Source organism: Phascolarctos cinereus, unplaced genomic scaffold (genome assembly GCF_003287225.1).
Source record: "Phascolarctos cinereus isolate Bilbo 61053 unplaced genomic scaffold, phaCin_HiC Scaffold_2;HRSCAF=192, whole genome shotgun sequence".
Classification (NCBI taxonomy): Eukaryota; Metazoa; Chordata; class Mammalia; order Diprotodontia; family Phascolarctidae; genus Phascolarctos; species Phascolarctos cinereus.
In genome coordinates this window covers 318,571,468-318,715,646 of record NW_027555625.1, presented here as the reverse complement: position 1 = coordinate 318,715,646, position 144,179 = coordinate 318,571,468, and the positions used below count along the sequence as shown (strand labels likewise).

At 39.6% G+C, this 144,179-nt stretch overlaps 1 protein-coding gene across 2 annotated transcripts; it reads right to left on the bottom strand.

Moving 5' to 3' along the window:
• Positions 1-78,580: 78,580 nt before the first annotated feature.
• On the bottom strand, positions 78,581-140,294 carry DHX35 (DEAH-box helicase 35). Of its 2 annotated transcripts, XM_020990811.2 has the most exons (22): positions 140,032-140,291; positions 134,234-134,367; positions 127,073-127,165; positions 126,119-126,196; positions 119,057-119,161; positions 117,725-117,786; positions 116,819-116,888; positions 115,248-115,307; positions 109,722-109,834; positions 108,025-108,121; positions 106,845-107,003; positions 105,232-105,442; positions 101,528-101,652; positions 100,093-100,147; positions 93,365-93,460; positions 91,641-91,735; positions 90,277-90,354; positions 87,907-88,036; positions 85,225-85,306; positions 84,798-84,869; positions 83,018-83,129; positions 78,581-80,001 (listed from the first exon to the last, which is right to left on the bottom strand). In XM_020990811.2, exons 1-22 carry the CDS (start codon positions 140,069-140,071, stop codon positions 79,957-79,959), a joined length of 2,112 nt encoding a protein of 703 aa, XP_020846470.1. In that variant the 5' UTR covers positions 140,072-140,291; the 3' UTR covers positions 78,581-79,956. The 2 variants fall into 2 exon arrangements, with proteins under 2 accessions (XP_020846470.1, XP_078006354.1); XM_078150228.1 differs by lacking the exons at positions 78,581-80,001; positions 83,018-83,129 and having other exon boundaries at positions 84,863-84,949; positions 140,032-140,294.
• Between the last annotated feature and the right edge of the window lie 3,885 nt (positions 140,295-144,179).

The window sequence follows — 144,179 nt, the reverse complement described above, 5'->3', positions numbered from 1 at the left end:
AATATTATTGCATTTGATTGTCACAACAACCCTGAGAGGTAGCTACTATCATGATGCCCCATTTACAGCTGAGAAAACTGAGGCAGACCAGGCAGCACTACCCAGCTTTCTCTAATCAGGTAGAAGATCTGAAGATAAAAAGGAAATGAAAAAACAAGCCAACAGTTGAACCCCCTCGTCATCTCCTAATACTCTTTTTATACTTGTTTCATATTCTAATTTCTGTTTTGTTTGTCATCTGTGTTCACGTTTCATCTCTGCCTGCTAGATGCTCCTTGTACAGTGGTTTCAGTGGTGTCTGACTCCTCATAACCCCATTTGGGGTTTTCTTGGCAGAGATACTAGAGTGGTTCACCATTTCCTTCTCCAGCTCATTTTACAGATGAGGAAATTGAGGCAAGCAGGGTGACTTGCCCAGGGTCACACAGCTAATAAGTGTCTGAGGCTGGATTTGAAGTCATCTTCCTCACTCCAGGCAAGTGCTCTATTCGTTGTGCCACCTAGCTGTCCCACATGCTCCTTAAGACTGTCTTATTTATACTTAACCCTGACTGCTTCACCAAAAAGCAAAAAAAAAAAAAAAAAAAGAAAGACTGTCTTATTTAATCTTTGTAGGTCCCCAGAGCCTAGTTCAGCGCTCCCTACAGAGTGGGCATTTAATAAATGTCTGTTGAATGACTGAATGTAGAGAATGGGAAATACTTTTCAAATATTAAAGCACTATATCAGCGTAAGTTAATCATTAAGTTTTCATCAACTTTAAAACTGGGTTTCAAAGCCTTCAGTGTAAAAAGCTCAGGATTGTGTGTAGGCAAGCGACTTAACGTCTATGAGCTTCAATTTCTTCATCTGAAAAATGAGGATAATAATATCTGTGATACTTCACAGGATTGTTTTGAGACTCGAGTGAGAAAGTTAGGCAAAATGTTTTGCAAATTTTGAAGGACTATCTAAATATATATTGTTATTATTAATATGATGTCTTTCAGAAGCCCTCAGCTACCACTGCCATGTGATACTTTATTGATCTTTCTTGACCTTTAAAGCAAAGTCATCCCACATGAGCCTCCTCAAGGCTCCCTGTGCTCCATCTCCAAATGTCTCTGTATTTTTACTTCATCTCCTCTTCCTTTCCTCCTGTATTAGAAGAGTAAGTATCTCATTCTCTCCAGATTCCTTCAAGGCTTTGTCCAGGTTTCAAAAAAGAAAAGAAAAATCTTCCTTTCACCCTGATGGCCCTTCAAGCTGTTGTCCCACCTCCTCTTGCTTCCCTTCTACTGCCATTTTTTTTAAATCTTATTTTTATCAATGCCTTTTGTTTTTCCAACACATTCATTTCTGAATGTAGCTTTCCTGTACCTAGTGAGCCATCCCTTAGACAGAGAAAGAGAAAGAGAGAAAAAGAGAGAGAGAATGAGAGAGAGCAATTCGGCAAAACTAACCTACAATTTCTATTGGGTCTGACAGCGTATGCATCATTCCACATCCTCTGAATGTCCCCTACTTTTGCAATGAAGGGATAGAGGCAACTGCCAAATTTCTTGGGAGTGGTCTACATTTGCTGCTTTCTATCTCCCCACCACCATCTTTGCAATCTGGACTCCAACACCCTACTCCCTGCCTCCCTTCACCACACTCCCAAAATGACTGTCTTGAAGAGCATCAGTTATATTTCAGAAGTAAATCTGCCAAATCTGGTAGCCTCTTCTCAGTCCTTGCATCCTAAATTCCTGTGCATTCAAGGCTGTTCTCCATTTCTGCTTCTCTCCTGCACCTCTGTCCTCTGTGCGTTTCCTGTTAGAATCTTCAGTTGGGGGCCACACTACCTAGACAGCACTCTGCTCCCAAATTCATCAAACTCCTCTCCTTCTGTGTATGCCTCTGAGGGCAGAGGGTTGCAGTTCAACCCTGGATACAGTGTAGAAAGTGTCTGGTGCTGAAGCCTTGAGGCTCTTCTCCAGGGGGGTGGGGGGAGAGGGGAATAGGATAAGATAACAAACTTTGGAGCTGAGTCTAAGAGCCAGGGTGGTGACACTGTTGGGGGGAAGTGCCTTCATTCCTTAGCAGGAACCCTCCCTGATTTGGAAGGGATACCACTGACTTCCATAATTGCAGGGAAAGGGGAGTAGATTTTTCATACTGGAACCCAGCTCTTCCTAGCCCCAAGCCCAGCCCTGGATCTTATACCACACTGCCTCTTACCAATAATACCTTCCTGGGATCCTTTTAATATTTTCCAACACTTTCACAGGCATTATCTCCTTTCATCACACAGGGTTTGGGATTTGTTGTTTTTTTAAACAAAGGATATTCCATGTATAAGCACATATTTATAATTCTTTCCCTACAATCCATACATTTCCACGAGAATTAAGTTGATTTCCTATCAGTGTCTCAAACACACCAGGTTCACATTTTTTTAACAGCTCTCCTTTCCCCCAATGCAGAGGGAAAAGCTCCAGATTTAGAGTCAAAGGACATTGGTTCCAAGTCCCAGACTCTCATTTGCTACCAATGTGACTTTGGAGAAGTTATCTCATTTCTTTGGGCCTCCATCCCCTCACCTATAAAACAAGGGGACTGAGATAGTTCATCTCTAGTTCTAAGCTATAAATAGTGACTCTAACCCTTCCTGGGCCTCAGCTTCCTCATCTGTGAAATGAAGGAGATAGCCTTCCAGTTCTCAATCTATGAGTATCTGGGCCTAAGACAACCTTCAAATTCTAAATCTAAATCTAAATCTACTTAGCAAACCTTAAAGCACTAGATTGTTAGGAGAGGCAGCTGGGGCAGCCTTGCAGTCAGGATACAAATCCTTAGTCAGAAACTCATCATCTGGGTGACCATTAGCAACTCGCTAACCTTTCTGGCCCTCAGTCCCTTCATCTCTAAAATGAGAATAAATAATCTCTGTGCTGCCTCTTCATAGGACTGTGAGGAAAATGCCATATAAATTGAGCTGCTACTCTGATAATTATAATGTGCTTTCCCCTTCTGGCCAGTTCTCCTGCCTCCTTTACACATTTACAAGCCTCAGCATTTCTGCTACAGCAAAGTCTTTATCCTAAATTGTTTTTTTCTTCCTCCCACCCCTTTCTTTAAATAGGAACCTCATAAACCCCTTCAGTGGGTGACTGGTTTGCCCACTCTTTCTTTCCTCATAATTCTGGACACCTGGCCGCAAAAGTTTCTCCCTGTGGCACACTGAGAGGCCAGGTGCCACTGTGTCTTTATCCCCCCTCACACCCTTCTCCCTGGCAGGTGCAGTTTCTCCTGATCTGGAACCTTATCTTGGCTCTAACCAGAATTCAGTTATGTAAGACACCCCATATGACATCTCTGCTTTGTCCCAGTTCTTCTGTTTCCTGCAGCTTCTTAAAGGTCTTCTTAATGTCCTCATCCTCCAATCTCCCACTTTCTGTGGGGCAGCTACAGACCTCCTTAGAAATATCTTCGCAGAAATCTTTTTATGATTTCCTTTCTCAGGTCTCTGTCCTTTCCTCCCTTTTTTGTAGGCTATCCATTTAAGAATGAGATGAGAGATCACAGATTTAAAGCTGGAAATTACTTTAGTGTCCAACCCCTTTCATTTTACAAATGAGTAAACTGAGGGGTGTTAAGTGATTTGGCAGAGGTCACAAAGGGTCATAAAGCAACAGAGCGGGATACGAACCCAGGTCCTCTGACTTTGAAGTCAGTATTTTTTCCATTACACTATAATGCCTCTCCCAAACAGTTTATCTCTAATGTCAGGCACTCCCTTCCTAGTTTTTTAAAGTCTATTTAAAACTTTTTATTAGTAGTACTTTTAAAAATCCATTGAGCCAAAAACAACCCTAGAAGGTTAGGTGCTCTAAGTATAGTTAACCCTCTTTTCCAGATGAGGAAACTGAATTAAATAACTGACATAAGGTGAAATGGCTGGGCAAAGAGATACAAGATTTGAACCCAGGTGTTGTGAGGCCTCTGAGTGCCACCACATTCTATTCCCTGTGCCAAGGTGCCTCTCCCTTTCTAGCATTTCACAGTGGCCTGGTAGGATGTAAAGCTTGACCCTCAATTTTAGTTACCTTCTGCCTTCATTCCACTGAAACACAAAAACACTAAGGAATTCTGCTCTAGCAAGACCTTGCTCTCCTACTGCCAATAGCAAATGACCACAGCCACACTCCTATCAGGTAAATAGAAGAGGAATTATTATTCCTGTTTTATAGATGGAGAAGCTGAGACCCAAGAAGGGTCACACAATTAGGTGCCCCAGGTCACCCCAAGAAGGAGCAGAAGGGAGCCTCTGTTATCGCCACTGTACCACCCTGCCTCTGATGCAGCCAGCCCCTCCCTTGTCTCTGTGATAACCTGCAGGGGAGTCTGTCCTCCAAGTAGCCCAAGTAAGCTTCTTCCTAGCCCAGCAGAGATTGCAGCGCAAGACCCATGTGCCCAGATACTGCCCCATCTGTGCAGTTGATCTGGTATTGGTGAGCTGAACTTGTGTCTTGTACATACGTCACACATTCACCCCAGAAATCATGCCTGGGATGATTACACGGAGGAGCCATATGTCCTGACAGGTATGTAATTATGTACTGAGTAGCTTATCGGGCAGAATCCGTTTATTTTCTCTAGGCGAGCTATGCATCAAATCTAAGTAGAAGAAAAAAGGAGAAAGAGGGAGGGTAGGAAAGAAAAAGAAAATGAGAGATCAAAAAAGAGTCCAAAATGAGAGATTAAGAAAAGAGGGAGGGAAAAGAAGGGTAGAAAAAGAAATTGAAAGTGAGAGCAAATGAAAGAAAAATTAAGAAAGAAGGAAAGAAAAAGGAAAGATGGAGAGGATAAGAGAGGGGAATAGAATGGAGGAGAGGAGAGGAGAGGAGAGGAGAGGAGAGGAGAGGAGAGGAGAGGAGAGGAGAGGAGAGGAGAGGAGAGGAGAGGAGAGGAGAGGAGAGGAGAGGAGAGGAGAGGAGAGGAGAGGAAAGGAGATACAGCAGAGAGAGAAAAATAGAAGAGAGACAGAGAGAAGGAAGAGAAGGGAAGGGAACAGGAAGGAAGAAAAACAGAGAGAAAGAAGGAAGGATAGAAGGAAGGAAGGAGGGGAGGAAGGAAGGAAGGAAGGAAGGAAGGAAGGAAGGAAGGAAGGAAGGAAGGAAGGAAGGAAGGAAGGAAGGAAGGAAAGACACATAGTGAACAAGGTTGTATTGGACAGCACTACCTCTCCTTTCCTGAGATTTTTCTTGCTGCCACAATGGTACTTGTCAGTGTTCCTCAGTGGATCTGAGGTATGACAGATTCAAGTAAAAGGATGAAAATCACCAATGGACACTGGGTTCTCTCTCCTGACATTGTCACTGGCCATCCCCATGCTTGGAATGTTCTCCCTCCTTGTCTTCACCCTCTGGTTTCCCTGGTTTCCTTCAAGACTTAGCTAAAATCCCACCTTCTATAGTTCATTTCTTACACACACACACACACACACTCCATTCCCTCTGTTACCTTCCATTTACACTGTAAATATCTTCTAAGTGCATATCTGTTTGCATATTGTCTCTCCCATTAGAATGTGAGCTCCTTGACACCAGGTACATTTTTTGCCTTTTTTTTTTCTTTTGTCTTTAGCACAATGCCTGACACATAGTAAACTCTTAATAAATTCTTGTTGACTTTACTTGAAAGACAGACAGATAAATGCTCTTAGACCTGGAAAGCAAAAAATACTTGATAGGAGAATTTTGCAGACAATCAGGATACTATTTCATATATTTGCATATAGTAAGCACTTAATAAATACTATTTTCTTTCATTCATTCATATAGCTACTTTCCCCCAGCTGTAGTTCAAATTAACCTCTTTTCATCAGGTTAAGTTCCACAGTCTCTGAAGGTTAACCCTTTATAGAGACAGCAATAGGCATATCCTTTTCTTGCTCCAAAGAGAGCTCAATGATCAGCCTGGGAGAGTTCATCAGTCTCTCAATAGTCAGTCCCTGAGCTGGGGATGCCTTTCCAAGGGTGAGGGTGAAGCCGTGCCATCAGGTGACTGTGCTGGGAAAGATCCACAGAACCCTAGAATCTCAGAGTTGGAAATTTTCTCAGAAGAGCAGAGGTCCAAGAGGTAAAATGATTTCCACAAGCTCAAGTGTAGTAATCAGAAGAGCAAAGATTCAAACCTAGGTCCTCTGACTCCCAATCCATTGCTCTTGCCTTTGCAACATGTTGCCTCAATACCCTAACAAATACTCTATTAGTCTCAGTTAAAAGACCTCCAAGGATTTGGGATCTACTACATCTAATTATTAGGAAAGTTTTCCTTACTTAGAGCCAAAATCCTCCTCTCTGCAACTTCAGTTCTGCCCTCTGAAACCAAGCCAAACAACTCTCAAGCACCTCCCACTGGGCAATCCTTCAAATACCTGCCAATGGCTATTATGCCCCTTCCCTTTCCCTCAGTCTTCCTTTCTCCAGTATAAACATCCTCGGTTCCTTTAATATATCCTAGCCTGACATGATCTCCAGTCCTCTCCCCATCCTAATCACTCTCCTTTAGATGTTTGTCAATGTCAGCATCATTTGTCAAAGGAAACATCATTTTTCACTGTCCTTCCTAAAATGTGGCATCCAGAACTAGGCACAATACTTCAGCTGTAGACTGTCATCTCCTCAGTTCTGTTTCCCAACCAGAATCGTTGGGTAAGAAGCAGGAGGTCATGCTGGTGCGTTGGCACAGGTGGGGCTAGCTAGGAAAGAGGGTCCTGGATCACTAGTCCTCCTGGGAAGATGGACCTTCTATAAGGTAGCCTAGATCAGTCAGAAAAAAGTCAGGGAGTAGGAATTTAAGTTCAGGGGAATCTGGGATGGGAGGAAGGGTCTCATAATGAGATCAAGCAAAATCCAGGGTCCAATAAGTCAGTGGTCAGCAAGAACATCACTAACACTGGAGATTAAGGTGAGGTGTGATCCAAGGCCACTTACCATGTACTTTTTTTCTATACCCTACACCATCTGGTTATGTTGAACTGGAGCTAAAAAGCCAACCTACCTCCACAGAGATAGGTACAGCAGAGAACATGGACTTCTTTCAGGTTCTCACATGGGAACAGTGTGCCTAAACTCCTTTCTCTGCATCCTACCATCTGGTGGATGTAATTCCAGTCCCCCTCCCATGTTCCATTTAGTCCTATGGTCTTACAGGAAAATCATCTCACCTATCCACTCTTGTGAGCACATACCTTTCTCCCCTAAAGACATTCTAGTTTCCCTCCTGCATATTGTACCCATCTCAAACAGCAAAACTTTCACTGGCCTGGTCCTGCTAGCCTTCTGCCTTCCCCTCTGCATTGTTTTTTCCATAAAATGCCAAACACCTCTCCCTCCTTAGGTGTTCTTTAATGCCACTTCCAACCTTTGTGCTTTCTATAAAAACAAATTCAAAAAATATTTTAAGTACGTACAGCATGTAGAACACTATATACCAGGTGCTGGGGGAGACATGAATTTTATCTGAGCAATTGTCTTTGTCCTCATAGAACTTACATTTTAGTAGAGTTATAACAGCCAACAAAGATAGCAATATAATCCATGGATCAAAGTCACTGACCACACAAACCAAGTTCATTCCTGGAGGCTTCTTATACAAATCTCTCTGTCTTGTGCCCCCACCTAGAGGACCTTCAGAATTTAGTTCATGTCTAGATAGACAAGGGGCAGCTAGATGGTGCAGTGGATAGAGTACCAGGACTGAGAGTCAGGACAACTCATCTTCCTGACTGCAAATCTGGCTTCAGGCACTTACTACCTAGGTGACCCTGGGCAAGTCATTTAACCCTCTTTGCCTCAGTTTCCTCATCTGTAAAATGGATGGGAGAAGGAAATAGCAAACCACTTCAATATCTTTGCCAAGATAACTCCAAACAGGATCATGCAGAGTCAGACACAACCAAAATGACTGAACAACAACAACTAGATAGCCATAAAAAAAAAAACAGGAAAGCCCTTACCGCAGTGCCTGGTATAGAGTAGGAGCTTAATAAGTGCTAGTTGACTAACTAAAAGGGCCCTCAGCTCCAGCACTCAGGCTAACAAGACTCAATATAGAACAAGCTTATTTATCAATGCAGAAAGGATCCATACCCAATCCCATAAAAGGTCAAGAGAAGTTTTCTCTACTCTCTGTTGGGCCCTCACTTTCTCCAAAGACCAATGACCTCCCTTCCCCTCCATCTGCCCCAACTCCAATCTATTCTGCCTCTTGGGGAATCTGTGTCTGCTCTTAAAGAGGAAGCCCAAGGGCCAATTCAAGTGTGAGAACTCCATCAGCCCTAAGGTGTCTACCCCTTGAGACTCATTACTTCTGCCAGCTCCTTAGCAATGAACTTGAGAATCAGGGTCATTTGAACCAGTTGTTTCTTCAACTTCAAAGCTGGGACCTTGAGTTAAGGCCAGAACAAAGGTCATTTAGGATAATGGCTAAGTCGAGCAACAAGGATCAGAAGAAGGCAGTTGACATCAAAAGGACATAAAGAGGAGGAAGGGCTTACCCATCTCCACACAGGACAGTTATACAGCCCCTTCTCCCTATGACCCTGAAAAAATTATCTGTTCTAGAATCATGGAATCAGTTTTCTCCCTGAAAAAAAATCTCTCTTCTTAAATCCTTGTCCTTCTCTGCCTTCACAAAGGAACAGTCCCTTCACCCCAAGTACTGGTGGCTTGGGAGCCACTTTATGGTGTTGAAAAACACCCTTGCATGCATCTTAGTGGGAGAGGCAAAGGAAGGATGAGAAGTCAGCTCCTAAAGATATCAGGCCTAGAAATCTGGTTTTGAGTTTGGGACAATTCTGAGAAGGGCCAGACTCTGTGGGCTGTTAATTTGAGGTTCCAAAAAGAAAAAATAATAACAACAATAACCGTAATAGCTGCAGCCACAGCATTTCCTGCACATTATGGCATCTGAGAAAGTGCTGACGGGGACGGCTGACAAGCTCCCTGCATTGTAATTCACCCCATAACATCATCTCCCAGCCTTATGGATTTCTCATTGAAAAATTATGTGATGCCTTTTTGGAAACCCAATACTGAGTTATTGATATAGAGAAGGCAGCACGCTTTCAACTCCCAGCATATTAGCTTTATCCTGCCAGAAGGACTTTTCTGTCTAATTTCCAAACTTGGTTTTCTCCTCTCAGTTTAAGTCGCATAGTTGGATGTCTGTGTGTACTTTTGTGTATGTGTTTGTGTGTGGCTTTAGGCAAATCAACTGTATGTGTACCTGAGTATGTGTGTATAGATATAAGTCTCTGTGGATCAGTATATAAATAGAGACAGACAGATAAAATTAGATAGATACATATATAAATAGAATAGATACATAGACACATACATAGAAACATGGATAGATACACAGATACATAGAGGTATTTGTGTTCATGTATATCCATGTGTCTGTGCCTGTAGCTGTTCACTTGTGTATGTATATGTGTCTGTTTGGATCTGTGTGAATGGCAGCCTGACATAATGAAAAGAGAGCTGGGATCTGGACTCAGACCTGGGTTCAAGTCCCAGCTCTGACACCAGCTAGACGTATAAGCTCAGGCATGACACACTTCCCTCTCCGAGCCTCAGTTTCCTCATTTGTAAAAATGAGGACAAAAACACTTGCACTATCTCCCTTCCAGGGCTATCATGAAGAAAGTATTTTGGAAACATGAAAAGGTTCTAGAAATGTGAAGTATTATTATTCCAGGAGCAGCTCCACTCTTAGAAATATAATTTTCCACCAACCACTTCGTTGGCTTGCACTCGACTAAATCCATTCTTGCCACCCCCTTTGGTCTGCTTTAAATGGGCTTCTTGCCTAGTACCCTCAGACTTCTGTGCTAAGCCTTTGCTAAGGTTTCCGTGGCTCGTGATTTTGAAACGTTTTCTTATCCAACCTGCTTTACCTCTTTACTTTGCTTACTTGAAAGTGTGGCCATTTTCCTGGCCCAGTGTTCAGAGCCCCCTGTACATAGCTCCCCCCTTCGTATTTCCTACAGGCCAAGACTGGGGTTCCATGGCTTTGGTTTCTGGGTCCCTGAGAATACCAGAAAAGAGACAGTGTGATGTCATGAAGAGAACACACACCATCAGTCTTGAAATTGGGAGTTCACATTCAACTCTTAGCACTCGCTATCTGTGTGCCCTGGTCAGATCACATACCCTCTCTGTGCCTCGGCTTCCTCCATTATAAAATGGACACTCTACCAAGACTGACTTTTTTCACAGAGCTACAGTGAAGAGAGGACCGTATTTTGTAACCCTTGAAGGATTCTAACAAGGGCTCTTCACCTGAGGTGAGTGAATTTGTTTCTTTAATATTTTGATAACTATATGTCAATGTAATTCATTTCATTTATAATTCTATGCATTTTATTTTATGCACTTAAAAAACATTGTTTGAGGAGAGGTCCCTGGGATTCACCAGATTGCTAAAGAGGTCCCAGGCAAGGATTAAGAATTCCTGTGTCATAAAAATGTTAGCTAATATTTACTCACGGTAATCCTAATGTAGGGATTGCTAGAAAGCAGTCCTTCTGGTTAGGAATACCTAGGTTCAAGTCCGGCTCTGACACACCCTGTGTAACCCAGGGCAAGACACTGTTCTAAGATATGAGTTTCTGTGCAAGTCTGCATTGGTAGATCTAGCCACAAGATAAAAAATAAGAAGAAGAAGACAAGCATTTGAGTGCCTACTATGTGCAAGGCACAGTGCTAGGTGCTAGGGATGAAAAGACAGAAGAACATAGCCCTAGGTTTCTCAGAGCTGCCTTCCAACTGTCTAATCCCTATCTATCAGAAGAAGCATTCTACAGACAGCAATGGAAAGGCTTTTGTGATTTCATCATGGGGAAATTCCCAGCATGACCAGCTCCATTCTATTAGAATCCCTTTAAGCACCAGAGTTCAATGACTTGCCCAGGGTCACACAGCTCCAGTATGACAGAGGTGGGACTGGAAGCCAGGTCCTCCTGGCTGCCCAAGTTCCCCTACCCTGTTAGCTTCAGACACCAGCTGCCATGTTGCACTTCAAACCCCATGCTGTATTTATAATATCATCCTATGCAGAGCAAATGCCAATATTTAGAAAGAAAAATGTCCTTTTTATTGGACTCCTGCTGATACCCCAGCTGTTAGCCAGCATCACACACACACACACACACACACACACACACACACACACACACAGAGCTTCTCTTTTTGTTTGGGAAAGAAGAGGAAGGGCCCCAAGCACTATAGAAAGAGCCCTTCCATCAGAAAGGTGCTTCTCTGCCCCAGCAGGTCTGCTTGGCTGAATGGAAATGTGTTTTTTATGAGATGAATTGCATCATTAAATTACATTATCAAAACTAAAAATGCACCATTAATTTTCAAAAACAATAGTAAATACATCTCATTTCTAATACATGATTCTGCATTTAATTTTTGCCTGGGGCCATGCTTTTCTCCCCCCAGCTTCACTGTCTCCCTTTATGCAGACTCTATAAATGGAGCTAAATTGCCAAAGATATTTTTGCCAAATGTCTGTAATGTGAAAATAAATGAATTTCTAATTGGCTGTTGCAAAAGGAAAAATTACTTTTTGATCTCAGCTCAGCCAAGCAAAAACCTACCTAGCCTGAGTAATAAGATGCCAGGCCATGGTAAGGAGAGAGACAAAAGATGTGGCAGAGGAACCCAGGGAGAGCAGGAAATGAGGTGAGTGCACCCAGGCACTCACAACTGCTGTTCTTTCCTTCCTGTTCAGGGGCTCTTGCTCCATTAGCCCCTAAGTGCTTCGGGGGCTTTTCCTTCTGCAGAGTGTCTCTCTGTTCTCCAGATGCAGAGATCCACTCTGTGAGAGGCAAGGCCAGAATACTGGATCTATAAGCCCTTGGCAAGGGTTGAAGATTACACTGCCTCCCTTCCTACCCCCCTGCCTTTGAAAGTGGCACTCTGTGTGCGTGACTGTCAATAGGAAGCTTTGATCCTTCCCTATAACCCAGGCCACATCACAATATCAATTAAATCATAGGATTTCAAGTGAGAATAAAATCTTAGAGATAATTATTATCCCAAATGCCTTACTTGAGAGAGAAAGTGACTTTACAAGGTCACACAACTTATTAAGTAACAAAGTCAAAACTGAAATCCAGGTTCTCTGACTCCAAATCTTGTGTTCTTCACACTATAACAAGCTGCCTGGATTTCTACACACCTTGAAAAAGATGATTTTTCTGGCAATTAAAACATGTAGATTTATAAAGTCACATTAAAAAGCATTCTTTGAAGATACATCCCCTACTTCTTTGAAGAAGTGGAAAACTATGGATGTGGGCACTGCATACATCAGATTTGTTCTACATATTGATTAGTTTTGATTAATATTTTTTAAACATTTCCTCTTTTTTATTCTGAACTCCTAGGGATAGCTCTCTGGGAGAAGGAGGCTACATCAGGAAATATAAGCAATGTAAAGACAAAGTATATCAATAAAATTTATTTTAAAAATAAAGAGGATTCCATATTGTGCCCCCACTTCATAGACAGACAGACACACACACACACACACTCTCACACCGTAAGAGGCTATCTTTCTGGCATACCACTCACTAATCCCGGATCAGAAGAGAGAAGAACCCAGAACAAATCCACCATTGAGGCTAGGCAGCTGTAACCACCTGAAGGGAGAAGTGCATGCTATAAACACTGTGGCCAGTGGGCTTGTGGTTCAGTCATTTCAGTCATGTCCAACTCTTTGTGACCCCATTTGGGGTTTTCTTGGCAAGGATACTAGAGTAGTTTACCATTTCCTTCTCCACTTCATTTTATAGATGAGGAAACTGAGGCAAACAGGGTTAAGTGATTTATGGGATCACACAGCTAGTATGTGTCTGTAACTGTATTTGAACTCAAGAAAATAAGTCATATAGTCACACAGAAGAAGACAAGAAAAATCAGGAAAATATCCAACAAATGAACAGTGGGAAGGAAATGCAGTAAAAAAGAGTCCTGCTATGTCATAGTGGATGTGGAGGCAGAGCTGGACCTGAGTGGGAAGGCCCACATCCAAATCTGGGTTCTGTTGCCTAGTGTCTAGTGTCTAGCCACAGGGGTGTCCTAGAGGCAGCTAACTGTTAAGTTTTTAGTGTGATCATTTACCACGCAAAAATCAGGGGAAAAAAATACGAATCAGGCCTTGATTTATTTGTTTCGTTGATTATCTAGATTTAAGAAAGTGATGGAGGAAATGTTTATAATGCAGATTAAACTCAAAAGTGTGTCAAGTATATTTTTTGGGGGGAGCCAGTTATTAAACATTTACCAGCATACTTCTGTACCTAGGGACTTTGGACAAGTTGTTTAATTACTCTAGGCTTCAATTTACTCATCGTTACAATTTTGAGGTTGTATTAAATGATCTCTAAAGTTCCTTCCAGCCCTAAGTTCTAAAACTCAATTAAAATGGTAATCTTACAACTTGTTATAGCACCTTTATATAACAACTATATATGTATGTATATATATATACATAATCATACATATTATATTTATATTACATATATATTTCTATATATAGTAACTTCAAATAACACTTAGTGTATGACCCTGGGCAAGTCACTTAACCCTGTTTGCCTCAGTTTCTTCATCTTTAAAATGAGCTAGAGAAGGAAATGGCAGTATTTTTGCCAAGAAATTCCCAAATGGAGTCACAGAGTGTCGAACATGACTGAAATGACTGACCAACAAAATTTATAATTTGTTAAAAGGCTTCCGTTTTGTTTTTCTCTGTCCCAATGGAGGAGATTGAGAGAGAGAGAGAGAGAAGGGTTTGTGATATTATTGCAAAAAAAAAAAAAGAAAGAAAAGAAAAAAAAGTGGCCCTCTAGGTCGTCAAATACTGTCCTAAAGGGCCTCAAGGCCAGAGGTTCCCAACCCCACCCTTAGGACCTAAGGCATTCAAAATAGGTGGCCTTCGGAAGGAGTGAAGGATAGCTATGAAAGGAGAGGACAAGGTACAAAGTGACCCCAGTCATCCTGTATGCAGGATATAGCACACTGATGACTACCTAAGGAAAAGGGGATTGCAGTTTTCAGACAGAGAGAGAACACAAAAGCTCGAAAGACAGAGAACAAAGTGTAAAAACAAAAGGCAAAGGGAAAATGACCTCTGGAGACAGAAGAGAGAGAAGCTGGCTGGTGTAAGTTCTTGGCCCACGCTCTGAAGGGCAGGAAGAGTCAGAAAGGAAATGGCGACCAAAATTAGAGGAAGCAAAAAAGAAACTGGATATGAAATCATAGGAACATTGATTCAGGTCCCAAAGGGACCTTAGAATCCATTTGTCCAAACCCCTTGTTTTACAGAAGAAACCAAGATCCAAAGAAGTTTTGATTTGCCCATGATCACACAGGGAATAGATGGAACTTCCAAACCTCATCATCCTCCCAGTTCCACCTAAGAGTCATCCTGGATTCCTCATAACCTCTCACCTCCATATCCAAAGTATGTCAATTTCAACTTTGCAACATCTCTCAAACAGACCCCCTTCTCTCCTCTGACACTGTCACCACCCTAGTGCACCTTATCACATCCCTCCTGGATTACTGCAATAGCTGCTGGTGGGTCTGCCTGCCTCAAGTCTCTCCCCACTCCAAATCATCCTCTATTCAGCCACTAAAGTGATTTTCCTAAAGCACAAGTCTGATCATACACACACACACACACACACACACACACACACACACACAAACACATCTTGCTTTGTATATTTTTGTTCATGTTTCCTCTATTAGGTTGTAAGCTCCTTGAGGGCAGGGACTGTCTCTTGCCTCTTTTTGTATCCTCAGTGATTAGCACAGTGCCTGGCACATAGTAGGTGCTTAATAAATGTTGATTGATTGAAAAAGTATTGAACCACAAAGTAAAACAGAGCAGGTAGTTTCCAGTACCAGTATTCCTATGTGATCATCAGTCATGTGTATGTGGTCCTGCTGTTGGCTTTCTATGGGCACATGGAACAAGAGGGCAAACTTGATTAGGAGGCAGCTTTTAAATTTGCCACTAAAGGAAGTAAGTGAGAAAGTGCTGTGCAGAATTATACTTCTACAGTCAGGTATCTGTGGTTTAAAGGAAAGGAGGCAGAACACTACAGCAATCAGGAGACAAGCTTCAAGTCCTGTCCACAGTGAAAGAATGAAGATGTGGTAATAAATCGTGGAGATAAACTGTTCCCAAATGGAAGGAAGACTACAAAAGAGAGATGATGAGAAAAATAGCAGAAGGAAAATCAAGACCTAAGGAGGGAAAGCAGGAAGCCTTGTCCAGAGAAGAGGTCTACATCCACAAAATCACAAGTGGTAGAATTAAGAATGAGGGCATTCACCTTTGAGAGGCTCTGGAAATATAAAAGTAGTACAAAGCAGTGATGTCATGTGGGCCATCTTATCTAATAGAGTGCTGGTTAAAGCCAAGATGATGTGAAGGTACTTGCCCAGCAGAAGGATGTTGGGAGCAGGAAACACAGTAGCACCTGGTGTCTGAACATCCCAGCAGGACAGAGCTCTTGCAGACAGATGTCCAGGATTATGAGAAGCAAAGTAGCCGAGCTATAGTTAAAAGAAAGAATTGATGAGATCTTAATAAAAAAGAAGGGAAGATCTAGACAAAAAAAGTATGGTTAGACTTACATGAAGTGATGGAGAGTGAAGCGAGCAGAGGCAAAAGAAAATCTGTCTATCTATCTATACACACACACACAATTACTGGAACAACATAAAGATGGCAATAAAACTCAGGTCAAATAAAACTGAAGAGAGGTATCAAGCTAATCAAGTCAAAGCAGCATATCTTTCTAACTTCATTATGTCAACAATTGTTAAACTACAAAAGTGAGAAGTGATACATACTATGAGTTGCAATCACTACTAGGTAGCTTGGCTTAGCTATTTTTAGTGAATATAATGGGTGGATGTGAATGTTTTTTGGGAAGTTTGGGAAGTTTGGGAAGGAAGGAAGGAAGGAAGGAAGGAAGGAAGGAAGGAAGGAAGGAAGGAAGGAAGGAAGGAAGGAAGGAAGGAAGGAAGGAAGGAAGAAAAGGAAGGAAAGGAAGGAAGGAGGAAGAAGAGAAAGAAAGGAAGGAAGAAGGGAAAAAGGAAGGAGGGAGGGAGGAAAAGAAGGAGGAAGAGAGGAAGGGAAGGAGAGAAGGAAGGGAGGGAGGGAAGAAAGGGAGGGAGGGAAGGAAGGGAGGGAAGAAGGAAGGAAGAAAAGGAAAAGATGGAAGGAAGGAGAGAAGATACAGAATAAACAGTCTAATCCTGTGGAAAGTTAAGGCGAGAGGAGAAAAGACAGAAAAGCAATGTAGATGTGACATTAGCAGTGTGATAAAAGGTCTTGATGCAAAGAGAAATCTTGAATCTCATAAGGAGAAGCCCTCTGGACCCAGGAGCTAAAGGATATGGTTATTTAAATAATGAGATGGTCATTTAAATGAGTTTAGGTATATGGGGGGGGAGCAAAGGAGTGGGGGGGAGAGATCAGAAAATTCAATGCACAAATTCCTGTGCTAAGTGCTAAGGATACAAATAGGAAACCAAAACAATCCCTGCTCTCACAGAACTCACTTTCTAATTTGAGGAGGCAACAAATAAAGAACTCTTCTTGTTCATGGTCATGGCGGACAGAAAAGCTAGGTAGTACTTAGGCAGAGAAAGCAGCAAGGTAGATGGTAAGTCCCCAAGGACATGAAAAGTAATGGCAGAGCTGATGCTCCCCTACCAAGAGCAGTGAGTTCAAGGTTTACAATGTGTCAGCCAATAAATGGGGGTGGGGGTTGTTTTTTTTTAAGTCAGCAGAAGAACTAGCTAGAAGTAGAAAGAACATTATGGAAAAGAGGAAAAGAAAAACAGTACAAAGAAAACCAATAAAAATATGAGTGTTTGAAACATGAGAAAATGACATTCCATTCAATTAAGCAATTCAGGGCCTACTAGATGACTGCCCGGGACAGCACTTTACAAATATTATCTCATTTAATCCTCACAACAGTTCTAGGAAGTAGGTGCTATTATTATCACCATGTTAAAGTTGAGGAAACTGAAGCAAACAAGGTTAAGTGACCTACCCAGGTTCACACAGCTAACAAGTATCTAAAGCTGAATTTGAACTCTGGTCTTGCTGATTACAGGCTATCCACTGTGTTGTATGAGGTTGCTGTATTTTTTCTATTCTTTTATCTATTTCTCTAATTTTTAGCCAGCAACAGATAGTTTTAATGATAACTGTCTTAAAAAAAATTTAGCGGATAAAGACTGCCTTTATCAGTTTTTTTATTGTTTGTCCTGATATTATATTTTGTTTTTCCTAGAAGCCTAAAAGTGAAGCTTGCCTCTAGGGAGGCGATATAGGTGTGAATGGGGTTTAAAGCTGCATAGAATAATAGTTTCAGAGGTGGAGTAGATATTAGTGATTATCTAATCTATCCCCTCCATTTTAGAGATGAGGAGCTAAGACCCAGAGAAGTGAACAATGATCCCCACCCCCCCCAAGCTGAAGCAGGAAGTGGCAAAGCCGGGATTAAACATAGGCCTCTTGATTACAAGTTCAATACTCCATTGCACCACAAGGACCTGGCCAGATCATTTTGATTTCTTTTGCTTGATTATATTGCTTTGTTACTAAAGGAGGAATCCATTGGAGTGAGGGAAGTCATCAGTATGTGACAAGAATATTAAAAAAAAAATAAGGACATCAATAAAACATTCCAAAAGAATTCTTTTCCTTTAAACAATCTACTTGCCTCATGCCCTCCTGGCAACCTACAAAGTTAAGGTGGTCCCAGGCCCATACATACACTGTCCTCCCCTTGTGATTAGGAACTGATACCCCTATCTGGCCAGCTGCCAGCAAGTCTAGGCCTGTGCTCCCTCATTTCCCCCAAGTCTTGACCATCACTATCTTTTGACCCTGTACCAGGTTTTGGAGGGAGATAGAGTAGGGTTGAGAGAATGAGGCAAGGGAGCCTGGGACCAAAGCGGCCTCCACACTTAAGGCTGTGCAATGATTAGGCACCTCAAGATGCCTCCCGGGTGTGAAATACCCTCTGGGCTCCCCGTTCCCTCCCCATCCCAGGATGTCCACAAAGCCGCAGGACTTAGGTTAAGAATATTCCCCCCACCGCCTACCCACTATTGACCCCTTGTCCCCGGAGATTCAAATTCATCTCCAGAGCCAAGGCAGCCTTGGGTTTGCCAAAAGGAGCGGCCAGAAGCATCATTTGTTAGGTTTTAAAAGGAAAGCCTCCTCTATTTTCCACGTGCATAGTAATTACCCTGAAACAGGTGCAGCCCCGGGCTCGTTTATTATTATTTCTTTGGGTCCTTAATGGCGGTTGCTGCAAATAAATCCCATTAATGCAATAAGAGGATTTATGGCCCCCAAATTTACACCGGCCGTTTAATCATCACACCTTCTCCTCCGACAGACTTTTTCGAGAACAATTTGCCCTACAATTTGTCAGAGGGAAAATGGCCTCATATAAACGCTGGGCGGAAATAAATGCTAATCCGCCGCTCAGTCTTTCATTCTTCTAATTGCCCTGGGAGTTTAAAGGAGACAGACTTATTTACTCAGAGCAGGAAGTAGCGCCGTAATAAACCATCCCCAGCGGGGTCTAAATAAGTCCCTGACAGGGACGGGGGGGGGGGGGGGGGGGGGGATGGGAGCTCCGGAATTTACGCGCCAGTAAATGGGTGGGTGAAGGAAGGTCTGGATCCTGGTGGAAGGGAGAATAGCCTCAACCCAGCCCAACCCAATCTCTGGCCAGCCTCAGCCTCAACTCCGGGCCGGCCCAGCCCCCGGCCCAGCTCCTCACGGCACTGGTAATTATTAATATTCACTGTCCACCGGGAGCCCTCTACAGGGGCTCCCTGCACTTCAAAGAGACTGTCTCTCCGGGCTGAGACAATGCAAAGTAGATAAATGGCCTCAGCTGTGATTTCTGCATGTCCTCCCTCTTTTCCTTTGACCTGACCCCTCTTCTTTCACTCTCCCCACACCTGATGCCGCTCTAGGGCCAAGCGTCTCAGCAAACACGCCCACTGTGGCCAAAGTCCGCCTACTTTCCCTGGGTCAAGTTTAAATCGGAGGCTTTTGTGTGGTTGCCTTTGTTTATTTTTATTGAAGGATTGGGGAGGGGGGCCTAACCTGTGATTTCACTGTTATAGGGATCCCCCCGTAACGAAATTCCCACTTTGAGTGCTGATCAGCATCTGATGCTCAGTCTTTGGCACTCTAGCACTCATGCCTTGGCACACTTGGAGGTTAAATGACTTGCCCAGGATCACACAGGTAATTTGTGTCAGGAGCAGGACTTGAACCCATGTCTCCCTGACTCACATTTAGGATCTCTACCATTGTGTGAGGCTGCCTGTCACTGAACAAGGATTTTATTATTGTTTTGGAGGAAGACTCATCATTTCATTTATCTAGGGCACTTTAAGTGACGAAGCTCCCTCTGTGAATGCAAGTCAGAATCTCCTCCACAACTTACAGTTTGAGAGAGTTCCTGGGATCAATACAAAAAGAAAAACAAAACCAGTCAAAACTTGGATTAATAACAAGTCAAAAGCTCTTCCGTAGTCTGGGTACAAATCTCACCTCTTCTACTTTCTACCTTTGAAGTCTTGGACGAAATATTTCCTCTCCAGGCCTCAGTTTCCTAGTCTATAAAATGAAAAGGTTGGACTAACAATTCAAATCAATATTCTACTTCAGGGTTCACCAAACCTTTTACTCACAATAACCCCATGGCCTAAGGTTATCCCTAATGTCCTGTACTAAGACAGTAAGTGTCTCACATGTCAATACCTACATTTCAGGTCTTTAAACAGGGCTCTGGGCTTGGCTCTGTGTAATAGTAATGTCCTAAGCTAAATCACAGGTCTTCTTTTGAGAAAAGACATCTGAACCGCGAGGAGAGGAGGTGGACACTGGCGTCCCAACTGCTTAAGAGCCCGGGAATCCCTGCCCTCCACACTCCCCACTCCCCATCAACTTCCAAGCTGAAGAACCTAATAGACTGAAAGCTTTGATAGATAATGGAGATTTTTGACCCTTGGCTTTTGTGAGGTGGGAATCTTCTCTGAATGAGTTAAACAACATGATTTCTAAGGGTGGAGATCTAACACAAAGAGGGCGAGGCCAAAGGATGGACTCTGGTAACCCACTTCGCCTCTCTTCCCAGCCTCTCCTCTCCAACTCCACCTCCTCCTCCTTCCTCAGACTTCCTCTTACTTTCTCTCCACTCAGCTTCCTCTGCCTTCCCCTCTGAGACATGGTAACTTGCACCTCCCACAGGCCAGTTTGAGACACTTTAGCCCAGGCTCCTGTGTCTGGTCAGCAAAAAAGCTCCACTTCCCTTCTCCCAGGCTTACCTCCTTTTGCCTCTTCTTTTCCACTCTCTTCCCCACTCGCCTTTCCCCAGAAGTCACTCATTTCTTGGAAATAAATAGCCCACTGCATCCTTCCCCATTCATCACAGTTCGGGCACTGGGGCCTTATCAGCCTCGCTCTGCATCTCTCATCTATTAGCCAGGCTGTTTGCACCTTCATCCGGCTGTCCTTGCGCAGGGGGAGCACATCGATCACGGGCCCATCTGCCCGCTGTCACAGACCTGTCGAGCCCCTGACAGGCAACATGACAAAACTGTTGTTACACAGAGCAGGCCCTGGGTGCCAAGGTAGAGATTAAACTGTACGAAACCCCAAGAGATCTTTGGAGCAGAGACCAGGGGAGGAGAGCAGGCAGAGCCATGAATATGAGCACATAAGTGAATAGAAAAAGAAACACACCTCTCACTGAAGTTTTGAAGGAGGCTAAGAACAGTGAGACTGGATTCAAAGTAGGCCTCAGAAAGGGGGGGAAGGGTGATTCTAGTGTCTGTAGTCTGGTGGACAAGGCAGGCAAGTCTGTCCTTTCATGATTGCATAGATTTGCCCCCTATTCCCCCATGAGCCTTATCTTTGTTTTAAGATAGCGACTGCTAAAATTATAATGAAATTTATATAGAAAAACACAAAAATATCAAGATAAAGAGTGAAAAAAAATGACGTAGTCTTTCCCCTTAAATTTGAAGACAGTGATCATCAAAACTGTCTAGTACCAGAAAAAATTAGAGAAATAAATAAAGTTAAATACAGCAACCCTATACAGCACGGTAGATAGAGCACTGAGTCTGAAATCAGGAAGACCTGAGTTCAGATGTGACCTCAGACACTAGCTCCGTGACATTGTCAAGTCACCTAACTTCTGTGTGCCTCAGTTTCCTCAGCTGTAAAACAGGAACAGCAATTGCACCTACCTCCCGAGGCTGTTGTGAGGGTCAAACGAGACAATATTTGTAAAGCACTTAGTACTGTGCCTAGCACATAGCAAGTGAGTAATAATACTTGTTTTCCTGTTTTCTTCCTTCTTGCAAAAGACTAGTGATTGTTAAACCTATATATAGAACCCATTTTAGTTACAACCTGGTTCCATTGTTTGGGTTGTCATTTATTAAGAATACAGCTTGAGCCCTAATCAGCACATTTCTATACCAGATCATACCAAAAGGCATACGAAGTCAAAAGCAAAAGGCATTGAATTAAAATGGTGTAGTAAAATAAATAACAAGGGACTGAATCAGGTAGTTAACATTCTGGGTAGCCATATACAATAACTGCCATTAGGAGCTCCTCCAGGGGAGTGCTACATGAAGGAGGCAGAATAACATAGTGGAAAAATCATTAGATCTGGAATGTGGAAGATCTGAACTCAAAGCCATCTCGGACACTTACTATATATATGATCCTGGAAAAATCATTTAACCTCTCTCAGCCTCAGTTTCCTCAAGTATAAAATGAAAATAATAATAGCACCTATCTCCCAGGATTGTCATGGGGAACAAATGAGACAATGTTTGTAAAGTACTTTGTGAACCTTAAAGTCCAAATAAATATTAGATGTTAAATCTTTTGCATTCCCATCCATAGTAGGAGTGGGATGCAAACAGATCAAATTCCTAACGTTAGAGTTAGATTAGAAAACAGTTTTCCACCAACCCCAGCTAAAACAAGGTAGCAAATGCTTTGGGACCGGGAGAACACTGAAGCCCCTCGTCACAACCCTTGCAGCAATAATCGTGGTCCAGTCAGGGTTCTAGTATTCAGGACACCCTGACGACATTCATGCTGCTTTTCTTTCTGGACTCCCTGGTGAGACTAGAGTAGTACTTTATAAGTTTCTGTGGCACAGTATCTTTACTCAGAGTGTATGCCAAGTGACATTAAGGGAAAGGAACATTTATTAAACACTTACTATGTGCCAGGCACTGTGCTAAGCACTTTATAATACTTTATTTTTTACCTTATTTGATCCTCACAACCTTGTGAAGTAAGGGCTCTTATTTTCCCCATTTTAGAGTTCAGTAAACTGAGGCAAACCCAGTGGCTTGCCCAGGGTCACATGGCTTTTAGAGGTAATATTTGAACTCAGGTCTTCCTGACACTAAGCCCAGTGCTATGTCCTCTTCACCACCCAACTGCCTCCAACATCAACATTTTGAGGGCTCAGGCAGTCTTCTGGTAAATGCAGACCAGATAATTTGCCAGATAATGTGCCTGCTGGAACCCTCTATACTATCACTACCCACTTCACACTCTTTTCCATCTTCTCATGTAACCGATATTCCAAAATCCATCAGTATGGAACTTTGTCCTCATTGGTGGAGCTGAACTCCCTGCCCTTTGTCAGGGGTGGGACAGACTTGGCTAGAGGCAAGAGCTTCAGTTCTCTGCCACTCCCTTCCAGGTTTCTCCAAGGGAGAATCCCTTTGAGTCCCCCTTCAGGACTGGTCAGGGCCCCTTTGGGACTGGTCACACTTCACGTCTTCTTCAAGAGTCAAGTCACTTCAGGAGCTCCTGGATTCCACTTGGATCCATGAACCCTGCCTCCCTCCAGAAGGCACTGAATCCCTGGCCAGCCTTTCCAGTAATAAATGTTCCTTTTGTGCACCCAGACATCCTTCATCCCCCCTAAAATTATTTTTCATCCTCCCTGGAACTTCCAATCCCTGTATCATTCCCTGGTCTCCCAGCCCAAGATCACAAGCCTATTAAGCTGGGGGGGAGGGGCGCAGAGGGAGGAGCAGCTAGGTGGCACAGTGGATAGGGCACCAACTGTGCAGTCAGGAGGGCCTGAGTTCAAATCCAGCCTCAGACATATAATACTTAACTAGCTGTGTGACTCTGGGCAAATCACTTAACCCCAATTGCCTCACCAAAAAAAAAAAAAAACCAACGTGAAAACAAGCCTATTAAGTGTCAGAGAAGGAAATATGAACCTAGACCTTCCTGACTCCAAGTCCAACAGTGTCTACTACTCCACGCCACCTTAATTTCTACTTCAGCACCATCATCCTTCCAATCACCATGGTTCACAACCTTAGAGCCATCCTTGATTCCTCCCTCTTCCTCACACCCTCTATCTAATCAGTTTCCAAGTCTTGTAGATTCCACCTAGGCATCTGTTTCATATGACCCCTTCTGTCTCCTAAATTCAATCCCTAATCACCTCTTGCCTAGCAGTTACTGTAATAGCCTCCTAATTGACCTTCCTGTTTCTAGTCTCCCCTCACTAATCCATCCTCCACATAGCTGCCAAATTAATATTTATAAAGAAAAAGAACAGATTGGGAAAATATTTATGACAATAGAACTGATAAAAATTTGACATCTAAAATACATAAGGAGCTGTTAAAAATTCACGAAGGTAACTCCTGGGCCACAATGGATAAATGGTCATGAACAAACTCTTTTTCAAAAGAACAAATAGAAATTTCTAACCACTTAGAAAAAATCCATACTTACTAGTAATCAAAATTTAAACAGTATTTATCAATTACACTCCTCCAATTAACAAAATAATATAATAATAAAAATAATAATAATAATTTTTCAAATCTCTATGCCGGCAGGATTATGGTTAAAATGGTATTTATTGCCGTACACCATTTTACAATTGCAAACCTGTAGAACCCTTTAGGAGAGCAGATTAGCAAAAAGCAATGGAAGTTATTTTTTAAAATAATGTTCTTTGACCCAATAATTCAATTGTTGAGAATTTGCCACAGATGATTTATTTAAGAGTTATCTGTTCAAAATTTTTCATTATAGCATTATTTGTAATTATAATAAAATGGAAATAACCTAAATGTCTAACAATCGGGGAATGGTTAAATAAACTGTAGTACATTAAAGTACTGGAATACGATAATTCAATGAGAATATGATGCCGTAGTTTAAGTAAAAGGTATATTACAGTACACGATGAGGAAGGTAAATAAACCTGAAAAGGCTTTTATGAAATAATGTAATTTTTAAAAAAACACAGGACCAGAAAAACAGGATAAGCACTATCAACACAATAGGAAAAGTAAATGAGAATAAATGGATAGACAAAGAATCCTGGTGGACACCGACAAGCAGTGACAGAAAAGTTGCTGTATCTCATGTACTCAAATTCATTCATTTAAATGTAAATAGGTTTTAAGATATTTGTTTAGTTCCATATTTAGCTTAAAATAAGGCATTTAATAAAAAATAAAGAAAATAAAAGAATATAATCTAGAAATGGGCAGGAAATATAGGAAAGGGGATTCTGATTTTGAAAAACATGAATTCCTGCCAGTGGTTTTTTAACAGATATCTTAAGCTATATTTTTAAAAGAGAGAGGGAGAATAATCATAGTTTCCAAACCCCAAATCAAGACCTGTGGTATCAAGACTGAAAGTGAGGAGGTACCTTAAAATTCATCTAGTCCAGGGGTGGGGAACCTGCAGCCTCAAGGCCACATGCGGCCCTCTAGGTCCTCAAGTGTGGCCCTCTGGCCTGAAGGTTCTCCAACCCTGATCTAGTCCAATCCCCTCCATTTACAGAGATGAAACTGGGGGCCGTAGAAGTGAAGCAATTGGCCCAAGGTCATACATTTAGCAAATAGTAAAGATGGAATGATTCAAGAATTGTACTTTGCTGCTTCAATAATGACAACAACGTTATCTCATATTCCTGTGGGACTGGGTTCACAAAGTGCTCTCCTCACAAAATAGTAAAAATATCATTAACTCCGTTTTACAAACGAGGAAACTGAGGTGAAGATAGGTTAAGTGATTTGCTCATGGTCAATCAGTGAACAAGCCAGTATTTATTAAGCACCACTAATAACAGGCTCTGTGTTAAGTGATGTAGATACAACGAAAGATAAAAATGGAAAAATAGTCCTTGCTCTCAAGTAGCTTATATACTATCAGGAGAGATAATATAAATAAACAGGTACATGCAAGATACAGAGTAGAGGACACTGATTGTAAAAAGGAAGAATTGGTGGGGAGGAGAGGACTGGAAAGGCCTCTTCTAGAAGGTGGCTTTGGGGTTGAGTATTGAAGGAAGCCAATGATACCAAGATAGAGGAGAGAAGGTACACATTCTAGACATGGCAGACAGCCAGTACAAAGGCACAGAGCACAGAGAAGGAACCTGAAGTGTTTAGTGGAAGGAACAGGGAGTCACTGTAGAGTGGCTGGTTAGGAGTAAAGTGTGAGAAGACTGCAAAGTCAGAAGGGAAATAGGTCTGGGGAGCCTTAAATACCAACTGGAAGACTATATTTGATTCTGGAGGTAATAGGGAGCCAGTGAGTTTTGCGGGGGAGAGGGAAGGAGGAGCCATAGTAAGACCTCCACAAAGTTAATGTCAAAGCCAGAATTCAAACCCAGGTTTCCTGATACTGCTCCTAGTGTTTTTTGTAGTACACTACATTACTTCCTAGACCCATAATTTTATATTAATCCATAAAGAACAGTGTTCATGGACTTTGATTAGAATCAAAGATGTCAATTTATGCAGCTAGTTGTCATCATCAACCTGAAGCTTCCACTGAACCATTCACACTCTATTCACCATACTTATGCTATGCACAAGGCTACAGGGAGTTAGAATGCTTACATTTTAATGAGTAATAGGAATAGTTTTTCATTCTATGATTCTACATCTTGTGTGGCTCTCAGTAAGGAAGACCTGAATTTGTATCCTACCTTAGACACTAAATTAGCTGTGTGACCTGAGCAAGTCACTTAATTTTTCTTGGACTCACCTACCTCATCTGTAAAATGGGAGTAATAATATCTACTTCACAGGATCAAATGAGACACGGAAAGCGGTTTGCAAACTTTTAAAGACTGTATAAATGCTAACTATTGTGCTTGTTATATATATGTATTATAGTAATAAGAGTGTGTGGGACAGCCACCCCAACCCAAATTAAACTCAGAGACTTCTCAAAGTGGAAAGCAAAGGTTACCTTTATTACAATCTGGCGAGATGGCTGTCTGCTCCTCCGATACACGTGGAGAGAGGGAGAGGGAGAGAGGGAGAGGGAGGGAGGGAGAGAGAGAGAGAGGGAGAGGGGAGGAGGGAGAGGGAGAGAGAAAGAGACCACCTAACAGGGGCCGCCTTATAAAAGCAAATCTCCGCCCACCATGAAAACAAGTCTCCACCCACCACTATCCCTTACCTCCTTAACTGGGGGTGGGCTTACATTCTAAGCTTGAAAGTTTCTTCCTATCCCCTTAACCGGGAGGTGGGGCTTACATTCCAGGCGAGAAATTCAAAGCCAAGGACAAACGGCTCAGGTTGGGGGTGGGGGCTTAAAAACAGGGTCTGAGTGGGGAAGGATTTTGAAAGTAGTAATCAAGAATTACTTGACCCTTTGAGGAACCTTCACTTCTGAGAGTTCATTTCTCTGAACTCATTACCTTAATTACACTGAGAAGTCTTCACTGGGACATCCCATTCAAGAGCTAGCATTTATATAGGTAGCTAGGTAGCATAGCAGATAGAGTGCCAGCTCTAGAGTCAGCAAGACTCATCTTCTCAAGTTCAAATCTGGCCTCAGACACTTACTAGCTACGTGACCCTGGGCAAGTCACTTACCCCTGTTTCCCCCCACCCCTTTCCTCATCTGTGAAGTGAGCCGGAGAAGGAAATAGCAAACAGCTCTTTGCCAAGAAAACCCCAAATGGGGCCACAAAGAGTCAGATACAACTGAAATACTGAACAACAAAGCATTTGTATAGCCCTTTAAGGTTTACAAAGCTCTTTACAAATAATATCTCATTTGATCCTCGGAGGGTAGAAATGATGGGATATGGCCCAAGCTGAGACATTTGCCCCTTACCTCAAAAAGAATTTGGGTCATCTACTCAAAGGCCTTTCCTTATCTCTTATGCTCATCCTGATGGACCTGCTCTCCCTTATCATCTAGGCCCTATCTCCCTTTGAGATCCCAGTGAAGCCTAGTCTTTGATACTCTAAGGAAGCCTAGTATATTCCCCATCTTTGATCTTATCCAGACTCCATTCAACCTTTTCCTTCCCTACCTTCCAGTTCTTTGTTACCCAGAAGGAGCCTAGCCCTCCATTGTCTGTTCCTGGATGACCCTATTTAACCTCCCAGACACTCCCAATGGGATTCTCTCTGAACTCCAGTCACCCCAAATTAATTGGCTGTATATAAGATCCGTCCTGATCCCCATTTAAATGCTGAGATTTCCTCATGCCCACTCGTCTTTATGGGGGTCAATAATGTTCAGATTCCTTAAGGGTCTGGCCTATATGGTTCATCTCTAATAAAACCTTGTCTTTGGCTGAAAGAAGACTTAGGGTGAATTTATTCAAGCAGGACCCACGTCATGATTTTGGAGTCCCAGCACCCCTAACATCTACACTTCAACAGAAATATTCACTCCTGGGGCTTGCCGTAGAGTTTAAGGCACTCTGCTCTCCAACAGCTCTGCCCCTACACATTGACTGCTGAAGGCTGATCCTAGAGAGAGGAATCAAATACAGAAAAAACCTTTCCAGCACTCTACTCCTACGAAAAATAACCTAGGGCAAGTCAAAAGCCTCCTTCCCCTAGCTCCTTTTCCAGCGCTGTACAGAGCATACAATTATCATATCCATTGTTCAGATTCAACCCAACAGTTATAAAATGATTTTTAATGAATTTTTTAAAAAAATGAACCAGTAGGTAATTCCAGGTAAACAAATTGAATCTAGAGATACACACCCTGAATCAGTAACAAGGAGCTGGGGGCAATAAGGGGGAGGGAAGGGCTCGAGGAGGAGGTGAAGAATCTTTTAAAAATCATGTATTGCCCAATTTGTAGGCAAGCTTTCTTTGATTAAACTAATCAGGTGTTTAATAAAAGATGTCTGCTCTTTCTTCATGCTGTAATTAGAAAGAGTGATTCAAATGATTTAAAAGAGGGAGTTATGGAATGCAACAGAAGCTAAGTGTTTCTGCAGCCTTGGATGAGGAAAGAAACCACCCAAAAGAAGCAATAGGACCCATTGATATCTGGGGAAGATGTATGCAACCCTAAAGGGAATGGGAAACAGGTCCTAGAATCTTAGAAGGAGAGGTCTCTTAGAATTATGGATCTCTCTCAAGAAGTGGTAGAGATAGTATGTATCTGTATGTATATTTGTATGAATAGAAATTAAGCTTTTTTCATATTTTACTGAATCTAATGGGGGGTGGACCCAAGCCGAGACCTTTGCCCTGTGCTCCAAAAAGAATTTTGCTCCCTTTTGTTTATGAGCACCAGAAAGCCCTTAAACTTTTCTCTGGTCTCAGACCCTTCCTTATTGACTCCCCTTATCTCCCTTTGAAAGCCCTAGCCCCACCTTTTGATCTTATGCAGATGCCTTTCAAACTTCTCCCTTCCAGTTTCCTTCATTACCTATTCCCATTGTCTATTCAATCTCTCAGACCTTCCAACAGGAATTCTTACCTAGACCCTTTTCCCAGCCCCCTCCTCTGGCCACCCAAAGTTACTTTAGCTTATATAAGATCCACCCTGGCCTGCATTCAAAGCTGAGAATCTCTCATGCCCAAAAGGCTGAGCTTTTCTCACGCCTTTTCACCTAGCCTATATGATTTATCTCTAATAAACCTTTTCTCTGACTAGAAAAAGATTGGAGTTGAATTCATTCAGGTAGGGCCTCATCATGACCTTGGGGTTGCAGCACCCCAAACCTCTAGACCTCTTCAGATCCATGATCTCACTGGTGTAAGTACTGCCTCAGCAATTCAAATCCTAGCCCGTCTATGCCTTTTCATTGTATGTGACTAATTTATTCTTTCTGTAAATTCTCCATTGAGGTTCTATTTGATGTCCTAGAAGACTTCCTCAGTTTCTTTTAACATTTAGTGGAGTTCATTGCAACGCTTGGGCTGTCGATTTGTTACCCCACACCATTGCCCACCTCTAGTTATTGATGAGCCTGTTGCTATCTTTTAGTATATTTCTTGTACCCAAGTTGTTGTAGTTAGTAAAGACCTCTTTTTTTTTCTAGTGCAGCCTTTCTCAAGCTGGCTGACTATTCCCTAATCATGCATCCTCCTTCTACTAAGTGCCCCACTTATGCCATGCTCCTTCTCTGCAGAACCCCCATATCTGGAAGTTTCTATACTTGAAACATTCCTGGTTAGAAACTTCAGTTTTCAAAGGGGAAGGGGATGAGAGGGCCCTGTGTTAGAAGGGAGGGCAGATTAGGGGAAGGGATATTCAGAATGCAAGCCATTTTGGGATGGGGGGGAGAGATGGGAAGAAAATTTGGAACTCAAAATCTTGTGGAAGTGAATGTTGAAAACTACAAATAAATAAATTAATTGATTAGAAGAAAAAAACCTCAATTTTCCCTGATATTTGAAGGGTCCCTGTTCATGAACTCAGGGGTGAGAGACCAACTACAGCACCCCCTATAAAAACACCCAAGCAACTTTCTTCCAGGAGCTGACCTTTTAAGCTTGTGCCCCCCTCACTTAGACTTCGGCAAAGTTAAAGGTCACAAAAGGTAAAGACAGAGACAGTGATACAGTAAGGTAAGGCTCTTTCAGGTGTGAACGAAGCATTCTCCGTCTTGGAAGGGATTTTAAGCCTTTGAGGAACCTAATAGAACGTGAAAAGGCCGACGGAGACAATTGATCTACTCGGGAGAACATACTGTCTCACTGTCTGTTCCAGCCACTCATTTGCATAAAGCCAAACAGGAATCTGGGAACTATATATCTGGATAGTCACCATAAGTTAGGATGGAATCCCTGACTGAGGAAACCCAGCTCTAATCCAAAAAGGATCGTTGAATAAAAGCTATACCTTTTACATCCCTTTACTTTGTAGCTGAGAAATTTCATAAACTAAGCCTTGAGGAAGTGTAACTGAATTGACTTCTTCCTACACTAGTCTAGGAATCTCTGCTCTTCCTGAGAGAATACAGCATCACTTCCCAGGAGAAGAACATTATAACAGCTCAGCTGGAAAAGTACAATTGCACCCAGCCAAGCCAGGGGCTAAAGGTAATGGAGACTATGGCTGCACACTGAAAAGTGAGATAAGGAAATCCAGAAGAGTGACTCATCCAGCAAAGACCATACCCCTGTGAGAAGTAAGGAACAGTTATATTTCCGTAGAAGGAAATTGAGAGGAAAGTAGCTCCGCGTGAGGAGCTTCAAGAACCAGATAAAATGGGGTGAAACTGGTAGTGTGGTTGGGGAGGCTGTAAGTAGGACAAAGGTTAAACTTTACTTAGAGTGTGAATGCTTAATATGCTCATGAATACTAGCTTCTCCACCTTAGGGCAGGATGCCATTTTCTGAACATACAATGTATGAAGGGGGTAACATACCAAAGGGCTTGTGGTGAGTGTTTCAGGAAGTCTATGACCTGTGCTGACTTCTACCCATGAAAGTCAGCTAGGAGGGACTTGCAGCCAGCAATAAGGTTATAAGGTTTGCTCTTGCTTCTGTAGTATGCGTGTGCTTGTCTGGAGTTCCACACCCGCTTCCTGCAGGAAGCATATTAAAGATTTCAACTGCTTCACTCCTCCTGAGTCTATCTAACTTACTGTTAGGGCACCAGAGGTTATTTCTAACACCCTCTAAGGGGACAGTGCAGCAGCCAAGTGACCTGCTTAGTCCTTCCAGGCAGCAGATAAGCCTCCCAATAGACATAATACCCTGACATAAGCATTCATATAAATAAATCACTAAAGAACTCTATTTTTGTAGAAAATTAAATGAGTGAGTTTTGTCAGGTCCCTTTCCCAGGAAATATCAGTCACCTTGTTTATACCCCAAGGAGACAATACTCCAACAAAGGAGGAATTCAGGTCCAAGCTGGTGGCTGCAACCCCCTTCCCCCACCGAGATATGATTTCTTAGGGTTCTTGGAAGGTATTGATCCCACCTTAGAACTTTCATTGTGGTAGTTGAAGGGCAGGGAAAAGAAGTTACAAAGAAAGAGAAGTGGTCTCACCGCTTAAGAAGCTCAGGTTTTATTTAAGGCTCTGTTTCTGTTTCTTTGATTTCTTTTAACACTCTTAAGGAAAGCTCACTTATCCATTCTTATGGCTTCAGCCATTACTATGCTCTTCTAGCAAAGGCTGAATGACAGCTTGGAGAATACCTCATTCTTTGAGAAGTTTGAGTTGGACTAGATGGTGGGTGGCTAAGGTTCCTTCCAACTCTGAAATTCTTGTAATTCTGTGATTCTCTACCTCTCCCCTGAAATTCATTTCCTTACTGACATCTTAACATCACTTTAAAACTTAATGTTTCTGAAACTGAACTAATTATCTTTGTCCATTTCCCCTCTCTTCCCTCCCAACAAATGCAAATAAACAAGGTTTCCCCTCCCAGCTATTCCATTGGAAAGGTGGCATGGTGTAGGAAAAAGAGCCATGGATTTGGGAGTTTAAAGAGCCTAAAAGTTTCCTTCCATTTCTGAAGTCTGTGATCTTCTTAAGAATGTGGTCTTTTCTTCAGAAACAGGTATTTAAAAAAAAAAAAGACACACGGGAAGAAAAGAGGGCAGAATTAGACAATGGCTATTTTTTTAATAATAGCAATGAAACTTTATAAGTACACAGACAGAAAAGGTAGAAGAAGGATCCATAAAAGCTAAATTTAGAGCTCAAAGGACCTCAGAAAACCTGTAATCTCTCTTGGAGCAAAACATCCCCTAGAGCTCTTCTTGCTCTTGTAACTGATGACTCCAGCCACAGGATCTTAGATTTAGAACCAAGAGGGACCTTAGAGGTCATCTAATCCCATCCTTTCACTTTGCAGAAGAGAAAAATAAGGCCCAGAATGATTATGTGGCTTGCCTAAGGTCACATGAGTAGTTAGTGGTATAGCTGGGATTTGAACCCAATTGCCATTCTGCTTTGTCTTGTCCAAAGTCTATCCCAAGACTGCATGACTCCGTCTCCCACATGTTAGTGTATATCCCATTCCCCACCTCCATCCCGTTCCCTTCACTTCATTGCCAGAATTTTTGGCTATTCCAATCAGCCCAAGGCAGATTGAATACTGTACCCATTTCTTTCAGTTACCCACAGCTGAGGAGAAAGCCTAAATACTATAGCTTTTTTTTTTTTGGCTAGGCATTGGGTTAAGTAACTTGCCCAGGGTCACACAGTTAGTAAGTGTTATGTGTCTGAGGTCACATTTGAACTCAGATCTTCCTGAATCCAGGGCCGGTGCTCTATCTACTGCACCACCTAGCTGCCCCTAGCTTTTTTTTTTTAAACCCATAAGTGACCATCACCTGGTACCTGGTAGCCTAGTCCCAGAGCTTTAGCAGAGCATTTAGATGGAATTCATTCATTCTCCACAGGTCTTGTTTTGCCAAATTGGACATTTTAAAAGGTATCTAACAAGCCAAGAATCAAGGAGGTAGGAGCAAACCAAGAAAGTTTAATGCTGCAACAAGAATGGATGGCCAATATTATCCAGAGATGCCAGAGCAGTGGCCATCAGTTCTTGCTGAGGACTCATTAGTGTACAATGGTAACACCGATACCATGAGATCACATAAAAGAGAGTTCAGCTGCAAGGCGGGTGGAACATCTCCAAAGTCCTAAGCATTCAGCAATAGGGTGGAGGGCAAAGCCGGGACATCCCTAGGGCACATCAGTAAAATTAGACCTTGGGGTCTAGAGGACATACAGAGAAAGCATATTGTAAAGTCCAGAGGACCTTAGGATTCAGTGGCAAGGTACATGATAAGATCCGATGGTCCTCAAATAGAGGGGTTAGAGTTGGTGACTTTTATCTCGTCTAAGCAATGTAACCAACCAGTCATGTCTGGTTCCTGCCTGACTGACTGCCCCATGGCAATATGGGCAGACCTGGGTCAAGGGACTGGGCAAAGGAGAAAGCAAGGTGGGGGTTGGGCATACCCTTAATGTAGGTCTTCCCTGTATGTTTTCTTGTTTGGAGTTTTTGTAATTTTGTCCATGGTTTCCCATAAATCCTCAATGAAGGATGAACTTAACGCATTCATTCAGGGGCACTAACATGCCAGTCAAACTACATATCTGTTGCTGCTCTTTCTCATTCTCCCACCACCTTTTTTTTTTCCAGGTATATATGTCCCCTGGACAAGAGTGCACAATCCTGTCAGTAACCTGATAGTCCCAAGGACCCAGGGGTCCAGCATCATGCAGATCAAACTTGTAGATTCTTAACTACAGTCTTTCACTGTCCGCCACCCAGATATCTGGCAGTACCTGTCTCAGAAGTCAAGGAGGAACACAGGACACACAAATCCCCAAAGACTGGTTTTCTCCAGAATTCCTCTAGCTTGGTTTCCCTCCTATTAGAGAAATAGCGTTAGAGCATTCCTACAGACTTTGTAGCCAAGCTTCACTCCCGCCCCCACCCCAACCCAGGCCAGCTCAGCCCAAGTGATGTTTGGCTCACAGGAAATAGGGATTGTTATGGTTAAGAAAGCAGAGAAACACTTGTGTGTTCCTTTTCCCAACTACTTTAGTGCTTTGGCTAAATAAAAGTCCATTTTTATTCTTCCAGGAGCTGAGCAGAGGAATGTTTTACACCCCAGTTTTCACCCACCATGATCTATGTCCCTTTTACAAACTTATCTCTGGGTTTTTGCTCAGTTTATAAGCGAGGGGCAATCTTTCTTTCCTAAAGCCTCCTTCTCCCACAGTCTGGAGGAACCTTGAGATTCCCTGCTGATGATTTAAAGGGCTATAACACTCGCAGCCGAGATTTGTTTTAGTGTCCATAAAACTCAAAAATTTCATAAAACAATTGGTGAAAATAAAATTACCAAAAAATGATATAGTGCCAGCAGACTGTATAATAGTTACGGGGAAAATGGAGACTATGATTCACTGGGGGATAAAAATGACAATGTATTTATTGCAGTACCCTGACAAGAAACTAATTTGTCCCTTTTACTTTACAGACAGGGCTAGAATTCCGATTTTTCTCTTTTTGCTTGGCTGTGACAGGGGATACAGTACTCTCCTGCTTCTATGGGCAGAGAAAGAAAAAAGAAAAGAGAGACAGACAGACAGACACACAAAAAGAGAGAAAAAAGTAGATGTGTGTGCATACATAGGCACATGAACCACTCTGACAAAAATTGTGTTTCACTCAAATTTTTCCTATATAATTTTTGAACACTCTCAAAAAAGTTTATACAACTTGAAAGGGTTAAAAAAAGTCGATGTACATATTGGGCAAAATGCTAAACATTCTAGTAAACCAGTGGTATAAAATAAGTGGTCATTTTCACTGAGAAATCTCATGTTCTAGAGGGAAAGAAGAAAGAGACAGACATCCTACCCACCACCAACAGAATTTACAGTTTTGCCCTAGGGATAAGCCACTAGTGTTAAGGTGGGGGGGAGGGGGGAAGATGAGAGGAGGTGGGATCAGACCTGTAATTTAAATAGTGTAGACTGGTCCTGATGAGGAAATTTTCTTTACTAATGCAGACTGACACCTTCTGTCCTTGTACAAGGAAGGCGAGAGGGTCTGAATGGGAAAGAAGGAAGGAAAGGAGGACAGGGAAATAGAGGTTAGATTAGGGGAGGGAGAAAGAAGGGAAGAAGGAATGGAAGAGACAGTGGAAGGAAGGAAATAGGGGAAGAAAAAGAGGAAAGGAAGGAAAGTGAAGGGCAAAAGAAATGATCAGATTAGGTATTTGAACTAGGTCATTTTTTAGGACTCTTCTCTCTCTAAAAATCTGTGCATCTTCTTTGTTATTCACTACTTGTGTGAAAGCCTTGGACAAGTGTCCTGGTGACCTTTTCCTTAGCCAGTGCCTTATTTTGACTACTCTGATCTATCTCACCATTTGAGATGCTGCTTATGTATGAATGTCTACCTGTAGAAGTGAGGGTGAGTAATGGTCCCAAATCTGCATTTATTATTGTCTACTGAAACCACAAGCACAGCCCCCTTTTCAAAAGATTCTGACACGGTGGAGAGAGCCATGGGCCCAGAATCAGGAAAACCGACCTCAGACACTTAATACCTGTGTAATCCAGACATCACTTAACCTCTGTTTACCTCATTTTCCTCTTCTGTAAAATGGAGATGACAATAGCATCCACCTCCCAGGGCTGTTGTGAGGATCAAATGAGCTAATATCTGTAAAGTGCTTAGCACAGTGCCTGGCACTTAATAAGCACTATATAAAAGTTGTTGTTATTTGTAATCTTTTTTGCTTGCATGTTGAGTCTTTTAAGTATATCCACTGTAACCTCATAGTTTGCATGTTAAAATTTCAATAGGGTTTGTTTGGATTTTTTTCCCTTTATGATTTTTGTAAGAAGTTGAGTCAGCTTTGCTCCTGTCCCTCACTCTACAGTAATGGTAGCTTCTTCCAATATCATTCTCAAGCTAATTATTTCTACCTGAACTGGGCAAATAGTTCACCCTGAGGTAATAGATACCTACCAAGGTAATTGAATATATGTCAACTTTAGGCTAATTTTGAGAAACTACTCATTATAGGCCTTCTCACCAGCTAATAGCCACTTGTATCTGAGACCACTGAGGGCCTCGAATATGTGCCAAAGCAGAGTTACCCAAAAGATCGATCGTGAGTTTAAGAAACTGTCCACAAGCTCAGCCACACATGCCCCGGCCAATTAGTACTTCCAGACCTTCAAGGCTGATTTAAAGAAAGACCACTGATCAGAATTGGCACCAGAAGAGAAGCTTTTGTCTCTATACAGCAAAGTGCAATCTAGCCCCAAATTGCACTGTTGCTGAAGAGTCATCCTAGGACCCTCACACAGATGCTGGTTGCTTGTATTGACATGTTGGCAATGGACCAAGGACCAGAAATTTTAAAGATTCCAGGGTAACACTCCTCTCACCTGAAGGCACTCAGGGGACCCTGGAGGAGTTCACGTTCTGTATACTCCCTATCCATCCAGCTGTACCATAACCTTTAATAGACCATCTCTGGAACAGAAGTGAGTTGTACATCAGGTTTTGCTTTCACATCCTTGTGGCACAGTGGCAATATTTACCACCTTGCTATCCATTTAAAAGGCATTTGCCGCTAAATGCTACGGAATCAATGAAGGAAATTAGGAATTAGCCTCTTGAACCTAGGACGGGTGACTTCCATATGGGTCTCGGCTTGCTTATCTAGAAAGTGAGGGAATTAGGCTAGATAATGGATCTAGAGTTAGAAGGGATTTTAGAGCTCATTTAGGCTAGCTCCATTAACTTTTACAGATGAGGAAACTGAGGACCAGAAAAGATAAGTGGCATATGAAAAGTGACACAGATAGTAAGTAGGAGAGTTGGGTTTTTAAAGTAAGGCCCATGACTCCAAACTCAGAGCTATCAGCATACCTTTATCAGGGGGGGCTTCCTAGTCATCGTATCCAAGCAGAAGAAGGTCAAGATGGCCTTCAGATGCCCCAGAAATATAAAGGCCAGAATCTGATACCAGGGTGAAGTTATCAAAAACAGAGAGCAACGCCTGGGGTGGGGAGAAGCCCCCGGCAGAGCAGCAATGATCACATCATCAGGAGAAGCTGCAGTTTCAGAAGCACATTTGTAGGAACTCTTGATTTATTTTTTAATGAATTTGGACCTACAGAATAACTTGAATATAGGTAATTTTTATAGAGGCCTATGTTTAAGAGGCAGTACCTCAGATACTACAATCCCACTAATGATTTAAAACTTTAGGGGAAGGTCACCCCCTACACAATAATAGCTAACATTTACTATGCTTTTACAATTATTATCTCATTTGTTTCTCATAACAATCTTGGGAGGCTTGTGTTATTATCCTCCTTTTACAGATAAATAAACTGAAGCAAACAGAGGTCAAGTGACTTGCCCCTAGTCACACAGCTAATAAATGTCTGAGGCTGGTTTTGAACTCAGGCCTTCCCAACTCCAGGTCCAGAGCTCTATCCACTACACCACCTTGCTACCCCAATCCTTTCTGGGAGAAGGGAATTTCTTTTTTTACCAGCTATTTCCTCCTAGCAGAATGTGTATTTTAATAGGAGGCAATGTCTCTCAATGAAAAGAATGCTGTACCAATCAGACTCCCAAAAGAATATTTTAGAGACGTAGAAAAATAATAGCAAAATTATATGGAGGAACAAAAGGTCAAGAATATCAAGGATAATGATAAAAAAAAGTAGGAAGGGTGTCTAACAGTACAGATCTCAAACTGTGCTACAAAAAAGCAGTCATTAAAACTGTTTGGTACTGGTTTAAACAAAAGAAAGGCTGATCAGTGGAATAGATTAGATGCACGACATACAGAAGCCAGCAAAATTGCAGAGTATTTGATAAATTCAAAGAACCCAGCTATGTGGAAGAAGATTCACTATTTGACCAAAACTCCTGGGAAAAACTGGACAGCAGTCTGGCAGAAATTAGGTTTAGACCAGCAACTCACACTATATATCAAGATAAATTCCAAATGGATATATGACTTAGACATAAAAAGTCACATCGTAAATCAAGAGAAAAAGGAAAAAATTACCTTTCATATCTAAGGATAGTGGATGAGTTTATCACAAAGCAAGCGGTGAAGAGGGTCATATGAGATAAAATGAACAATTTTAATCATATACAATTTAAAAAATTTTGCACAAACAAATCTAATATAGTAAGAATTAGAAGGGAAACAGGAAACTGGTAAAAAAAAAATCTTTGCAACAGGTCTGTTTAATAAAGCTCTCTCTTCCAAGCTATATAAGAAACTGATGCAAATTCTTAAGACTAAGAGCCATTCCCCATTAGACCAATGGTCAAAGGATTTAAAAAGGAAGTTTTCAAAGAAAGAAATCCAAGTTATCAAAGACCATATAAAAATTCTCTAAGTCACTAATACTTAGAAAAAGGCAAATTTTGAGGTTCTGCTTCATACTTCTCAGACTAACAAAGAAGAAAAACCCTGGTACACTATTGGTAGAGCTTCAAATTAGTCCAGCCACTTTAGAAAGCAATGTTCATAAAGTTATCAATCTGTGTACACGCTGACCCAGCTATGCTACTTCTAGGCATATACCCCCAAAGAAATCAAGAAATAGAAAAAGGACCTTTATGTTCAAAAATTTAAATCAGCTTTTTTCATGGTAGCCAAAAATTAGAAATTAATGGGGGGGGGTCCTCTTATTGAGTAATGGCTAAACAAATTGTGGCATATGAATGCTGTTGTGGGCAGCTGGGTGGTACACTGGATAGAACACAAGCTGGAGTTCAAAAAGACCTAAGTTCAAATCCAACCCCAGATTCTTACTAGCTTTGTGACCCTGGGCAACTCTACTGCCCAAGTTTTATCATCAGTAAAATGGAGATAATAATATCACCTACTTCCCAGGGTTGTTGTGAGGATCAAAGGAGATATTTATGAAGCTTTTTGCAAACCTTAAAGTACTATATCAATGTTAACATTATTATTACTAATTATTGCAGTTGTGCCATTAGAAATGATGAAATGGACAATTTCAGAGGAAACTGGTAAGATCTTTACGAACTGATACAGAGCAAATTGAGCAGAACTAGGAGAACAATTTATACAATAATAACGTTGTAGAGAAAAACAATTTTGAAAGACTTTTGAGCTCTGATGAATGCAATGATAAACCATAAGTACAAAAGAACGAAGATGAAATATGCTACTTACCTTCTGACAGAGAGGTGATGAACTTAAAATGAACACAGAGACACATATTTTTGGACATGAATAATATGGAAACTTATTTCACTGGATTATAGCAGTATGTAATGAGCTCCTTGTTTTTTGAGATTTTTTAAATTTGCCGTATTGGGTGGCAGTGGGAAGAACAGGTTCAAACACTTGTTGCTTGAAAAATAAAAAGCAACTAAAACAAACTAAAAGGACGCATTTCTGAAGCGGAATTACAGGTGTCATAAAATACTCATCGGGAGAAATCTGGAGGTGAGGGGGAGAGAGGAAGGGGCAAAAAAAGGCTTTTTGGCTTCACTCCTGTTCAGAGCATATGCCCTGGGGTAAAGGCCCTGGGGCAATTTAGTGGACTTGGGGAAGAGCAATATCGTGGGTATATCCTTCGGAATCACTGAAATTATTGGAGGCATTTGGCCTCAGGAAGGTGGGGCAGAAATGGAGAGATCACTGTAATTGGAGATGATGAGGACCTGGCCTCGAATCCTAGCTTGAATCCTAGACTCAGCTAAGTTGTTTCGCCTTTTTCAGGGACTGGATTGGATGGCTTCTCCAAGGCCTCTTCCAGCTCTGGCATTCTCTGATCCTGTCTTTGAGTGCAAGCTCAAGTGCAGCTATTTGAAACACAAAGTTTCCTTCCAGTTTCTAAAGGCAATGTCTAACTTTCAAAGGCAATCCCAGACTTTCTCAGGGCAGCTAGGTGGCACAGTGGATACAGCACCAAATCTGGAGACAGGAAGACCTGAGTTCCAATCCAGCCTTAGACACTTATTTAGCTGTGTGACCCTGGGCAAGTCACTTCACCCTGTTTGCCTCAGTTTCCTCATTTGTAAAATGAGCTGGAGAAGGAAATGGCAAACCACTCCAGCATCTTTGCCAAGAAAACCCCAAATGGGATCACAAAGAGTCAGACATGACTGAAGAATTTTCTCAGACTGGGAAAAATACATTGAAAGGGACAGTTCCTGGGAAACAGCTCTCTCTCATATTCCCACCTGTGCCCTCTCTCTTTCCAATGATTCTTCTCTTTTCAAAGGTTAGTGTATATGCCTCATTAGACTCTCTGAGCCTGACCCCCCTGAGCCTGAGCAAAAATCATATGTTCCTTAATTAAATGCCATGAAGCTCATTATCCCTAGTGAACTTTGGGAATAGACACTCTGACTGCAAGATACTCATTCATTCCCATTTCAACCTCTGCTGCCAACCCTCTGAGCATGGCTGGTCCATGTGCTACAGGAAAGAGCTTACTGCCTCCTCGCAGCCAGAAGACTTTGTCTTATGCTCACAGAACTGTGACCAGGTCAATGCAGCCCCTCTATGAGGCGGACAGGTGTTCCTGGCAGAGCTAGTCCTGTTCCATGCCCCTGCAAGCAAGCTGGTAAGTGTTTGTGTGACTGTGGGAATCACCACATCGAAGCAAGGAAAGTCACAGTCATGAGATTGTTAACATCTTTTCTGCAGCCTGAAGCTTTGGATGTTAGATCCTAAAAGACCTTAGATGTCATATATCATAGCCCTCCTGTTTTACAGATGATAAGACTGAGTTCTTGAAAGGTTAATTACCTAAAGTAATAAAGCTAATAGGAGGCAAAGCCAGAATTTGAATCCAGGCCTTCTGACTCCAAGTCCAGTGCTCTTTCTGTACAGTGCACCATCCCTTTGGTGAAACACTGAGCTACCCGTGGCAATGGCTATCTCTAGGCTAGGCAGTCCACACTATTTGGTATCAAAGAAGTGTATATTCGAGACTAAGAGGGCTCCACAGATGGAGTCTTCTTCAAGGAAAAGGGAAAAGATCATGGTCCTTGTCCTAGTTCCTCCCATGTCTGGAATGTTGTAAAAGAGGTCCCGTCGTAGAAAAAGCCTGCCGGATTAAATAGACTGGGTCTGTGGAAAGAAATGAACTTGGCCTGGTTTTTGGTGCGGTATTAAGAAAGCACCTGATCATTCGAATTGACACGATTCTTTATCTTTTCAGCCAGATGTTTGCTGTTGTGTAGACACACACAAAAGCACTTTTCCCTCCAAAAGGGATGAGTTTTCCTTAGAACATAACTTTGCCCAGAGCTTCCTTCAACTGAGTAGAGACGCTCATAGCTGAAAGAGCCTAGAATCTAAAGACCATATGGTTACAATGTTACAACATGCCTGTGATTTCTTTATGATCCGCCTATAATTTCACCACAACATGTCTACATTCCCACAACAATCTGTCCACAATACCACAACAATCCACCTCCATCTCTGTAACAATCCCTCCACAATTCTCTGACAATCCCTCGACATTTCTCCAACAATCTGTCTACAATGATTCCACAATCAACCCATGATTCCACAGCAATCTATCTACGTTTCCATGACACTCCATCTAGAATTCTATGACAATCTGCCTTCAGCAACCCAACAATCTGCTTTCAATTCCATGACAATCACAAAGGAAGGAATGGAGCTGAACCCAGGGCAAGCTTTCACTCTGCAGATCTGGGTTTCTTCAGCAGGTGGGCCCTGCCTAGTCTGATCCCAGTTTCTCCACAGTTATGTAAACCAACCTCACCCACCGCCTGGGTTTCAGCATGTATTTTATTTACCTATTCTAAAGCCAAGCCTGGTCCAGCACTCAGGATATTAAGAAAACAGGGAGAAAGAAACAAATCCAATTTCCATTATTACAGTAACTTTGGGTTGCCCTATTGGCCCTTCTTGTTTAATATCTAATTGGAAAGGGCAAACAAATAGGTGTGCACCCCCGACCTGGCAGTCTGGCTTAGGGGTGTCATTAGCCTGAGCTCCATTGTTCAGTCATCAGCCTGATGAAGCCACTGCCTGTCACAATTAGCATCTTTGAGGTATAATCAGGGGGGCAAATGAGGGGAGAGAAGAATCTAATTTCTTATGGCATTTCCATTCGGAGGTGTGTCTTTCATTCTAAGCATCTTGGTGCTCCAAGATCCCATCTCCTGCCTCAACCACAAGCAGGGCTGCTGATAATGTACTTTAGAATTAGAAAAATCTACCCCAAAAAGGGCTTATCCACACACATCCCAGATAGTTAGGGTGCATACATGTACCTGTGTCTGGGCATCTGTCTACACCTATGTGTTTTCCCATGTACATGTATGTTTCTATGTATGTGTATAAATGCGCACAATCACTCACAGATAATTTGTGAAGAACGGAGTATAGAGAGTGCTGAAATCAAGGAGAGAGAGCAGAAGTGAAATCCTAGACTTGGGGTGTGAATTAACTTGAATATCACTCAAGTCAATAAATGTTTCTTCAGCACATATATGAAGATAAAAAGAGAAAGAATAGCATAGAGGGCAACTTGTGGCACAGAGAATAGATTGCCGAGGGGGCAGCTAGGTGGCACAGTGGATAGAGCACTGGCCCTGAAGTCAGGAGGACCTGCGTTCAAATCCGGCCTCAGACCAGTCACTTGATACTTACTTACTAGCTGTGTGGCCCTGGGCAAGTCACTTAACCCCAATTGCCTAAAAAAGGAAAAAAAAAGAGAGAGAGAATAGATTGCCAGAACTCAGAATCAGAAAGACTCATCTTTTGGAGTTCGAATCCAACCTCAGACACTTATTAACTGTGTGACACTGGACAAGTCACTGAACCCTATTTGCCTCAGTTTCCTCATCAGTAAAATGAGCTGGAGAAGAAATGGAAAACCACTCCAGTATCTTTGCCAGGAAAACCCCAAGTGGGGCCATGACGAGTCAGACACAATTGAAAAATGACTGAACAACAACAAAAGCACAGTGTGGTAGATAGTCAGGCAGACCTGGGTTCAAGTCCTACCTCTGCTGAGTCCTGGCTATGTCATCCCTCATCCAAGTGATTTAAGCTCTCTAAAACTAATTTGTAAAGCAGGTACAAATTAGGAAGCCTGAACTAGCAGAGGGAACTTCCTCACTGGAGTTCTCAATAGAAGTGAAATTACAGGTCCCATCAAAAAAAAAATGGAGACAAAATGAGCTTATAATGTTGTTGGGGAGAGAAACCCTAAACACATGAATACATAACTAGCCATTCAAAGCATTCAAAGATAAGAATGGCTCATATTTATAAGCATATGGCTTGCAAAGCACCTTACATATGTTAACTCATCTGATCCTCACATCCTTGAGAGGTAAGTGTATTATTACCCCTATTTTATAGATGAGGAAACTGAGACACAGAGAGGTTAAGTGATTTGCCCAGCATCACACAGTTCATAAATTTCAGAGGCAGCCTTTGAACTCAGGTCTTTCTGACTCTACATCCTGTGCTTTATCATCCACTCCACCCAGCTTTGTTTCTTCTTGTTGTTGTTCAGTTGTGATCTGATTTGGGGTTTTCTTGGGAAAGATGGGAGTGGTTTGCCATTTCCTTCTCTAACTCATTTTACAGATTGGGAACTGAGGCAAACAGGGTTAAGTGACTTGCCCGGGGTCACACAGCTAGTAAGTGTCTGAGGCTGGATTTGAACTCAGGAAGATGGGTCTTCCTGACTCTGGGCCCAGTGCTCTGTGCGCTATGGCGCCACCTAGCTGCCTCTCTTACCTAGCTTACCTCCATGAAGGTACTAGATGAGAATCTCTAGACTATACATTCTCTGGATCAGAGGATGATCACAGAGGGCAAGATGGTGAAGGCGTCCTTGAAATCACAAAGTCATGGAAGAAATAGACAGAAACTATTTCTTAGACTCCCTAGCTTCGTCTAAGCTCCTGGCTAAGCGCTATCTCCTCCTACACAAAGCCTCCAGTTGGAATTTTACAGCCTGGATCTATCTTGTACCCCCCAGTAGAATGTAAGCTCCTTGAGGGCAGAAACTATTTTTGTTTTCTTGGGTGTGTTGTGTGTGCTAATATTTGTTGAAGTGAATAGAATTCTAGAGTTGGAAGGAACCTTAGACATTATCCAATCCAACCTCCCACCTGCAGGGATACTCTTTACAATACCTCTGATGCAGGGTGATGCAACTTACATTTGGATACCTCCAGTGAGGGAGAACTCACCCCCTCCCAAAGCTGCTGGAAAGACAAACCTGGGCTAGGGCTGGGTACCACCTTCATATTCCATTGTGAAGAGCTATGATTATAGCCATGCTTTCTGTTAACCATTATGTATTTTACGTGTGTGTGTGCATAATATATCTATATCTGCAGAAACACGCAGAGAAATAGATTTGATAATTAAGCATGACGTGCTCGTGCACACTGACACAACCACGCATGGGCAGAGACTCACAGGTTTGACAACTGTGCAAACAAGAAGCATTTGCACAGACTCACAAAGCCTCTTGCATGAGTTTGATGGCTGTGTATACAGTGAGCACACCCAGCCTCACAGAGGCCCTGGCGGATTCTGAGCCTCCCCAACTGTTCTCTGCTTCTAGCTGAAGCTCACAAAGATGAATGGTCTCCTCTCAAAGACGAGATACCTACCCCACAAATCACTGCTCCCGGCCCCTCCACCATCCCTTCCCTTTGACCCTCCCCCATTACTCATCCACTGGAGGAAAATGCAAAGAGTAATAATAATTAGACAAGTACAAATAGCAGGGCTGGGATATGGATGGCCCGCTTCACTAAATAAAGGGCTGTTTCCATGCCAACAGAAGGGCCTGTTCACCGATCTCCCAGAGCAGGAAGGTGCCTAGCCCCAGCCCAGGTTTGCTGCTCCAGCAGGGGAGCCCAGAAAAGTGGATGTGGGCCTTCTGTAGGGGCTCTTGGGAGAGCAAAGGAAGCCAAGTCCCCAATGTCCCCATCCTACTCCCAAGGTGTGGAGTGCAGAAGTCACCCTTCCTTCCTGAGGGAAGCAGATGGAGACTGACAGGCACGTGCTTAGACTCTGTACAATCTTATATAATGGTGTGGCCCCTGAATCCTGAAAATTAAAAGTGTGAAAAAATCCCTCATCCTCTTCTACGTTTAGTAAGTAAGGTAAGGGAACATGATTGTTCTTTTCAAACATCTGAAGAGCTGTTATGTGGAAGGGAGACTGGACATGTTCTTTGTGTCTTCAGAGGAGAGAATCGGGGCCAATGGGTTCCCAGGAAGAAAATTTGGGGAGCAGGAAGAAGAAGAAATAAATAACTCCTTGTCAATTAAAACTGTACTTATCCAGCAAAGGAATGAGCTGCCTTGTGAGGGAGTTTTTGCTGAAAGTGCTCCAGCAGAGGCCAGATGAGCACCTGTCAAGGACATGCTGTCAAGGACTCTCTTGTATGGGATAAGGGGTTATACCAGATGACTGTTAAGTGTCCTTTCCATCTCTGAAATTCTAAGATGCTAGATCAGATAGGTTTGTTGTTCTTCAGTTGTTTTTCGGTCATATCTGACTCTTTCTGACCCCATTTGGGATTTTCTTGGCAAAGATACTGGAGTGGTTAGCCATTTCCTTCTCTAGCTCATTTTACAGGTGAAGAAACTGAGACAAACAAGGTTAAGTGACTAGCCCAGGGTCACACAACTAATAAGTGTCTGAGGCCAGATTTGAACTCAGGAAAGTGAATCTTCCTGACTCTCAGGCCAGCACTCTATCCACTGTCAGACAGGATCGAAGGAATCAGATAAGAACCCCCCAGAATTTTTCAAGTCAGATTTGGTTGCCAGACAGTCCAAACAGTCCTGGACCAGTGTGAGGAAGAAAAGTGGGTACATCTTTTCCCTCCAGACCTATGATTTCACTGATTTAAGGAACTCCTGCTGTGGAAATTGATTCCACCAACACAGACTGGTACCTTGTCAGTGATTTTTAGTCTTAAAGAGGGGCACAGAGCAATGGAAAGTTATCTAACATACTCAAGGTCACTTAACTAGTATGTGTCAAAAGCAGGACTTGAACCCAGGTTTTCATGATTCCAAATCCAATGCTCTTTTGACTATGACAATTGCTTCTTTATATTGTCTACCTATCAGAGACAGTTTAACCTGGGAAGCGATTGATTGTAGCCACATTCCTGTTATACATTGCCACACCTCACAGGGAGGAGAAATATTTTAGGGGGAGGGAGGCCACCACAGTCAGGGAGCAATTTCATTTATATAACACTTTTTCAGGGCCATGTAGTTTTGTTTTGTTTTTGGAAGCAATCAGGGTTAAGTGAGTTGAGCAGGATCACACAGCTAGTAAGTGTCTGAGGCCAGATTTGAACTCAGGTCCTCCTGACTCCAAGGCCTGTGCCCTAGCCACTGTACCACCTACCTGCTCCACCATATAACTTTAATATTTTCAAGAAATACAATGATTCTAACAAACACCTTGCTAACAGGCAGTGTTCCTCAGGGGACTGAGTTCCTACCAGATTGTAAACTTCTTGACTTCAACCTATGTCTTATTCATCTTCGCTCAAGATCCTGCACACAGTAGAAGCTCAGTTGTTAAAATATGCTGAATTAAATTACTTTAATGAATAAATTAAAATTACCTGTAATTAATATATAAATCACATATAATTTATAGGGGGCAGACCTGTGATTTCATGAATGTATGGTACTTCCAGTATGGAAATTCCCTCCACCAAAGCAAATTAACAATTCACCTGTAACTTAGAAAGTTGGCTAGGGGGCACTAAGACAGGAGGTGACTTGCTCATGGTCACTTCCCATAGGCTAGTCTTCCTGATTCCAAGGGTTGCCTTCTACCTACTACAGCATGCTGCCACTTCTTTTGTGTATAAATAGGTACTTACATTTTTCCCCCAAGTATTTTAAACATTCCCCTTGCAATCTTGTTTAAATTCCACTTTTGTGGTCCCTGGCACACATGCTAAGGCAAAGTGAACATTGCTCAGGACCTGTCTCCAGTTCTACTCATTCTCAATGCGAGGACACGGAATGGATGAACTCTATAAAGGTGAATCAACAAGGGTTCCCTCTACTAGGGAAATTAGTCTCATGGGGACACAGAGCTGGCTGCAGAAGCAACCAGAGGCAAGAGAAGACAAGAACAGTGTCCTGGAAACCCAGTCAGAGAGGGGACTGAGATGCAAGTACAGAGGGAGACAAGATAGGACTTCCTTAGTCCCATCCCTGAATTCCTCCAAAAGAGGTGGGCATTCACGTCAGGAGAGAGTCTGCAGTCTCTGTCTGCTTGCTTCAGCAACCTTCTTTTTTTCACTGCCCTAACAGATGACGCCCAGCCCGAGGCCCTCTTCACCCTTTGGACTAGCACCTGACCAAGGTTCTGATCAAGGGTCAAGAAACAGCTATGCCCGACCTGCTACAAATCTGGAGAAATTCAGTGCCTCTTGGGGAAGTTCATGATTGCTCTAAACCCCAATCCAGTGTCCATCTCTGTGGCCTACCTCTTTCAAAGACCAAGAAAGGCCCATGAGCCCACTGTGGCTACGGGGTCAGAACCCTGCATGTGACTTGAGGACAAGTCTAGAGTCAGAAAGACTTTCTCCTGTATGACCCTCAGCAAGTGACTTAACCTTTCTAAGCCTCAGTGTCCTCATCTGTAAAAGGGAGATAATAATAATAGCACCTACCTCCCAGGGTTGTGGCAATGATCAAATGACATCTTTCTAGCCCTTTACAAATCCTAGAGTGCTATGTAAATGCTAGTTATGATGGTGATAATGATCTCCCCACACAGATCAGATGCAACATGGTCTGATGTTAGTGACCAGGACAGGGGTTCGAGAGATCTGAGTTCTAGTCCTTGGCTCTTTCATTGTGATGTTAGGCAGTGAGACTCCATTTCCTCATCTGTGACATGAGGCTGATGATCTGTACGTCTGAACATTCCTCTTGGCCAGGAGATAAAGGTAGTGCCCTCCAGGTGGAAGGAGGAGGGTTATTTTGCCTTTGAGATATACATACATATATGTGTGTGTGTGTATGTATATACACACACACACACACACACACACACACACATACACATAACATCCTACATGTGAAAATAGCCTATGTACAAGCCACATGGTTGGGGTGCGTGCAGAGAGCCAGGCAGCTCTACTCTAAAGGAGGCTGGTTAGGGTCCCTCTGCCCTTCTGAAGTCCCTTCCTCACTGTCAAACCAGTAGAAAGAGGAGCCAAGGGTGTGGCCCAGGGAAGCCTGGCTGGTCCCTGTTACTGGACACCAGAAACAAAGACAGTTTAAGAAGAACTTTCCAGCTAAGTGGTTTTTTTTCCCCTAAGACCTTCGCAAGCCCTACTCCCCTGCCCACATCAGCCTAGCTGTTCAGCTCACTTTATTAGTGAGTTTGGCCTTCAGTGTCTCGGCTGTTTGATCAATACTGCAGGGGGGTCAGTGATATTTTCTCCCTCGCAGGGACTTGCAGCCTCTTCCTTTGGCACCTGATGAACAGCGATGCCCCTGGACCGCTTATCTCCTATTGATTTTTCAGATCTCCTACCACATTTCCAGCTGTCCCACCATTTCCTCCCCTGTCACCAGGGTCCATTTAGCGCTAAGTTATCCCCTCCAACACTGTAACCACCCCCACTCCCCGCCTCCCATCAGTACAGGGCTTCCCTACCCCCTCCCCTCCCCCTGAAATTGTCAAAAAACAATTTCCTTCTCTCCCCTTCTCCCTTTCGCCACAATCCTTCAGTCATTTATTTGTGTCTGGATGGCCTCTCTCCACCCCCTCCCTCTCCCACAGGGCTGAGCAGAGACTAGAGACGTCAGGTCCCTGCTCAGTCCATGGGCCAGACAGACTTCTCAGCTGCCCCCATTGGCCGCATTCCATGACCCCCGCTCCACAACTCCTCCAAAATCCCGGCTCCCCGGGGCCTGCCTAGGGTCAGCAGCCTCACAGGTTGCCGGGGCTCTGCAGCAAACCTGAAAATATCATCCCAGACTGCCAACCCTATATAGAAAGACAACCTGATTTGGTGGAAGGGCCCAGGCCTGAGATCCAGAGACCCGGCTTTCAGACCTGGTCTTGTAACTGAGTGTGACCTTAGACAAATCATTTCACTTGTCTAGGACTCAGTTTCCTCATCCATGAGGATTTACAAAAATCATTTATAAAATCACTTATAGTGATTTATAAAATGGGGAGATGGGATGGAATTAGATTAGTTCATCACTAAAGTACCTTCTAAAAAAATCCTATGTACCTTGGCCTGCCAGCCTAACAGGTTGTATAAATGATAAATCACTTTATTTATTTATTTATTTTTTGGAGGCAATTGGAGTTAAGCGACTTGTCCAGGGCCACGCAGCTAGTAAGTATCTGAGGCCAGATTTGAACTCAGGGCCTTCTGATTCCAGGGCTAGTGCTCCACCTACCTGCCCTGCTACTAATTCCTTTTCTCAAAGTAGTGCTTCCCTGGTGAGCCACTTTAACATCTTTACCAATACAGTTCCTACTGGCCTTCAGGCCAGGCAGATCCCTTGTATGGAGGAAAGAGCTTTGACCCTGGAGTTCAAATCCTGCCCCTGATGCTTGCTACCAGTATGACCTTGGGCAAATCTTCTGGGCCTCAGTTTCCTCATCTATGAAATGAAGTAAACAGACTACATAGTTTCTAAAGTTCCTTTGAACGCTAGATCTAGAAGCCTTTGTAGCTTGGATTGTGACAGCTGCCTCAGTTTCCCTTTTGATGGACAAATCTGACCTGCCTGGACTCTGGCCAAAAGGTCTTGAGCAGGGGCCACTCTTTGCCTCGACTTTTAACCCCAGAGGCAGCGTGGCATGGTAGAAAGAGCACAGTAGTTGGAAAGAGAAGACTTAGGTTCAGGTCCCCGCTTTAGCCATTCACTAGCAATGTGGTCTTGGGCAAATAATTTCACTAAACTTGAATCTCTGTATCTTTGTCTGCGAAATGAAAGAGGATGGACTCGGGTCCCTTCCAGCTCTAATGTTCTTTGATGCCCAGACCCTCTCATCCCTCTAACAAGTTCATTCCTTTGTCAGGTGCAGCCTCGCAGGGGGAAGCTGCAGAGAATTTATGATTCTAACAGGTTTATTCCTTCCCCAGCAGCTCACTATTCATTTATGCAGACTGGTCTTTATTGGAGGCTGTGTGCATAACCAGGCTTAAGGCTCCCCCTCGTGAGCCTCTGGTGCCCCCTGGTGGACAGACGAGGCCCAGAGGGATCCCCCACCCCCCCATTAATCATAGCAGCAGGAGTGTAAAATTCAATTTTACCTCTCCATTCATTCTGAGATGAGCTGAAGGCCGGCCTTGTACACATAAACCACACTTTACTTCATCAGAGCTCCGTAACAAATGGAGTGTCTTCTTTGGGGAGTTTAACCATCAAAAAGCCCCACGCCATTTAATTCCCCTCGCGCCGAGGGTCAGGCCGGGGGCCCAGCATCAGCAAATGTCTCGGCGCTCAGCTGTGCAGTAAACTCTGCTTTCCGGATTGTTCCTCAATACGAAATGACCAGTCCATTTATCTGCTAGAGCAGCCTGTCTCTTTGCTCTGCCTCCCAATATTTTTCCCACTGACCTGATCTGGACAATAAGCCAGAGTCTTTTTTTAAGATATCTGCGAGTCCATTTGTTTCCTTACTCTTCCCCACCCCACCCCCACCCCCAGGGCCCCTGTGCTGTACAGACAGAGCAGTCTCAGAGGCATGGAGATGCTGAAACTTTCAACGTTCCCCCTGCAAAGTGCATCCGTCTTGACTGAGAATCAATCCGGAGGACCTGTGGTTATCACTGACTGTGTGAGCCCTAAACAGCCCTCTTTCTGATTATGCAGAGGTATACTAAAGACTGGCTAGGATGGGCCATAGAGGTGGGCTAAGGACAAAGCTGGGTTAGTGCAAAGAGGAGAAGCTTTAAAATAATAATAATCACTAATATTAAGATTTTAAGGTTTGCAAATCACTTCCTCACAACAACCTGGGAGATAGATGCTAGTTTTACAAACGAGAAAACTAAGGCTGAGAATGTGAAGTGACTTGTCAGTGTCTGACGCAAGATTTTAACATGGGTCTTCCAGAACGGCTATCTACTATACTGCTTATCTGCCTCCTTCTAAGTAAGATCTCTGTGAAAATGCCCCTAGGCTTGGGATAGAAGTATGAGTTAAAGTTCAGAGGGAGGCCAGCTGGGGTCAGCAATGAAGAGATGGTCCTATAACACAGATGATTCCCAAATCTATCTATTCAGCCCTAATCTCTCTCCTAAACTCTAGTACTACATCTCCAATTGTCTGCTGGAAATCTAGACCCAAGCGTGTCCACACCTACCCCATACCTCCTACCCCTAAACCCCCAAATACTTCGTTTAATATATCCAAAATTAAATTCATCCTCTTTCTCCTATCCCCTCCTCCAAGATTTCCTCTAAGAATACCACCATCCTTGTAATCACCTTGACTGACTACTTTGACTCTTCCACCATCCTTAGCCCCAGTATCCAATCAGCTTTCAAAATCCTATTGATTCTACCTCTGCCATGCTTCTCACGATTCATCTTGGTTTCTGACTGAATTAAGACCTCCATCACCACTCAGACTATTGGGAAGCATTTGGCCACTTCTGTGTACACCCTTCTCATCTGCATGGTACCTTGAGGGTAATTATCTATTCAGATTCAGTTTTCTGAGCCTCCACCTATATATCTATTTAAAATGGACCAAAACAAGTGACACATGAATTCTGAGCAGTCATTTTATTGCAACGGAATAGCAAAATATAGTGGGGAATTAGATAAGGTGTTAAATGCTCCTGGTACCCTTTTCCCACTGTTGCCACTTCCAAATATCTCCAGGGTGTTCTAATTAATTCCTAATTAGCCCTGTCTTCCCAGAACAAGGGAGGGGGACAAATCCGTTCTGAAAGGACTGGGGAATGCTGTGACTCCACTTAGTGACTTCCCTTTCCCACTCAAGGCAGCAGTATTCTGAAAGCACTGGCTTCTAGGCACAGAAACTTAAAGCATGTTATAAAGCGGGCTGTTGGCTTCTCTCTGCACATCAGTAGCCTAGAATAAATTGACTTCTTTTAGTTCACCTCTCAGTCTCCCAACCTTGTTCAGGAGACTGTTGCAGACATTTCCAAATTGTACACACTGAAAGAGTGCCTATCCAGGCAGAGAATGCTCGAGGTGACATTACCATACTGCAAAGGCCATGAACAGCCTTCTGGGACGGTAGCTCGGGGATAATTCTTTTCAAAGAGTGAGGCTTTCTCAACCTCAAGTGCTGTGGGAATGCAGGATCCTAGTACCAAGCCGGTACAATTATAACAGTTTCTTCCCCTATCTCTCTGCCTCCTGCCTCTCCCTTCTTCAACCTGCCAAAACAAACTTGGTAAGGCCCAGGGATGACCATATCCTCCCCTATACAAAATCTCTTCAGTTCTCCCTATTGTTGCTAAGGTAACAGCCACAACAATAACAATAATAACATTTGTTTAGCATTCTAAGGCTTGCAAAGTGCTTAATAGACCTTACCTCATTTGATAAGATACAAATTCCTTCACCTGGGGTTTGAGGCCCTCCACAAACTGGTTCCAATCTATCCTTCCAGTCTTATTTTAAATGTAGAGATATGCTGATCTGGCTAGTGTAAGAGAGATACATCCCTTCCTTCATGCATTTTACATTCTAGCCAAAGATGACTACTAGCCATTACCACCACCCCCCAAAAAAAATTCAATCAACAAGCATTTATTAAACACCTACTATGGTACTATGTACCAGATGGTGCAGCTAGGTGGCATAGTGCCTGGAGTCAAGAAGACCTAAGTTCAAATCTGGCCTCAGACACTGGCTAGTTGTGTGACCCTGGGCAAGTCATTAACCTTGTTTGCCTCAGTTTCCTCACCTGTAAAATGAACTGGAGAAGGAAATAGCAAACCACTCTAGTATCTTTGCCAAGAAAACCCTAAATGAGATTACGAAGAGTTGGACATGACTGAAATGACTAAATGATATGTTCCAGAGGCCACACTAAGCATTGGGGATACAAATACAAAGTGAAACAGTTCCTACCCTCAAACAGTTGACACCCATGCCAGCATTCTATTGGCTATACTCTGTGCAAGAAGTAAAATCTCTCTTGTCTCTATCTTAGAGCTCACTTATCTGCTTTCAAGGCCCAGATCAAGTGCCATCTCTTTCATGTCTCTTGACCCCTTTCCTCCCAAGCTATGAATGTTTCTACCCCTCCTCAAATAGCCCTAGAAGACCTTCCCTATTTTTCCTGCATACCCTTTCACTCTCCACCTTATATTGTACTGATCTGTGGAGATGTAATTTCTCCCCCAACCCTTAGCAAAACGTAGGGAGAGCCGGGAGCATTTTGTTTTCATCTTGTTCCCCTACCCTGCTTTGCACATAGATTTGCTTAATAAGCATTTGTTGGATTTAACTGAATTTAACTGATCAATCAACAAACCTTTATTAAGAACCTACTGTGTGCCAGAGTCACCGTGCTAGGCTCTAGAGATAAAGAAAAAAAAGAAATAGTCCCTTCCTTTAAGGAGTTGATATTCTATTAGGGCAGACCTGCACAACTTGGCAGTAGGTAAGGGCCAAAATTAAAATAGGTTAAACTTCTTCAGGCCACAGATAGGTTAGACTGGAGACAGACTGACAAAAGGATGGTTGCTATGGGTCATGTGACAAACAGGAGAGTTCGCAGTGGCAACTCTACATTTTTCTTGGACTACCAGAAATCCTTAGGCCGGCCACAAGTGGCCTATGGGCCCTTTCTTGTGCAGGCTTGTATTAGAGGGAATGATGGGTGCACATGTAAAAAACATAAAATATATCTAAGGTAAATATGTAAAGTGATTGGGGGAGAAGCAGTAGTAGCTGTGGGAACCAGGAAAAGATCTCATGAGGAGCTTTCAATGCCCATGGAGTTTGCATTTTATCTTAGAGCCAACAGAAAGCCCTTGAAACTTCCTGAGTAGGTGGATGATATGGTCAGACTTGTGCTTTAAGAAGACTACTTTGGGGGCAGCTAGGTGGCACAGTGGATAGAGCATGAGGCCTAGAGTCAGAAGGACCTGAGTTCAAATCCAGCCTCAGACCCAGACACTTGACACTTACTAGCTCTGTGATCCTGGGCAAGTTCACTTAACCCCAATTGCCTTACTGAAAAAAGACTACTTTGGAATAGGGAGAAACCTGAAGCCTGGAAACCAAATAAGAAGCCATTGCTCTTGTCCAAGCAGGAGGTGATGAGAAACTGGTTCTAGAGTGGGGATTATTGTAGGAGCAGAAAGAAGGGCACGGGATATGAGAGATGTTGCCCAAGTAGAATCAGCAACATCTGGTAATTGATGGAATACGTCAGGTGAAGGAGGGTGAGGAGTTAAGGAGGACCCTCAAGTTGCAGACCTGGGCTACTAGAAGGATGTCAGTGCCTTTGAATTGCCTCCAAGAAGTTTTATGCACATATTTTTAAAAAACCAACAACTCTACTTCTGGGGCTTTTATACAGGAACTGTAACCACCTCTACTCCTCCTGGTTCACCTGGCAACTTATAAGAGAGCCCTTTCTTGGCCTTTGGGTGGTAGCTCCCTGTCCACACCCAGTGTCTACTAAGTTCCCCTACCCACTCACCCAGGACCTAAGCCCAAGGCTCTCATTTCTGGGGCTGCAGAGGTTGGATGGCAGGCTAGGAGGAGGCTCAGGGAGGCTGGGTTAGGCCAGGCTGTTTTATCTGCTTGTTGTGGGTGATGATCAACTTCTTCTCACCCATATTCTTAAAAAAGACAAAGTCAGAGAGGGTGGGCATTTGAACTTTTGAGCCAGAAATTTGTGTGTGTGTGTGTGTGTGTGTGTGTGTGTGTGTGATGTGTTCTTTTTTTAATGGTATTTTATTTTTTTTCCAGTGACATGTCAAAACAATTTTTACCATTCATTTTTGCAAGATTTTGGGTTCCAAATGTTTCTCCCTTCCCTCTCCCCTTCCTAAAATGGTAAGCAATTTGATATAGGTTATATATGTACTATCGTGTAAAACATATTCCTGTATTAGTCACAGTTGTGAAAATAGAAACAAATCAAAAGGGGAAAAAAAACACAAAAAAGAATAAAGTAAGTGAAAAAATGTGCTTCGTTCTGCATTCAGAGTCCCTCAGTTCTTTATCTAGATGTGGATAGCCTTTTCCCTCTTGAGTCCTTTGTACTCATCTTGGATCATTGTGTTGCTGAGAAAAGCTGAGTCATTCATAGCTAGTCATCACACAGTGCTGCTGATGCTGTGTACAACTTTACATCAGTTCACACAAACCTTTCCAGGTTTTTCTGAAATCTGCTTGTTCATCATTTCTTATTGCACAATAACATTCCTATGAATTATTCATATACCACAGCTTATTCAGCCATTCCGCAATTGATTGGCATCTCCTCAATTCCAAATATTTTGCCACCATAAAAAAGGCTGCCTTAAATATTTTTGCACATGTAGGTCCTTCTCCCTTTTTTATGATCTCCGTGGGATACAGACGTAGAAATGGTATTGCTGGATCAAAGGGTATGCACAGTTTGCTTGCCCTTTGGGCATAGTTCCAAATTGCCCTCCAGAATGGTTATATCAGTTCACAACTCCATCAACAGCGAATTAGTGTCCCAATTTTCCCACATTCCCTCTCCAACATTTATTATTTTCCTTTTTGTCATATTAACCAATCTGATAGGTGTAAGGTGGTACCTCAGGGTTGTTTTAATTTTCATTTCTCTAACCAAAAGTAATTTAAAGTACTTCTTCATAAAGTACTTCATAGCTTTGATTTCTTCATCTGAAAACTGCCTTTTCATATCCTTCAACCATTTATCAACTGGGGAATTTGAATTTTTAATTTTAATTTTAATTTGAGTGAACAAACATATATTAAGTACCATGTGAGTCACTGTGCTAAACTAGCTGGGGAAAAGGAAGAAGAAGAAGAGGAAGAAGAAGAGGAAGAAGAAGAGGAAGAAGAAGAAGAAGAAGAAGAAGAAAAGAAGAAGAAGAAGAAGAAGAAGATTGCAAAGCATTTTACAAATATTGTCTTACTTTATTGTCACAATAAACCTGAGAGGTAGGAACTATTCCCCATTTTACAGATAAAGAAACTGAGACCAAGGGAGTCTAAGCGACTTGCCCAGTCACACAGCTTATAAGTGTCTAAGGCCAGATTTGAATTCAAGTCTTCCTGTCTCCAAATCAAGGGCTCTACCTCTGTGCCACTTAGCCGCCTCACATAGTGACAAAGAATAAAAACTAGCCCCTGTCCTCAAGGGGCTTACATTTTATTGTGAGATACAACATACAAACAGATAAGTAAGTACAAGAGAATTTGAGGAGGAAGAGAGTACTAACCAGAGAGATCGAGGAAGGCCTCTCTTAGGAGGTGATACCTAAGCAGAGTCATTAGCCTTCCTTTAGAAGACAGCTGACCTCCATTCTGCCCCTGGTATTTCTCCTGGAGTTGTCAGGCAGCAAACATGTCAACTGTTCCTTGGCCCTTTCTGAAGCCACATTGACTCTCAGGTAGATAATCATCTTCCATGTAAAGCACCAACTGATTAAGGAGGACTCTGGCAAAAATCTTGCCAGCAAAGACTAAGGGAGAGATTCCTCCTACTTGTCCCAGAACAACCTGTTTTCTTTTCCTTTATAGAGATGGACAGCAGAAGCATCCTTGATCTCTTGGGGGATAACTTCCCCTTGTCATATAACCTGAAAGATTGTAATCAGCTTCTGTATGAGCAGTGGACTGCACTGCCTTATGGATCTCTACTAAGATGCAATCAGCACCAGCCACTTTGCCACACAAGAGGAGCCTAATGGCATTCAATATCTCTTCTTCAGTTGGACAGACATTCAACTATAGAGGAATTGACTTTAACCTGAGCTATACAATCAGTGGTTTCAGCCTTGATTGATAAAGTTCTGTTGAGAACACTATGGAAGTGTTCATTCCATTTTTCCAGAATCATGTCTTTATTAGTGATGAGTGTGGCTCCATCCGTGCTGAGCAGTTGAGATGCACCAGAGGTCTTTAGCCCATAAATAGCCTTCAGGGCATCATAAAAGCAGTTCAGATTGTTGCCATCAGCATAAAACTGAATCTAATCTGCCTTCTTACTGGGCCAAGAATCTTGCATCTCTCTAAGCTTCACTTGCACCACACTTTTGATAGTTGAATGCTGCCTTCTTAGAGACAGACGAACTATCTTGCTGGTAAACCCTGTGCTGTGGAGTTCTCGTCTTTTTCATTTAGCAGCTTCTGAATTTCCCCATCATTTTCATCAAAACCAATTCTGATGTTCATGAGTGTTCTGGCCCAGATAAGTAAATGCAGTGCTGTATATCACATCTCTGAAAACTGCCCACTCCTTTTCTACTCTGCTGTTACTGTGTGCTGACTCAGCTTTCCCTCCAGGTCAGCGATAAACTGTTAATGCATGGAGAAGCAATCTCCTCTGTTGGCATTAAGTCTTCTAGTAATCATCTTGCCTTAGACTGCCACTTTTGTTGAATGCAAATGTTTAGTTTGGAGAGGATAAGTCTATGATTAGTCCAGAGCTGCATCACACATTGCCTTTTCACTCTCACACCCTACCTATCTCTCGCTTCCAATGACATAGTCTATTAAATGCCAGTGTTTGCTACAAGGGTGCATCCATGACATTTTGTTGCATTTAGGTAAACAGAAGACAGTGTTAGTGATTAGAAGGTCATGAGATGCACAAGTCTTAAGTAGTAAGTGACCATTTTTGTTGCTGTTTACAACTCCATTTCTCCCAAGGACTCCTTGCCATGTCTGTTAGTGTAAGCCTACTCTAACAATAAAGTCACCCAGAATTATAAGTTTGTCCTCTCTAAGACATCTCCAAAGGTCTCATGATGGAAAATGCTATCCACAAAGAAGAAAGAACTATGGAGTTTGAATACAAATCGAAGCATACGATTTGCTATTTTTTTTCTTCTGCTGTGTTTTGTTTCCTCTTTCTGGTGGTTCCTCCTATTCATTCTAATTCTTACTTACAACATCACTAATGTGAAAATATGTTTAATATTTATATGTACAGCCTATATCAGATTGTGCGCCATCTTGGGGAGGGAGGTAAGAAGGGAGGGGAGGGGAAGAAAAAATTAAAGCTCAAAAGCTTATGGAAGTGATTGTTGATAATTCAAAATAAATTAATTTTAAAAAAAAACAAAAAAATGAGCTTGTTCTCTTTTGACACATTGATGATAAGAGTCTCCAAGTCTTCATAAAATTTTTCTTTGACTTCATGAGAGTTCTTCGTGGTGGGAACATATGCATTGATGAGGGTGGCATGGTGTTTTCCTCCCAGTGGCAATTACATTGTCATAAGCCTGTCCTTTACTGCTTTCGGGAGGCATACAGGCTTGCTGACTAGATTAGATCTGATTGCAAAACCCTATGCCAGTTTCACCTGGAAAAACTTGTATCCAGCTCCAACTTCAGTAAACTAGCCTTCATTTGCCAGCATTATTTCACTCAGAGCTTTTATTTGCTGAGTTCTCTTGAAACAAGGGCTGTTCATCTTTCAGGTCTACTGGATTTTGTGTTGTCCATGACAGTGCACACATTCCATGTATCAATGGTACATGGAATCATCTTCAGAAAAATTCTTATGCATTTTTTTTTAATATGGGATTGCTGTTTATCTCAGTAAGCAGGCCAGGGCTAAGTCTTTTAGGTAAACATACATTTGGCATTTTAGCTACATGGCAAGCTGATCAGAGTTTGATTCTCTGTAGTAGAGTTTGAATGCTTAGCAGTTCAGCACAACAGATGACCTCAGTGTCCAGCACCTTATCTTGTCAGGTGGTCTTCAGAATTTTCTTAAAACAATTCAAATGGAAGTGATTCAATTTTCTAGCCAAAATGCCAAATGTATGTTTACCTAAAAGACTATTTTATGGAGAACTCTCATAAGGCAAGTGCTCACACAGAGGTCAGAAGAAACAGTACAAGGACACTCTTGAACTCTCAAGAATTGTGAGACATGGGAGACACTGGCACAGGACCATCCCCCCATCATCCCAAATTAGTCCAAAGCAGAATCGCAGTAGTGCAAAGGAAACATGAGATGCCCAAATCTAGAGACATCTCCGCCCCAAATGTTCAAATAGACCATTTGTGCCCAACCTATGGTAGAGCCTTCTGAGCTCATACTGGACTGATCAGCCACAGCTGAACACACTGTACCTTGATCCCAGCATCGTGATGTCATTGGTCCTCTTCAAGTATGAAGAACAAACAACAGAAGGAAGCTAAAGATTTTGGACGGTGGGAGTGAGAAGGGAGAGCATTCCAGTCATGGGGGACAGCCCATGTAAAAGCACCCAGGTGGGAAAGGGGAATGCCGAGTATAGGGAAGGAGAGGTAGGCCGGTTTGGCTGAAATCCAGAGTGTAAAGAAGAATAATGTAAAGTAAGTCTGCAAAGGTAGGCTAAGGCCAGGTTGTGAAAGGCTTTATATGTCAAGTTGACAAGTTTGTATTTTATCCTAGCAGTAGGAGGGAAACAATGAAGATTTATGAGCAGAAGAATGACATGGATAGGCTTAGTCCAAAATCAGAGCAGCTAAAGTGGTGTCTTAGTGAGACTAGTTGCTGACCATACTGTGTCCCCCCTTACATCTTTTTTCATATTTAAATATTTCTCCTGGTTTGTTTTGGTTTTTTAATGTAGAGTGTGTTAGTATGCTGTGTGTTTTGCTCAACCTGTGGTCCATGTAGATTATGTATGTCCACATGAGTCCACTAGATGTGGCTTGAAGGTAGGCAAGAATAGATATTTATAGAATTTCCTACCTCACCCTTCTCCAAAGGAAACTTTGATTCCTGACACAGGGGAAGCAGGAGGTTGGGGTCCCAGCCTAGCCACTTTGCTCTCCTCCAATATTTTTTAGGTTTAAGCTGATTTCCTGATCACTATCCCATAATATGAAAAAAGTATCCCAAGTTATCTACCAAGCCAAGCTTGGCTTTCTTCCAACCAAATGCCAATTTCACAAAGAGGACACACAACAAATAGCAAATAAACCCATTTATTCAACTTGATAGCAAAACAGAAATCAGAAAAGGCATATGTATGAGAATAAACCAGGCAAATACAGTGAAGGACCTAGCTGAATCAAGAGAGAGAATCTCAGACTTCATCCAAAAGGAAATTTCCCCAAGCCTCTAGTGTATTCAGGTGGGGACCGGGGCATGATCAAAGTGCCAGCTCTTCTACATGTTGGTTTCTTTCCAGAGTCTTTCTCTTCCTTCAGGGACGTGAAGAGAGTCTGGAACCTCGAGTCTTTTCTCTCAGAGCTGGAACCAGGATCTCTTCCCTCTTAAGAGCTTACCAACTCTGCCCCCTCATGCAAGTGAGGAACATTGAATAACCACTCTCCACCAAGGAAGAGAGTCTCGTGCAAGTGGATTTTGAGCCACTGATTACATGTGTTTGCTTTTATTTTTTCCACACTTACAGAAACACAGATGTCTTGCCCATAACCTCTTAAAATAAGTCTAAACTCTTCGATCTGACCTTGAAGCCTCATCACCATCTAGTGTTACCCCTACTCACCTTCCCAGCCTCATTTCATACTGTTGTTGTTAGTCGTGTCTGATTCTATGTAAACTCGTTTGGAGTTTTCTTGGCAAAGATACTGGATTGGTTTGCCAATTCCTTCTCCACCTCATTTTACAGATGAGGAAACTGAGGCAAACAGTTAAGTGACTTGCCCAGGGTCACACAACTAGTGTCCGAGGCAGCAATCTATTCAGATTCAACCTAAAAATGTGTCATATGCATATTTTTTCCCAGAAAGCTAGTTGTTAAACACATATCAGTACACTCATGGAAGGAAGGCACTAGCAGATGAGAGAATTAGGAAAGTCTTCATGCAAAGAAGGATGCCTGAGTAGTATCTTAAAGGACAAGAGGGACTCTATGAGGCTAAGACAAGAAGCAGTCATTCCAGATATGGGGGATGGCTAGTACAAAGGCATGAAGAAAGGAAGAAGAATGTCATAAGTGAGCATTAGAGAGTAGGACAGCAGGATTGCAGAGTGAGGGAGGAGGAATGGGGTCCATTGAAACTATAAAGGTAGTTTGGGGCCAGGTTTTAAAAGCTAAACAGAAGAGCTTATATTTTATCATAGAAGCAATAGGATGCCACTAGAGTTAGAGAAGTCACAAGGTCAGAGCCATGCTTAGGAAAATTACTTAGACAGCAGAATGGAGGATAGGCTGGAGAGGCAGAGGATTGAGGCCAGGAGGTCGATTAGGAGGCTTTGGAGTAATCCAGGAGAGAGGTGATGGGGGCTTGAACTAAGGAGGTAGTAGTGTGAGCAGAGAGGCCTTGGATATGAGACATGGTTTTGCTTTTGTTTTTGTTTTTGTTCTTTTTTTGTTTGTTTTTGTTTTTAGGCAGTTGGGGTTAAGTGACTTGCCCAGGGTCACACAGCTAGTAAGTGTCAAGTGTTTGGTCTGAGGACGGATTTGAACTCAGGTACTCCTGACTTCAGGGCCCCAGTGCTCTGTCCTCTGTGCCACCTAGCTGCCCCCTGCTTTTGTTTTTGTGAGACTGGGTCTCCCTCTCTCACCCAGGCTGGAAGTTCAAGGGCCACTCACAGCCGACTTCGAATGCTGATCAGTACAGAAGTGTTTGACCTGCTCTGTTCTGACCTAGACCCCTTTGCCCCTCCTTAGATAGCCTTGAGGTCCCCTACTCCCTGAGGCTCACCATACTTATGCCAGACTTGGACTTTAGCCCCACAGCAGCTCCTTCTACCCTAACTCAAGCAAACTGCCAGCCTCAGCCTCCCCAGGAGCATGGGGTATAGATGAACATCACCACACCATCTATCAGGAAGCTGTGAAAGTATGAACAGGAAGCTTTGGCAAGTGATTAAAAATATGGGATGAGGGAGAATTTGGAGTCCAGGATAATGCCATGATTACAAACCTGAGAACATTTCCAGAAATTATCATATAAAAACTAAAGTCATCCATAAAAAATTTTTTAAAATTTTAAATGATATTACAGTTAAAGAGACTTACTACTTCCCTAAATACTGATGCTGGCTATATTTATTTATTTATTTATTTATTTATTTTTAATATAAATTTTTTTATTTTTAGTTTTCAACATTCACTTCCACAAGTTTTTGAGTTCCAAATTTTCACCCCATCTCCCCCTCCCCCCATCCCAAGATGTCATGCATTCTGAATATCCCTTCCCCTAGTCTGTCCTCTCTTCTGTCTCTCTCCCCTTCTCTTATCCCCTTCCCCTTCTATTTTCCTGTAAGGCAGGATAGACTTCTGTACCCCATTTCCTATATTTCTTATTTAAAAACTAACTCTATTTCCCTTAATCCTATCCTGCCCTCCCATTTATTCTATTCTTTCTTTTGACTCTGTCCCTCCTCAGAAGTATTTACTTCTGATTACCCCCTTTCCCAATCTGCCCTCCTCTCTAGTCTCCTTCTCCCCCTATTTTCCTGTAGGGTAAGACAGATTTCCATACCCAATTGAATGTGTATGTTATTCCCTCCTTAAGCCAAATCCTATGAGAATAAGATTCACTCATTCCCTCTTACCTTCCCCTGTTTCCCCTTCCACTGTAAGACACTTTTCTTTTCCGTTTTTTTTTGTGAGATAATTTACCTCATTCTACCTCTCCCTTTCTTCTTCTCCAAGTATAATCCTCTCTCATCCCTTAATTTTATTCTCCAGATATGACCCCTTAATCTTCAGCTCACCCTGTGCCCTCTATCTATGTACATATACATACATATAATTTTTTTTCCTCCAACTACCCTGATACTGACCAAGGTCTCATGAGTTATAAATATCATTTTTCCATGCAGGAATGTAAACAGTTCAATCTTAATAAGTCTCTTATGATTTCTCTTTCCTGTTTATCTCTTCATGTTCCACTTGAGTCCTGTCCTAAATACTGATGCTGTAGAGGACGTTGGAAACTGTCTTCTGAAAATCTGACCAGATTTTTATTTTGATGTCAGTGCTTTGCTGGTGAATTCCCTATAGCATGGCTTGGAGATGAAAGCTTCTGCTAGTGACCCTTCCCTTACCCGCTTCTGCTTGCCCCATCCCTGGGCCGGCCATCCTCTCCATCTCCACCTCCTCTCCAAAGGCCAATTAAAAATGTCTGGGACACAGTCTCTATCTGGCCAGCAGAGGTCAGTGTTTTCCTGCTCAGTATAGTCTGAGCAGCCTCTATCCCTGCATTTATAGCAGATAATCATTGGAGTTTCCCCATGCCCTTGGCCAATGTTTAACTAGTAGAGGAGGATGAGGAGGGACAATTTGTGAGGATGTGTGTTCATGTATGTGTCCGCATGCACATGTGCATGAATGTATATCTGAGTGTCCCCATGTGTCTGAGGTGTTTGGCGTGCTGGATAGACAGATAAGACCACTGCATAACTGGGTCCCTCCCTCTTGCCCTTCAGCGTTAGCAGGGTTACAGATGTGTCTCCAGCTCAGACTAGGGGTGAGTCGCTGTGGTAGGCAATGGGGAGCCTTCTAGATTGTTAAGGGGCACTGGGATGTGACACGTCTGGAGCTGCACTGTTCTTTGTGCAATGTTTACGATTCCGAATGAAATGCAGTATGGCTTGATGGGTAGAGTGTTAGACCTGGAATCGAGGGCCTGGCTTCAAATCCCAACTCGGTTGTTTTATTAATTGTGCCGTCTCTGGACAAGACACTTCTCTGAACCTCAATTTACTCAGGTGTCCCTACACCAACCTCACAGTGCTGTTGTAAGGAGATAATTTATGTAGATCACCTTGCAAATCTTAAAGTGCTATATAAATGTGAGGGGGAAATTCATCTGGCAGCATGTGGAGGAGGAATTAGAATGAAGAAAGACTGGAGGCAGAGAAGTCAACTTGAAAACTCTTACAGGAATCTATGAGTGAGGCAATGATGTTCTAGGTCTAGAGTTGTATCTTTAAGGTTTTAAGGAAACAGAGACAGAGGAGCATAAGACTTACAGCCAAAAAGGACTTTAAATATTATCCAAGGGGCAGCTAGGTGGTACAGTGGCTAAAGCTCCAGCCTTGGAGTTAGAAGGACCTGAGTTCAAATCCAACCTCAGACACACGACACTTACTAGCCATGTGACCCTGGGCAAGTCACTTAACCCCAATCGTCTCACCAAAAAATATATATATGTATGTATACACACACACACACACACACACACACACACATATATATATATATATAGTAATAATTTGACTGGATTATATATATGTGTGTATATGTATATAAATGTAATAATTTGACTGGATTATATATATATATATATATAATCCAGTCAAATTATTACATTTTACAGATGAGGAAACCAAAGCCCAGAGAGTCACTCAGTCAGCTAGCAGGCATTAAGCACCAACTGTGTCCCAGGCATTGTGCTAAGCGCTGTTGTTGTTCATCCTTGCCCTTTGTTCTTGAAGAGGACCAATGATATCGTGATGGTGATGTCTTGACTTTAAGTGAGGCAGAGCTGCACAAAGTCATCAGCCTCACTCTCTCCTCCAGAGATTCCAGAGTCCAGCGGCAGGACAAAAGTCAAGATGACTGGTGATGGCCCAGGATGCGGTGGGTGACCGTGGCCTTTTTACTCGGCCAAGCGCTAAAGGAAGGCAAAAAGCAGGACCTACTTCTCACAGAGCTTAGAGACTAACAAGAGAGACAATATGCAAACAACTATGTGTAATCGAGATCTGCATATGGAATAAATTGAGAGTAACCTCAGAGCAAAAGTGCTAGGATTAAGGAGGCCTAGGAAAAGCTTCTTGCAGAAGGTAGGACTTTAGCTGAGATGTAAAAGGAAGCCAGAAGCTGGGAGGCACAAATAAGGAGACAGGGAGTTTGAGGCTTGTAGGACAGCCAGGGAAAACCCTCAGAGTCGGAAGATGGAGTGTTCTGTGCTGTAGCCATGGAGAAGGAACACAAGGAGACCATTGTCACTGGATTGCAGAGTACATGGGGGGGGGAGGTTAAGATGTAAGAAGACTGGAAAGGTAGGAAGGGGCTAGGCTACCAAGGGCTTTAAAAACCAAACCAAAGATTTTATATTTGATACTGGTAGATAACAAGGAACCACACTGGAGTTTATTGAATGAGGGGGCGACATTATCAGACCTATACTTTAGGGAGATCAGTTTGATAGCTGAGTAGAGGATGGACTGCAGTGGGGAGAAGCTTGAAGCAGAGACTAGCCAGCAGGCTATTGCAATGATCCAGACAGGAGGTGATAAGGGCCTATACCAGGGTGGTAGAAGAGTCAGAGGAGAGAAGAGGTTATGTGAGAGATGCTACAAAATTAGAAATAACAGGACTTGGCAATGGATTGGATCTGGGGTAAAAGAGTGACAGCCTTGCTGATTGGGAGGATGGTGGTTCCCTTGGCAGTAACAGGGAAATCAAGAAGAAGAGAAGGTTGGAGGGTAAAGATAATGAGTTTGATTTTGAATATGTTGAGTTTAAAATGTCTTCAAGACATCTCATTCAAGATGTTTCATAGGCAGGCTCAGATTCTTAAAATCTAGCCAATGGCTCTGGTTCTTAAGATCTGGCCCACTTGCATTTGAGATTCGAATGCTTAGGTTCCTTAAGAGTCTGCCCAATATGACGGATGTTCTAATGACCTTGTAAAAAAGATGTCTCATAGGCACTTGGAGATGCAAGCCTAGAGATCAGGAGACAGGTTAAGGTTGGACAAGTAGATCTGAGAATTATCTGCATAAAGATGGTAATTTAAACCATGGAAGTTTATGAGATCACCAAGGGGAAAGAGAGGAGGACCTAGGACAGAACAGAGCTAGAATTCAAATCCAAATCATCCCAATTTCAAAATTGAGTGCTTTTCTTACTATATTTTGATGAATAATATGGAGAGGGGAGACCCAAGGTATTAGGAACCTATATTTTTAGCTCTCCTTAGCAATAGCCTGCTTTTTAATTGACACCTCGTTACTTTTTGGTTATTTAGAATACGAGTTGGGACATCATAATGTATCTCTATCCCATTTAGCTCCAGCCAGAACTATAGATCTTGGACAAGGAAGCCATAACAAGTCATTTGACTGGATAGAGGCAATGGCTTACTGTTAACAGTGTTCCCTCTCCTCGTGCAGAGGAGTCCAGGTGAAAAACATGATCCCACATAGAGATGGCTGTAATGAACTTTATTGCTACTCACAAAGGGAGGAAGAAAACAGCTGGTTAGTAGGGACAGTCTCCCTGGGCATGTGGGCAGAATACGATGTCAATGAGCAGTGTTCACATTTCAGTAGAAAGTCCCACGATGCTCAGAACTTCTCCATATATCTTTGAAACAAAGAGCCAGCATGACACCAATTGAAAACTGCCCTGTTATCTACAAGACTGGTTATGTAAAAGTATTTTCTAAATTACCTAACAAGAATGGAAGAATGTGGAGCAAGAAAGGAAGAAGGAAGAAGAAGTGGAAAACTTTGAGAGTCTCATTCTAGAGAGAAGATGAAATGGGAGCCCATCAAAGCAATTTTCACTGGATGACACCTCACTTTGATTCAAAACTGTCCTGTTACTTTCAAGGACCGAAGACCTTCAGACTACCTCAAAGGACTAGTTGTGAGGATCAAATGAGATGAAGTCTAGCATATGACAGATAATGTATAAATCCTTATTCCCTTCCCCACCTTCTTCTCTTGGGCAGGAAATGTCAGGGCTCTCTCCTTGGTGTAGAACTGGGAGGTTTATGTAGCCTCTTGTCAAGGTTAATTGCTCAAGGGATTGCTGTGAACTGGAGCCTTCAATCCAAAGGCACATGGTAACTTGTTGGGAGCCGTGTAGATTTTTATTCAAGTTCACTTTGGACTAAATAGCCTCCAAGACACTTTCCTATTGAGATTCTGTGTAGTTGCATCTGTCTAGGTTCAGGGGAGAGGATTCTTCTTGCCCCAAAGTTTGTGTGTCTGTCTTTAGAATTGCTATTAAGAATTATGTCCTCAAACTATGCCCAAAGGGCTATAAAACTGTGCATATCCTTTGATCCAATAATACCACTACTAGTCTGTACCCCTAAAAGAGATCTTAAAAAAGGGAAAATGACCCACATGTATAAAAATATTTATATCAGCTTTTTTTGTGGTAGCAAAGAATTAGAAACGGAGGGGATGCCCATCAACTGGGGAATGGCTGAACAAGTTATAGCATGTGAATGTAATGGAATACTATTGTGCCATAAGAAATGATGAGTATGCAGACTTCAGAAAAACCTGGAAAGACTTACATGATGCTGAATGAACTGAGCAGAATCGGGAGAACATGGTACACAGTAACAGCAACATTGTGTGATGACTGACTATGATAGCCTTAGCTCTTCTGAGTAATGCAATGATCTAAGACAATTCCATATATCAGATTGCATGCCATCTTGGGGAGAGGGGAGTGGAGGAAGGGGGGAAATTTTAGAACTCAAAATCTTATAAAAGCAAATATCAAAAAGTGAAAATAATTTTTTTTAAAATTATATCCTCAATTTGTAGGTGTAAATAAGTGGCATGTTTATGCTGAGGTAGAAAATTCTCTAAAAGTTAAAATTATTTGTAGGAGACAGCATGATACAGTGGAAAGAGCAGTGGATTTGGAGTCAGAGGACTACCTGTGTGACTTTGGATAGATCATGTGACCTATCTGGGTGGGGTTCAGTTTCTTCATCTGTAAAAAGAAAGGATTGGACCAGAATGATGATCTTTAAGATTGCTTAGAGCAATCCATGATCATGATCAAGTATTTCCTTCTTTCTCAAGTAAGACTGCCTCTGTTTGAGAAGCATGAAAACATTTATATGAACTGATGCCAAGTAAAGTAAGCTACAATGATATAAACAGAAGAAAAAAAATCACAAACAAAGCAAACACTGAATAATTATAATGACTATATTGGGCCCCAGAAACAAAATGGAGAAGTGCAAATCCATCTGCTATTTACCTGGTGGGAGAACTATGGGTGTGCAACACTGCATAAATTGTCAGACTCAATCGATGTGTTAGTTAATTTTGATGAACTGTTTTTAATTCTTCTTTTTTTTTTTTAGGCAATCTTGGTTAAGTGACTTGCCCAGGGTCATGCAGCTAGTAAGTATCCAGTGTTTGTTCTGAAGCCAGATTTGAACTCAGGTCCTCTGACTTCAGGGCCAGGGCTCTATCTACTGTGCCATCTATCTGCCCCTTGCTTTTTCCTTTTTTAAAACTCTTTGTTTACTTTAGCAAAGTTGCAGGCTACAAAATAAAGACACAGAAACCATCAGCATTTCTATATATTACCAACAAAGCCCAATATCAAAATATAGAAAGAGAAATTCCATTTAAAGTTATTGTAGAAATTTTGGGAGTCTACCTCCCAAAACAAACCCAGGAACTATATGAACACAATTATAAAAAACTTTTCACACAAATAAAGTCAGATCTAAGTAATTGGGAAAACATCAGTTGCTCATGGGTAGGCCAAGCTAATATAATAAAAATGACAATTCTACCTAAGCTAATTTGCTTATTCAGTACCATACCAATCAAACTACCAAAAATTATTTTATAGAGTTAGAAAAAATAATAACAAGATTCATTTGGAATAACAAAAGGTCCAGAATATCAAGGGAACTAATGAAAAGAAATGCAGGGGAAGGTGGCCCAGCCATTCCAGATCTTAAATTTTATTATAAAGCAGCAATCATCAAAACTACTTGGTACTGGCTAAGAAATAAAATGGTGGATCAGTGGGATAGATTAGGTATGCAAGACACAGTAGTCAATGATTATAGTAATCTACTATTTGACAAACCCAAAGACCCCAGCTTCTGGGATAAGAACTCACTATTTGACAAAAACTGCTGGGAAAATTGGAAAAGAGTATGGCAGAAACTAGGCATAGACTAGACTCCCATACCATATACCAAAATAAAGTCAAAATGGGACCACGATTTAGATACAAAGGCTGATACTGTGACCAAACTGGGAGAGCAAGGAATAGTTTACCTGTCAGATTTGTGGGGAACAGAAGAATTCACGACCAAACAGGAGATAGAGAACATTACAAGAAGCAAATTGGACAATTTTGATTACATTAAATTGAAGAGTTTTTGCACAAAGCCAATGCAACCAAGATTAGAACGAAAGTAGAAAATTGGGAAAGAGTCTTTACAGCCAGTGTCTCTGATAAGGACCTCATTTCTAAAATACATAGAGAATTAAGTCAAATTTATAAGAATACAAGTCATTCCCCAATTGATAAATGGTCAAAGGATATGAACAGGCAGTTCTCAGATGAAGAAAGTAAAGCCATCTATAGTCATAGGAAAAAATGCTGTAAATCACTATTGATTAGAGTAATGCAAATCAAAACAACTCTGAAGTACCACATCACATCTATCAGATTAGCCAACATGACAAAACAGGAAAATGATAAATGTTGGAGAAGATATGGAAAATCGGAACACTAATGCGTTGTTGGTGGAGTTGTGAAATGATCCAACCATTCTGGAGAGCAATTTGGAACTATGCCCAAAGGGGTATAAGAATGTTCATACCCTTTGACCTAGCAATAGTACTTCTAGGGCTGTATCCCAAAGAGATCATAAAAATGAGAAAAGGGCCCACACATACAAAAATATTTATGGCAGCTCTTTTTGTGGTGGCAAAGAACTGGAAATTGAGGGGATGCCCATCAATCGGGGGATGGCTGAACAAGTTGGGGTATATGAATGTAATAAAATATTATTGTGTTATAAGAAATGATGAGCAGGCAGGCTTCAGAAAAACCTGGAAAGACTTGTATGGATTGATGCTGAGTGAAGTGAGCAGAACCAGGAGAACGTTGTACACAGTAACAGCCTCATTGTACTAGGACTAGCATTGATAGACTTAGCCCCTCTCAGCAATGCAAGGATCTAAGACACCTCCAAAGGTCTCCCGATGGAAAATGCTATCCCCATCCAAAGAAAGAACTGTGGAGTTTGAATACAGATCGAAGCATACTATTTGCTATTTTTTTCTTCTGTTTTTGTTTCCTCTTTCTGGTGGTTCCTCCTATTAGTTGTAATTCTTCCTTACAATATCACTAATGTGAAAATATGTTTAATAGGAATGTATATATATGTATATAGCTTATATCAGATTGTGCACTGTCTTGGGGAGGGAGGGGGAGAAAAATTTAAAACTCAAAAGCTTATGGAAGTGCTTATTGATAAATCAAAATATATTTTAAAAAACAAAAAAACCCTCTTGGTTTCAAAAAGATGGCTTCTGAGTAAGGAAGGGGAAAGTATATTTGGAAAGAAGGTGATGTAAAAACAAAAAAAAAAACAAATTTTTTTTAAAGATTATAGTCTTACACAACAAAATTTTCTAAGATTTAGCTAAAGTGGTCCCCAGAGGGAAAATCAGATCCCTAAAAAATATATTAACAAAACAGAAAAAGGAAAAGACTAATGAAATTAATAAGCATTTTTGAAAATTAGAAAGCCAGGCTCAGATTCTTAAAATCTAGCCACAGCTCAGATTTCTTAAGAACCTAGCCAATAGATCACAAATGTTCAGATTCCTTAAGAGTTTGGCCAATATGGCTGATTTTTAATAAACTTTGTCTTTGGCTAAAAAAAAAAACTAGAAAGCCAACAAGTAAAATAAACCCAAAATAAACACAAAAGAGGAGATACTGAAAAGTAAAGGAGAAACAGATTTACTGAAGACCAAAACAAAAAATACTATAGAAATTAGACAACTAAAAGCTGGTTCTTTAAGAAAAGCTAACAAAATTTAGCAAACTTCAGCCAATCTGATGAAAAAGAGGACAGAAAATCAAACTGATAAAATAGAAAACAAATAAGGTGAAACCATCACAAAACCCAAAAGAAACTTTAAAAATTAGCAGAACCTATTATCCCAGGTTAGTTATATGTGTAATGGGGGCTTGGATTATGCCCCGATCACCTAACATGAAGGCACCCTGATTCTCTGGGTTCCCCTAACACAAGTGGGGGGTAGCATTCTTCATTGGCAGCTGAGCAGTGCAGTAGGCCCTAAGTCAAGAAGACGTTAAGTTCAAATTTGGCCTTAGACACATACTAGCTGCATGACCCTATCAAGTCATTTAACCTCTGCCTCAGTTTCTTCCATTTTAAAATGGGGATAATATCTCACAGGGTTGTTGTGAGGATCAAATGAGAGATTTGTAAAGCACTTAGCATGGTGCCTGACATTTAGTAAGCATTATATAAATGCTTATTCCCTTCCCTGTTTTATTTTATGCATTTAAATATATTAATCTGACAAAGGGTCCATAAACTTTGCCAAACTGCCAAAGGGCTCATGGCCACACACAAAAAAAAAAGGTTTTTTTTTTTTAAATGCTGGAGAATTTATCAGCCTGGATTTCTGGAAAGCCCAGGAAGAATCTCACCGATCAGTTAGATCTGATGACGAGGGATCCAAAATATTAAGTAGCCAAGTGGGGGAAAAAAATCATCAGCATGTGTTGGAAGTATGGCTCTAACACCACCACCCTCTTAGTACAGGTTCAACGTTGGGATGACATGCAAGTCATTGAATATTTAATAAAGGAAGTTCGCTTTGCCCTAACACAACAAGAATATGTAACAAGGACACAGAGGCACTTAGTTTCTCTGGATATAGCCTCCCACTATCTGGAACTGGTCAGAATGTCATTAAGGTGTGGACTTGCATGGTCTTAGAGGACTTTTTATGTCCCTGGATGACCAGGAAACCATACAAGGGAAGCAATGCCAATTAGGTCCCAGAGAAGGTGGGGGAAGCTTTGTCCTATCACAGCATGCTGAGGAAGACTGATCACTGATAGCAACTTCAGTTTCCTAGGGTACATTTAGTTTTTATAACTTTTCAGGCTCATTTAGAGTACACAACCAATCAGTAGCATTCTGTTGTAACTTAGGATAAGTAGAGGATTTCATAGGAGAAGAAGGGGTAGAGGAAGGAGGAGTCTGTCAAAGGAAAAAGGAGGGTTTCTGGGGAAATATTTCCCATGCAGCTGAAAGGATTTGTTATCAGAATGAGAAAACTTTCCCTGTTCAAGGGCAGGAAAGAAGAGGAGGGGACCAAATACTTTTATAATTGTTGCGGAAGTCCATTTGATCTAAGACAATGGGGTTGAAGTAATCATGTAGACAAAGCTGCAGGTGTCTCTTATCCAAGGATAACAAACAGTTTTTCCAGCAATGGATAGGACCATCCGCTTTACTGTGGCCTTATGTGGTTTATTATATTTTATTTCTATTTCAAACCCCTGCCCTAAAGGTGGCATGGTAGAATTGGAGAAAGAAAGAAAGAAAGAAAGAAAAAGAAAGAAAGAAAGAAAGAAAGAAAGAAAAAGAAAGAAAGAAAGAAAGAAAGAAAGAAAGAAAGAAAGAAAGAAAGAAAGAAAGAAAGAAAGAAAGAAAGAAAGAAAGAAAGAAAGAAAGAAAAAGAAAGAAGGAAGGAAGGAAGGAAGGAAGGAAGGAAGGAAGGAAGGAAGGAAGGAAGGAAGGAAGGAGAAAGAGAAAGAGGAAAAAAGCACTAGACTTGGCAGTCAGGATCTTTGTGTCTCAGCTCCGCCACTAACTTTCTGAGGCAAACACTGAGTTTCCACATCTGTAAAATGAGAAGTTCTGACTACATACACTCAGGTTCCCTTCCAGTCCTCAGATTCTATAATACTGTGACTCAGAAATTTTGAAAAATATTGCCCAGGAGGTTTTGAAAGCTATGGATAAATGCCTTTGACAGATATCATAGATTCTCAGGATCTCAGAGACCATCTTATTCAAATCCATACCTGAACAAGAACCCCCTTGTAGTGATGCCAATGAACAATTTGTTCAATCTGGGCATGGAAAACTCAAAATGTAGTGGATAGAGCACAGAACTGTAATTCAGGAAAACCTGGGTTTGAATCCTACATTAGACAGTTACTAGCTATGTGACTTTTGGCAAATCATTTAAGCTCTCTGGGCCTTGAAAATGAGAAGGGGTTGATTCAGTGATCCTAGAGGTCTATTCTAGCTCCAGTTCAATGAGCTGATGACCTCCTGAGCCCAAACATTCTCCTTTTGAACACTGTTTTCATCAGGTCTAAATCAGTATCTCTGCAACTTTTACCCATTGTTCTGCCCTCTGGCACTAAGCAGAAAACGCCCTTAAACTACTTAGAGACAGCTATCATGTCCTCACTCATTCCTGGGGGGTCTAGGCATTCATAGTCATCTTTCCTGGATCTTCCTTCAGATATCTGCCTAGCTATATTGTCTTCTCTGCATTGATTATCTCCATTTTATTCTCTACATATCTTGTTTGCACATAGTTGTTTGCTTATTGTCTCCATCATACTGAGTGCTCCTTCGCAGCTGGGACGATTGAGTCTGTTGGTTTTGGTTTTTGCCTAAACCAATGCCTGGTATAGAGGAGGCTCTTAGTATGTTTGTTGGCTGAATGACTGGTTGCCATGGCAGCCCAACTCCCTGACCAGCTATAGCTATTCAATGAACTTCATAAATTCAAAACACACAACCTCTCCTCAAGCACTTTATGCTATGGATAGTTCCAATCAATTCAACCCCATGCCTTGGAAAACCAACCCAAGCAGGTATCCTAGCTAGAAGTCCAGAGCATGCCTTCCACAAAGGTGAACACACTTTTGCTTATGGAAATATTAACTTCCCAAAAGCTGCATCTGAAATGCCTGTGTGAAGTGTTACTGAGACTATGGCTCTGGGTTTTATTCTAGTGAGGGCTTCACATTGCTCAGTGACTACAGACGGACCTCTCCAAAGTCAACTAACCACCTCACAAATTCATCTCCCTTTTCACAAGGGAGGGATGGAACAAGAGAACAGAAGATCCAATGCTATTCCAAATCATTTCTGAAAAAGATATTGGAAAAGTGGGAGTAGAAGCTGGCAAATCCAAAGGTCTGTTCTGCAAATGCCTGGATCCTATACCTCTCTTAATCTTAGCAAACACCCTGGAATACAGAGAAGAGATTGTTTTGTTTTGCTAAATTCTCAAGGACGCCAATAATTGAGAATTCCTTAAGTCATGACTCACATTCAGGTCTGTCACTTGGATCTGCTTGCCTCACAGTAACATAGATAACACAACGATTTTTTTTTAAAAAAATCTATATTTCCCATTGTGCATAGTACACACTTCTATTTTCTGTTGTCAATTCTTCCTATAGATTTTTCTAGGTTTTCTATTATATTCTCTATGTTGGTCATTTTCTTCTAATTTAAAGAAAATAAAAGGAATCCTAGAAGAATCAGAGGTCACAGTATAAGCAGGCCGTAAAGTTGGGATGACTTTGGTACAAGTCCCGCCTTCATCACACACTGGCTGTGACCCACAGGTCTCAATGCTCCAGGAAACTTGCCACAACTATAAGTTGCAGAACAGTTGTTTATCTCCATTGTTAGAGATTTCCTTACCAATAAAATTATGCTCCAAATTATCCAATTGTTTGTTTAATATCACTTTTTTTAAGCATCTTTTAATTCACTTCCTTTAGTGATTTTTCTTCAAGTTATTTGTTCTTCTTAGCATTGCTAATTCTTGCTTAATTATACACATTACTTACTCACAGAAAGATATCTCTAGGGTCATCTTACATGGTTTCTTTTTTCAATTCCCCATACAGAAGGCCTGGTTCTTTAGCTGACTCATTTGCTTTATAATGTTTTAAAATTATATCAGCATTTTGTAGCTAGGTAAGGCAAGAAGATCTGAGTTCATATCCAGCCTCATATATTTACTAGCTGTATGCCCCTGGTGAGTCACTTAACCAGTCTGCCTCAGTTTCCTCAAATGCAAAATGAGGCATATAACAGCATCTACCTCAGAGGGTTATTGTGAGGATATTTGTAAAGGGCTTATTAGCACAGTTCCTAGCACATAGCAGGCACTTAAGTGTTTTTTCCCTTCCCCTTTGCTTATTTAAAATTAGTTGGTTTTTGTTTTCTTGTATAGTTGTTAAGCATCTGCGTTCTCCTTGAGTTTCTATTTACTATTTCATATGGGATTTGAGTGGCCTGGCTCTCTTTTATCTTCTTAGTCTATTTTGGGATCAGTCCCTGGACTCTCTTGAGTTGAGGATTTGTTAAACTGTATATTCCTTTTAACCTTACACCAGACTGGGAGGAGGAAGGAGAGGTGTGATATAGTCTAGGAAACGGTTACTTCATCAAGGGTTGAGAAAGGAAACAGGCAACATAGACATATCCTGGGTAAGTCAGGGAACTCAAGGCTGAAGGCAATGGGAAAACCTGGATAATGGATAAAAGGGGCCCTTGAACATGATTAGGTTTTATGGACAAGTAGATGATCCCATGATACTTGAGGGACAGACAGATCCTGTTCCCTACAGGTGGTGTATTTTGGTGTCTCACTGTTCACAAGCATGCTTCTTGTAGGAGGGACAAATTAGCATAGGGCCTCTGCCCCCCAAACCAAACGTTTATTAAACACTTAGAGGTGGTATGCAACAAGGAGTTCAGTGATGTTTTCAGTTCAACACCCATCTATGAAGTGCCTGACGTGTACAAGACACTGTCTAGGGGCTGAGGACATAAAGACAAAAACCAAAACTATCACTATAAAACTCTTCAGGATTTTATATTCTACTAGCAGGATAGAATAGGCACAAAGACAAAATATAAGTTAACAAGCAAAGAAGGCATCAAACGCTCCAGGAAAGTTGAAGGAGGGAAAACTAGTAACTGAGGAAATCAGAGAATGGTCATAAGATCAGGGGTCTGGAGCTAGAAGGTTCAGAACACATCAGGTTCAACTTCTTCACTTCACAGAAGAGGAAACTAAGAGCAGTTAAGTGATCTGCCCAAGTTCACACAGAGAATGAGCATCAGAGGCAGGATTTGAACTCTAGGCCTCTGTCTCCAGAGTCAGCCCTCTCTTCTCTGTACCGTGCTGCCTACTCCACTTTAGAGTGAAGGGAGTACCAGAACTGAGCCTTCCTGGAAGATGTAGATCCAGACAGACGGAGATGAGGGGCTGCATTCTTCCAGACCTGGGTGACAGCTTGTGTGAATGCCACAGAATAAGTGGTGGGTATTCTGATTTCAGGAAATAGCTAATAAACCAGTCTGGCTGGAATGTTGAGTACATGAAGGGAAATAGGTGATACAGGATTGGACAAGTAGACTGAAGTTAGACTGTAGGACTCAAAGGCCAGGCTAGGGAATTAGCTCTTTATCATAGAGGTAATCAGGAAGCACTAGTTTGAGTGGTGAATGATATGGTCATACCCGTGCCTTAGGAAGAAATATTCTGGCAGCTATGTGAAGAAAGGGCAAAAAGGTGAGACCGATAGTCCAGAACGACAATGAGAGATTGGACAAAGGTGGAGGACATGCGAACAGAAAGAGAAAATAGGAGATTTACCCAATAACTTATTTTTCCTTTTTCCATAAAGACGTCAGTAGGCAACTGAGAGAATGGCAGAGCTTCAACAAGAAGTGTTGTTTTAAGATGTGGACCTAGCCCATCTAGAATTTACATTCTTAGACAGCAAACCCAGGGTTGAACTAGTGCAGAAAGAAGAGAGACAACTCTCAACAAATAGTTCTTTGATTATGGGGTTCGTCTAGATTGGGGGTTAACTTTTTGTCACGGGTCTCTTTGGTAGACTAGTGAATTCAGCCTATTGACCCCTCGTTGGAAAAATGTTTTTAAATGCATAGACTTATGAAGGAAACCATTTACACTGAAATGGTTATCAAAGTACTAAAAAAAAAAAGTTTATGGAACCCAAGTTAAGAACTCCTGCTCTAGACACTGAAGGATAAAACTCCTTATCACCTAGGAAGAGTTCTTTGTTAGCCATGAGTAAGAATGAAAACATCAACTAAGTATGACATCCTACGACACTGTGGTAACACCAGTAATTTGAATGAAATGATTTGGTAAATATCTAACTAACGTCTGGCACAGTGACTCTCTGGACTTTTAATTCCACCCAGAGGCCCAGCTCTCCTGACCGGTCACTGCCTTCCCAACCAGTATTTCAGCAGAGGCCCCATCACTACTCCACTTTGACTCCCGACTCCCCACTCCAGGCCTCTTTTCCTCCCTCTCGCCAATTACCCTGTCCTACTCAGTCATTACTCATTTCTTCTTCTACTTCCATTTCCGGCTCCCTTTTATGTGTCTTCCCCTATTGAAATGTAAGCTCCTTGAGGGCAGGGACTGCCTAGCTTATTTGTATTTTTATTCCCAGTGCTCAGCATATTGCTTGAAACCCAGTAAATGTGTAATAAATGCTTTCCGATCTGTAGTGATATTTTTCCATTCACCTGATCACCATGGGTTGATTTTACTATTTTCTACTTGTTTCATACACATTAGCACTACCTTCCCTATCAGACTATATGAGTTGAGCTCCTGGGACAGGTAGTTTTACAGACTCCTTTCACACTGCACCTCAGTATAGTGCAAACCTCTGGACAGATAGCAGATACTCATTAACTACTTAGTTTATTCAGTTTTCCAAATACTGCTTAATCACTTACAGATGAATTTTAATTCCAACCTTGTTTATTTCCTTGCCTCCAAATACAGAATTCTTGAATTATTAAAAGTAATTCCGGTTTCAAATAATCCTTTTGATCACGTCAGCACCATAAGCAAGGGCCCTTACCAACCAAGCACAATCTGTGATGTAATGCCCCTGTGTTCTCTTTGGGATTTCTGTTCTCTTTTACAAAGGCCAGCCTTCCAGAGCTATGAATATTTTGTAGACATGCTGTAGATGTTTCTCACCACCGGGTGTCGACGCCCTATTTCAAATAAACAGTGATGCTGAAGGTACAAAACTATGACTGGACCAGTTCATAAAATCACAGAATTTAGAACCTCAAGTCATGAAGACCAACCCCCTCATTTACAGATGTGTTAACCAAGGCCTAGACAGGGGATCTAGCTTGCTTTAGGTCACAACAGTAGCAAGCAGCCCAGTTAGAATCTGAACCCAGGTTCTCTGTCTTAAATCTAGTGTTTTTTCTACGACACCACGTATATCTTAGATCTGTTCTATCTGCTTTGGAGATTACTAAGCAAGTATCAAAAAGAGGTAGGATTTTAACAAATATTTCTTGATTACAATGTTTGCAAATATTAGTAAATTCTACCAAGAAGGAAAATACCTTTTTAAAATTACATTATGCCTTTGATTCCTAGAATCTGAATTCTGGAAAGAAGTGGAAGAAATTCATAGTTAGTTATTTCTCTTCCCTTTCTTTGTCAACTATATTTGATTTGAGTCTCCTTCACGTCACGCTATTAATATTAAGTTGCTTTGTGAGTCTTCCTTGTAGACTTTAATTCATCTCTAATGCTACCATGAGCCTGAGTAAATTCACTTAACCTCCTCCAAATGTACAGGCTATCACAGAGCGGAACTTACTTCTCTCTCTCTCTCTCTCTCTCTCTCTCTCAAAAGCCTAGAGCAATGAAAATGTTTCATAATACAAGTCACAGAAGCCAGGGAGGGGGAGGAAAACATTTATTCTAGGTATAAAGTTGCTATCTTATTAAGATATTACTATTATTTACACATTTTAAAAATGGAAAGAAAAAAATGAAAGTACATGTTGGTGCCAAAAGTGGCATATTCACCAAATAAATGTCAGTACAAAAATAAATTTTTAACCTAAATGTTTTTAAAACAAACGTCATCGAAACAGTAAAAATAAATAAATAAACCTACAGCAGCTACTGTGTTTAAATGCAAACACTATTATAACAAAGTAGGCTTGGGGCATCAATATGACCAGAGCCTGCTGGAAAAAGGAGGATCCCCCCTCCCACTAAAGAGCCAAAATAAAGCCATAACTAATATACTATAGTTGTGTTCTTGATTTACAGAAGTTCAGAGCATCTAAACTGTTAATTCCTGCTTAAGAAGCATTCTCATGAGATTTTCCCAACTGGAATTTCATAAGATTTCACTAGTGTTGAAGTCAGTGGCATCAAGTCTAAGATGTCAAATCCCAAAAGGGGGAGCCAAGCCCACTTGTGAAAAATGCATACATTCATTGCAATAAGGGAATATGTGCTCATGGGTCCTAGAGGTGTATCACTCACAAAAGGCCCTCAAAGCTCTCCAAAATTACCAGGAGTGCCCAGAGCGATCAAGGGCTAAAAAAATACAGAGCTTGTATGTAAATGTACTGTTTGTTTCACTTTAAATGGAATGCCATTCTAAAGTTTCATACAATGGGGAAATAGGGACAAAAGGCAAATGAGAAGCTACAGGAACTGACTCTATTGCTTTAAGGTCCTGTGCTAGGTAGCAGGCATGCTCCAGGTATCAGAAAGATTTCAACCGAAACTCCTGATGTTTCATTCTAAGGTCACATTCTTTCCTGGACTACTCTGCATTCAACAAGGCAGCAGCACATCCATCAGGCCATATGTGGTCCAAGGAGTAAGAGCTGTAGTATGCAAAATTCTTTGTCTTCCTTAACGTGGCATTACACCATTCAAAGGCTTCTTTTCCTCCACAGAAGCTCCAGTTCTTACTCAGGTTACATCGTTTGTTTGTCTATCCATGTTAAAGAGACAACATGCCCAGGCTAACAAATATGGCCACATCAGCCAAGTAGTAAAATGTCCACAATGCAAGCTTAGCTTTAGCTATACCATGTCCTGCTCATGCATCAACTCCTACAGGATCCTGACAGGCTTTTTTATATTTAACGGAGTGGGGAATAGTGGTTGATGAACTGACTGAAAAGTAAAGAACAGCCAGCTTTAAATCAGTGAAAAGTTTAGGATTACATGTCCCAAGGCTCAAAAGCCACATCTTGGACGATACCAAGAAGAAAAGGATCAGGTACTGTCAGAAGCAGCTGGATTATGGTCATTGGTCATCAACCTTGGCCCTTTTGGCTTTCATTGAAAGAGGCTGCAAAGGAAATGATAAAAAGACAATTAAAATATACGAAAGACATGCATATGCTGTATTGTGCATTTAATAGTTCACATCAAAATATTTTTCTTCCAATATACAAGTAGGTCATTCTCTTGCTGTTGTTCACTTTCTCCTTCAAACCTACATCTCAGAAGATGCTATGAAAGAAAAACCAAGTCACCTGTTTGCAATATAGAACTTCTAATGAGGTTAACTATGATCTGGGACAATGATCCTCCCTCTGTGGTCCTGACTACATTTAGGCTTTGTCTCTAGGGTATGAAAATTATCATTGAGAAAGAACAGGCCTCTTTCCCCTTTGAACATTGTTTGCAGATAGGAGGCTCTAAGCAGACTGGCTATTAACATTCTCATATTCCAAAAAAGGGCACAAGGAAAAGAAAACTACTTTTTAATGTTGTGTCTTAAGGATGGTAAAGGAAAGATGCAGTCTGTCCTCCCTTCAAAAACAGTGAGGAAGAGAGAAAAACAGTAATGTTGATTAACAAAGAGGATAAATGCCATCAATATGCTTCTTTCTCTGAAACTTCATTACTGTAATAAAAAAACATGTCGTATATAAAAGGCACTTAATATTCGTTGAACTGAAAAATGAAGGTAATATAACCCAAGCCACATAGCAACAAAGCAGCCAGTAATAAGTAGTCTGGTCAATTAATTTCAGGTAACTAAGACTTATTCTCAACAATGTATTGCAGATGGATTGTTATGGCGTAACTGCAAAGTATTTCTTAGCATATAATTGGGCTGTAGCTAGAAGTCCAATTCTGAAGTTGCCTTCGGGTCAGTAAATAGAAAAAAGGATGGAAACAAATGGGTCCACCTCAGAGTCCAGCCCTTGGAGGAGAAGAGAGAGCAGATGACAGGCAAAACTGAAACCATCACTGAACAACTGGGAAAAGAAGCAAGGATAGTTCAAATGATTAGTTAATTTGAACTTTTAACCTGTTTCCCTGTCATTTTCCATCAAACTTATAAAACTAGTTTTGATATACGTAAAAGAACTGATTCAGTTTTAGTCTGTTAACGGTGATCTAGAGGCATCTTCAAATTTATACTGCTCTGAAGATTGCCCTAAGCCTAATTATTTGATCAAGAACTTTAAAATTGTTTCAGTGTTTTTCAGAACTTTAACTTATATTTCTAGTCAAAAGTTTTGAATACATTATATCTCAAGGAGGTTTGATTTTTTTTCTACCCATGCAAATTTTGGAAAAACATTTATTTATTTCTGGTAAGATCTTTGGTGGGCTGCCAGAGCTGCTGTGGCTTCAGCATGTCCTCAACCTAGTCCCTTGGCCCAGCTTCACCTGGTGCTTTACACACCTGGCAGCTTGAAATATAAAAGAACTGGAGAGGTGGGGAAGAGAGAGAGACAGACATCAACGGTCTTTATCATGAATACCAACTGCCTGTAGGTCAAGAAGGAGAGTTATATTTTTACATTTGTTTTATTCTTGGATAGTGTACTTTTAATGTTAAATTATTAAAAGGCAGCTTTTAATTTGGACTTTACACAAATGCCTGATGCATCTTTTTTAAAACTTTGAACCTGCTAGACTAAGTCAAATTTAGTCTTGGCTCACAAAAATATTTGATTCTGAATCTATTTTGCTTACATACACCAGAGAAATATTCAACAATGCATTTTTATCAGGCCTCTTAAAAATATTTTAAACTGCCACTGATCTGGCTGGTTTCTAGACTGAAAATTTGTATTGGGGAATTTTGGGAAAGAAGTAATCCTCAATTTCCAAACTACCTGAAGTTCTACAAGTTCTTTCCTACTTAATTATTTGTAACTTGACAAGTACATCACACTATGGATGATGGACCTGTCATCCATGAACGGATAAAAACTGACTGTAAGATACACACAGGTGGCCCTGGTTAGTGATGTTGTGATTGTTGGACTAAACAACTGCAGCATGATTTACCCTCATAGACTTGATAAAGCTATCAGCCCTGATTACTAGCTGTATCTAAGCATACTTGATGGGACATACAGTATGTCAAATACTATATGATCTAAGTTCTAGCCAGCCTAGATCACGTTCTCCTTGCAAACCAACTGTTACAATTAGTATCATCTGCAACAGCTTGGTGATTATTCCTGAAGTCCACCTGTAGGGACCTGGAAGTTACCAGATATTTCTATGAAAAGTCCTTGACTTCTAGGCTTATGAAACTGGGCATCCTCTGCAGTGTTTCAAAAAAGATATGCTAATAAGTCATTTTAAATGCAATGGTTTTGTTTCACATGTTCCAAGTCAACATAATCATAAAGGGTATCATTTTTGAAATCACAAAAATAAACAGTAAACAGAAGACTGGACATTGCACAAAAGTACCATTCGTTTAAACCCCACTTCCATTACACAGTACTCTGCCTGGAGCAAATCATAACAGCCCTGAGAAACAGAGAACAGAAAACCCAACCAACATTAGGAATGAAAAATGGACACTACTTGAACAATTAAGTATCCATCAGTATCTAAAATGAATATTAAGTATCCTGCCATTTACTCTGAATACAGTTACTCTCATAATCTGGAACAATCTTCTAGATTAACAAGACGGTATCTAACCTTTCCTCTGAGGATCTCTGGACACATTACTGAACCAAAGTGAATTTGGAAAGTTCTCATAAATTAACCATTAAGAAGTGTTCCTTGGACCCACTTTCAAGAGTTCTTGCTCCATTTTTCAAAATCAAAACTTCTCAGGTGAAGTGAAAGTAGTAAGGTTTAAATAAAAACATAGGGGGCAGCTAGGTGGCGCAGTGGATAGAGAACAGGTCCTGGATTCAGAAGGACCTGAGTTCAAATCCGGCCTCAGACATATAACACTTACTAGCTGTGTGACCCTGGGCAAGTCACTTAACCCCATTGCCTAGCCAAAAAACCCCCAAAAAACCCAAAAAACATAGCCAACAGAGTACTCTTCCCCTCCCACCACACCCTCATTTAGTAAGCTCTGAAATTCATACCGTTCCCTGCTGATAGAAATGTGGTGCCAATTCCAAAAGCCATGAAGATTCAATAGCAGTCACATCTCTCATGTAGTATTTTGAAGTTTGTATGACCTCATTGTAGACAACCCTGAATTGACAAAGATAGAACATATGGAATTCTTTACATTAGAAAATGATACTTCGAACCCACTTTTAGGAGGAATGGATAAACTGGATTATGATTTCTTGAACATGAACTACATTTTTATGCAAACCTTCTTAACTAGGAAGTCTTTACATCTCCCTCTATCAAAATCCTACCAGCCCTTCAAGGTCCAGTTTCTTTTCCCCATCAAGGCTTCCTTGATCCTCAATACCTCAAAACTTAGAATGCCTAGCACATAATAAGCACTTAATAAATTGACTGACATCAACAGACCAAGAAAGATTAGGATTAGCATTAACACTGAGAAAAGACCTCAGATTTGGCAATTGTGAGATCATGAATAACACTCAACAGTTTCTGTTGAGTGCTGAAGTTGGAGCCAGACTATAAAAGAGTTGAGAATCAAGGGACAGATGTGGAGGCAGCAAGTGCTGAAGACTTTTTCAAAGAGTTTGGTTCAGAATGGGAAGAAAGGATAGAAAGATAATTGGAAAGGATGGTAAGGTCTAGTGAAGGTTTTTTTAAGAATGGGGGAGAATTGGGAATTTTTTAAAGTAGTAGGGAAGGAACCAGTTAATAGAGAGAGGCTGATGATTGAAGAGGAGAAATAATATTCTCCAGCGATCTGTGGGAGAAGATGGGAGGAGGTGGGATAAAGAACACATGTAGAGGGGTTGGCCTTGGCAAAGAGAATTATTTTGCAGAGACTAAAAGGAGGAGAAAATATGAGATGATGACAAAGGGTTCCAATAGGAAGAGAATGGGAGAAAGTGAATGGTCCGTTTTTTCAACAAAATAAGAAGCAACATTCTCAACTGAAAGAAAACAGGGAGGAGGTAGTGTTGGGGACTTGGAGAAAGAAGAGAAGTTTTAGAATAGCTTCTGGGATGAGTAGATAAAGAATAAATGAGAGAAGAATAAAAGGCCTTCCTTGCTCCAGGGAGGGCATAGTTGAGTTTTGATAATGTGAATTTGTAATGCACTAAATCAGCAGTTCTGAGGTTTCCTCCAGCTTCATCAAGTAGTTCAGGAGTAGGAACACAAGAGGCTATTTGTAGGAGTAAATCCTGGTTGAGGTCTGACAAGAGAAAAATGGCAAAAAGACAAGGGAGTAAGGGATCCAAAATCAGAGGACAGTGCAAGGTTGAAATGGCTAATTCTTAGGTTGAGTTTAGAGGGATAAGAAAGTAAAGTCAGAACAAGAGTTACAGACTGAGAAAGAAGTGAGGGATGGAGGAAATGGAGGCCTTGAAAAGGGTAAAGAAAAGGTATAGGAGGGGTGAAGCACAGGGAGAGGTGGAATGACGGGAGGTTATAGTCAGAGAAGAAAATGTCAGTTTCTAATTAGGGAATTTGTGGGTGATGGTGAGATCTAGTGTGCCTATTCCTATATATGGCTAACATGGAGTTATGGAGAAGATCACAGGACATAAGGAGGTTGAGAAAACTGAAGGTTAAGGAATATGAAGGAACATCTACATGGATATTAAAATTCCTGAGAATGATGGCAGTAGTTGAGGAGAGAGACACAGGTACTGAAATCCCTGAGAAATCTGTTGGTTGTCAGCTGAGCCATATTTGGCCTGGTACAGGTACCTCTGCTCTCCTCAACAGAGATGTTTATAACTACTATAAGTAAAGGTAACTTACCATCGAGGAGGTTTTTCTGCATATAGTACTGAAGTGGGATGTATGTGCAATTCATGATCATCACGGATAGTCCTTAGAAATTTAAAAATAAATTAAGCCCAATCAACATTTAAAAGTGTATAGGCAGATTTTCCTATAGACATGCTTCATACCTTAATGAAGAAAAGAGAATAAGCTTCAAATATACACAAAAAAAAATACTTTTCCCCACATCTCATTTTTTTCTCCTTTTCTCTCCCTCCTTTTACCCCCAAAGACTAAACAATTGTAGGAAAGGAAAAGAATAAAAAGCAGTATGTGCACAACTTTTTAAAGTATCTGACATTAAATGCCCACTTTCTGTGTTTATCTTTATTGCCTTTTTGAGTGGACATAGTGCTGTACTTTCAATATTTCTTGATTCAGTGATAATGTCATAAAATATTACCTATAAGCTCCAGTGGAATGAAACTTAGCAGCATTAGCAAAGAATCCAGAGACAATACATTTTAGAACAGGATCTGGGTCACCTAAACAGAGTTAAAAAAAAATACAACCTATAAATCAATCATCCATCAGATATTTTTACTTTATTCAGCTAATGTTTAATATATTACATTTTACAGGGTTAAACAAATAGCTGATAATAGTACAAAGTACAAGTGCAACATAAAATCACAAGAGATGAATATAGTTATATACATTTCAAACATAAAACAAGTCACAAGGAAACATCATAGAACACTGTATACAAATTAATAAAGAAATACAATTGCTTTTCAATATATTCTTCTCAAAACTTCAATTTGTAAACTGCCTTCCTCCAGTTACATGCTCTATATTTATGCCCCTGTTTCTTCTGATGGACCCCCAAACCATCACCTTCTTCATCAGACTAGCATACCTAAAGAATAACCTTTTAGGCCTCCACTATCAGCACACTGCAGCATACCCTGTAGACTTCCTGGGCCAGCTGCTGACAAACTATCTGGTATTCCTCAACTTTTGACAGCTCTGGCTGTTTGGAAAGCAGAACCTATGTACTATGTACATTCAGTCAAGAGTAAAGTTAGAGAAAGATTTAGTCCCATCCTGACCTGTAGTTTCCTCAAGTCATCTTCTGGCCTAGACTCATACTACCCATTGGTTTCTCCAGCTTCCTATTTCCACAAACTGAAGGGATCTGAGATCAGGATGACTTTGTTAGCTACAGGTCCAAAAATACCACCATCAGTTGGAGGAGAGAAGACAGGTATTTAAGAAAGCTTCAAGATTCTAGTAAAAAATTTCATGAATAAAGAAAATGTCTTGTAGCCCAAGTAAACAATGATCTAAATAATTTGATAATGCTAAACGTATTTAAATTTTACAACTTAATTTTTCAAACTCAACTGTTCAATTATACCTCTAGTGCCTGATAGTGCCGTCTTTTCCCTCTATTTCTGAAATTTTCTTTTAAGGAGTTTTTCATTTTCTGATATCAAAGTTTGTAGAAAATAACATTATTTGAAATGATTAACTTTACTCTCTTCTTTGATTTCCTAATGCTAAAAAGTACATTTATTTTATACTATTTCAGCCTGCAAACTTTAAAATACTACATGAGAACAACTGTGATGATTACAATCTGTATATAAAAGTGAAAAGACAAGAGTAAAACTATGAGACCTTCCACATTGATTCCATGTGAAGTTTATCCATGATTAGCATAAAATGGGGACCAAGAAAGCAGAATCATCTCCCTTAGAATGGGAGGGTGGGGAAGGAAGGAACCAGTCCTCAAAAACAGGCCAGCATTAACAGCTTCAAAGACAGTTAATTTTTTTATTCTCTATTCAGAAAAGTAATATGCCTTTTAGAAACAAATAGCTAGGGTTTTCTAATGCCTAAGTCTATAATTTTACCTTAAACATGGATATATACAATCATCATACAGGCTACAAAAAGTTATTTTTAGAAGTATACACATTATAAACATTCCATACAAATAAAAGCACAAGAAAATTGCCACAATTTCACCTTTCTTCAACTGCACATACTTGCATCTATCAATCCAATAACAAACAATCAAGATTTCAAAGGTTCATGTCCAACACAAGGGGGTAATTTTCCTGTGCTTTTAGACTAACTGAAAATTAATTTATGCATAATGAATATGAACTTGTTGCACATTAATAGTCAACTTTACTTCATAGTGTCTTGATAGCTTGATTTTATACATTTTACCAATCAGCCACTTAACATACACTTGAACTCAGATGTATTCATTTTTCTTTCTAATCCTGGCTTTGCTACCACAGCAAAAGTGCAAGGTTGAAGAGTGATCTTTAAAGAATCCTATTGAGATTATCTAAAATCCCAATTATTTATCCATTCAAGCAGTCACTAACAGACATCAGACTAATGCACATTTGAATAAAATCTAGAAACTGAAAATTAAGTTTTGAAGAAGTTTTTTTAAGAAATAAAACTTCATTTTGCACTTTGCTGAATGAATGACAGTGTTTTTCACGAGCATATAAAGATTTTCTAAAGCATCCATTTAACCTCCCCTTGTAGAAGTCATGTGAGAAAATAAAATTCATACCAACTGTTCTCTGAAGCGGATGTTAGTGAATGTTAACTGTAATTTTTGTTAGCCATCAATTTTTCTTTGGAAATCTGTCTCTGAAATCATAATAAATATCCATGGGAAAATATAATTTTGATATACAAAAGCTTACTGCATAGTTAGCTTGTCATTTGCAACCACAGCTTGTAACATAAAATTGTAGCTATAAGGATTCCATGCTGCTCTCTGAAAAAATCTGACCTTATAACGAAGAGAAGTCAGCAGAACAGAAAAGGAAAAGCCCTACTAGCATCTCTGACATTAATAACTGTGACCAGGATGAGTCACCTAACCTCTTGAACTTGACTTTCTTCATTATAGGAGCAGAAGGCTGTGGTGTCTGCTGCACAAGGTTGTTGTGAGGATCAAAACTATGCAAACATTTTGTAAACCTTAAAGCACTAAATTAAAACTCAAATGATGTCAGTATTATTTACAAAGAAAAGTCCAAGACAAGACAAACAGAACACAGGAGGCCAAGTTCTGAACAAAGTTTCACTCGCTCCAGTCTATTCTTACCTTCACTAGATTTCTTTGGTATTTTAAACTTGACAAGAAGCTTTTTCAATTGCTCCCTTACAGCCGCAGCCCTCATGAGCCCCTTATAGTTAAGGAAATGCTCCTGACACCACTGTGAATTCCTACTGTGCTGCAAGACAAAAAAAAAAGGGAAGGAAATAGAGGGAAGAGAAAGAGAGGGAGAGAGGAGAAGGAGAAAGAGGGAAAGAGAGAGAAAGGAAGGCAGAGACAGAGATGAAGAGAGAAAGGGGAACAGATAACAGAGAGGAGGAAAAGGAATAGGAAGAGAACGTGCAGACAAAGAGAAAGTCGTTAAAGACAGGCAATACTACTCTTCATCTGGAATATGTAAGGAAGATATTTTCTCTTCCCATGCTTGCTTATTTAATGTGTTGTTCAGTCACTTCAATCATGTCCAATTCTTTGTGACTCCATTTGGGTTTTCTTGGCAGTGATACTGGAGCAGTTTGCCATTTCCTTCTCCAGTTCATTTTAACGATGAGGAAATTGAGGCAAACAGGATTAAGTGACTTGCCCAGGGTCACACAGCTAGTGATCTGAATTCAGGAAGATGAATCTTCCTGATTCTAGGCCCAGCACTCTATCCACTGTACCACCTAGCTGCCCCCTATTCAATGTACTAAAGACCTTATGATCTCATTTGGGGACTGGCCATTTTCTGACACTACTTTCCAAACTAGATGTTAATAATTATGCTCAAAATCTGGTTGTCCCTTCATCTACTAGACTAGAGCTCTCTTCACTTCGATGACCACTTACGGACAAAAAGAAACTTTATGAGCAGCAGAATTATTTTAAATGCTAGGTAACCTATGTGTCCAAACTGATTAACAAAATAAATCAAACATTTTTCCTTCATAAATTACTAACCTTATTATCATATATTGTTTATTATCATTCCATTTGGGACTCTAAACTACATTTGCTCCCTCGCCTCTTCATCTCACCAGTTTTATGGAAACAGTAATCAAACTACAGTGAACTTAATATTATTTTACCCAAAAATGATCATTTTCCCTTTAAACAAGCACTTTAAAACTTTTGTGCAGCTTTAAAACAAAATTTTTGCCCAAGGATGCATCTCTGAAATTATACTGTAAATTAGTGGGGAAATAATTTAACTCATAAAAATTCAATTTGTGTAGAAGTTTTCAATATATTATAAAATAATATACCTAACTGGGTAAAATGTGCTATACTTGTAGTTATATTCCACTGGTAGATAAGAAGCTATAGATAGTAGCTTAAACTATGAAACGCAGGATCCTTTTTTGGACACAAACTTTATGAAAATTTTGATGTGTAAAATTTATCCATTAGATTCAAAAACATGATGGTTTTTTCCCTGAAGGTCTTTCCTGGATCACCTGCTCTAAATATGCAGTGACATTTAATTTTAATATTTCATCTTTTCTAAAGCTGCATTCCAGAAATTAATTGTTTTTAAATTCATAAAATCTTAGCCCCTATTTTTTCCTTTATTACTCCTTACATAACAGAAGACAAGAAATGATTTTTGTGGAAGGAACACTGGACTTGGGAGTCAAAGGACATGGATTTTTATTCTTGTTAGGTCTCAATTTCCTCATTTATAACATGAAAAGATTGAACTAAATGATCTCAGAAGTCCCTTCCATATCTACATCCAGACTCAGAAATTTAAGTCATCCCTTTTAGATAGCCTAACTTTTTTAGCAGGTTAAATGAGTTATAATATTAACTTGAATTCAGCCACATCTATTTATTTATTTGTTTGTTTTTTGAGTTCAGCCATATTTATAAGCATATAACATATTTACAGCATATATTCAATATAATTCAAAACCGATAAGATTTATGTGTACTCATGGATCCTTGCACTAGCATAATCCTTATGTTTGTTAAAGTTTTATAAGTTCTCTAGGTTTTAATGGGAACAACTGATGTGTGAAAATTTCCTGGATAGTCTCACTATACCAAACTTGAAAGCTTTAGTCTTGAAATGCAATTGACTCATCCACACACTCACGCAGAACAGAAGGTGACTGACCGTGTTAATGGGTATTTAGAGCCATTTCACTAGACTAGCGGCAAGACCAGATTAAGAGGACTCAGAATCCTATAGAATGCTGAACAGTTAGCCTACAAAACTCATTCATGTGTAAGGCTAATGATTCTCCTGCTCTATCCAACAACATAATTGGTAAACTGAACCAAACAGACCAATAACCAGGAATTATGAAGACATTCCTAAGAAAACAAATATGAAAAAGAGTTGGTAGCTTCATCATTATCTTCATAAAACTTCATCTTCAGGGATTTATGTTCACCTAAGCAAAAACAACACATTAAGTATTTCAACTAGCTTACTTTGATAAAAGCTTCATATACATTAAGCAGAGTAAGATGGTCACCCTCCTCCACAGCAAATTTTCGGTGTTCCCGCATCTGAAAGAAGAAAAATATTCTAAATCTTTATGTAATTATTAACTATAATGTAGTTATTACTCATCTACTGCCTTGTCTTCTATGTTTTCTCTTTTAGAGAAGAAACATCAAACCTCCTCCCCTCCCCCCAGGGATCCATCCTTGCTCTCTTATTTATCTTTTCATACTCCAAGACCATAGGCAATGTCACCTGTTCCCAGGGATTCAGTTACCACGGACATGCAGACACTACCAAAATCTACTTATCCTACCCAGAATTCTTCTCTGCCAGCTAGTCCGATATAGCACTGAATTTCCACCCTCTTTAGTTGTTTTTAAGTGTTGCTACTAGTTACCTTGGTCCAAAGCTCTGACTATACTTAATTCTTTGCAATCATACTAAAGATTTCCATCTCTCTAAGAATAGTGACTAACAATTCAATTCTTTGTTACAAAGGGTTTGGGTTTTTTTTTTAAAAAACCAAAACACCTTGAACTATCTCTCTCTTCTCAGATCACTTTACCTGCTTCCTTCACTCCTCTCAGCATTCCACCTTGTCCAATTGTCTCATTTATAAGAAAACAGTGAGTTAAGATTTTGTTGCACATGGTACTATATTAGGCTCTGCTTTCTACAAACAATGCTCCCGCCCTCTAGGAGGGCATAAATAAATGGAGTTGTCAAGTTAAGGTTTAGGAAGTGATGATGGGATAATAACTCACATTTATATGGCACTTTAAGGTTTGTAAATCACTTTTTTACCAACAACAATATGAGGTAGGTAGTGTAAAAATCATTATCCCCATTTTACAGATGAGGAAACTGAGACTCTGAGGCTTCTTCAAGCCTCACCCAACGTTACATAGATGCAACGGATAATCATAGGATCTTGAGGGAAGAGGTATCAATGCAAAGGTCATAGTGATTTCTAGATAAGACAACAATGTCAAAAGCAATGTATATTCAGCAGAGGAGTTGAATGAGAAAGTTTAAAAAGAACAAGTGACAGAGGACATGTCTGTGACAACACAGATAAAAAGCACTGTATCCAAAAGACTGTGAAGGAAGTAGTGGCAAGATTTGGTAATAAAAGTAGAAATGTGCAGTGAAGGGCAGAAATGAGGGGAAGATCATTTTAAGGCTGAAAGGGTTGTGATAGTAAAACAATAATGATTATGCCTAGTGATGGAAAAAATGGGCCAGAAGTAGAAAGATGTGCTTTCTCGTCAATAACTTTTGATGATGCAATCAACACTGAACAAGTTGGCTGAAATGCATTTAGAATTAATGTAAAAGTTAGACTTACAGCCTGAGTTTTCTGATTTGGGGGAATTACAAAGACATTCTGAATCTGCATCATGGCTGCAATGCTCAAAATCTCCTGAGAACAGCCAAAGTTTCCTGTAAGACAAGTAGCAGTCCTGACTTATGGCATGAAATTGCTCAAAGAATACTTGGTCAAATCTTTTGGGTACTATACTGTTAACTCACTATGTTACAAATTGTTATTGTACCAAAAGTATGACGCATGAAGCAAAAATGCTTATAATGCTTAATGTATTATTTGTGACCTAGAGTTAAAGAAGGCATTAAGAAATTTATAGAATTTCAGCATAATACAACATGGACGTTCTGAAAAGAAAGCAGCTAGACTATTAACCACGTAGGAGAGATCCAGGCCATAGGTATTCACATTTACTTGGTGTTGTTTCCCTCTAGCTCCCAAGCTCTCTCCCTGCTACCAGTGGGGATACTCCATAGCCTGGGCTGTAGGACTAGGAAGAAGAAAAAAGGCAGGGAACACATGGATTTTGCCACTTTTGTTGTTCCTGTGTTCTTTGACTAATAGTTTGTTTTGAAACACCCACCCTTCAAGTGAAGACTCACTCAAAATCACAGAATATTAAAAGCTGGAAATGACTTGCTCAAGGTCACAGTGTGAAGAAGTAGCAGAGCTGGGACTCAAACCCAGGCATTTCAACTCTGAGCCCAGTGTTCTCTCCACTATGCACTTTCTCCCCTACCTAGCCAAGTCCTCCAAAGCTATACAAGCCAGTCACAGACACTCCACAGGACCAGAAAATCACCCCCACTATCTGGAAAACTGCTGTACCCTGGGGGCAAAGCCTGTGGAAAATAGAACAGAAGTTGAGAGAAGCACTGAAAGGGGAAAAAACGAATGGTATATTGATGGGGTCCCTTCTCAACTTTCATCAGCTTCACAAACCTCTGCCATTTGCCTCAGAAATGACAAATGGCTGGGATGGCTCTAGTTATGCCATGCTTAATCTTACCTCCCAGTACACAGTATGTTAAGAGGAAGGGTGTGTCAGTTGTCCCAAGACTCAAAATATATTTAATTAGCCTCTCATTGTACTCAGGCTTATGTCTTCAGGATTTGAGAATTATAATGTTAGAGAAGTGCGCATGTTGTTAAGAAGAAGAAGAAGAAATGCTTTCCTCTATCAGGGAGTAAAAAAATAGTTTTAAAAAATTCCTCTCAAAGTCTTCCTTAATAGAAGGGTCGAACTTTTAGCTAACCCTTCATTTTCCTATCAGCTGTTCTGCTTGGTTTTGATTCCATGAACATCATGACACCATACCATGTACATTCTTCCCTGCCCCTTTTCAGCTTCCTTTTGCGTATTTTTCCCCCCACTAGACTGTAAGCTCCTTGAGGGTAAAGACTATCTTTTTTTCCTCATATATATACACTTATGCACTTAGTACAATGCCAGGCACATAGTAGGTACTTAATAAATGTTTATTAACTATTGACTAAAAATGTTCACATTACAATGTTTTCAATCACATTAATTTTTGCCCATAAAATTAAAAAATCTGCAAAGATATTTCCCAAATCACTCAAGTTTAGGCTAAACACCTGTTAGTAATATGAATGTGATTTCTTACCTGACATTCTATATCACAACTGAGAATACCTTAATTCTCAAGTCTACAATATTATATGGGGGTAGAAAAATTTCTTTCATAAACTAAAATCAATGATAGCTATTTGTATATTCCTACCTGATTCTAGCAGCATCTTCGCAAACATGGGATTCAAAGGAAACTCTGCTATTCTCATGCCAAGAGGTTCAGTCAGGTGACAGTGTTTGTCCAGACCTGCCAAAAGAATGGAATTAAAAATTAACGAGTAAGGGTTGCTGTTTTGAAAAAAGCAGAGAAAACAACATTTATGGAATACACTGAAACACAGAGTACTATTAAATGTGGAAGGGATGTTTGCTGAACTGAAGGCTGGGCAATCAATCAAAACAAACAGACTATTCATTTATAATCTTGGAGGTAATTTTTATAAAGAACATTGCATGAGAATTATATCCTACATATGTGCTACCAGTGAAAGGAAATAATGACCTCTCCCCTCAGACTAGATAACTACCTGTCAGGTATAATATAGAAGGAATTCCTTTTCATGTGTGAATTCGATTAGGTGCTCATAAAGGTCCCTTCTAACCCCAAAATTCTGTGATTTTATAAGCAGGTATATTTCAATGTATACACTAAGCAATCATAAAAATAAAACAAGAAAAACTTGGACCTTAGGGCTGCTGAAGAGAAATAGAAATAGAAAAGGATCTAAAATGCTCAAAACCTTTGACCCAGAGATTTCACTACTAGGCATATACCCAAAGGAGGTCACCAACAGAAAGAAAGGTTCTATATATGCCAAAGTATTCCATCAGTACTTTTTATGGTAACAATGAAAAGGAAACAAAGTAGATGCCCATCAACTGGGGAATGGTTAAACTAATTATGGCACATGAAAGGAATGACTATTACTACTGTAATACTCTGTATGATGAATACAGAGAAGCATAAGCATATTAAGACTTACAAGAACAAATGCAGAGTTAAGTAAGTAGATCCAGGAAAACAATATACATAATGATTACAACAATGTAAATGGAAAGAACAGCCACAACAAAACAATCAAAATTCAATGACGCAAAATTTAAAAAAAAAAAGCTTGGCCCCAAATTAGAAATATGAGAAGACACCTCTTCTTCTTACTTGTTTGCAGAGGATCCATGCTATGGAACATTGCATATAATGTCAGATTTTTTTTCAGCATATTGAGTGGTTTGGCTAATTATTTTCTCTCTTCCTCATTTTAAAAAAATTCTTTATGAGGGATGGCTCTCTGGGAAGGAGAAGTCTAGGCAATGTAAAAACAAAAGCTATTAATAAAAATCTATTTAAAAAAAGAAAAAAGAAAGAAAGAGTACTGCCATTACTTTGGCTAGTGGTAGTAAGTAAATTAAAATAGGATGGGATTAAAGATATAAGGCAAAGTCATTATTCCCCTACCACAGTGATGGGACCCTATATGGCAGCGTGAATGAAGTAAAACAAATCCCAGTGTACAAAGAGTAAAACTATTCAAAAAGCATTGGTCTACATGTGGTAACCCATAAAAATCACCTTCATACCCTAAAAAGAACATAGTAAAACCTGAGTTATTACTAACTCATTACTAACCCCTATAGACAGTTTCGTTATATGTAAAATGAGAGAAGTGACTAAGAGTTCTTTGAAAGTCTTTCTATCAAGGAAGGCAGAAAATTGGGAAAGAATTTTTACAACCAGTCTCTCTGATAAAGGCCTCGTTTCTAAAATATATAGAGAATTAAGACAAATTCATAAGAATACAAGCCATTCCCCAATTGATAAATGGTCAAAGGCTATGAACAGACAGTTCTCAAATGAAGAAATTAAAGCCATCTATAGTCATATGAAAAAATGCTCTAAATCGTTATTGATTAGAGAAATGCAAATCAAAACAACTCTGAGGTACCACATCACACCTATCAGATTGGCCAACATGACAAAACAGGAAAATGATAAATGTTGGAGAAGATGTGGGAAAATTGGAACACTAACACATTGTTGGTGGAGTTGTAAAATGATCCAACTATTCTGGAGAACAATTTGGAACTGTGCCCAAAGGGCTACAAAAATGTGCATACCCTTTGATCCAGCAATAGCACTTCTAGGGCTATATCCCAAAGAGATCAAACAAATGCGAAAACGATCCACATGTACAAAAATATTCATAGCAGCTCTTTCTGTGGTGGCAAAGAATTGGAAATTGAGAGGATGCCCATCAATTGGGGAATGGCTGAGCAAGGTGTGGTATATGAATGTAATAGAATACTACTGTGCTATAAGAAATGATGAACAGGCTGACTTCAGAAAAACCTGGAAAGACTTATGTGGTCTGATGCTGAGTGAAGTGAGCAGAACCAAGAGGACTTTGTACCCAATAACAGCCACATTATGTGATGACTAATATTGTTAAACTGAACCCTTCTCAGCATTACAAGGATCTAAGACATCTCCAGAGGCCTCGGGATGTGTTGAGGGCTTGCACTGATGGGTTTGAGGATATAGGTCATGTCGGGATGTTCCTGTTCCTGTCCATTATCTAAGAGCCATCTAGGTCAGAATGTAGGCTCTCCAACCTCTTCCAGGCGCTGTCTGTCCCTTGAGAGGATGAAGGATTTTTCAATAAACCTTGAAAGATAATCGGGAAGCGAGGAGACGATTCTGGGGGGATACTCCCCCCAGTTACTGTTACCATGAGAAGAATTAATTGTTGATACTTGGTTTTTTCCATTCTTGATTCTGTTCCCATGAATGGGGTATAAAAACCCTAACTCTGAGATCAATAAATGGAGCTTGTTTATAACTTGCTACCCCCTAGTCTGCATTTCTCTCTCTCTCTCTCTCTTTCTTTTTCACTCTTTTCAGCCTCACCAGAGATAACTTCATAGTGTACTCAGAAGTCTGCTACAGGGATGGAAAATGCTATCCACATCCAAAGAAAGAACTAAGGAAGTCGAATCGCTATCACCTATTTTTACCTTCTGTTGAGTTTTGTTTCATCTTTCTGATGGTTCCTCCTATTGGTTTTAATTTTTACTCACAACTTCACTAATGTGAAAATATGTTTAATAGGAACGTAAATGTATAGCCTATACCAGATTGTGAGCCGTCTTGGGGAGGGTGGGGGGGAGGAAAGGGGAGAAAAATTTTCAACTCAAAAGCACATGGAAGTGATTGTTGATAAATCAAAATAAATTAATAAAAATTTTTAAAAAAGAAAAAGAAATAAACAAAAAAAATAAAACCCAAGGGAAAAAAAAGTCTTTCTATCCTTAAAATTCTATCCTTCTAATTATAAAAAGGAAGCCTTTCATCATCTCCTTTAATTCTATGCTTTCCCTCTGCTGATTATTTCATTTATACCGCATATAGCTTAATTATACATACTTGTTTGCATGCTGTGTCCTCTATTAGACTGTAAGCTACTTCAGGTCAAGGGCTGTCTTTTGCCTTTCTTTGTATCCCTAACACTTAACACAGTGCTTGGAACATAGTAGGGTGCTTGATAAATGTTTTTGACCAACTGAAAACACATTCTTCAATGTAGGAAAGTCTACAGAAAAACAGGAATACTAATATTGGTGGAGCTGTGAACTGGTCCAATCATTCTGGAGAACAATCTGGAATTGTGCTAAGAAATAGAATAAATGAATGAACGAGTGAAAAAGCATTTACTAAGTGGTTACTATGTGCCAGGCACTTTGCTAAAACACTGGGTATACAAATACAAAAGTGAGACAGTCCCTGCTATCAATGAACCCAAATTGTAATTGAGAGAAACAATACACATAGAAAGGTTCAGTCACAGAGTAGAAGGCAATGCCTATGGGTGTGGAGGGCATAGCAGCAGAGCAAAGGATAAGGCCAGGTAGTTCTATCCTAGATGGTGACTCCCTGCTCAGCAAAGTGGTATAAATGGTCATGTCCATCCTAGAGGAAAGTGAGAGAAACATCTTGGAGGAGTTCAGACCACAATTAATAAGAATCAGGGACTAGGACAGAGGGTCAGAAGGAAGTAAGAGTTTGTGGGGCTGGGAATAAGACATCACAGTCCCTCTGGGAAGGAAAAATGGAAGGGGGCAATGGATAAGAGATTAGATTGAAGGGCCCTTTGCAATAACTGCTTTACTGGACCTTTTGGCACTAAATGGGAATTGGGGAATGAGGACTGAGGATGGGAAGAAAAATGACTGTGGTCCAGCTAGTTGGGATTTAGGTGGCAAATGGGTCAAGGACTAAAGTGCCTTAAATAATAATACCCTTTAACAGAGACATCCCACTACTATGTGAGGAAGTCAAAAACAGAAAGGTCACATATTAATACTACCAAAACATTCATCGCAGAACTCTCTGAAGTGATTAAGAACTGGGGAAAAAAGTTAATGCCCATCATCTGAGAACCAGTTAAACAAACTGTAGTATGGTCATGAATATGTGCCATAAAAAAATGATAAACCTGAAGAATTCAGAGAAGTATGAGAAGATAAGAACTGATGTAAAACTGAAGTCAAGTAAAACGAGGAAAACAACACACACAATAACTACAAAAATGTAAATGGCAAGAACACTAAAAATGAAACTGAATACTGTAATTATAATGACCACGAAAAAATGTACCTCATTCGAAGTGTATGCTGGGGCCAGCTAGAACTAGCTCATAAAAAATGACTGTTAAATTTTTAGGGAGAGCATTTATACCTCAGAAATCAGTGAATGCTATATATCAGGGCTTGATTTATTATTTTGTTCATTGTCTAGACTTAAGAAAGTGATGGAGAAAATGTTAATAATATGAATTAAATTTAAAAGTATGTCATGGGTAATTTTTTTTTCCTGGAATGCCAGCTGTTAAGCACTTATCAGCATACCCACACCTGCCTCCTTTTTTTTTACAAGACAAAACTATAAGTGAAGGAATTGTATATATCATCAAACTCAGTTGATGTGTTAGTTTGTTTTGCCAAACTTTTTCCCCTTTTACTTTTTAATCCTGTTATAAGAGATGGTTTTCTTGTGAGCTGATGAGATACATATTTGAAAATGAAGGTGATGTAAAAATAAAAAATATCAACTCAAATATTAAGAAGTACAATTTTTAAAAATCAAAATAGAAATGATTGTTCAAATACATGCCATTGGGTAGTTAACAGATAACTAAGAGTTAATACATAACTGCATGTACCATACAAATTATCCCAAAGTCAGACTTGAAAAAATGTTAATGTCTGCGTTTACTTTGGGGGTAAAATTAAACCTAATTTGACTGTCAAAAGTCGAGCTGAAATTTGCAAAGCTAAGCATTTCAAAAATTCTATTTTGATTTAAATCTGAAGAAACCTAGAATAAAATACGAGACAAACAATAAGTAAAGAACCATAAATTGTCACTTGCCCCAGAGCAAATGTAAGATGATTACAAATAGGAATTCTTTGGTTATTAACTGATTGGTTTACATCCTATTTTGATCTACAACCAAAGAAAATATGAAACTGAATCAATACTCAATGGATGGATGCTGACATACTAGTAAACAACCACAATTAGCCAGATAATTCAGACAAAACTCTAACATGATTGATCTCATTCATGCTAGTAAAAGTGGCCTGCTTAAAAAGAAAACATTAAGTATTCAGGATCAAACAAGATCAAATAATGAACTCTCCTAATGGTTTATATCCTATTGTCTTGAGAATATTTAAAAAAAATCTGTCCCCTGCAAACCCCAAACAATTCAACCCTTGAATTTAAAGATTTAAAAAGTGTTTAAAACCAATCAAAAGGGTTTTTTTTCCTACCTTAAACTTTGACTAGCTGGATGAATGAGTAAATTCAATAACTTTCAGAGAGGAAATGAAGTTTACAAATAAAGGAAAAATGTAAAGAGTGTTTTTTTACACAGTACTTATTAAACCTATATAATGCAAGAAACATCAGCACAGTGCTGTGCACATAACGGTCACTTTAAAATGGTTATTCAAAAGAAGTGAACCTTTAAAATCATTTCTTGCATTTCAAAAGTTTATTAGCTATTGTATAAGAAATGCTTCTTACATTTTTCTTTCATTTATGAACTTTCATAAACGAAAGTTAACGAATTCTCTATAGCTAGAAAAGTAAAGAAACAATGACAACTTTATCCTATGATAATTAATATTAATGCTTAAAACAAATCAAAATATGGTTTTAAAGTTCAATATAATCCTGTATAATATAGTTCCTTGGAACCAGAGCCAATCTGTATATTTTTTCCTACTTTAAATTCAGACTGTGGCTTTCTCTCTGTTCTGAGAGAAATATCCTCTGGAAAAACCTAACCTCTTGTCTGTTCTGTCTAAATGGCTTGATTTTGCATGATTCTTCTAAACAATTTATACCTGTGCTGATATACTTCATAAAATCTTTATACACAGTATGACATTAAATATTATTAAAAAGATCATGACAATTTCTTCTTTTTCACAAATGTGTATTTTCCATGTAACAGTTTTCCATTAAGGACATGGTTGTAGAAGAAACTAGCATTTTATGATCTTGGTAGCTTAAAGAAACAAAATATAGCCTATAAAAGGGACGTTCTCATTTTTTGCCAGTATACTTGGATTCTCTGAAAGATTCAGTTTCATCAGTGTGGATACTCCTTCCACTGACGTGGATCAAAGACCCTCCATAATTTCTCATCCTGTAAATTTTTGTCTGTTTTTCCATATATCCTCTATGAAGGCTCAAATCCTTCTTCCTATTCTTTTAATATCCCAAAGAATACCAGTGTGCTACCTGAATTAGCCTACTGTCCACTTATAAGGTTACCATAAGTAAAAACACAATAAGAGAAAATATATGCTCACCTCCCAAAGCATAGAGTAGCTCCAAAGCCTGGACCATAGACTGTGCTGGAGGAGGCTGCAAAAAAAAATTTAAGTTTAAATTAAACTCTTCTGGGACCACTGTTGCAAAACTATGAAGATTTCCTCCCTGAATTCCTATGTATTCTGCACAACTTAGCCATATCACTAAAATACAACACACCAAAGCTCTCCATACCACATGAATAGGGACCAATCAGATGATGTCCAAGCACAGACATTTATATCCTTTTTTCCGAGAGGATTATTATACAGTTCTGATTTTGAGGGAAGTGTTAACTTTAATTCAGTATCTACTTCCTGATTCTGTCTAGTTTCTTCATATTACTTGATTTCTTAAAATTCTCTTATTTTTGTTTTATAGTCACATTAAAAAAAAGCAAAGGAAAAAAGGACAAGGTCAAAAAGTAGCAAAACTTTGAGTCAGTCTAGAATGAGACAGAATAAAGCATTTTCTTGGCTTCTTTGTTGTTTGTTCATTTGTTTGTTTCTACGCAAAAAGTCTAGGGTAAGATGCTACCCTTTTTTTTCATGTTTGTTTCTTTTTATGGTTGGATCTTAAGTTCACAATTCTAAAGATTTTTTAAAAAATTAATGTAAAAGCAGTCACAAGAACAATATCACAACTTTTATTTGCAAACATTTTCACAAAACATTTTCTATATGCCCTTATATTTCATCTAAGCCTCACAGTATTTCTAAAAAGGCAGGGTGAAAACAAGTATTATTATACTCATTTGACAAAAAAGTTGAAGAAGACAGAAGTTATATGACTTCACCAAGTACACAGAATTTATTAATTAGGTAATAACAGACACATGAAATAGAACACACATCTCCAGTGCCTTTTCCAACATGCTTCAACTGTACAAACCACACTGATTTTATAATCTGCCAGAAAAAGATTCTGAAAAATGCATGGTTTATGACCAATGCAACTGTAGAAACCATAGCTTAACACAAAAGCTGCATTTTAAAAAAAACCTACTGTAATACTCCTACCTCAAGCAGCCTGACTCACCTCATGGCATAAAGGACAATATGGGTTTTTCTTGCTATAAATGGCCTGAATTGTTAGATGAGCTTTTGTACATTTATTACCCAACAGCTGATCCACTATGGAACCTTTATACTGCTTATACTGGGAAATACAATTAACACTTATCTTAATTTAGTTTAAGGGAACATGATTTGACTACTGGTATTTTTGAAGCTTTATAATAACAAACTATGCTACAAAGGGCAAATGGACAGGAGGGTTGTTTGCATGCATTCTAAATGTGAAATTACGGAGAAATTACCTTTTCAGTAATACTCAATTGCTATACTTTGCAATCAATCTTAGAAAACTAGATGCTAGATTATTAGCTCCACTTTTTCACCCAGTAGAGGGAGCTCAAAACAAGACAAGACTTACAGACATGAAGTGGAACCTGAGGACGTTGTCGATTCCTAGCGCTTTTAGCTGCAAGATGACAGGTGCCAGGTTACTACGCTGCATCTCAGGTACAGTGGATTGGGGCAACTTTTCAAAGTCTTCCTCTGAGGATAGGAAAGAAAAGCTTCTGGAATTAAGCTTCACAATCATAACATCAACAGCTTCACTCTTCCATAGCACTTCAATGTTAACAAAACACTTTCCCCACAACTAGTAAGAAAGATAGTACTAAGATAGTATCATTCTCATCTTACATGAAGGCAATTAAGGGTCAGGGAGTTGAAGAGATTTGGTCAGATTCACAGAGCTACTAATTGTCAGAGTTGGTTTCCTGACTAGAGATTCAGGATTCTACCATACCATATCTGCCTAAACTATTGATAAGGCACAGGAAGTAGTAAGAGATACCATCAAGAGAACAGCTATAACAGTTAGCTGTGGAGAAACATCTTCTTACAGAAGCACACAGGATCATAGATTCAGAGAAGGAAGGGACCTAAGAGATCATGTAGTCCAATTTTAGTTTTGTTTAGTTCATTTAACAAATAAGTAATCTGATGCCCACAGGAGTTAAATGACTCATCCAAGGCCACACAGGTAAGAAATAGATGAGCCAGGATTTGAATCCAGGTCTTCTTACTCTAAATGCAGCAGTCTTCCCAATGTACTATAATACCTCCCTCTAAAACAGAAGAGGAGGAGAAACAGATGGGTAAGAAAGACAATGTGGGATAGTGGAAAGAGCATTACATTTAGAGACAGAAAACAGATTCATATTCCATCTCTGACATTCTATGTGTGAAGTTGTCAAAGTCTTTCAACCTTTCTAGGCCACAGTTTTAACATCTATAAAATAGGAGAGGTGAATCAGACAGTCTTTGATATTTCTTCAAATTAAATCTATGATCCTATGAGAGTTCGAGAGCTCCTACCCTAACCTTCTCAGTAAAGCAGGAAACAACTTATGTTTAACATAAGAGAACAAGAGCAGAACCTAGGAGGATTTAAGGAAAAGTGGAAAAGTAAGTTGTCGTGGGTACTCCCTATAACATTCAATAAGAAATGAATAAAAAGACTGCCAAGCAAAAAGATAGGCCTAGCTGAAATTATTAAGGGATAAATTTTAATGGACCTTATCGGTATGATTTCATTACTTTCTTCAGCAAAATTAGAAACAGAAAGTGAAGGTGGCCAGAGTAGAGAACTGGTTCAGCAGCAGATCATGAAGATATATTGTACAGTCCATTAAATAAACTGGTGAAAGAGACAGAAAAAGCATTTTTATATAAAGAAACATATTAACTATTAAAGGATCTAAGATAATGCTGTTAGAGATGAACATTTTGATGCCTAAAATAAATAGGAAATGAACTTTTGTTTAAGAAAAACTGTTAAAATATGTGTATGAATAGCTTCCACATAGATTTAGATAGAAAATCACCTGCAGCATAACTATAACGACTCAAATCATATGAACTATATAGATACATCACTTATATGCAAATAGTCTGATGATTTAAAGGGGCAGAGAAAGAATTTTTATTTATTAAATATGAATGAAAGGAAAGTTCAAAATACAAAATGGGGGGGAAGACTGTGTTGAAGACTTTGGAGCTACAGGACATTATGGCCCCTTAGCTCATTATGCATATAACTTTTATTTCTAAAAATGGTAAAATTCACAAAATGAGAAGTGATATATGTATTTGGTGACCGAGGGATCATTAAAAAAAAGGGCTTTTGATTTCATGGAGAAAATATGGTGATTGGTCACCTTTTAAGTGAAAGCTGAGTCAGTTTCAAGTGGCTCTCATTTAAGCCACAGTAGACAGAACCCAGGATAGGAACTTGATTTGAAGGGTAATGACAAGAATCTGTGCTGAGGCCAAAAGATACAGCATGGGGTGGAAAAGCTATGCAATTTGAGTAACGGCAGTTAGAAGCAGCCAACTAAAAGAAGGCTTCAGGTAAGTGATTCCTGACTGACGGGAAAGAGAATTGACTTTACTGGCTAAGAGCTTCAGCCACACCTACTGCCCTTTGGTGCCACCTAGAGAGGAAGAGAGGTGAAGTGTCTTTTGAGCACCTGCTGCTCTCTGCTGCCACCTCTGGTTTGAGAAGAAACAGCTGACAGGAAAAAAGGCACTTTCTGCAGCTTTGCATTCTGGTGAGCTGACAACTAAGTTTGTCTGGCTTGCTTTAAGAGTCAACCTAAATTGAGTCACTGTGTGATCTGTACTTACTGAACAGATGATAAAGGATCTGGGTGAGTAAATAATAGGCTGAATGGGACGGTTATAACCCTATTTAAATAGCCAGTCTGAAGAATTTTGCAGTTCTCTGACTTAAAGGGAACTTAATCATATTCCTAAGCACTCTTTAAAGGGTGATTGTAAGTTGAAAGAGCTTGTAAATGCAGTCTTGAGTCCGGGGGGGGGGGGGGAATTTGCCCAAAAAAGAGCTGTGAAGGCCAAAAGGCAAGCAGTAAGCCGAGTTTTGCCTGGGGCAGATGTTCCAGAATGGAATGATAGCATCAAAGCCAACCCTTAGCAACTGCCCATAGCGAATGGGTTTTCCCTTAATATGTGCTTCCCTGCCAGGTTCTTGTAAGTGTGTGCTCACTCTCCCCCACAAATACTGAGGACATTGATATGAGATTTGGGACAGGTAAGGGAATTTTCAAAGGCCTAGGTCTTAGAATTTGAAATAGTTAAAAATGATAATGAGGGCTAAGATACAGATGGCTAAAATGGAAAGGAAATGAAGATGACTATACAGTTCAATAAATAGAACTGCAGAGGCCAGAATGTTGTTAAAGGGCAATAAAATGGCCTTATTCTTTTAAGAGCTCAGTTTTGGAAACTGCCAAAAGTCATGCAGAACTAATTGTGATTAGCAAGGTAGGTGAATGAATAATATAATCTAATAATAATAGCTAACATTTATAGAGCGCTTACTATATGCCAGGCATTATGTCTCATTTGATACTCACAAGAACCCTGGGAAGTAGATGCTATTCTTTTCCCTATTTTACAGATGAGGCAAACAGAGGTTAAGTGATTTGTCCAGGGTCACAAAGCCAGTAAGTGTCTGAAGCCAAATTTGAACTCAGGGCTTTCTGACTACAGACCCAGCACTCTTACCTACTGTGCCATCTCACTGCCTTAATATTATTTGGGGTCAAAAATAAGGTGTGACAATAAAGTAAAAGTTGATTTTCTTGTGTGGCATGTAAACTAGGTCTGAAAGTAATTCCCAAAGAAAAGTTCCAAAAGGTTTAAACAACGGCAGCACTGCTAAAACAAATATATTGCCTTCCAAGTTTTGATGGGCATAGTACTTAAACAGATATATAAATTATGAGTATATTTCTTTTTAAAATTGCCCCATTACTTTATAGTAATAGGTCATATATAGGATGTAAATATCTACTGGATATAATATATAGTTTTGTCCCTTAACATTAAATATTTGTCACACTTCCTTTTCCTCTCTGCAAAAGAAGAGGACTAAGATACATCTTGATATACAGGTTGGTTATGTTGAATTTTTTAAAAATTATTAAACTTTATTACAAGGAGTAAATCACTAGATAGGGTAGAAGAGAGGGACATATTCAGAAATAAGGATGAGAGAAAAACAAGAGACCAATAAAAATAAGATTTAAAAAAAAATATACTAACCTGTATAAAGTCTATAACATTTCCCTGAGCGGTTGCGACCTGCACGTCCTGCTCGTTGATTGGCTGATGCCTGTGACACTGGAACTACCACAAGACATTCAATAGCTGTTTTGGGATTATAGGCTCGAAGTTTCATAAAGCCACAGTCTATCACAAACACAATTCCATTGATTGTAATAGATGTTTCTGCAATGTTGGTTGCCACTATCACCTAAAGGTAACCCAAAAAAATGTTTTTTAAAGTAGACTGATCTTTTTCAATTTTAAACAGACATCAAATATAATCTAATATTTAGAACATGTTTTAAAGTAGCCAAATACACAGCAAATTTTAAGGCCTTATCTTCAAGTACTATAGAAACTTTCTTGGTGTAGCTAAGGTATAAACTTGCCTTTGTAGAGCATGTTCAACTTTTATAGTGCCTTTATAGCCCTTATTTTTACCTTGACAATTACCCTCTGAAATATGAAGGCCAAAGATTATCCCTTTTTGCAAGTAGGGAAATTAAATGATTTTAACAAGATCACATAGAAAATTCCTGATAAAACCAGGAACAGAACAAAGGTCTCCTTCTTCCTCCTTTTGCTCTCTGTATTCTGACCATGCCATGCCCCAAGGCTCCACAATGGTGAAAAAGAACCTATTGCTATGGCATCCAAAATCTGAGGTGAACCTGCAAACTTTCACTTCCCCCCACTTCCCTCTCACCCTACCAGGCCTGCCTACTAGGTGCTGAAGGCAGCAATCACAACCCAACTTCTGACCTGCCTATGCATTCTTGCCAACACAGTGGAAAAGCACAGCAGTACTGACTGCACTTGGGGAAACCAAGCACAGTGAGTAGAAGACTTGCTGGATCCTCCAGTTTTCCAAGGTGATGCTCCCTACTGACTCCCTGCCAAGCTCAAAAAGAAATATTTTTAGACACACCCAAACCTGAATTTAAAGGTGGTACTACAAGCAAATTGTGATTCAAAACAAGTGGACCAGAAACCACACCCTCAAGATTCTAATATTTTATCTACTATAGACTTATGTGTATCTGTACATCATGTGCTGGGTCAGCCACTAAGCCAAGGTAGTTTTGCCATGAGGTAAATTTAAATATATAGAAGAAAAGCAAGTAATTCCATACTCCGAGATTATGGCCTCTAGTTCAACCTCAATAAGACAGGAGGTTTGTCAATCTCAGGAACATAACCTAGTACTATTTTATTGTTATACACAGAGGCAGAGCAGAAAAAGGGCAATGGACTTAGAAGACCTGGATTCAGAACCTGGCCCTATTATGGGGAAGGCAGGTCACTTAACTTTTCTACGCCTCAGTATCCTCAAATCAGTATCCCACCAAAACCCCTAGATCTTTTTCAAACTGCTATCTAACAATTTACTATGGGTTTCTAGATTTACTGTTTATCAACATACCCTTGACTAAGATACTTCCTTGAATTCATTTCAAAAATATTCCTATAAAAATGGATCATCCAGTTAAAAAAAAAAGAAGTTACATCTCATCCTTGATCATGTGAAAACTGTTTTAAAATAATATTGATAAAGCACAGGGCAAACCTTAAAGCAATATATAAATTGGAGCTATTATCATTAGTGTTACCTTTCTGACATTATGTGACATTCTTTCAAACACCTTCATCTGTTCAAATGAAGGCAGCCCAGCATACATGGGGAGAACACGGAGGTGCTTTTTCATACCAGTCCGAGACAATGCTCGGGCTTGTTCAATTAGCAAAGAAACAACAGTCTCTACTTCCTCCTAAAATGCAACGAAAAATGGGAAAAGATGAGAGAAGGCAAATAGCATTTTGTGATCCTTAGGGAAAAGTAAAAATGAAATTCATGCTCAACATCTTTGAGAAACAGTACAGCACAGTAAAAATGTCACTGGATTTCAAGCCTAAAAACCTGGGTTAGAGACCCAGCACTTTATTTATGATAATGATTGAGCATTATATATAAAAATAGTATTGCTAGGATGATAACAAATTTCAGGAATAAAATTTGTAACTCAAATAAATGAATTGGGCACAAAGGGAAAAAAGTTCCTGGGAAATCAAAACAGTAACTCTGCTACTCAGTTTTCCTGCACTGGAAGCCAAACATTGCACATACATTCATTGCAAGCTGTGGCCTGTGAGGCAGCAGAAAGCTTTCTCCAAGAAAGATCATTATGTTGTGGAAAATGTTTAATAGTGGAAAGGATTGCAACTCAAGTAGTTAGTTGAGGAGTGTTCTGATAACAGACCAGCACCGGGGCTTTGTTGCAGTCAAGCTTCTTGGCACCACTGGCCCATGATTAAAAGACTATTCCTGGGAAAAGCTAGATACAGCAACAAGATGTACACAATAAAAATCAGATGTGGAAACATGTATCTTCTGTAAACAAAAAAGCCAAACGGATTTAAGACCTATTGGCTGCACCATTCAACTTCCTATAAAACAAATTAATCAATTTAGAACATGACTAACCACTTCACACTGAGCCCCCACAAACTAATGACTCACTGGCAATTTAAGCAGTATGGTAAATTAGTTCAAACCACAGAGCTATGTCAGTTTTCTAGAATTAAGGAAGCAAATGATACACAACGTCAAATGAATGGTTAAAGAAAGCATCAAGAATCTACATTCTAAACTATTCTATATATGTGCATGATTAAATAAGAGAAGATAAGTACAGGAGGAATCGTTATTGGGAAAGGCTTATGGTATAAAGAAATAAAATAAATTAATAAAATATTAGTTTTTAAGAGGAAAAAAAGATCCAACAGGATTACCTGGCCAGTAAGAAATGCCAATATATCACCATCACCCTCTGTCTGGTGAATTTTCATCACAGTTTCCACAGTTGATTTCACATAATCTGGAACAGGACTGCAAAAAAACAAAAACAAAAACAGAAACAAAAAAAAACTAACTACATTCACTTACTATAACCTGTATGTAGATTAGAAATCCAATGTTACCTTGTTAATTTGGTAACAGACTCAGGAAAATAAGAAACCACCCATCAATACAGGTCTGGCTAATTGAAAATTAGTATACAGGGGGTTACAGGAGAAAACGTTTCCCTCTGAAATATGTATCACTTAATGTTATTCTCCTAAATAGGCACCATAGATATTACAGGTTTTCCTTTAATGTTATTTTATAAAAAGACAAAATTAAAATATTCAATACTTAAATAGATGTTTTCCTTTGTGAAAACAACATTCACTATCAGTAGGACATGCATTTCAAATTTCTGGCTTAGCAGGGTTGATCCACAGACATCCTCCCACCCAGGAATCCCTCTCATTTTCTTTTTAATTAACTTATTTTAGTTTTCAACATTCACTCCCCTGTCATTTTTGGTTTTTTTTTTAAATAAGTTAATTTTTTATTCACATCTTTATTTTTTTAATTTGTTTTTTTTTGGGGGGGGCAATTGGGGTTAAGTGACTTGCCCAGGGTCACACAGCTAGTAGGCGTCAGGTGTTTGGTCTGAGGCCGCATTTGAACTCAGGTCCTCCTGACTTCACGGCCGGTGCTTTATCCACTGTGCCACCTAGCTGCCCCTTCCCCTGTCATTTTCAAATAAAACTGAGGTTGAAGGGCACAATCTATAGCCATTCAGAGTTCAAATTTACAACAGCCAGAGTTGCCTGCCTACCTACCTACCCCTGCTCCTTGCCTTTATCTCTTCACCAGGTAAGAGACACTGTCCAACCACTACTCATCATCTAGACAGACCTCTCAAGAGCCTGGACATGGATAAGGAGACAGAAAGCCTGGGGACCAGTTAAATCAAGCTTCTAGCTGTCAGAAGTCCTACCTGCCCCAGGCCTGAAAATTAGGACTCTAGATCGAAACTCAGAGCCACTTAGTCCAAGACTTTCATTTTATAAATAAAGAAACTAAGACTCAAGGAATTCGGTGACTTGTCCAAGGTCACACAAATAGTGTAAGAGGCAATATTTGAGCCCGAGTCTTCTAATTCCAGAGCCAGTGTTCTTTTCACAAGTAACCAGAGATTCACGTAAATGTTAAGTGCTGAGGAAGACTCAAGAGTCCGCTTACTGCATTTGTGAATGTGTGCACTACAGTTTATGTATCTAACTATATAATGCCACACAGGAGAACAAACCAAGGAAGAGAGAAATAAACGCATACGTTACTCCTCATCCGAAGAAAGACAGACAAACCTTTCACCATCACAGATTCTATGAAGTCATGAGAGCCAGAGTACTGAGATCCCAAAATATCACTTTAATCAAAGTCTCTCCTTTCAACCAACAGAAAAAAAGAAAATACATCTCCATCTGAAAACAGATTAACTTTCTAAGATATCTTAATAACTTTTGGGTAGCTGAAAATATTTGATTTTACTATGTCCAAATAGCAGTTCTTTACAGAACCCAGCATATGCTATGTAATGTCATATCACAGATATATTTTTCAAAAGACCATTTTAAGGATTAAAATAACAACAAACCTCTGTAAATAAAAGACATCCACTGGAAATGTTCTCCCTTCCACTGTAATGATCACACATGTATCCTTACCAGGGTCACTGGTTTCATTTTGATTAAAGAAATTCTGAAATTTCTGTAATATTAAAAAACAAGTTAGCAATTTGTCATGCATCTCCAAAAAAGCACATTTCAAACAAAAAGAGAATTGAAATCCAAGGGCAAATGGGAAACAACACTATAGGATTGTTATACTGGACTAAGTAATGAGCTTAGAGTCAAGAAGACCTGGGTTAGAATCTCACACTTACTATCAGTGAGACCATGGTAAGCTTCTATTGAGCCTCAGTTTCTTCGTCCGTGAAATGGGAATAATAATACCTGTAATAATACTTCACAAGCTTACTATGAAGCTCAAATGAGATAATACATGTATAGCACTCTGAAAACTTTAAAATACTATCATTATTATTGTTTCTATTTTATACTCATACAAAAACTCCTACTATATAAATGGCATTATACAAGTATTAATAATGATAATAAAAACAGATGCCCCAATTTCTTTAAAACTGTAGTTTTAGGCAATCAAATTTTAATCAATTTCCAATAAAGGTTTAGAAAGAGAAGTCAACCTTCAAAACTTCACTCAATATGACATACTCTAATTAATGAGTAGTTCAAAATGGAAAGCACTTATGTAATACTTTTGACCTGATTTCTTAAGACACCTCGTTTCAGATAAAAACCTGAATACGCGCTGTCAAAGAGAGTGCAATTTGGGGAGTGTTTTAATACTGGCCCAAACTCTAAGTGTTTCTTTTTAAGAAACAAATTTTATTGATATCCTTTGTTTTAAATTTACCTAGATTTCCCCCATATGCCTCCCCCTACCAGAGAGCTATCCCAGATAAAGAAATATTTTTTACAGAAAAAGAGAAACATCCACATTCCTCAGGCTTCCCATTTTGTAGCTGACATCAACCTGGCCAGACACCCCACCCCTCAATGCTCCTGTGGAGCTCAAAGAAAATCCCAAACAAAAAACTCCCCAAACCTCACTCAACAAAACACAGCTTTGTTTGCACGTGTGCAATTAACCCTTATTGGGGCTACATTAAAAAAAAAAAAGACAGAGAGAAACAATCAACAAAACTGATTACTACACTGAAAAAAATCTGAAAATATATGGAATGTTTCGTGCCTGGAGACCTCCCACCTCTGCAAAGCAGCTGAGGATAGAGTTTTCTCATAGCTTTCATAGGTCTTCTTTGGGACCAAGCTCATTCTTCTGTAATTTTCCAACATTTATTTTTGATTATTTTGTGACTGTTGTTCTATTTATATAGCTATCATTGTGTGCAGTTTTCTTGACTCTGCTTACTTCATCCTTCATCTGTTCATACTGTCTTTCTATGTTTCTCATTGTTTCTTACAGAACAGTAATATTCCATTACATTCATGTACCATAATTTGTTTAGCTAATCCCCAATGCATGGGCATCTAATTTCTTTCCAGTCCCTCGCTACCACAAAAAGTGATGCTATAAATATCTGGGCATAGATGGGGCCTTTGTTTTTGTCAGTGACCTCCTTGGGATATATGCCTCGTAGAAGAATCTCTGTAATGGACATTTTAGTCCATTTACATGCACAAGTTTAAACTGCCTTCCACAATGGGTGTGCTAATTCACAGCTTGTGCCTTTCTTTCTCCAGTAAATAGTTGCTGACTATTCTCATCTTCTGTCATCTTGCCAGTTTGCTTGGGTGTGAGGTGAAACCTCAGGACTGTTTTGATTTGTATCTTTCTTATTACTTGTGATTTGGGACATTCCTTCATATAGGTAATTGTTTGCATTTCTTTTTTGAGAACTGTTTGTTCATATCTTTTGTTCACTTGTTTATTAGACAATGGTTTTTGATTCTATGCATGCATTTATATGTATGTGAGTTGTCAATATGTCTAGCATATAACAAACTCTTACCTGAGATATCTGATACAAAGATTTTTTCTCATTCTACTATTTCTCTTCTTATCCTAGATACACTGCTTGTGTAAAAGCTTTTCAAGTTCATGTACAATAATCAAAATCACTTATTTTATCTTTGTAAGTGCCTCTACCCCTTGTTTGGTTAAGATTACATTTCCTATCAATGGCTGAAAGGTATCTGACCCTCTTCTTCTAATTGATGATATAACAGTATTCAGGTCACAAATCTATTTTGAATTTACTGTGGAATATGGTGTAAAAAGGTGATGTAAACCTAATTTCTGCCAGACCACTTTCCAGTTTTTCCTATAGTTCTTATCAAAGAGGGAGTTCTTTCTAAAGTAATGCATGCTTTCAGGTTTATTGAACCCTCGACTGAAAAAAAAATTTACAATGCAAAAATTCTAAAATGTAAACAGGGTAAAGAATTAGATGCTAAATAAAATTCCAAATTACATTTTTCCAAATCATTTCACAGAATGAATCTATCAATATTTATTGAGTACCTACTATATGAAAAGCAGTATATTAGGTGTTATAAGAATATCTATTATGGTGTTCTCAAGCTGAAACTGCTCCCCCCAAAGTTAAAATGATGTCTTAATTGCCAAACCTAGTGGCTTTTTCTCAATCCTTATCCCTCCTGACCTTTCAGTAACATCTGCCATAGCTGACCACTTTACTACCTCCTCTCCAAGTTTTAATGACATTGCTCTCTCCTGATTCACCTGTAACCTGGATGACCGCACCTTCTCTTTTGCTGGATCTTTATCCATCTGAAACCCATGGTCTGTGGGCATACCCCAAGGCTCTGTCTTGAGTCATCTCTTCCCCTTACACTTTCTGACATCAGCTCTAGGGTTTAATTATCATCTCTGCCAATGACTTCCAGATCTATATATCTAGCTATAGCATATCTCTTAAGTGCCATCCCTACATTATTATCTGCCTATAGGACATTTCCAACTAAGCGTCCTACAGTCATCTCAAATTTAAAATGTCCAAATCTAAATTCATCATCTTCTTTCTGCCCTTTCCTCCCCCCAAACCCCACCCCCTTTCCAAACTTCCTTATTAAAGTCAAAGGCACCATTAGCCTTCCAGTATCATCCTCAACTCTTTACTCTCACTTACCCCATTAACCCCCATCCAATCCACTGCCAAATCCTGTCATTTCTACTTCCATGACATCTCTCAGATCCATCCCTTTCTCAATACTCATACTACTACCATCCTAGCTCAGGCCTTTATCACCTGTTTTCCTAGATGACTACAATAACCTCCTAGTTGGTATCTCTGCCTCACATATCTCTCCCTAGTCTAATCTCCTGCCAAACTGATTCTCCTAAAGAACAGTTCTGACCACATCATCCTGCCTGCTCCAATAAATAAACTCCAGTGGCTCCCAAATACCTCAAAAATCAAATATAAACTCCTTTGTTGACATTAAAGCTTTCTGTAAGCTGAGTCCTCCTTATCTTTCCAGGCTTCTTACATATTACTCCTCTCTAAAGTACAACCATATTGGTCTACTTCTATTCTTCGAAAACAACACTCCATCTTTCATCTCCTCACCTTTACGTTGGATGTCCCTCATGTCTAGTATGTTCTTCCTCACCTCTACCTTCTCAGAATCTCTGTATTCCTTCAACACTCAACTCAATTACCACCTTCTGCAGAAAGCCTTTCCCAGTCCCTCTAGCTGCTAAAGTTATCTTCGATCTACTCTGTATAGACCTATTTATATACAAGTTTCCTACCCAATTACCATGTGAGCTCCTTGAAGGCAGGGTCTGTTTTACTTTTTCTTCTTATCCTCAGCCTCACACTACACCTGGCACATAGTAGGAACTCAATATTAATGCTTGTCTGCTTGCTTCTCCAAACTACAGGTTTAAGCTGCACTGCTGAAATAATCTGTATTATATTCAGTTCTAAGGGACACATTTTAGGATGGACATTAAAAACCAAGGGAGCATCCAAAGAAGGGGAAGTAAGATTGTGAAGGGCCTTGAGATCATGACATATAAGGATCAGATGAAGGAACCAGGGCGGCTGTGAAGCCTGGAAAAGAGAAGTTAGCCTATGAGGCCTTCTCTGAACATCCCCTCTCCCCTCAAAATTACTTTGTAGTTATGTCATTTCCCCAGATATCACACAAGCTATTCAGGGCAGAAACGGTTTAATTTTTGTCTTTGTACACCCAGTGCCTGCACATACTATATATTTAATAAACGCTTGTGGATTGCCCAGGGTCAAAATTAGGACAGTAGATGGAAGTTACAAAATGGCAGATTTAGACTTGATCAAAGAAAAAACTTACTAAAAATAACAGTTATCTAAAAAATCTCCTCTCTGAAGATTTTCAATCAAAGGCTAAGTGACCACTTGCCCATTAAACTGTAATGGCTCATTCAAGTATGGATTTGACTTCTGCTGTCTGTGATTATGGCAACTACAAGTATGTCATAAAATGATATGAAAATATTAAACAAAATTTTACTTCATAAAATATTTTATCATAAAATACCTTTCTGTGTATTTTTTATGAAAAAACTTTTTAACATCAACTAAATTATCCTTCCTGACCCCCAAGTCAATACAATTTAAACTTTGCTTTTTAAAAAATAGGTGATCTTCAAAATGTTTTAAATATTTGTCTAGGAAACATTTTTTTCCAACTTCACCAAGCATTAAATATATACTGATATGTTAGGACAAATAAAGACAAAATGAGAACACCTGGTACAATGCTCAAAAAATACTCCTCAATTATTAGTCACTTTATAAGTATTTGTTTAGATGGACATGTACAAACAAAGTGCTGAACTAATTACAACAAAGCTGCTGAACTAATTAACGCAATAATTTTCTTCCACCTATCTTGCCTCAAGGGAGCTAATAAAAATTGATTTAAGAAAGGCCATCTATATGAGCTTCTATACAAAAATGAAAGAAGTCCATTTTGACATAGGGAAAAAAAAGGAAAATTATGAATCAAAGAAGTTTACTAAATGCCAATCAACAATGACTTAAATTAAAACACTGTGTTCAAACAGACCAAATAATATTTAGTCTTTCACCTAACTTGGTACAAATATGGAACAAATTAAGCCAGGAAAATTACATTTATATAGTATTATTCAAAATATAGTGTTTTTAGTTAAAAAGTTGAAAAGGAACCTGGATCATCTGCACAAAGAATTTACAATTTTTATTTTACAATTACAGAAAAACTGAAGATAAAAAACCTTCATACAAAAAAAACACCAATCAAAATTCTAACTACCTGGATACTAAAAAAGTTTGCAGAAGAACAAATTAAGTCACTTATCATGGACTTACTTAATTAGCTCCAAATTAATTTCTACCCACAAGTTGAAAAGGAGTGTCCTCTCATCATAACTGGATCCAGCACAACATGTGGAATTACAGCAAAAGCAGGTCATTCTACTAAAGGTGAAATCTTTTTGTTAGAGGTAAAATTTATCTCTTTCTGTACAACAGTGCTTGTGTTTAGTTCAAACAAAATAGAGGGTAGAGGGAAATGAGTGATACCTCTGCATCCAGAGTGGCTGAAGCTACAATCAATCGAAGATCCCCTCGTTTCTTCTGGATCTACAAAATAAAGAATCAAGAAACAATAATGATGAAGAGTGGCCTTTGTTTTTTTTTAAACAACTACATGCTAGGTTATATTATGAGAAGGGAGGAGGGGAAAGGTTTGGAATAAGTAAAGAGTATATATAAGAGACAAACAATGACTGGAGTGTGGCAAGATAGAAGAGGGTAACATGGATGAATGAAAATCAAATATTTTCTGTTTTGGTACATAAGGTTGGGGGACTAAGGAGAAAAAGGAGGAAACAGCCTGTATATCAAGGTGAGATGAGTGTGCATATATGCAAGTATGTTCATCTATGAGGGAGAAGGATCAGTTTATGAGAGGCAATAAGGTATAGTGAAAAGAGCACTGGATTTAGGAGTAAAAGACCCACAGGTTTGAATCATGGTTCTACTATTTATTAAATGTTGCCTCTGAGTAAATCATCAAATTTTTCTGAGTGTCAGATTCTGTACCTATAAAATAGATATCATAAATGTAAGCTATTACTATCATTATTATTATTATTATTGTTATTATAAAGAGAATTAAAAGCTAAGGAAGATGTCTGGATATGAGTTTATGAGATAGACCAGTGGTGTCAAACTCAAAAAAAAAAATGAGGGCCACTAATCCATACATGAGGCTCACTCTGAGCCACACATTAACTTAGTTTTAAAATGCAATATTATTTATGTTTTATTGTACTTTTATTTATTTTGTTAAATATTACCTAATTACGCTCCGATCTGGTTCAGGCCATACTTGGGAGTGTTGTAGGCTGCATGTCTGACACCTCTGGATCAGACTGTGTGTTTGGGGAATAGTGAAAAGCACGCATTAAATGTGTCTAAGTATTTATGGGAAGAATGTAAAATGGTATACAAAGGTATATTTTCAGGCTGAATATGATGGATGGAGCTATGCTGCAAATCCAAGGGTAATCATTAATGAGGTGATCCTGACATCTAGAATAGAGTTATGTACAGCATGGTGAGAGTATATATGGGGTAGACAGGTATAGGATTGTGCATTAAGAGTATGTTCTTACACTGAAGGAATGGAGGATACATGGAGGGGTGTCATAGCAGATGAGTGAGTGGAAAAGTGAATATGCTTTAACATTGTTTTGTCACTAAGTAGAGATAAACAGTACTAAGGTTGGGGTGAATGGCTACTAAAAATGGATGGATGATAAATTAGCCCTTTTTCACAGACAAGTTATCTTACCTTACCAAAATGTAATACAGATGTGGATGTGGTCAAATTTTTCTGGAATCAACACTCATTATGAACCAAAGAGAATAATCTTTGTCACATGAAGTGTGAATTAATTTAAGGACATACTATGTTGGTTTACTGGAAAGGTTTACTGGAATATTAGCAAGCCAGATACTTCCCTTTGTGCTGTGACAATGCAGTGTCTGTTGATTGAGCAGTAAGAGTATGGAAAAGACAAACGAGAAGCAAATGGAACATATTCTACTCAAATATTCAGGAATTGTCCCTAGCTGCACAGATTTACCTTTTTTAACAAGCCAATGGCAATATCTGTATATAAAGTTCTTTCATGGGCTTCATCCAGCATAAGAGCACTATTAAATAAAAGAGGGGAAAATTTTATAACAGTGGAAAACAACAAGCCTTCCCTATGTGAATAATCAAATCTAGTTTTTGAAAGGTATTCTGGCAATTTAGCCTTCTACTGTCTTTTAGTAGTAGCAAAACTAGTTATCTGAAAATGCAGTGATATTAATACTAATAAAAATTTGTGTCAACTCAACATTTAACACATCTTCAAAGAACAATGCTGTGTTCACTTCCACGTCTAAAAGTTTTAAATCAATAAAATATTACAAAAGACATCAATATTTCATTGTGAACTGTATCATAGGCAGGAAAACTATGTTATCACATGAAAAAACGGTGCAAAGTCCAAAATGCACACAACAGCTAATGACAGAGGGCAGCATAAACTCAAAATCATATTTGACCTAGGCATTATCAAACTACTCCAGGTCTGAAACTTGGACTTTATCTAGAAACATGAAAGTGTATCTTCCCCAGCTTTATCTTAATACATAAAAATGTAGACACATAGTAGGGCTCATTCAACAACTAAGAGAATTTTTTCATCAAGTGATCTTAAGTTCACTAATCCATTATACAATTCCTCCTCTTGGCTTTCACTATGTAGGTCCCATTTTTGTATGTAAGTGGGAAGAACTCAGCACAATTTATTGACATTTCAAGTCATATTTTTAGACTATTTTAAAATGTCTACAAAGCGTTTCTGCTACCTAAACTATAAGATCACCATTATTTCACCATTCTGAGCCTGCAAAATGACTTCTCACAACAAATTTTATTTTAATTAAATATTCAAGCATTAACAAAATTTTAAAAAAACTTGTCAAGAAAACACATTTACCTATATTTTGTTAATAATGGGTCAACCATCATCTCTCTGACTAGCATTCCATCAGTCAGAAACTAAATGCAAAAAAAAGTACAATTTAATTACAACACAGTCTTATTAAAAAAAAACACTTTAAATGAGCTAAAAGTATAATCTATTGACAAGATAAATCTATGTGTAATATCAATCCCACTTCAATAGATTCTAAGAAAACATCTAAATGTTTTGTCTACCAATTACTGTTTGAAATAAGTGGACAATCAACTGGAGCTTGTCTTTTTTTAACTGAGATTTTTGTAGAGATGATATTTAAGATTATATGGTATAACAATACATAATTATTATTTGGGAACCATTTTCCCTGGGCTTTTATTATTGATATTGCACATAAAGGAAGTAGTTAGAGATATACTTGTAGTTTTCCAAAGAAATCTGACAAGTATATTTAAACTAGACAAAGACTGCAAATTGACCATTGTAATTTTACCTTATCTGTTCATTCTCTAGCTCACGTTGTATCTATACTGCAAATCCTAGGAGATCATCAGGAGATAATAACATCTAATCTTTACTTCACTCCAGAATTCCTATTCCAGGCATATCTAAATCTAATTCACTGCTACATCTTAACAGAAATCTCATTCTAGACTTGGAAGAGTAGTACAGTAGTACTCTTTTTGAATTGGACTGCTACATGAAAGTGAAATGGTAAACAGTGAATAAAAATGCAATATTTTACTCACGGCTTAAATGGCAATTAGTTTAGTCTTGACAAACATAAAAGGTAGATAAAATATAAGAAATATGAAGACACAGAAGTTATAACTAGTGAAAAAGTAGTATCTTTATGCTTTGATTTATCAATTTCCACTACCTAGTTTAAAGTCTTTTTAAGTGTAAATATTATAGAAAAGCCATGTGATGTAGTAGGAAAAAAATACTGAATTAAAAGTAAGGACACCCAAGTTTTGTCTTAGTTTTGCTTGAACAAGTCATGTAACCTCTTAGGCCCACACACAGTTACTTGAGGGAATTCAATTAAATAATCACTGAGTTCTCCTCCAGTTCTAAATAGACACATTATTCTATTCTGATTAAATATTTCCCAATTAAACTAAAAAGTTCCTTGAGGGAAAGGACCATGACTCTATTTCTTAGGTCTTTTCCCACAGTGCCTATTTCAGGACACAGTGTACATAAGAAACTTGGTATATTTTTGAATAATCAGTAATTGCATTAAAAAATGTTCTCTATATAAATATGAATCCTTTAATTTCTTTAAATGAGCAGCACATATGTCCTTCCTTACGATAAAGAATAGATGGGGAAGTTTGAACATTTCACCTTAATTCTTGTAGCTTGTGGGTCAGTACAGTCATCAAACCGAATACAATATCCAACCTCATGGCCCAGCACTGCACCCCTTTCTTCAGCAACTCTCCCTGCAACCTTTGAGGGAAAAACAGACAAAATCATTATTCCACTGCATACAACCTATTAAAAACCTAAATAATAAACTTCCTTCGAGTGACTGTATGTGTACCACTAAGAGGAAAGATAACAAAAGAACAAATAGAATTTATGACAATCTCTATGGTAGGCTTCATTTAATTTTTCACATGCTCACACTTTATCTCAACCAAAAAGAGGCCAGATGGTCCAAGTAAAAGAGTGCCAGACACAGAATCAGAAAGATATGGGTTCAAATTCTACCTCTGACACTTAATAGCTGTGTGACCAAGAGCAAGACACTGAAGCTCTCTCTCAGCTTCAGTTTCCTCATTTGTAATACACAACTTACAGGGTTGTTCTGAAGCTCTAATGAAATGTATATAGAGTGCTTTGTGAACTTTAAAGCATGACATAAAAGTTGTAACTGTTATTATCATTATCATCACTAACATTATTATTAACTGGATTATATACTTCTTGAAGGCGGGGAACATAAGTTACATTTCTTGGTATTTCCTGTAACACCTAATAGAATACCTTGCTTATAGTAGAGACTCAGAAAGAGTACTGATTTGATTTAGGTAGAACAAAGTAAACAAATATGATTTCAGAGTAAGCCAGTGTAGTTAACATTTATGAAAACTTCTTAACAGGACTCTGCAAGTAACCCAAACCAGTTATGCAGTCAATAACTTATTACCACAATCATTAACTGATTGCTCTAATAGTTCCCCTTAGACACCTGCTCACCCTTTCCAATTTTATAGGCTGAAAATAAGTAAACAAGTGAGGAGGCAACAAAAGTCAAGATCAAGAACAAAGCACTATATTTTCATTCAGTTAATGGAAAAGATGAGTCACAATTTTCCTACACTTCTGTCAATACTAAAAGAAAAGACTGCTTCAGGGGGAGGCCCCTCCTTCTTCAGATCCATGAACTGAATGGGTTAATATAACAATTCAAAATAATTTCTAAGGTGCCTAGCACAGGGTACTCACATCATAGGCACTCAAATGGATGATAATAACGATTGGGGGGAAGAGGATGGGGTTGGACAGGACACGCAACATAGTATAATAGCACAAGGAATGTCAGACTAGAAGTCAGGGAATCAGAATGCAAGTCCTGACTGCCATTTATCTGTGTGAACATGGGTAAGTCATATGTCTCCTTTGAGCTTCAATTACCTCATCTGTAAAATAAAGATAACAACATCTATACTACTTCACAAGGTTGTTATGAGGAGAGTATTTTGCATAGCCTAGAAGTGCCACAGAAATGTGAGTTATTATTATACTATTTTTCCAATTCCAAAAACTAGCAGTTCTGTGGAAGTGAGTAAATACTAAGGAAATCCAGTATGGATAATATTTTTGTATGCCTAACTGCAACCTACACTGTCACCCCACCAAAATGTAAGATCTATAAGGGCATGATTATACAAAGCAAAGCAGTGCTAGATGCCATGGAAAACCAACAGCTACTAGCACAATCCCACACAACTCTGGACACAAAAAATGCATTTGATAATGATAATATTATATTTGAAAACCAGGATTCCACTGTGTAAACTGTGTATACCCACTGTGTGTCATTACCCTATATTAAAAGCAACATTTACCTTAGTAACAAAATTAAGTACATATAAAAAGTTTTAAATGAAGTATATCATCAGTTAGATCCCACCAAAACAAAAAAGGAAACTGAGGAGCTGTAAAAGAGTGTGCGCATCCCCCTTTCAGTGAGTAACAGTTTCTACAGTTTATAAGGGATCATCAATGGCTTTTTGTTCCACCCACTCACATATACCCACCTAGATTTCACCAAAGAGCAAATCCCAGCATGATGTATTGAAAGAATGTTGGACTCTGAGTCAGAGGTCCTGTGTCGAAATTCCAACTCTGCCACTGATTACCTGTGTGATTTTGGGAAAGTCACCTAGCCTCTCTGGACTTTAATTTCCTAATTTCAAAAAAGGAACTTTAACTAGATGACCTCTCTAAAACCCCTTCCACCTAAATATCTGGATCCCACAGCCACCCTGTTAACAAGAAGTACTGCAACTGTAAATTAAAGGAATATTCAGGAAAAGGAAGAATAAATATAAATTATCTATATTGCCCACAAATTGCCCGAGTGATTTTGCTAATTTATAGCAAAGCAAAATTGTAACATAACTGTAAGTGTAATCTAAGTTCATCAGCAAAACTTAGATAAAAGTATAAAATGGTTAGAAATCTATGAATCATGTAATTATAACCTTAAATTTAAGAGCCAATAATGCATCATTCCTACCTAGACCGGTTCAATTAAAATTATATAGATAAAACATATTTAGATTACAACTGAACTGGGCATGATAATAACATAAAGGAATGACTGAAGAACACAGTGACAGTAGAAGAATTATTGTTGTGATTTAGGATGATAGTAGGGACTCAAAAAGAGTACTAATTTGATTTAGGCAAAACAAAGCAAACAAATGTGTTTTCAGAGTAAGCCAACAGTTAACATTTATGGAAACTTCTTGGAAAAAAAAAACCAAACTTCTTAACAGGACTCTACAAGTAACCCAAACAAGTTATGCAACTATTAACTTATTACTGTAATCATTAACTGATTACTCTAATAGTCAATCAACAAAGAGTTCCCAGGGGGCAGCTAGGTGACGCAGTGAACAGAGCATCAGCCTGGAGTCAGGAAGACCTGAGTTCAAATCTGGCGTCAAACACATGATACTCACTAGCTGTGTAACCTTGGGCAAGTCACTGAACCCTGACCACCTCGCCAAAAAAAACAACAACAACAAAGAATTCCCTTTCTAAATTCAGCAAGAGAATATTAGAAAATTAGTGATAGCCACAGAAAATATTGGGAGGAGGGGGCAGTATTCGTCCAGAAACTCTCCTATCAACATAGATCAGCAGCTACTCCAGAACAGGTTCAGAGAGCTGCCTGAGGCACTAAGAGAGTGATTTGCCAAAGGTAACACAACCAATGTGCACCAAAGGAGTGGGGTCCCAGTCTTTCTGACTCAGAGGTCTTCTCTATCCATGACGTCATGCCGCCTCTACAGAAAATGTGAACGTGCCCAAAACATCTGTATCTTTTAACCAACAGATCTCACTGTTAGGCATACGATGCTGGGGGACATCAGCAACAAAACATCCTACATATGCCAAAATATCTATAGCAACACTTTTGGTGGCAGCAAAGAAATGGAAATGTAGTAGGTGCCTATCAGTTGAGGCATAACTAAAAAGACCGTGATATATGAATGTAACAAAATATTGCTGTACCATTTTATAAGTGATTCTTTTCGTAGCAGCAAAATACTGGAAACTAAGGGGGTACTCATCAATTGGGGAATGGATGAACAAATTGTGGCATGTAAGAAATGGTGGGAGGGAATAAAATTTCAGAGAAACCCGGGAAATCTGTACAAAATGATACAGAGTAAAATGAGCCAAACCAAGAGAATAATTTATACAATCACCACAACACTGTGGAGATCAACAACAATGAAAGACTTAAGAATTGATTAAACAATGATCAACTGCAATTACAGAGGAGCAATGACCAAGTCTACTACTCATCTAACAAAGAATTGATATTAAGGATGTAGATTATCACATAAAGTTTTGGACACAGACAATAAAAGAATCTGTTTTCTTTGATTATACATAATTGTTAAAAGGGCCTGTTTTCTTTTGTTCCTCAAAAGTGGGGGAAGAGAAAACAGATTTTTCTTAATTAAAAAGGAACTAAATTTAAAATAAAATGGATATTACTGTGCCATAAGAAAGAAAAGAATATGAAGAATACTGAATACCATGCTTATATGAAATGATACAGAATAAACTAAAAAGAACCAGGAAAGGGGCAGCTAGGTAGCACAGTGGATAGATCATCAGCCCTGGAGTCAGGAGAACCCGAGCTCAAATCCAGCTTCAGACACTAGACACTAGCTATGTGACCCTAGGCAAGTCACTTAACCCCAACTGCCTCACCAAAAAAAAAGAAAAAAAGAAAGAAAAAGAACCAGGAAAATAACATACACAATGACTATAGCAGAAAGAATTAAAAAAAAAAAACACTGTGCAATTATAATGACCAAATCTGACCCTGAAGAAGAGGTGAAAAAATGTATCATACTCCTTTCACTGCAGAAGTGGAGGACTTATGAGTGTGGAATATTACATATACTGTCAGACTAATTCAAAGTGTTGGTTGATTTTGTTAAACTGCTTTCTTCCCTCTTTCTTTTTAAATCTTAGTAATAAGGGATGACTGGCTTAGAAAAGAAAGGAGAGTGGGAAAGAGAAAAAAAAATTTATTACATGCCTACTATGTGCCAGGCACTGCCCTAAGCACTTTATAAATACAATTATCCCTTCCACATCTCAACTTTCCCGACTGTGGTTTTGCTATATCATGGGTTGGTATAAGAAATTAAATGGGAATTTGGGGGGAGTTTTGCAGAAGCCACAAATGACACGCAAAAGCCAACAGACAATATAGAAAAAGTTTAGAAACTCAGAAATGCACAAAATATATGTATAGTATAGTAAAATATTAACATTTTATCTTTTAATACCATTGTAATTCAGACTTCTCTGGGATAAAGGGAGGGCCAAAAAATTTACACAGATTTTTCCAAATTGAGGGGATGCCTCACCCCTAACCCCCTTGATGTGGAAGGGATAACTATTATTTTATTTGGTTCTCACAACCCTGGGAGGTAGGTGCTATTATTATCTCCTTTCTACAGATGAGGAAACTTTGGCAGAAAGCAATTAAGTGACTTGCCTGCAACGCACTAGTAAATGTCTGAGGCCTGACTTGTACTTGGAGCTACCTGACTCTATCCACTGTGCTACCTAGCTTTGGGTGAAGGGGAAAGATAATATTTAAAAATTAATGAAATAAAGAAACAAAAGAATGAATAAAAACATTTTAAAAAATAAAATGCATAGCCTTTTAAACAGATCCATAATTACTCAAAAGCATTTACTGGAAAAATCAGTCAGATAAAGGACACTTAATATCCAGACTATAATATTCAATAAGATGGCACTGACTCGGTCTGTAAGAAGACAGACTCTCCAGACGGACAACAAACAGGTCCAGAACTGAATGCGGGGGGGAAAGAGGCCTGGGTGCAGAGCTCTAAATAACCAAAAGCTTCTCCTTGTAATAATGGCCCATAGTTTTTGGTGTTTTTTTCCCCCAAACATCAGTATTCTACAAGCCATACTGTGTTGTTGCAAGTCATAGAAAACCAAATTCTCAGAACAAAATTTGTGTGTTACCTAGAGGGCAACGTAGAGTACGTGTGGGCATCATACTACGAAGGAAAAACTAAGCAGGAGAAGTGGCATAAGGAATTACCATTAGAGAGGTTTATGACCAGAAAATGAAGTAGGCCAGTCAAAATAGCAAAAGTGAGGAAAAAGCCAATGGACAGTCCATGTACTCCATTGGTATGTACTCAACGTCAAGAGATTTAGAGGAATGCTCCCAGACCATGGGAGAGCTCCACTGCAAATGATTCATGTTATGGAAGGATATGAAAAAGAAAGGCACAGGATAAGAAGGCATGGATGGGTTATGATCTGCATTTTTGGAGAGAGTGCCCACACCAATGAAATCAGACTATCTAAGTATTTGTACTTATAATAAATAATAAAGGAAACGGTGCTGGGGATGAACATGTGACTACCCTCTCTAATCACAAAATATAAAAATATGTGAATCTATAGTAGCTATGTGACAGTAGATAAAGTAGAGGCCCTGGAGTCAGGAAGATCAAAGGAGTTCAAATCCTACCTCAAACACTTATTAGCTGTGTGACCCTGATTACTTAACCTCTGTCTGCCTCCATTTCTTCATCTGTGAAAAGGAAATAATAATAATAGCACCTACTTCTCAGGGTTGTTGTTAGATCAAACAAGATTATACTGATGAAGTACTTAGAACAGTGTCTTGCACACAGAAGGCATTTAATAAATGTTTGTTCCTTTCCTCCTCATTCCCCCTAGAAAAAGCCCTGGGATTTCATTATGTGCACTTAATCTCATGACAACTCTGTGCAACAAGTTGTCAGATACTATTATCCAATTAACAAATGAAAAACAAGCAAAGAGAGGTAAGGTAACCTGATCTGCACAGTACATGTGAGTGTGATTGCTCTCAAACTTTAGAAATTCACATAGGCTTTATAGAAAGATGGGAAACAGCTTCCAAACTTGATGGATCTACTTATGTGCTACACAGATTAATTTGCATAAATCATTTCCTTTAAAAGGAGGACCTTTGCCTCTAGGAAGACTTGTGGTTAATGTTGGATGTTGACTGAGATCTAGATTCCTGAAAAACTTGCCTCTAAAATACTGATAACTGCTACAATTATTTTAATGTGACCGTGATTAAGTTAAACAACTTGCCCTCAGAATAGAGGATTTACTGCAATATTCTTTGACAATATCCAAATTATAATATGTTAAAAGCAGATTAACCTGAGCAATAAACACAAGAAACAAAACAAAACAAAAAAATCCTCTCCTTCTAATATGGCAAAAACATTCTGCAATCCAACTGTCACTTGCTAGTTACTGCTTTATTAACGTTCAGCTACATTCTCAACCAATTTAATGCTTATTTATTCAAATACTGACTTGAACTTTTTTCAGATGCATGACTAAAGAAATATTGGTAACTAATGTAATTAATTTTATTATTATTTCTAACCTCAGAACAATAAAGAAAGCAGGACCTTAGAGGAGAAAGTATTATGTAATCACTGAATTACAACACAGAATTGATCAAAAATATCTGGTAGACCAAGAATTAAACAATCTTTCTTCATCTTCAGTACTTATAAAGTGACACATAATAATTCTTGAAATTAAAGACAGAATCTAAGGAGGAAAAGAAATGTTAATGAAACTTACTGACACAGCAGCCACTCTTCGTGGCTGGGTCACTCCTACTACTCTTCCCTCTGCTGTCCAGCCAGCTTCTGCCAGATACTGCAAATAAAACAAAATCAATGTACCTCCATAACATATAATAAACAATTTAGTTTAACCAACTGATTTTCATTACTACAGAAATATTTTCCATTGTTATTAATCTTTCTAGAATTCAGAATCTTTGTTTCACATTCACATTCCTTGCTAGAGTCAGCAAGGTCTCATTAGTTGGATTACAAAGAATTCTACTGAAAATAGAATTAATCCAAAGTATACCTATCGTAAGGATCATAAGTAGGATAGATAAATAAATAGATAATGTATAACAGAAACAAGTAAAATAAATAGAATTAATGCAAAATGTACTTATCATAAGGATCATAAATTAAGAACTGGAAAGTACCTTAGCGACCATCTAGTCTAACTCCATCACTTCATTTGGTCACACACTTGCCCAAGATCACACAGGTGGAGACAGGAGTGACAGGGGTAGGTCCTCTGACTCCACATTCAGTGCCCTTTCCATTGTATCAAGCAGGTCATGAGACAATTACTTGCTTTTTGCTCATTTTGAGAAATATATTATTCACATTTAATAACATTAAGAAGGATCTACACACTTCAGAAATGTTTAGTGCATGGAGGTTCAGTAGCTTGAGAAGTTCAAAAGAAAGGTGTTATATAAAAATGTAGCTATAGAAAGGTTTATAAGTCTACAAAAATAAGATAATGGTTACTAGTATACTATCAAAGAATTTATTAAAATAGCCCAAATGGTTTCAAGAAAAAAAATACCTTGGTTGCCAATAAAATATTTTATTTTAAGGCTTTAGTACAAGAGAAAAGAAATAGTTTTTGAAGTTAACAATTATTCCTCAAAAACATTTTATCTGAATCTAAGCAAAAAACAGCAAATATTAAATACATACTCACTTGTGGAATCTGTGTAGTTTTCCCACATCCTGTTTCTCCAACAATCACCACTGTTTGATAGTTTTCTATCAAGTATAAGATGTGATTTCTAAGCTGAAATGGAAAAAAAAAGTGGAAAAAATAATGAGCTGCATGAAACAACAAAAACAAAGATTTTTTACAATCTATGAAATTAGTTTCTTTCTAAAGGGCCATTTAAGTGAGCATATTTTAGAGATGCTTGAATCTTTAATTCTAAAGATATTCACCACCCAGTAACTTAAAGATTATGTACGTGTGTGTGTGTGTGTGTGTGTGTGTGTGTGTGTGTAGGGAATTTTCTTTTATTCACAAAAAGTAAAGGGAACCAGAGGTATAAAATGTTCAACGATCGTGGTGAAGGAGATGTATAAAGTACTACCTATATAAAGGTAAGCTATTATTATCAATATTCCCTTTCCACATGATTGCCCTTTAAGTGTCTGAGGAGAGTTATCTTGTCCTCCTTTCTAAGTCTTCTCTTCTCCAGGCTAAACATTTCTGGCTCTTTTAACCATTCTGTATATTACACTTAGAATCCCTCCATGAGCTGGATCATTATTCTTTGGACAGGCTGCAGTGTGTCAATATCTAAAGTGGGGGTTCTTGATTTGATCTTTTAAAAAATAGATATATTTTGATAACTGCATTTCAATAAAATTGACACCATTTGTAATTAAAATCTTTTTATTCCATGTCTTTAAAAACATTCTAAGCAGAGGTCCATGGACTTCACTAGACTGCCAAAGGAGTCCATGACACAAAAAAAGGTTAAGAATCCCTGATCTAGTCACAAAAAGGAATCCTGGCACCTGGGGCAAATTCAGTTGGTCATATGGGGTAGAAGAGTGGTACAAACTAACACTCCTGTGTATGGTTAAGATAAATTGGAGAAAAGATTCATGACAGTCAATGAGGATGAGTAACTGTGAAGCCAATGTGTCTGAAGGGTATACAGGGGTGGGGAACCTGGGGCCTCGAGGCCATATGTGGCCTTCTAGGTCCTTGGGTGCAGCCTTTTGACTGAGTCCAAATTTTACAGAACAAATCCTTTTATTAAGGGGATTTGTTCTGTGAAGTTCGGATTCAGTCAAAGGGCCACATGTGACCTCGAAGCTGCAGATTCCCCACCACTGGTAGAATCTGAGGTAGAGAACACTGTGAATCTAGTGCTGAACTTATTGGGGAGAGGTCCACATATAACAGCAACAAGGATCTGAACAGGATGAAATGAACTTTATGGGACAACAGGTGGTTTCTGACTGATGCTATCAGAAGCAAAGATTATCCCTCCCATTCCTGGCTCTGAATGTCAGGAGGTTAACAGAAAAGGAGCAGCCAGCCTGGAAAAGTATGTCAAGAAATATGGTGTCTTCAGGTAAAGGATGAGTTCCAAAGAGCACTAGGACATGGGAGGAATATGAAAGGAAGAGATCTAGGATAACAGGAATAACAGATAAGAGTCAGAACTAATCCGGCAGATTATCTGATTCAGTGCTTCTTAAACTTTTTCCACTCCCAACCCCTTCAGTGCTTCATTTTACAAAAGATAAAACTGGGACTCAGAAAGGGGAAGAGACTTGCCTAAGGCCACAAAACTATTGAGCCACTGTCAGAATTCTGACTCAGGTTTTTCAACTCTAAATTCAGCAGTCTATCCACTACATCACCACAGAGAGTTCGAGGGAAACAGAAGGCTGGAAGGCAGGGAATGATAGGAACGGAGAAAGGCAATTGTTGAGTATACTACAGGAGGAGGGAAGAAGATGGGAGAAGAGAGGAAGTATAAGGGCTGATGCGTTCCTACTGATCCTAGCTGTCCCATGGGCTCAAGGTTCTCAGGCAAGGTGCTACCTAGGCACAGGGCAGGGGTAGGTGATGAGGCTGGGTAGGAGAGGGGGCTATACAGCTGGTTGCAAGCTTTTAGGAGGGGACATGTGAGAGGGAGGAAATAGGTTAGCTGAACTGCCAGTGCTGGGGGAGAAGTGGAAATCTATCTCCCCCCAACACCCAGGGAGGAACCCCAATCACTCCGTGCTTGTTTTGGCACAGTCAGTATCTCTCTCAATATAGTATTCAGAATAGAAGAGAACACTCCATATGTGGTCAAATTTTATGACTTTAAAGTGTTACAAAAATGTAGGGTATAATAATAATTAGACAAAATCCAGATACATGATCTACGGCTTTCCCTGACATATCAGTCTATTCCTGCTAAAAAAGGAAATTAGGTTAGCTAGCAGAACTTACTCTTACTGAATCCATGCTGGCTCCTAATGATAACTGCTTTCCTAAGGATTCAGAGACCAACTATTTAATTAATGCTAGAATGCTAGCATTTTGCTGGGAAGTAACATCAAGCCCATGAGTCTATAGTTACTGAAACCCAAACTTTTTGGGAAAAAAAAATTATTTGCCCGTCTCTAACATTTGGCATCTATCAAGTTTTTTTCCCCACATTTCCTCAGGAAGCACAATTTCCTACACTGGGGTGTCACTGGGGAGTAAGAGACTATAACTCATTTGTAAAAACAGGGCTTCTCTTACTATTTCCTCACCCATCATACACTTGTATTTCTGCTTAATGATGTTCATCCTACTTTGACAAACCTATAAATCATTCTCTTTGACAGAAAAGATGGAAGCAAAATATTTCTGTAGTCCATTAACTTTATACCATCTGTCCTGAACAATAAACCTATCCTTTTATTAGATCATAGGATCACATATTTAAACCTAGAAGAGATTTTTCCTTACCATTTTTCTTGTCAATATAATAAACTCCCTTTAAATACAAAGTACCATGTTGTTTAAGTCATTCTAGCATTTTCCCTTTCTCATTATTCTTATAGATTGTACAATTCTTTAATCTCCTTCCTTATTTTGACTTCCAACCTTATCATTCAACTGAAAATGCTCTCTCCAAAGTTACCATGATTTCTTATTTGTCAAACCTAAAAGCCTTTTCTCAATCACCATCCCTTCTTAACCTCTCTGTAGCATTGAATACCTTGACCTTCCTCAATAAACTCTTTGGGTTTTCATAACACTCCTCTCTCCTGGTTTTCTTCCTACATATCACCCCACTGCTTTTCAGTCTGCTTTACTGGACCTTCATCCATGACATGCCCACTAACTGTGGGCATCTGCAGGGCTCTATCCTGGGTCCTATTCTTTTTTCTCTCTGTTCCGTCTAACTTAACAACTTCATCAGTTCCTGTGGGTTCTATTATCATTTTTATGCAGATGATTCCCAGATCTATATATCCAATCCTAGTCTCTGGCCTGAGTTCCAGGCCCACCTTTCCAATTATCTTTCCTTCTAAATCCTCCCCCTCTTCTTATCTTCTCTATCACCTAAAATAGAGTACTACCCTTCTTTCAGCCACAGATGTCCACCACCTCAGTCACACCTGATTCCTCATTTTCACTGAATACACCCATGTCAGTGGCCAACTCTTGTCATTTCTACCTTCACAACATCTTTCATTTACGTCCCCTCCTCTCTATTCATACAGCCATCTTCATCACCTCTTCTTTGTATTCCTGCAATAGCCTCCCAACTGGTCTCTCCACCTAAGTCTTTCCTTACTTCTCCTCCACCTAACTGCCAAAGTAATCTTCTCAAGCACAAGGTCTGACTATGGTCCCCATCTAATCCAGAGAATCTTTATCATCTGTAGGAGCAAACATTAAGTCCCATTTGGCACTGAAAGCTCTTCAAAATCTGGTCCCTTCCTACCTTTAAAGTCTTCTTATACTTTATTCTTCTCCACATATTCTATGATTCAGTGACATTGACCCCCTAGATCAGAGCTGGGGAACCTGTAGCTTTGAGGCCACACATGGCCTTCTAGGTCCTCAGGTAAAGCCTTTTGACTGAGTCCAAGTTTTACAGAACAAATCCTTTCATTAAGGGGATTTGTTCTATGAAGTTTGGATTCAGTCAAAGGGCTGCATTCAAGGCCCTACAAGGCCACATGTTGCCTTGAGGCAGCAAGTTCCCCACCCCTACCCTAAATGTTCCTCAAACATAATACTACATTTCCCATCTCCACACCTTTGCACAGGGAAAGACCCTGCCTGCAGTGATCTCCCTCTTTACTTCCACTTCCTAGTTTCCCTGGCCTTCTTCAAGGATCAGGTTAAATGCCACCTTCTGCAGGAGATATTTCCCATTCACCCCAGATCTCAGAGCTCTCCCTTCTAAGGTTCCTTTGCTTCTACACTATATGTATCTTGTACACACCTATTTATATGCATGTTGTCTTCCCCATTAAAATAGAAGTACTTTGAGGAGAAGGACTGTCTTTTGCCTTTCTTTGTATCCCCAATGCTTAGCACAGTGCCTGGCTCACAGGAGGCACTTAATAAATATTGATGAGCTATTACTCACTATCTCTTGTTAGACTGTAAGCTCCTTGAGTTCAGGGACTTTGCCTTTGTATCCGGTCCAGTGGCACTTAATAAATGCTTACTAATCAACTGATTAATTGATGTGACTATACTTATTTCAGTACTTCAAGGATCTGTGTATTAGTTTGGGTCTTCCCCCAACTGACACAGATCATATCACTATGCCTTCAGAAAACAGCCTTTGGCATATGCTACGGTTGAAAAACTCATCACTCTGGTAGCCAACTCATCACTCTGGTAGCCAATCTAGTGATGCGCCCCTCCAAACTAACCTAGGCTGGTCCTGGGACAACAAACATAAGATAGTCCATTGCTGATGCCTAAAGCTTTTCTAGTCTGGTCAGACTAGAAAATCTGTCAAATCTGTCAAAGCTTGTTCCTCCACTGGCATAGACTTTGAGAACCCAGGGTCAAATCTGCACCTCATTACGGAGCAAAAAGATGATTTTGTTGGAGTAAAATATGTATTGTATATAATAAACATATGCTATTCCTAATTAATTTTAAAGGAAAGATTTTTTAAATGTTTTCATATTCTCAAGTAATACAATATCTAATTGGAAAAACACTAAAGTCTTTCAAGATTTTATGAGGTTACTTTTAATGATAAAAAATAATTCTAAATATTTCACAAGTTGTAAGAGGTGGTAGGTTTTAGGTTTCATAGGTCTTTGATATAGTCTAATAAAATGTTTTACAGAAATTTTAAAAAGTATTGCAGAGAAATATAGAAAGATCAACTGATACAAAGCAAAGAGGAACCAAGAATACAATACATACAATTATTACAGCAATGGAAATGGAAAAAGAACAACAAAACAATCAAAACCAAAGGCTGCAAAATTATTATCACCAAACTTGGCCCCAAAAGAGAGATATGAGAAGATATCTCTGCCCTAGCCCCCTATTCCTTTGTAGAAATGAGGGTCCAGGGCACATAAGGTCGCAACCCACAGTTTAAGAAGTGCTGAAGGGGTCACTAGCGGAAAAAGTTTAAGAAGCGCTGGTGTAGAATACCACACATGACATCAAACTTTTATGATATCTTGACTAGTTTTACAAAACCTTTTTTCTTTTTAAAAAAATTCTTTATTATGAAGACTAGCTCTCTGGGAGGCAAAACAGAGTGGGAAATGTAGGTGATGTAAAAATGAACTGAATAAGATTTATTTAAAAAAACTAAAATTATTGGCTGTACATTCTTTTCTATATATACAATCTTTCTCACTGAGCTCCATAGCTCCCAAAGATTCAATTATCTCTAAGCAGATAACTCCCAAAGCTCCATCATTCTCCTTTGCTTCAATTCCTCCATCATCTAGATGTCCCAAAAGCATTTCAAACTCAACATGACCAGAACAAAACTCATGATCTTTCTCCACAAATCCACCCCTCTTCCTACCTTCCCTATTTCTGTCAAGGGCATTACTATAATTCTAGTCACCCAGATTCCCAACCTAGTCTGTGTAGAAATTAAATCTACTCACCTTTGAACTCTGGCCCTAGCCCACAGGGCTTGGACTGACTGGTGACTGTGTGAATGAAAACCAGCCCGCTATAACTGCTGGTGGCACTAGATACCATACCATGTTTCATCTTCACATACCATCTAGCCATCCACCTAGGCCATCTGTCACATCCATCTCTCTTCTCTAACCTATTTTCTACCTCTTGCTCTGGATCAATAATACCACTATTTTAGGGAAGGTCAAATCAGTTGACTGCCCTATGCATTAATTCATCATCTCTGAGCCAACAAAACTCACTTCCCTAGCCACTACTCTCCTAATAAGCTGTCCTACCCTATCACACTGAAAGCTCCTTTTGGGCAAAGACTGCCTCTCTTTTTTATATTCTTTATATCCAGCCCGGAATATCATGCCTAGAACATAATAATTACTTAATAAATGCTTTTCCATTCATTTTTTTATCACCTACTCTTGCCTCCCACTCCCATTTCCACCTAGTTTCCAATCTTGTCGACTCTATCTTCACATCCCCTCTCTGATCATACAGCCCTAATTCAGGCTCTCGTCACCTCTTACCTGGAATGCTTCGATAGCCTCCAAACTGGTCTCCCAGCTGCCAGTCTTTTCCCTCTCCACACAGCTACCAAATTGATATTCCTAAAGCATAGTTCTAATCAGGTCACTTCAGGGCTAAAGAACTTTTAGTGGCTCCTAACTGCCTCTAAGATAAAATACAAACACTTCTGTTTAGCATTTAAATCCTTTAATCAGATTCCTATGTTTCTATGGTGATTTCACATTACTGCCCTTAATTGTATTCAATGTTTCAGACAAACTAGTCTACTTGCTATATACAACATTCCATCTCCCACCCCTATACCTTTGTACAAGCTGATCCCCCATGCCTTGAATGCCCTTCCTATCCACTTCTGCCTCTTGGAATCTCCATCTTCCTTTAAGGCTCAGCTCAAGTTCCCAGCTGTTCCTTATTCTCTCAGTTGTTAGTGGTCTTCCTGCCTCCCCAAAATTACTTTGGATTTACTTTGCATACATTTTATATGTACTTATCTGCATTCAAGTTGTTTACCTCCAGCAGAAAGTAAATTCTCTAAAGACAGAAGCTGTTTCTCTTGTCTTTCAATCTCTAGTACCTAGCATAGTGACTAGCACATAGTAAAGGCTTAATAAATGCTTGTTGAATTGAATATAAAAATTGTCAATGAGCACACAATTCAGGCATATTGTAATAATATAGTACCTTAAAAACTGGTAACTTTTGTCTCTGCTGTTCTATAGAAAGGGCAGCATGAGGATTATAAATAACTGTGGTTCCAGAGCTTTCTGCTGTACTTTGTCTCTCTTCTGAGATGCTGATACCTGGGCCTTCTGTGCCTGTAAGATAAATATTTATTAAAGTCCTGTCATCTTGTGAACAGATAAATACATAAAAATTAAAATACCCAATGCATTTTTATATTATGTCATTTTATGTTACTAAATTTCACCTTAGGGAAAGTATCTTGAAAAGTGTGTATCAGAATAGGAAAACTCTCACTCTAGTATAGATTATAGTATCAGGAACATAGAAGATAATAATAATCTCATGGCACTCTACTGTGTTCTGGTGATACATTTCAAGGATAGAAGGATTAACTGCAATGCATCCAAAAAAAGATAAACAGGAGGATGCTGGAGAGCCTTGAAACTTTCATATAAAAGTTGAAGTAACTGAGGATGTTCATAGTGGAGAATGGGCAACTTAAGGTAGGTAAGGGGGAAAGTGGAGAACATACATGATACCTGACTTCAAGTATCTGAAAAGCTGACACATGAAAGAAGGATTAAAATCAATTATTCTAGAAGTATCTACTAGAATGCCTACAATGTATAGGACACAGTGCAACAGACAAAGATGAAACAAAAAAGCCTTTACTTTCACAGAGTTTACCATCTAAAAGAATTATTCCATGTGGCTCTAGAAGGCTAAACTAGTTCAAAATTGTAATAACGTAGATTTTCTGCTAAATATAAGAATAATTTTCTAACAATTCTAGCTGTTACATGAAGCAGGACTGAGCTCTCTAACAATGGAAATGCTCAAAATAAGCTTTAATGCCTGTAAAGAATACTATAAGGCAAGGGTTCTTAACCTTTTTGCATCAATATTCCTTTGGCAGACTGGTGAATTTTATGGACTCCTCAAAATAAAATACAAAGAAAATCAAATACATTTAACATGCAGTTACCAAAATATTTTAAAGAAAAGTTCACAGACCCCAGGTTAAAAACCGTTATATAAAGAGACTCCTATATTGGCTGGAAAGATAAAGTTGTCAAGAGCACTCTAAGAACTCCACAACACCTGCTTCAGCCACCTTGATGGCTACTGGAACAAGCTGTCCCCATTCTGCTGGAGGAAGACTTCACATGCTCGAGGCAGATATACCCCTAACTCACAGACAGGTTTGGGGCCTCTCAGATACCCTTAATCTGGTTTAGCCAGTCTGCTGAGATAGTTTACCAGGGTGTGGCTACTGCACATACTACAGCTTCTTAGAACCACAGGTGAGAGCTGGACAGGTGGACAAAAGCGGATGAGCAGCCTTGATAAGGGCTTGGCAAACCCTCACACCAGAGGTGCTAGTCCTCCCTGAATACCCCATACACTGCAAAGGTAAAGTAGATAGCTTCTAAGAACCCTTCCAATTCTAGGATTCTATTTTAGCGCTCAAGGGTCTTTCTCACTTTTTTCCGGGTTTATATTTTCTGAAGGACTAGGGTGGACAGAATTCTAACTTCCAAATAAGCACGATGTTACCATACACAAACCAAAGTACTACAAAGCAAAAGCTTCGTAAATTTTAAAGTATTGTATAGATGTCAGTTATCATTAAATAATTTGCCCCACTATCACCTTCATTTGCCTGAGATCTATTTATCTTTTTAATCTTGTTCAATGTTCTCTCTCTCCAGTCTTTCTGTTTTAATCTTTCCCTCCTGGCCCCTATCAGAACATACTCTTTTGATCACTTTTGCTAATCCATTTTCCTTCCAATTTTTTTTCGTTTTCCTTTTCTTTAGTCTTTTTTTTTAAAAATACTTAGAGTCTCCCCATCTCACCCACACTGGAAGTGCAGGGGTTGTTCACTGCCTGATCCCCACCACTGATTGGCTTGGCAGCTTTGGCCTGATCCATTTCTGATTTGGATTTTGACAACTTGGTGACCCCATGCTCCCATGGGCTCACCATATTAATGCTGAACTAAGTGGGACACCTAAATGGCACAATCTGCTGAACTCTTGAGCTCAAGAGATCCACCAGCCTCAGCATCCACAGCAGCTAGAATTACATGAGTATATCACCACACCTGATTTTTTTCTCTTAAAAAATATTATTTGTTATATATGGGACGATAACTTTCTGGGAGAAAGATCTAAGGAGAAATTTAAGCAATATAAAAATGAATATTTATTTTTAAAAATATTCCCTTTAGGACCTCAGAGTTTACTCACTTTATTTTATAAATGAGAAATTGAGGCGCAGAGAGGTGAAGGATTTAACTCAAGGAACTTCTAGCTAATAATAAATATAGATGGGAATAGAAGCTAGGTCTTCCTAGCTATACAACAGGTATGCATGGCTTCTTTGTAAGTACCATATTCAAAACACATACGGTGATCAGACTTATTTTGGTTGGTGAATGATCATAAAGTCTCAAGCACTATATAGCCTATCTAAGACTGTGTTTCAGAAATCAACAGACAAGCTAAAGTCAAGTGAGGAAAAAAAATCCTAATTAAACTGCTAAGATATTTCAGATGAATATGTAGTTGCATTATTTTGATCCAATTATTAGGACAACTGCTTAAATCTGTACTCTACTTCACAGTATACACTATGAAGGGGGTAAATTCTGCCCCCCCATTTCAAAGCCCACCAGCTCAAGAAATTTTTGTTTTGTTTTCATAAAATAATTGTGAACTTAATAAACATCAATGGCCATACAAAATAAGCATTGTTGTATATACACTGAAGAACAGGAGAGGCTTTTATACAGAGAACTGTAAATTTATTTGTAGATCTTGCTTTTCTTTGTAAGTATACAATAAATCCAACATGTAAATTTTTTAAAAAAAAATTCCCTTTACAACTCCTACTGAATTTCTGCTCTGAACATTTCCTCCATTTGAAAAGACTGAAACCTTTCCTCATGCTTGTGATTTAACACTGCTTCTCGATTACACTACTGCCCCCATCACCAGTTTTCACTCCACCCAAGCTTCCTCTTCCTCACTTACCCCTTCCTTCTCCTATAACTAAGGGTACCACTGTATCTTCTGTTATGAAATGTTTTATAAGACAGCTGCCACACAGTATTTACCTGGTCTCCTCCCTTTAAAAGATTTCCATTCAACCAAATCAGAAATTCAATAATGTTTTCTACTACCAGTAAATTCCCCAGCCCATTCTATATTTTTTTATGATCCTCTTCAGCCTGTGGAGCACTATTCTTTGCTTAAAGCAATGAAAGCCATGCCATTTATTAGTGAAATTTCTGAAAAATCATCAAATCTTAAATGCCTGTTTTCTTTACCTATAAAATGTGACTAATGGCTGTTTTAATTCAGTATTCCCCTTTCCTTGATGTTTGCTTATATATATATTTTTCAAAACTGCTACCTATAATAAAATCATTAGTTTCATTCACCATAATTTTAAAGTGATTCTGTACTTTAAAAATCTAATGAAATCAATACATTTCAGAGTATTAGTGAACTTCATTTGAAAAAAAGAAAAAGAACCAGAAGGTAAAGGATTAACAATAGTAGCCTTAGCCTATGAAAATTAACTTTTTAAGGCTTTTTATAAGAACTCAGAGTAGAACTTACCCAAAATGAACATTCTTGCTTCAATATCTTAATTTAAACTGATTTTTATGGGACTGTGTCTCTATGTAAACTCTGAGTACATCTTTCAAAAAAAAAAAGCATTTATTTACTAGCTAAAAGTGAATAAGGCTCATTGAATACAATTCAATGAGAATGGAGAATGTTCAATGAAAAGGGAGACTGAATCTTAGGCTGTAAAGGACAAAAAAAGGAATATACAAACTTTCCATTTGCTTAGAGAGGGCACAAACTGCAGTAGCAATAAATTCATATGTTGTTTAAGGCAGGAAACATCAACAGTCTACTAGAAAACTGAAAAAAATCTGTTTAAATCTTACATCAAGAAAAGCAATATTCTTTTCCCTCTTTTTTTGTATTGATTCCCCAAAAAATCCAAATAGTCCAAATAATAAAAAAACTAATTTGGAAATATTTCTCTAAGCCCAAGCCTTCCCAAGTTTTTTTAAAATTTCTTACTTATTTTCTTATACTTATGTCTATTATCCTATTTCTTATTCTTAGAGTAGCTAGTAACTGTTGTCAGTAAATAACTGGTGATTGAGTGACTACTATTACAGCTTGCAAAAAAAGTAGTTTTATGAATTTATAGACAAATGCTAGATTGCAATGACTAAAATCCAGTCCTGAACTGTCAGTTAAAAATATATGATTTCAGGATAACTAAGGGAGAAAATGAGTGGAGAGGGTGTGAAAAACAGGTTGGAAAGACATTCCAAAATGTGACAGAACAAGATAGCAATATTGAAGCAATTTGGTACTATTTAAGATGAGCCAAAAAAAAAAAAAGCCAGGATCTGATTCTTTAAACATCCATCATTCAATAAGGCTTCTACTAATTTACATCCAGGTTTCACATTTTGACCAGTCATTATCTTCCTTGAAAAATGAGGCAGGGGATAAATACATATCCCATTTGTTAAGGATACTTATTAGATTGGTAGGTTTGTTCTAATTATCCCTGTTCAATTCTTGCTACTTGTTAATCGCCGGTAACTTAAAATGCTGAATCATAAGATTGCATTTGGGGAAAACTACAGTCTACAGATTATTTGCAGAAAAGAATTATGTCTGGGTCAGGCGAATTCCAAAGGACTCACGATGAAAAACCTTCCACCTCCAGAGAGAACTGATGAACTCTGAGTGAAGACTGAAACATTATTTTTTTCTCTCTCTCTTCTCTTCCTTCTCCTTCTTCGAAACATGGCTAATACAGAAATGTTTTACATGACTTCACATGTATAACAGGTATCATACTGCTTGATTTCCCCTCAATTAGTGGAGGAAGAGAATTTGGAACTCAAAAGAATTTTTTAATGAATGTTTAAAATTAATAAACGATAAAGAAAATGGAATTCAAAAACTATGCCTATTTGGTCGTCTGAGATACAGAAAGCATCCCAAACCTGAGGATCTCACACAACTTCCCTGCAATCCTCTTTGCCTCAACAGGCAGGTCACGGCGAACGAGGGAGCGCCTCTCGGTCTGGTAACAGACCCTGACGCTAAAGATCGCGAAGTGACCGAAGAAAGCACAAAGTAACCAGAAAAGAAGGGCAGAGGAAAGGCGCGATGGGGACAGAGAAACCCAACTCTGTGACAGAGATTTATGAAACTGCACCACAGAAGGGCAGGGCTCCCCGGGTGCCCGAGTCTGACCGCTGGGCCAGGAGAGAATCCCGCCCGCAGGGATGGCAAAGGGTGCTGGTGCCCGGTGGAGAAGCCAGAGACGTGGGTTCAAGTCCAGGAGTCCACCACGTCTTAGCTGGGCGACCCTGAGCAGGCCAATTCCCCACTCTGAACCGCAGTTTCTTCATCTGTAAAATGGGAATGAAACCATCGACCTTATGGTGAGGAAAACGCTTTGTAAAAGATTAAAGTGAAATGCGGGCCGTCACGACTCTAGAGGCCCAGCGTCCCCCAAAGGCAGCGGGGACTGGAGGGAGGAGGGGTAGTCCTCTATTCCGGCCACCGCCAAAGAACCAGGTGCGAGAGTGACCGGGCAGGGGCTGCGGGAGGCCAGGGCAGACCTCGGTCCAGGGGCTGCGTTCTTTCAGGCGTGCTCCAGAAGACCCCTGCACTCTGGGGCCTCGCGCCGGGCCGACCCACCCCACACACTCCCAAGCCCGAGCACCTTCAGGGCCTTACCGGGTTTCCAGAACTTCACAGGTCCCATGGGCGCGGCCATCTTGGGGTGAAAGGTCACCGCGAGGGCTCCGCCCCCGGCCGCGGGCGAGCCCGGGAGCGAGGGAGGAGAGGGGGGCGGGGCGGCAGAGGTAACCGGCGCGGCCACGGGCTCAGCCTCAGCCGCTGTGAAGACTCGCGATCGCCCCTTTCCGCTTCTATTCCACTACACTAGGGGCCTACGGCGGCGGCGCCAGGGGACTGGGACGTTCTCAAGGCCGGGCGCTAAGCACCGCCCCGCCTCACGTGACTTCTCTACTAGTTGGGAACCGTTGAAACCAGCGGACTCGCGCGGCCGTTAGTGCGCACTTCATGCGGGGAGGGGGAGGGGAGAGGAGAGGGAGGGGACTGCGTTAGAACCCTGCCCTAACCTTAGATCCGTGTCTACCGCCCTAAATCCGAAACTGTTTTGCGGATGGCCGTAGCCCGACAGAAAGAACGCCCTCCAAAAAAAGTGTTGAAAATTATAAAAAAACAAGCTCGAAAGAGAAAACACCCCCATGCTTTGCAGAGGTGGGAGGTCAGGCAGTCGGACTTATTAAGCACATACCAAGTGTCAGGCCAGGCTCTGTGGGATGCAAAGAAAGGAAGAGGCCAGTCCCTGCTCTCAAGAAGCTTATAGTCTAAAGCGGGAGAGCCGCAAGTTTTGTAGATGGTGCATATATTCAGACTTTTTCCATGGATTTATTCCTCTTTTTTTGTCTTAAAAAATTGTTATATAGGATGGCTCTCTGGAAGGGGAGGGATACTGGGGGAAAGTATAGCAGTAAAAACTAATTAAAAAAGAAACACGACTCTGGTAAATTGGAGCAAAGCAGTCAAATATCCCATTCAGCTCATTTAAGACCTTACCGTATGCCGGACACTGAGAATACAAAATGAAACAACCCCTGTCCTCACCTCAAGGAATTTACGTTCCAGTAGGGTGACAAACATACACACATAGATAAATACATGCAAAATAAATAACATTAAATACAGAGTTATGAAGAAGGGGATTAGCAACTGGGGAAATTGGGAGGGGCCTTTTTGAGGGGGTGGTGCCTTAGTTAAAGGAAACTGTAATGCAGAACATTATTTTACCATTTAGGTAGTAGAACCCTTTAGGCCATGGAAAACAGAAGTTGCAGCTTAATCTTGCCCTAGACCTTTTTCCTCCTAAATCTAAACAATAGTGAAATGTACTCTTGAATAGCTCAGGCTCCAGCCCTCAGATCATATCTCTGGAAAACTCCAAATTCCTTAGAAAGACCCTTATCTGGCTGCTCAGGCCACAGCCCTCAGATCATATCTCTGGAAGCCTCCATTGTGAGAAAGTTTGCAGAGCATTATCATATCTAGACAGAGGGAGAGGGGTGTCCTTGACCAGCCCAAAAAAAACTCTTCCTCTTGCCAGACTTCAAAGATCCATCCCCCTCCCTGTCCTGTATACTCCCTATATAAACCCTAGCTCTCCCTGATGGGGGCTGCTTGATTTGGATGTGAATACCCCTGGCAGCCGCAGGCTAATATAATAAAGTCCACAATTTAAAATTAGCCTGTGTCTAACTCGCTAAATTTCTTGGTATAACAAAACTAGGGGTTACAAAAGCCGAGCTGGGTTACAAAAGTTCAGGAGGGAGGTTTCCTTCCAGGCACCTTTAAAGGACAGTCTGTTAAAGGAAGGCATGGAGGCCAGAAATAGAATAGGTACAAAGAGCAGTCAATGAGGATTTATTAAATAGTTATATATTAGGCACTAAAGATGAAAGAAAAGACAAAAGCCACAGTCCAGGCCCTTAAGGAGCTCAATTCTAATTGAGCTCATTAGAAAGACAACGCTTAAAATAGCTATGTACACACAAAATATTGACAAGGTAAAAGGGAGGTAATAGATTGGGAAGGGGAGGAATGGACAACTGGGAAAGAAAGGCTTGCAAAAGGTGAGATTTGTGCTGACTCTTAAAGCAACCTAGGAAAGCTGTAAGGGGGTAAGTAAAGGATAACATTTGAGACAGCCCGTGCAAAGATGCTGAGACTGGAGATGAAGTTATTTACTGGAGGAACTGCAATTAGGCTGGTGTACCTGGTTCATCGAGTCCTTGGAGGACTAGGAACATGTAACAGTGGAAGGGATCAGGTTGTAAAGGACTTTAAATGTCACAGAGGATCCTGGTGTCACTGGAGTTTATTGAGTGGTGGAATGACATGGTCAGATCCGTATTTTTGGAAAATCACTTTAGCAGTTTAGTGGAGGCTGGATTAGAGTAGGGAGAGAACAAACAGGCTAATTTGGCTAGATTATAGAGTATATGAGGAGAAACATGAAATCAGCTTGAAAAGATAGGTGGGTGACATTTTGAAGAGCTTTAGATGTCAGAAAGCAGTTTGTATCTCATAGCAATAGGAAACCACTGAAGGTTCTTGAGAAGGGGATTTAACATGGCCAGATTGATGATTTAGAAAAATCAATGTAATAACTATGTTGAGAATAGATTGAAAAGAGAAAATTTAGATGCAAGAGTCCAGGTAAGAGACTAAAGATGGAATTGGGGTAGAAATTGTTAGTGGAAAGAAGAGGACAAATGTTGAGAGACATTATGAAGGTAAAGTCAACAAAAAGATTTGGCAACTCATTGGATATGGAAAATCAAAGAAAATGTGAAGGATGGAGGATGATTTGAGGGTTGTGAACCTTGTGTTATTGAGATGAGATTTCCATTTCAGCATGTCAGCCTACCACAATTCAAGGAAATAGAATGTACTAACTACCTAGTAGACTTGGCAATTTGGAGCTAAAAGTTTGGAAAAGACCTGGTCTCTGTCCTTCAAGAGCTTACAATCTTGTAGGGGATAAGTTACCAATGTAGAAAGCTATAATCAATCCTAAAGCTGTATCTCCTTGTGTTGGGTCTGGGGCAATACAAAGAGTGACCTGACCCACAGAATTTGCCAGGGTACAAGTATCTTATAACCTAGTACTACAGAATTTGAACCCAACATCCTTGGGTAAAGGGAAATATTTACATATTGGCTCTAAAAAAACAAACCACATTATCTGAGAAGGAGTTCATAGGCTTCTCCAGACTAGCCCCTAAAGGGGCTTATGACACAAAAAAAGGTTAAGAAGCCTTGGTCTAAATGTTTTGTTTTGTTTGGCTAGCTTATTATTCCATGAAGTCTCAAATAATCATCGTTCTGATTTCTTCATGCTAAAATCAACCTATGTATTTTAGTTAATTCCAATAAAGTGTTATGGATTTTTAATTATTAATTTTTTAAAAATAAGGTCTCTTAATAAAATTATTTTCTCAATTTAAAATATATGTGTATATGTATGTATATATACACACACACATATATATATATACATACATACGTACACACACATATGGTCATACCACTTCTTTGCCCATTTCTGAGATACAAATACACTGAAAATTTAACAATTGGCTTTTTCAGCCTGTAAGAGCCAGATCCAGAACACCACTGTGCTATGTACATCTCAAAAGTATTAGGCAATTAAGGATCTCTCAAGACTTCTTGTAGTGGACAGAGCACTACACCTGGCATCTAGACCTGAGTTTGAATCACCATCTGACATTTATGAGGTATATGACAAGGCAAGTCAGTTGACTCTCTAAGTCTCAATTCAATTCAACAAGCATTTATCAGCACCTACGAAATGTAAGGCATCATTCTAGACACCAAAGATACAAAAACAAAATAGTCTGCCCACAAGGAACTTACCTTTTCTTGGTACTCAGGGAAATACAAAGTATATTCAAAATAATACAAACTCATTTCTAGAGAGAGGGAGTGTTAATAACTAAAGATCAGATAAGAACTCATACAATTTGGCACTTGATCTGGATTTTGAAAGAAGCTTGGAATGCTAAAGGGAGAAGTGAAGAGCAGGGAATTCCACTCTACAGATGTCATAGATGGAATAAAATCTATAAAAAAACAGTTTAATGATCTTAGAAAAACATGGATAAACTTGAACAAAATAAGAACAATATAAGCAGAACCAAGAGAATGTTGTATACAGTAACAGCAATTACTGTTTTAAATAACTTTGAGTGAATAAGTCATTTTGACTATTATAATTACCCAAATTAACTACAAAGGAT

Coding starts and splice junctions, on each gene's coding strand:
- DHX35 (XM_020990811.2), bottom strand. CDS start 140,071: ATGGCCGCGCCCATGGGACCTGTGAAGTTCTGGAAACCCG. Junction 108,122..109,721: donor GATGTCTTTTATTTACAGAG/GTTTGTTGTTAT, acceptor GTTTTTTTGCAG/TCCTGTTCCAGATTATGTGA. Junction 105,443..106,844: donor TGTCACATAATGTCAGAAAG/GTAACACTAATG, acceptor GGTTACCTTTAG/GTGATAGTGGCAACCAACAT.